At 39.6% G+C, this 144,033-nt stretch overlaps 4 protein-coding genes across 6 annotated transcripts; 3 read left to right on the top strand and 1 right to left on the bottom strand.

Moving 5' to 3' along the window:
* The first annotated feature begins 4,951 nt into the window (after positions 1–4,951).
* On the top strand, positions 4,952–37,983 carry emilin1a (elastin microfibril interfacer 1a). Its single transcript, XM_014993671.2, has 12 exons — positions 4,952–5,298; positions 22,965–23,081; positions 25,945–26,132; positions 26,231–26,330; positions 26,746–26,854; positions 27,641–27,814; positions 28,500–29,777; positions 31,348–31,762; positions 32,097–32,213; positions 33,401–33,418; positions 33,525–33,650; positions 34,160–37,983. The coding sequence occupies exons 1-12, from the start codon at positions 5,186–5,188 to the stop codon at positions 34,468–34,470; spliced, it is 3,066 nt and encodes a 1,021-aa protein (XP_014849157.2). The 5' UTR covers positions 4,952–5,185; the 3' UTR covers positions 34,471–37,983.
* Positions 37,984–38,393: 410 nt separating this feature from the next.
* ankef1a (ankyrin repeat and EF-hand domain containing 1a) lies at positions 38,394–53,799 on the top strand. Of its 2 annotated transcripts, none has more exons than XM_088001780.1 (11): positions 38,394–38,481; positions 41,832–42,039; positions 42,477–42,638; positions 44,737–44,936; positions 45,034–45,183; positions 45,564–45,687; positions 45,993–46,815; positions 47,964–48,190; positions 48,432–48,553; positions 53,116–53,271; positions 53,392–53,799. In XM_088001780.1, exons 2-11 carry the CDS (start codon positions 41,850–41,852, stop codon positions 53,581–53,583), a joined length of 2,346 nt encoding a protein of 781 aa, XP_087857906.1. In that variant the 5' UTR covers positions 38,394–38,481; positions 41,832–41,849; the 3' UTR covers positions 53,584–53,799. The 2 variants fall into 2 exon arrangements, with proteins under 2 accessions (XP_087857906.1, XP_087857907.1); XM_088001781.1 differs by having other exon boundaries at positions 48,432–48,499.
* Positions 53,800–68,822: 15,023 nt separating this feature from the next.
* Positions 68,823–114,836, top strand: snap25a (synaptosome associated protein 25a). The gene is made up of 8 exons (XM_014993674.2): positions 68,823–69,005; positions 92,819–92,962; positions 95,079–95,120; positions 97,622–97,670; positions 101,370–101,487; positions 108,168–108,287; positions 108,938–109,082; positions 113,074–114,836. Exons 2-8 carry the CDS (start codon positions 92,891–92,893, stop codon positions 113,140–113,142), a joined length of 615 nt encoding a protein of 204 aa, XP_014849160.1. The 5' UTR covers positions 68,823–69,005; positions 92,819–92,890; the 3' UTR covers positions 113,143–114,836.
* A 12,364-nt stretch (positions 114,837–127,200) lies between these two features.
* Positions 127,201–141,993, bottom strand: cnstb (consortin, connexin sorting protein b). 2 transcript variants are annotated; one of them, XM_014993676.2, is made up of 11 exons: positions 141,539–141,993; positions 138,048–138,486; positions 136,802–136,911; positions 135,362–135,392; positions 134,102–134,188; positions 133,887–133,998; positions 132,716–132,737; positions 132,554–132,623; positions 131,036–131,325; positions 129,054–129,204; positions 127,201–128,980 (listed from the first exon to the last, which is right to left on the bottom strand). In XM_014993676.2, the coding sequence occupies exons 2-11, from the start codon at positions 138,133–138,135 to the stop codon at positions 128,772–128,774; spliced, it is 1,170 nt and encodes a 389-aa protein (XP_014849162.2). In that variant the 5' UTR covers positions 138,136–138,486; positions 141,539–141,993; the 3' UTR covers positions 127,201–128,771. The 2 variants fall into 2 exon arrangements, with proteins under 2 accessions (XP_014849162.2, XP_087858164.1); XM_088002038.1 differs by having other exon boundaries at positions 141,535–141,993.
* Positions 141,994–144,033: the final 2,040 nt, after the last annotated feature.

Genomic DNA, 144,033 nt, shown 5'->3' on the forward strand with positions numbered 1-144,033 from the left:
CTGCCAGTTGAACCTGTAATTTTTAATCAAGACTTAGGAACTATTACCTTAAAATAAGCTCCTGTAACTTGTTGAAAAGTTACTTGTAAGTTAGGTTTGTCTTATTTCAAGTGTGCTCAGATATTTGCATTATAAACGAGACCAAAACTACTTGGCAAGATTTGCAGTGCAACAGCAGTATGACATATTTTGAACCTCCAAGACTATTAAGTCACTAAAGCTGCTCGCATCCTTAACCGATTTGGGAATTTCTACAAATGAATCACAGGAAGGCTTAAATTTGGAGAGGAAAGTCATGTTGGAGTAGGAATTTGGCTAAATTTGAGCAGGGTGGGACTGTCCATCTGAAGCTGTCTGGTATAATAGCTTCCACAGGATTTATAGTATTAAACAGAGGGGGGCGTGAGCAGCACTTTGTGCATTCCTACGTGATGAACGTCATTCCTCTTCACAACCTCCGCTCTTGCTTTCAGCCTCCTCCCGTAACAGTGCAGGCCCTTCTTCCATCTGGGTAGTGTTGTGCATCACATGGCTCATGGAGGCCCCTCATTTATTCTCAGCCTTATCACTTCAGGCGGCCTGCTTAGTGTCTCACACCAGCCACACATCATTTGAAAGCTACAGTAGCCATGTTCTTGCCTGCAGCTGTTTCTAATGAACCATGTGCTCTGCAGAAAGAGAGCTGTGGGCTTCCTGTGACTGAAAATGATTTTCTGTTTAGAGCGCCTTGCAAAGCATTCTTTGAACTTCTTCACGTGCTGATGTGTTACAACCACAAATTAAAGGGGTAGTACCATGTAAAACCCACTTTTTAGAGATTTACATCATGTTATGATGTTATTCCCTTATCAAAAACACACCTGGAGTGCTGCTTTGATTCTTTCATGCATGTTTGAGAAATCCTTCAATCTCTTGTGGGAACCATTCAGCTGTGGAAAACGTCTGGTTGGACCTAGCTCCGCCTTCAAGACAAAGCTCCTCCTCTGAGCTGCAGTTTCTAAGTTTCTGAGATCACAGAAAGCGTTGTTTTGGTGTCAAATTTCTTTTAAGTCATATTTCATATGCATATATATAACATTTGTATTTTATGTTCTAAAATAAATTTTTAGAACGACTGAAATTAACACTTGTAGTCTCATTGCGATTTTGTGTGATAGACCAACATAGAGAAGTGCAGAATTAAAGTGAAAAAAATACATATTGAAAGCATTTACACTTCAGAATCTGAAAAGTAGGAAATCAGCCACCATATGCTGTGTTCCAGTTACCTTGGAAGTTGGAACTCGGGGCTGGGTTTGATGTCATGGCGTTCCACTTGACAGAGTCGGAGAAGTTGGGATGTCAGCATGTAATTGGTTGTAATACCGCTTACAAACATCATTTTAAACTTTCAATAAACTTTACCCGTAGCATTGATTTTAGACACACTCTTGCAAGTGGGTCTTGTAAAATACGTGTTTCCACTACAGCTTACTGCTGTTGACATGAGGAGTGGGCATACTGAAACGCAAAGTTGGTATTACAAGTCGTAGCTAAGGGTAATCGGAGTTCCGACTTGGAAGTTGAAATTTTCCAGTTCTATACAACTGAAACGCAACATGTCTGTCCTTAATCACTCCAAATCTTTCTTTAGGGGTATTAGAGTAAAATGCATCCTACGTTTTCCTTGCACTTCACAGTAATTCATTGAGTTCTGTTGATCTATCCCAATAAATACATTGTAGTCTATGGTTGCGACATAGAAAGTGCTGCAAAAGTTCAAAAGGGTTTGAATGTCTTAGCAAAGCATTCAAAAACTGTTTTTGCTCTACAAAAACATTCAGGCATCTCATTGCTAGGAATACTACATTAAACTTGCAGGGTTTGATTCCCAGCTGTCAAACACAGACATAAGGATGACAGATCAAGAAAAACAGAGAAACATCTTGGCTAGTTTGGCCTCGTCAAACTGTGTACAAGAGTGAAACGCAGTTCTTTTACTCATCTGATTAATGTTCCAGGCTCAAGAAAATACAAAGTAACCAAGTATCTGTTTAAAATCACACTCTAGCATGTGGCCGTGTGCTTCTGTTCTGGTCTCGTCTCGGTAAACCTTGCCTGGCTCTCTGTGGGGAGTGCTGTCACCGAACAGCAGGGATTATTAGTGTTCTGATGGGAGGGCTGCTGAGCTGGGCATTCCTCTATAAAGGCTTTAAAAGACAATAAAAGTAAACAGAAATAAGCCAGTGATGAAGGATCTCTAGAAGACTGCTCAAAGGGAAGATGGCTGAACCATTTCCAAGAGTGAATCCTTTTGATTCACACAGTGCCAACATCTGGAGTCCAGTTAGTTTAAATGTGTTTCAGTAAACTGCGCAAAGACAATCCAGCGGACAGACGTGGAATTCAAACCGACTTCTGGAACGCTGTGACGCACAGCAGATCTGCTGAGCCTGCAGCATCCTATTTTTAACTTTTTGGCATAATGTGCTCCAACTTTGGATCCACGTAACAACAGGGGAAAAAATGGTAGAAAGGGAAATGAAGTGCAACATAAATCAAGGCCTGAAGTCAGGAGTGTCTCTTGGCTCCATGAAGACAACAACATCAATCACACCTTGTAAACACCCTCCTTATCCAGCAGATAAGGAGTTGCTACTTACATGCAGATGTGCAGGTGTGCATGTGCGTGTGCGTGTGCGTGTGCGTGTGTGTGTGTGTGTGTGTGTGTGCATGTTGGGCAAATTTGAGTCAGGGACACAGAGCAGACAGCATGAGTGTTTAAAGATCGACTTTGATTAGAAAGAATGAGGGAAGGGCCCTGCATATCACTGGAAATACATACACTTTGACCAATCCAAGTAACAGATTAGCTTTGAGGTCATTTCAGCAAGAAAATCGACTAATTAGTGCAGACGAGAAGAATCTACAATATGCTGAGTGATAAAAAAAAATATTTACACCCTTTTAATTTTTCTACATTGCAGCAACAAACATTCGTGTTTACATATGAGTCAAGATTGGTTAAAAACTAACATTAGATTAAGTGCTATCAATATCATGTTGTCTTACACTAGCATGATAGCTGACATTAATGTAGTCTATTCAGAAAGTCAACTTTATAGCCTTCTAAGTCAAAATTAGCAACAAAAAAGAAGCTAACATTAGCTTAAATATCACTATCATATTACTAGCATGATGGCTAACACATTTTTTTTTTCCAGTCAGTCAATTTAAGCTTTTAAGTCAAAATGTAGCTAAAAAGGTAACGTTAGCTTAAATGCTATCAATATTATGTTGGCTTGTGCTAGCATGGTGGCTAACATTAACTTAGTCCAATCAGTTAGTCAACATTAGCTAAAAACCTAATTAGTGTGTGTGTGTGTGTGTGGGGGTGTGTGTGTGTGTGTGTGTGTGTGTGTGTGTGTATTTTTGATTGCATGAAATAGACTTATAAACACAGGAGCATAAGTCTAAAGTAGAGTCAAAATCATGTTTTCTTTTCTTTTTACAATTCAGTCAAAAAAAAAGTGCTGGACATTAGTATTCAGTCCCCTTTAGTTAACTCTACCACATGGTACTTTGATTCATCCTTTCTTTTATTGTAATTAATAATATTTTTTAATTTAGCAAACTCTTATTCACAGTTATTTCTGCCCTTGGAGTAAACATTTGCAATTAGGCAACTTTGGATTGTGAGCTGCAGTTTTTAGATATTGATTTTAATAATCAGGAATCATCTTTATTTCACAGCTGATACAGCTCCTCATTAACAACCGTCTTACAGCATTTTAGCTAAATCAGTAATGGAACGCTTAGAAAGGACAATTATTGTTAAATATGTAAACTGACCGTTTATAATGTTCTACAAATGTACACAAAGTGTCACGTTGGACTTTATTCATAAAGGATAACGTTATGAGTAAAGTGTTGATCTACATTTATCTGTCAGTAGAACAAATTAGCACTTTTTCCTGGCTGAATGTGCCTCTTGTAGTCTTCTAAAATGTGTAAAGTGTGACACAAACTGTATAAGTGTTTTAATATGAGACCTGGAATTTATTTTCCCCAGAACTTTAATTTATCCTGCCCTTTTCTTATCTGAGTTTCCATTGTAAAGTTAAAAAAAAAAGCCAGATGATGTCTCAGCAACTGATTATAAGTGGTAGAAAGCTATTAAAACTACAACCAATAATTCTGTAACAGTAACTATGCTTTAGAATGTATATAAAGCCTCTACAGAGTCATTTGTTAAACAGGGATTGAGAATGGATAACCAAAAACATTATTTTAGTCTGACAGAATATTTCTTGCTTGTTGTACCACTTTTCTTTTTTTTATTAGACTGACTCTGACAGGAAACACTTCACATGTTCAATAAGCAGTACATGTTTCACCCAGGAAGATCACTGGTTGCAACTTTTCTTCTTAATCATAAGTTAGTTTCCTACACAAATATTCTGACTACTCAAGACTAAACCATGCATCCACACATTAAGGAAAGTAGAGCTACCATTCAGCTCCATCATAAAGTCATCATGTACTAGATAGTTTCATGTAAGACTGAAATTCGTTTTCCCATTGCTCAAAAAGAAACTACAAGAATTTCAGATGTAATTGTATAGTTTTCTATACCGTGGCACAATAGTTTCTACGCTCCTTGCTAACAACTTCCACCTGTTCCAAAGAATACAATACGTGGGGGCTTGATTTCCTCAGCAGCGTTATTTACAGTAGATGTAAGATTACTTGTTGGAAAGGTCCAGAAATATTTTCACTGCCAGTGATGCGGTTTCTGTTGAATGTTAAAGTGAAACAGAAAAGGAAATACGGCAGATTGGATGCGTATGTGTGCGCGTAGATGGGGTTAGGGAGGGCGCGCGCTGTCACACACGGAGAGAGAGAGAGAGAGAGAGAGAGAGAGAGAGAGAGAGAGAGAGAGAGAGAGAGAGAGACCCAGAGCTGCCATTCAGATGCTGGAAGTCTGACAGGAAACTTTCTCATTCCTCTCCTCAGCAGCAGCAGCAGCAGTTTACCGTCTGAACCACACATGTTCGGACCCTGCAGCCGGACCCACTCACTCTGAAGCCATGGTTCTGCCGGTCCACGCTCCGTCGGCACGCTACTGAGGCTCGCGTACACCAGGGCGAACCTGACATAACCTGGAGACGCTTTGGACCTTCGTGACAGTGATTTGTTTGGAACGATGGAGACTTTGTTTTACCTACTCGCCTTCGTGTTGACCCGGGAGGGTTCGGGTCTTGGATATGTCGCCGATTCCAGCGTTCAGGCAGGTCAGAGAGCGGCGAGCAGACACAGGTAAGCCCCCGGGGGAAACACGACATTGCTTAATTAATAATTAAATAATGTTTGGACACCTCGACATATTTCGACGTCATTTGTGAACTAAACTAATTAGTCAATTATGAGTGTTTCACTAAAACAGTTTTTGGCTTTTCTTCACGTTCCAAATGCAAGATTAAATTTTATTGGAATTTTATCAGATAGACCGACAGGCAGGGTTGCATAAATAGGGGCGGGCAATTATCATATCGTTTATCATTTATCTTGATAAGTTTATTGTCAGGTTAAGATTTTTGATTTATCGTTATCACAATAAATTCCAGTTAATGTTTAAAAAACGGACTAATACGTTATGTTTTTTTAATTATTATTTTCTCCATTGTTTGTTCCAGCATCAGTAATTGTTATTTACTTCATTTAATTAATGAAGTAAATAACACTTCTTTAAGTCTGTGGCATCCTGGAGAAGCTTCTTTCAAATTTTCAAGAGCAGCATTTATGTTTGTGACGTTATGAACTATGTCACCCAGTTACCTAAAAAAGAAGCAATATGTAGTTTTTAATCATAATTTTTATCATTATCACAAGAATGTTGTGACAAAATTCTGTGTTCATATCGCCAACCTCTGCATGAATTTGAAAATAATAATAAAAAAATTACATGTTTTCAAATTGGTTTTACAAACCTGAAAAGTCTGACATGCATACAGCATAGTGAGTTAGTTATGAGTTAATGCTTTTGGCTGAAAGAACACAGCTGCATAGTTTGAAGGTGTTTCTAAACCATGGCAACACATGTGCAAATAATGTGGAGACTTAAGTTTTTGAACATTCTTCTTTTTAGTAAATCCCAGGTGGATTGGATGTACTTTTGAAGTCCTGCTGCAGGCATCCAATTTAATTTAAGTCTGGACTTTGACTAGGCCATCCTCAAATACAGATGCGCTGGAAGATAAACCTCTGAATTAGTCTCAGGTCTTCCGTTGCCTCTGACAGATTTTCATCCAGGATTGCCCTTCATTCATTTCCCCAGAACATCGTGACGCCATGATGCTTCCACTACCATATGTCACAGGAGGTAGACCACGCTCAAGGTTTTGGTTTCATTGGACCAGAACAGCATGTGTTTACTGTCTCCTCTTTATAGCTTGTGACAAACTGTGGACTGTACTAATTTTGGCTTGATCTAAAAATAAAACTCTCAACTTCGGCCTGTCAAAAGTTTCTTGTGGAACTCTGTAGCTCCTCCAGAGTTACCACTGGCCTCTTGGCTGCTTCTGCATTAATGCTGTCCTTTCCTTTGATTGCCAGTTTAGGTGGACGGTCACGTCTGGCAGAGGTTTTCTATGTTCAGATGATGGTTGAAGCTCTGTGGGATATAATTTTATCATCTAACCCTGTTTCAGACATTCTCCCTGCCCTGTCTGCTGTGTTCCTTGGTCTTCATCATGTTTGTTCACTAACAAACCTCCGAGGCTTTCACAGAACATATAGGTTACACTTCTAAGGGTTTTCGTTTGTTTAAATTTTTTTTTACGCTTTTCTGATTTTTCTTCCACTACACAGTTGTGCACTACCTTGTGTTGATCTATATCTATCGTGTAAAATCTTAAGAAAATACACTACTGGTTGTAGTGGTCCAAAAATATGTGAAACTACTTCTGAAGGTGCTGCATATCGATTTATTGTGATTTTAAACTCTGAAAAACAAAATTTTCTGACCATTTTAGCAGAAAAAATGGGAACCTATGATTGATAAGTTCAATCCAAAAGACAAAATTCCTTCATCAGTTGAATAAAGTGCTTTACCTTTGCAGAGAGCCAATGTATTTTAAAGTGAAAGGACCTCTGGAGTTACACATGCACTGACTTTTTTTTTTTTTTTTTTTTTTTTTTTTTTTTACAGGAAATGTCTCATTGGTTATTAGGACTCTTGCTCAGTGGGCGCTCTGAGTAAGAGCGCTGTGTGAGTGGGTGGGTGTGTTGGGTGGTGTTGTGGAGATTCTTGGAGCCCTGAGATAGACAAGGCTTCTAAGGATTACAAATATTTACTGTTCCAGAGCCTTTGGTGCAAGGTTTTCAGGGGGTCCATGACTTCTTTTTGAGGCCCTCTGCGTCAGCCTGGTGGTGAAGGAATTCATTTCTCTAAGTCTGGGGATTATATTGACGAGGAGGTTGGGGGAGTAACGGTTGTAATGAAATGGATCTAGAAGTGTCATTTTTTTTCACCCCCTACTTTTGCCTTCATATTTATTGTGACATAATTTATACCTTATGTGGGCTATAAGTGAAATATTCCAAATTACAAACCCCAGCAGACTTGGGAGCAGTGTTTCAGCTACTAATCCGACCTCCTGTATGGAACGCTAAGGAAATTATTTAGATTACAGTGATGAATAATCGCTTACCTCCAAGACATGACTGTTTTTATTGTGCACCATTTTCCACCTTTAGAATACTTGGAAGAGGCCCACCACCACTATGAGCGTAAATCTGTATGCGCGTGTGCGTGTGTGTCGATTGTGTGCTTGTAAATCAACAATTTAGCTTACTTCGGTTAGCCAGATGAGTGGCGAACGGGATGGTGAGCATGTGCGAGTGTTACGGAGGTCACAACAGAAATGTCAGTGTGAATGAATGACACATCTCCCTCCATGTGGTGATCTTCTTCTTGTTTGCCTGCATGTGTTTGCACTTTGTGCACTCAGGGCAGAGCTTTGACTAGGGTTTCCTGCTCAGTTTGGCTCAGTCTGCGGCTGCTGCTGCTTCTGCGGTTGCACTGGCTGCCTGAGTGATGAGATCTGGTCAATCTGTCGGTGTACGAGGAGGCCGAGCTTGTGATTGCTGCAAAGGAGGGAGCCAGTTGGAAGCAATGCGTTTGGATAAGACAAGCAGACTGGATAAACTGAACTTTTTTTTAGAAAAAATTGGAAGAAATTGTATTTGGAGTGAAAGTAAGCAAGCAGGCATGACAAGAGGGTATGGAAGTGCAACAAAAGGGGCAAGAGGGTCAGTGACATGACAGGAGAAAAGACAGGCTGATAGGATGAAGAGGGGGCTTGGGTTGTTGATGTTGTTGAATGCCTTCTCTCTGAAGGAGTCTGCTTGACTGGCCTGTGCCTTCAACACAAACACACACGCACACACACAGTGACACATCAGGAGGAAGAATGCACTGGCCTGTGGCAATTCGGTTTGCCCCTCTGACATCTGTTTGAACTCAATTGATCTGTTTTGACAGATGTGTGAAGTATTCCAAAAGTGGCAAAGGCTATTAGACAAGGTCTTATGGGGGATCAGGAGGACCCAGAGCGGTTCGACACAACTCCTGCCAAAGTTTCAGTACAGCCCGTCATCCCATAAAATTCACCGAACAGGGCAGCATAGTTCTGGCTAGACAAGTGAAGCAATTTTTGCTCATTTGATGAACAAGATGTTCAATCACCACTGGATGGTAGCAAGAAGTTGAGGCAGGTAAGGAGTAAGCCTGCCAAGGTTTTAAACTAATTTTGACTGGCTTTATTTTAGTGAGTGTAAAAGTAGGAACTTCAATCTTACATGGAGACTACAGGACCTACGCTACCAGGATAGGTTGTATAGGTCCAAGGTCAACCATCGCCTTAATAAAACACACTCAACATTTGGGCAGGCCAGATTGTGAACCACAGGAGTCTGTTCTAAGATCAGAGTTTAGCAAATATACCTGTTTTAGGGTACCTGAATAAACTGAATACAAAAGCTTAGCCAAAGATTAGCTCTCTAAGCTAGCTCATAAATCACCATAACCTGCAAAGATGTTTGGTTGCAAGAATAGAGTGAAGCCAAAGGATGCTCGGTGTCTATGTAAGTGGTTCCACACAAAATAAGTGTCAGATATCTCCTATTCTAAGGAGGACGTATTATACACGTTGTGCATGTTATTGTATGTCCAGTTGGATCTTAACTGTTTCTGAAAACAGCCCAAGCACTTACATTTTTTTTTCCGTCAATAAGCTAATGTTTTATGGTGTCTGATGAATGAGCTGTTTCAAAAACCCCTCCAATTGTTGAGTCACAATCGATGAGCACTGCACCGTTATCTAGCAACCCCAGCGAAGCCCGGCCTCTCATATAGGAATCGCAGTGGTTTTCTTTTGCTTTATAACCCCCTGGGCACTGTGTTGCAAATGTGGTCTGTCATCGCCACATAACACCTTCAAGGTGCAAGATTTATTCTCTGTTACATAAATCATTTGAATGGGGTTGTGACTACTTCATTTCATGTTTCAGAGGGGTGACAGTGGCAGGTTAACTCTAACCCACCCCTTTCTGTTTTTGTTCTTTCAGAAACAAATGACAAGTAGACTTCTAAGTCACAACTTTAAGCATATTGTTAAAGAAGCTGTAGATAAGTGTTTTTCACTAATAAGTGGGTCTCACCATAGTATGATGTAATGTTGCGCCAAAAAACCCATCCATCTTTTTTTTTTTTTCTCTTTCTGCTTACATGCATGACCAGAGGCACCAAGAGAGTGTTGCCAAGAGGAGTTGTGGTAAAAATTGGAACAGCAACTCACAGACAGGAATCAGGCTTGAAAATACTGTAGAGTTTTGCCAGTATGGGCACAGGAGGCCAACAGCTGTCTGTAATTTAGCATCCATTAAAAACTGTCCCTGGGCAAAATAATGAATCTCAGTGGGTCTAGTGTGAAGAACTACAGTCTCTTTGTTCTCCTCCCTTTGTGAATTCCTGTTATATTGTCGGATAATAATAAACTACAATAGAATTCTTCATAGTGACAACGTCGGTAGGATATATATCTGAACCAAACAATAAATGATGATACAGATAATTCCTCAAAAGCTGGGACACTGGGTGAAATGTAAATAAGTTACTGAGTATAGCAGAAGTGATAAACCGGTTGCACTTCTAAATCCAAATTTGCTTGTATAATAAAAAGACTTACACCATAGTCTCTCAGAAAATAGGTCTATGTTTTTTTTTTTCTTTTAATTTAAAAAGTCTTGCAAGGCTTTAGATAAACATAATAAAATAGTTTAAGAGTAAACAATGACTTTAATAGGACTTAATTTCTGTCTGCTTTTTAGTGCACACAGCTCCGGTTTTTGGCTCTGTGGACGGTTATGTCAGCCAGTTGGTCCAGACCTAAACACCTCTCAGGGGTTTTCATTTAGGACCACCATGGAGTTGAATTTTACAGTTTTAAGTAATATATCTCAACAGCTATGGTTATAACAGTGGAGATTACTTTGAAAATGACTGCAGCCCTCTACATTCTGCTTAGGTGGAAGACAACAAGGTTTATCTTTTAAACTGCAGAGGATGTGAAGTAGAATGTTACACAACACCACTGGTGGGCACCGCTAGCTTAAAACTTAGGTGCACTCACACTAAAGTTCTATACCAACATGGTATGTAGCTGAAGCTAATGCAAAAGCACGATACTAACATGTTATTTAATTGAAGCTGAAGCTAATACTAAACCCTTGTTCTAAAACAGTATGTAGCTGAAGCTAATGATAAAAATTGTACCAACATGTTATTTATCTGAAGCTAAATAACATGGTATGAAGCTTAAGCTAATACTAGAGTTATACCAACATATTTATCTGAAGCTAATGCTAAAGCAAGATACTAACATGTTTTTTAGCTAAAGCTAATACTAAAACCCTATTCTAACACAGTATGTAGCTGAAGCTAATGCTGAGGAGTTATACCATCATGTTATTTAGCTGAAGCTATTGCTAAAGCACTAAAACCATGTTGATACCCACCATATGTCAATAACAGAATATGTGCTAAAATTGTACTTCACCGTCAGTGGGATCAAATTTGTTACTGCACACTTATAGTTAGCGTTTTAGGAAGTGATACTTTGGAACAGACCTTTCACTCATAGTTTTAGTTCAATAGTTGCTCAGTATTGGTAACTCCGTTGCTGAATTTGCCCAATTAAGCACATTAGGGCTTCGGTCAGAAAGCACACAGAACATCTGTTTAAGTCTAAACTAAGTGTGAAAAACATGTTCATAGTTAGCAAAAACACAAAAACATTTGCTCCGCTACTTGAGCATTCACGGATTAATGTGCACACCATCGTCTGGCACCAATAGGCCCTCACAGAAGATGCTGTCAAGGCTGAAATGAAAAGTAGAAGTTGACCGACTGTTATTATGTTAGTCTTAGATTTTGTAATTAGGTGCAATAATATGGTGAAATTGTTTAGCAAAGACTACATGTTGTTTAAGCACACATTACAGCAGAAGGTAGGCAGCTTGACTAGAGTGTTGACTGTAATCACTATCTATCAAGGTGGAGTTTGTTATGAAACTGCCTTCTGAAAGGAGCTAAAGTCCCATGGCAGGAAGACCTTTGAGCTTATCAGAGCAGTCGCCCTAAACATGAGGCAATACTTCAATCATAATGTACATCAATGTTCCTGATGAACTCCCAAATCCTTTTTGTTTCATCTTGGTTGGTGATTCTGGAATTTATTAGACTGCAGCTTTCCTCCTTCTTCATAACGTGCAGCTTTAGAGCGCTGAGTAGGGTGACTCCCTTCAAGCATTATGAGAAGCTTTGATGTCTTAGTGTTAGACACAGGAAGCTAAAGTTTCTCCTAGGCTTGAAGTAAACTTTTAATTTTTCCAGCATCTGTCTTTTGACACAAATATTATATAAACATAACATATTAACATTTCTGAGCAGCCAAACCATAGACCACTTGAATCTGATTGGATGGAGTTAAAAATTATGGTGAAGGTAAGGAGGCCTTCCAACGTGAGGTAAGTAATCAAAATCCTTGTGGAGTCATTCAAAACAGCTGGTCAGCAATTCTAAGGGTTTGATTGCAATAAATATTTTAATACTGATTTCAGTTAACCACATTTTCCTCATTTTTATTTTCCCATCATCACCATTTTCCCTCCTACTCTCTAAGAGGCTTTTAAGTTAAATAAGAGCCTACAATCTGTAGGAGGGGGGGAGTAAAAGTCTGTGCAAATGACAGATATTTATATGCATAGCAAGATACTGAAATATAATAATTTGTCAAATTCAACTTCTTATATGTGATATTGTGATTATGACCTCAGTTAAATATGTTGTGTAGCTCAAGAACAGACTAGATGTCCTCAAATCTTCGCTCATATGTTGAGCAGCCATGTCAAAGAAAGAAGTTTCTATTTACTATTTTCAATGACATGCAATTGGTTATGGCATGTCTATGGCCATAAAAAAAAACCCATCACTGGTCGTTTTTTCTCTCATTAAAGTTAATATGTTACACGTTAAATAGAAAGGCATAATCCCCCTTTAAAATTAAAAGCTTTTGGCACTTCCATGTGAACAGCAGCCTTTCACAGCCGAACAGGATTAAAGACAAAGCAGAGTTGATTCAGATGTCTGGGTGAAGTCTACAGTTGCGTCTTGACTCCATGATTGACAAAAAGCAATGCAAATGTAGTTTAAGTTTGGGAGTTTTATGACTGACACCAGGAGTGGAATTTTCAATTTTCAGCAAGGCACTGTCCTGATGTGGCCCCCAACGACACACTCCTATGTACACTTATTGGTGAGTTTTAGAAGAAATACTGTATAAGTGTAGAGCTATAAACATCTTGTATCCTTCCATCCGCCCATCCATTGTTGTCTTTTTTTAGATCTGATTGCAATGGATATTTGGAGGGGAACCCAAATATCCATCCTCCTTTAAGGCTTTCCTTGATTCTAGTCCAGAAGTGAAATTTACTCCCTCTAGTTTGTTCTGTATCTGGCTCAAGGTCTTCTCCGAGCAGGCTGTGGACAGGAAACCGCAAAAGGGTGATGAGGTGGTTCAGGACACTGATAAGTTCAGAAAGATTCAATCAAGTATTGCATTATAGAGAAAGTACATGTCTAATCATTTGTAACCATGGAGAAATGGCCCATCATTATCTTGTATCGCATATACAGAAAAAACAGGTTAGCATTTAGTCTTTTTTGTACACTTATATTTATGCTTCGGTGTAAGAGGAAATGCTATTAATGACATAGTGAAATAAACTGTGGTGTGAGTTCAGGCAAAGTCGGCAATTTGATCAATTTATCAGGAGGGAGGATGTATAGGTTGAGTTCAGAACTAATTATTTCCAATGTTTTTGTAAATACCTCCATCTTATGAGCCCCAACTATGTGTGCTACATCCACAAACTACCTCGACTTGAACAAGTAGAAGCCACAGCTATGTTGGCAAAAAAAAACTTGGAAAAACAATTTTAGTTTCTTAGTCTCACGTGATTAAGTGACATAGTTTGCATAGAGTCAACAGCAACAATTTAACAGTTTTCTGATCACAGATACATACTAGAGACATCACTTCCTCACTTTAGTTTACCTCTTTTTGGTTGCTTAAGAGCCCAGTTTCATTATCATTTCCAGCGAACTGAACTGGATTCCACTTGCAAATGATCCAAGACCTACATTTATAGGAAGACCAGGGCTTGCCTTCTTGGTCCATACCAGAGCTCAGATGAGCTTTTACGTTAGTCAAAACAATACAGGTCCCTCTAAAGGAGACTGAACTGCTCTGAAGAAAAAACCCTTTAATGACTCTACACTCTTTCTGGTCCATCAGTTCTCTCAATATCAATATATCCTCACATCTGAGTGGTTTATGTCTTCAGAAACAGCTATAGTACATTGCTTTGCCATTTATTTCCTGCAATTCAAAGAGCATTGTCACACAGTTACACTCCATCGAAAGGTACCAATGTGTAATCAGGAAATAAAAGCATAACAGGATTTTCCTTTTCTTATTCACTTACAATCTATGTGTGATTTTTACACGCTGTTAATTAGCTTAGTACAGAAACTCCTTGCTTTTGGCAATGCTGTGGGAAAGGGAATGCATTCCAGGCTCCACCATTGTCACCTAATTAGCATATCTTCCAGCATTCATGGCATTCAAAAGCTTTTTTATGTTTAAATAAACTTTGGGTGCGCTGCAGAGGCTTGGACTGCCTCCCAACAGTTATCAAATCCCACCCTATAACAGAACAATTGAAACTATAAACCTCCTCTTAAAGCCTAAATGGAACAGCATGAGGAGCCAGACTTCAGAGAGGATAGTAAAGTTTTAGCTAGCTGAGGGTCTTTTAGGGTGGCTGTTATTTTAAGGCTTTGTCCCGACTCAAACAAATGCTTCCATAAATGGCTTAAAGCGAAGCACCCAAAATAAAAAAAATCTCTTGAGATGTCAACACTTCATATCTGAGGAGTAATACTGAACCCAACAGCTGTATCAGAGACCTTCTGTGTATATCTTCTTGACCGTCAGGCTAAACAATCAGAGAGAGGGTTTACACAGACCTCCCGTCCCTTGATTTTGGAGCAGCTCCAAAGGGAAAAGTCAGCACTCGCCTCTCTGGCTGTTTGTCTCTTGGAGTGTGATCACTCAGGCAGGAGCGAGTTCACTCAAGTGTGTACGCTGTCGTCTGTGACAATATGTGTACCTTTGGTTGGTTTTGTATGTCTTTACAAGAGCGAAGTAGGGGTGCTTGACCTGAGTGGGTCGCAGTTCAAACGACAAGATAGTCCCCCCTCCCCAGGTCTGTGTCTGGGGCTTTCTTTAAAAGCTTAATGAAAAGTTCCCTCAATAGGCGCTGCCAAGTGATTGCTTTGTTAAATCATTGAACCTCAGCTCTCTCCTTTTTTTTTGGCTTTCGTTGACTCCCTCCTCCTCCCACATACTCTCTGTGTCACTTTTGCAACAGAGTATTCTTCTTTTACTCCTCAGTCCTTCTTCCCTTGTAGGGCTCAAGCAGAGATGCTGTTGAGTGAAATGGACCCAGTATGTGTGGGTCGAGATGTCAGACTTCGACTTCCTGCTCGGCTCTGAAGCGTCTGACGTTTAATAAGAAGCGAAATTTATTGGGGGATAAAGCAATGCCCAGGCAGGTGCAACATTTCCACTCATGCTGAGTTATGGCTGTGTAAATAAAATTAAAACTCTACAGCGGTCGGCTCACCACCAGACGTTTGGACTTGCTGTAATGAAGACCGGCCAACTTGTCCGAGTTGCCATGTTTCCTGCTCATATTTCTGTTTTGTGCCAATTGTGGTTGCTTACTTAGGATCATTTGCATTTCAAGACGAGACGAGATTTGACAATGCCATAAGCGTTTTTCATTTCACAAGAAAGAGGTAAACTAGATTTTTGCAAAGCTTCAGAAAAAACTTTTGATTAGTTCATAAAATGTACTTCTCATGCTTTCATCAGTCTATGCTGATGACACTAAACTGTTTGGTAAAGAATCCCAGTTCAGTGTAGAATAATCCACATTACAAATTTAATGTAAATCTAGTGGAGACTTGTGTAGCCCAATGTTATGAGTTAGCTCTCTGTTAGCTGATGTCAAGATGTCAACAGTCAAGAACGACTCCCTTTCTTATAAGATAGCAGCATATAATCACTGAGTTTATAGCCTAAAGCACACCGTGACATATCCAGAGCCCATAATGATAGCTAAAGCTACACTGTTTTCTTAAAAAACTACAGCTACAAGGTAAAAAGAAGTTGAAACTCTATGATTAAGAAGTTGCTTAATTTGTGTATCATGGAAAAGGGTTATAATGACTTCTTGGCACACGATCCCGGGTTGGTAAAACACCTGGATACTTTCGGTCAAAGTTTAGTCTGTCTTGCAAAATAAAATCAGTTGCCGTCAGCATGTGGTTTCCTCTGGTGAAACAGGTGTAGCACCTCTTTCACAATATTTCATTTCTGTCTTGTGTTTTAACCATGTAGGAACATAGCCAGCATTAGATGAGAAACCCTCCAGCAACTGCTATGCACTTCCTAATGTCGCCGACATAATGTGATGACCAGCAAAACGAAAGTGCCTCAGATTTTTTTGGTCATGTTGGAAAATCCCAGTGCATTAACACTGGTCTCACACTCACCTCACCACAGTAGAGGAAATGGAAACACATAAACAGTCTTCACCCACTTCAAAATAAAAGCATGAATGTAAACCTCCAACTCCTTGAAGAGTTCTTGACATTCAATGACCAATTCTGCTACATAGATGTCGAACTTTATTCAACTAAAAGTTTACAAAACAGCCAAGCAAATTAGAACTTTAGAGTTTATTGAGGAAGTTAATTTAGAGGAAGCTAAGCATGCTAAACGTTTTAAAAGTTAGCAAAAGCTCTAAACGAAAAATTTGCTTTTCTATGAGAGCATTAGCTGATTAGATCAAATGTGCCGACCATGCCATAGCATTTCTGCATAAATTAAGGTCTTATACTGAGATACAAAAATTTGGGGTTTTCATTAGCTAGAAGTAATGAAAACCTCATTACTTCTAATGGGGTTTATAAGCAATGGGGTAAATGTACAAATTTGTACATTTTTACATGCAAATATACAAATGTACAAGTGTACATTTGTACATTTGTATGTTGTACAAATGTTTATGTTGTACATTTGTTTACAACATAAACAAATGTATAATATGTCATAGGAATGACTGAAACAAATTATTTTTGTGTGTTTGTTTATTCATGTTCTTCTCCTTTATTACACCTGGGAAGAAACCTTATGATTAAAGAGAAAAACCTTCATGGATGCTGTCTGCTTTTTTTAAATTACAAAGACATTTGGCCATGTTTATATGGATTTCTTGTTATTGTCATTATCTGCATATGTGATTTGTAGGGATTAAAACGATGGAAAGATTCTGAAGTCAAGTTACTGAACTTTCTATAGGAACATTTTCTCAGTTTTTAGATTTATGGCAATGAAACACATAAAAATAAACACACTGAAACAAACAAGAAAAAGGCCAGTTAAAGGCAGCACCCATGCAGCAGAAAGCGTGCGTGCGGGAACACGCACAAATAAACCTATTGTGTTATTTCTTGGGGGAGGGGCCGGGGTCTGTTCATTTTTAAAGGCTCCTGTGACCTTTATTCAAACACAGAGAGTGACAGGAAGGACTTTCAGCCCATTTCATGTGGACCGCCTGCCCAGCCAATGGAGCTGCCCAACTCTAACGCCCACTTGCACTTAATTGCGCTTTATGCTCTCACTTGGTCCTGCTCTGACGAACACAAAGACTTCTCTCACAGAGTTCTGGGATGAAATGATGGAAAATAAACTCGCTGGCTGTGTGACACGGACAGCATGTGCAGAAGCTGTGAAAACGGAGCCGGTTTGTAACGTGGATGAAGCGAATCTGTCTGGTCAGAAGCGGAAAAAAAACTGACAGCTTGTTTGTTTGTGTAAGAGCAGCGGCTGCTGTCCATCAGATTAGATAAGGGCGTGCGAGTCGCCAGCTTTATCTGGGACTCTGCGAGTGTTGATAGTAAACTGGACAGAGGTTTCACTGAACCACCGTGACAAAAACAACCCAGTTGGACCACATGAGGAAACATCTGAACTGTTTTTTTTCTCATGTTTTCTCTTCTGTTTATTCAGCTCCTGATGGTGATGTTAGATAATCTGCTCTCCAACATGCACTGTATAATAAACAGAGACCAGAGCTGGATAAATGGACAAACCCACACGGCATGGTAGAGTTAGAGCTCTTCTGATTTTGTTTAAATCAGAACTGTTTTACCCAGAACAGTTCTGATTTAAACAAAAAAGAAGCAACTAAATGTCTAAAAACCGCAGAACAGCAAAGCAAGAATGTAACACTGGATCACAGCAAAAACCACAAATACAAAAAAAAAAATTCTAGAATTGTTTAGATAAGTGTTAGAATATTTCAGCCAAATGACATTCACTTATGCTGGAGCTGATTCTGGCTGCAGTCTGAGCTCCACTGAATGTCTTTCAGTTTGCAGCAATATGATATGCTGTGAATGTTCCAGATGAGCACAGTTTTCATTGGAAAGGCCTTCTCTACTAAGTCTTTCAATGTACTTGTGTTTTCAACGAAAAGCAGGTAGATTCAGATGATAACAGCGTTTTATTTAGGGAGGTATTTTAGACAATAGTGATCTCAGGTCTAATCCATATTCATCATGAAACTATCATGACCTGAAATCTGTGTGACATACCTTCCTCTGTAGACCACCATATTCAGTGAGGTCCATCTTGTCTCTTATAATATAGCAGTATAAGTGGCAATAATACCATCATACATAATTTGATTAACAAATAAAACATAGATTTATTTTATATTTCGGACAAAATGAGCAACTTTCACTCACAAAAAAAGTAAAAGTAACACACCTGGTCCTGATGCAGCAGAACACTGTGAATTCCACACCTTTAATCCCAATACACAAGCATTATTCAGAACAGGTCTTCATAAAAGAGCAACATGCATACTTCAAAGATGTGACAGGTCTTGATTTTCCAAAAAGAAATCCTCCTATTTATTTATTTTTTTTTTTTTGTTTTTTTAAAAATATTTTTCCAATACAGCGGCATACAGAAAAGACAGAAAAGCTATTATGGCAAGTTTGGGGTGCCAACTGGAGAGAAGTGCATCTTTGGAAAAATGTTTTCCTAAAGAAAAGCTCATGTGGCTCTGAAGGATTGCTCCCCCTAAAGCTACCGTCAGAAAAGTAGAAATGAGAATTGCAAAGGGGGCTTTGCAATTCCGTCACGTAGTCTGGCTCCGGACCGGTTGCAGAGCAGTCTGGGTATTCGGTTGTTGTTTTTTTTTCTGCTGTTGGTCTGGAGCAAAACTGATGTTTCCATGGTGTGATGGTTCGTTGTGGATGCACTGATGACTACAGTGGAAGAATCATTTTAAATTTCACAGTTCTAGATTTTTATTAAAGAAATATTTGACAAACTTTTGATAAACTGAACCTTGCGCTGACTTTGGACCTTAGAAACCGAGTCTTTACGTGAATAGCGTGTTTGTTCTGTTCATTTTAAACCGATTTACCTCTTAGCCTCTTTGTTATTATTGCCTTACTATTTTTGGTGATGTGTTACAGGTAAAAATTCTGGAGAAGCAAAAAAAATTAAATATTTCAGATCTATGCTGTCAATATTAAATAAAAGTAACAGTAAAGATAGAAAATACCTTTTAAAATTGTGAATTTTTGTATTACTATCATTGCCTGAAGGTATATGATTAAAAGAAGTGTTGGACACATTGAAACTATTTCATTATCAACTTGTTGTGTTGCTCATGTTCTTTGTAGCATGACAAAAATACCTTTATTAATAACAACGTATTGCAGTTCGGCTTATATTCCTAACATCCAGGGCTCTGAAAAACTAAAGTAACCCTGGTTTTGACAGTAACCATTGACACTCACCTATAGCATTCCATTAATAATGTTTATTTTACATATAAATGAACATGTAAACAATAAGGTCATTGTACCTGCTGGGTTTAAAGGATAAAAACCAGTGAGCTGGCTGGCTGACAGCTAATTAGTCATGTTCACTTTCCCACGTTCATTACATAGAGGTCATGAGGAGTGGGCTGTGAGGCTCTGGGGATCAAAACGTGATAACCTCTGCTGTCAGGCAGACCGGCTCTGGTATGAAGGAGTGGACAGGATGGTGGTCCTGGAGAGGGACCACCACCCTCTCCTCTCAGACTGAGAGAGGTAAAACATGAGGAAAGATAAAGCACATCATAAACAGTAATGGCTTGAAAGGAAACAGGTGTGGGGGGGGGAGAAAGGGAGGTGATTAAATAAAACGCATACAGTGCTGGGTTAAAGTATGTGTACCTTGTATATTGTGTTCACAGGTTGTCACAAAATCTTTGTAGAACCTAATTTTACTAAAATTACAACTAAATGCAGGGCATCCGCGCATCCTTAAGTCTTAATTTTATGTATCTAAAATGTCTTAAATTTGTTTAAGAAAAAAGTAAGTTGGCCTTAAATATGCTAATCACTCGTCTTAAATGTTGCCATGGCAGGACTATTTAATCCTTTATATTCAGGAAGATTCTTTTCTTGCAGCACGTTTCTGTGAGGTAGAGGTTTGAGTCATGTACAGACATCTTTATCCCTGCGACTCAACGCTAACTAACTGCTAATATAACCTCACTAGCTAGCTAACTTTTTTGCCACTATCATGCAAATTTATCAGCAGTTGGCTGGGTGACGTCATTCCTCTTACCAACCCAAATGATGATACGACGTAAACTCTGCAGTTGGAGGTTTTGTTGATTTTAAACATGGCGTTAAGCTATTGAAAAATTTTATTCTAACGAAGTTGAAAATACAGCTGAGAAAGAGGAGATTAAGGAAAAGCAGAAGAGGATGGAACCAAGAGAATAGAGCCACAGATGCAGCTGTGATGACAAATAGGGAAAAGATTAAGAGGAGCTGTAATCAATGTCCGCAACTAACTTTAAGAATGTGGCAAAATCTATCTTCTCTGTACATTTCTACTATTCTACAGGTCTTAAATTTAATCTATAATGGTCTGAAAAGGTCTTAAGAAGTCTTAAATCTGAGTTGTTGAAACCTGCAGAAACACTGTAAATGTCTTTACATGTAGGGATTGAAAGCTTCACCTATTGTTCTTTACAAAATGGAACAAACTGAACATCCATTTTAAGGCTCGCCACAGTGTCTCATTTGGTCTGGACTTTGACTGGGCCATCCTAAAACACATGTATGCTTTGATCTAAACCATTCCATTTTGTGATGACATGTGAGTTTAAAGTCATGATGGAAGGGGGATCTTTCTGAATTAAAGTAAAAACATGAAAGACTGTTTTTTATTTGGTCTTTTACATGAAATCCATCAAAAATAAATTGAAATTTGTGTTTTGTAACATGACAAATTGTAAGAAAGATGTAAAAAGAAAAATAGCCAGGATACAGCTGATCCAAAGAGGACATAAAGCAAAAGACAGAAGAAAACACAGACAGAGACGTGCTGGCAGACCAGAAGACGCTTTGATGAAAGCTGCTGATTGACTTTCCAGGATGAACAAAGTCCTTGTATGCGCCGGCTGTTATCCAAAAGAGCAGCTCAGACTGACACTAATTATCCATAATACCAACATAGAAATAGCAATGTGGGGATTCTGGGAAGTATTGAGAATGACTGAACTATGTCTGTGTTTTAAATAGTTCTGCTGCTGTTATCGGGAGATGCATCTCCAGAGGTCAGAGGAGGGAAGGAGGATGAGATGGAGTACCCTGCAGGCGGCTGGACAATGTGGGAGTGTTTCAGAAATGTTTTGGGTTGGAGCATGTTGTAGGGTATGCTTGATGTTAGTTTAACATGTTAATTACATGTCTTCACTTCATGGGAGGTATTGTCTACTGATAGAAAGATTGTTAAATATTTTAACTTGTCGTTCGTAGCCATATTACATCTTCAAAAGTGACAGCAGACAACGGTTTTTAGTGCATCTTTAAATTACATATTACATAGAAAGAAGAAGATGGCAGACACCTCAGAGGAAGTAAATATTTATTCGAACTGTAGTCAGCATTATTTCTAGGCTAGCATGTGTCCAATGTCCCCATGGCAACCAACTGCTTTATTGGGCGATGGTTGACAACTTTTACTCTTAATTCCATCATTAAGTAGGCCCAGGTAGGAGTAGGAGTAGGATCAATTAATCAATTAATCACATGACAAATTAAAACGAGCTCAATAATTTCCATTTGCACGATTTTTCGTTTTTCTCTTTTCTCTCTTCCTACCAAAAACTGGATGACTGAAGTCTTTAGTCTGTTGCTTTGGTCTCAACTAGCTCAAATAGGGAGCTAGTTGAGTTGAGGAAAATTTGTAATTGTGACAGGCACGATAATGAATGTTTGGGCAAGGTTTTGCTGGGATACCTTACCCATCTGTTCTCCTTTATTATTAGTACTCCTTCATGACAATGCTCCCTCCCACAAATCACACAGAAATGGTTCAGAAATTGTCTGACTAGCACAATGATGAGTTTGGGATTGACTTGTCCTCCAAGTTCTCCAGATCTCAATCCGCTTTATCATCTTTGGCATAAATTGAGCAAACAAGGCAAATCCACGGAGCCCCTCTTTTTGACCCTTAGGACAGACTGGCACTTTTAGGCAGATAGTCATAATGTTTTGGCTTGTAGGCGTATTTCCAAACTACTGCTGTTCTTTGAAAATGAGTTCAATGAAAGCTTTTGCAAATTTGTGATATTGTCTAAGTCTGTTGACTAAAACACTTAGACGGAAAAGAAAGACGAGGATAAAGTTCTCTACAGACTAAATCATACTTCCTTGTTTCTACCATTTCCTTATGTTCATCTGGTTGCATCTATTGTTTTGGGAAAACCTTAACATAATGCACTTTAACTGTGGAAGGTATTTGCTTGAAGGCAAGACATTGGGGGTTTGCTTGAGTGAGTTTTTTTTTTTTTTTCTTTTTAAAGATAGCAGTCCAAGCACAACAATGATATGGTAGGCTGTGTATGAGATTCAGTGGGGGCTGGTCAGCATTGGATAGAGAACACAATGGCAGTGTTTGTTTGAAACCGCAGTTATCCTGAACTGATCTGACATCTGCACCCATTTCTGGAGTGCAGAATAACAGCCGAGTCCAGGGTTTGAGATATTCATCTCAAAGTTATAGTTGGGCCTCACAATCAACTAGTGCAATAGATTAGAGTTGATTTATTCTAAACTCTGTTTTTTTGATCCATAAAACAGAGTCAGGGTGGATTCTAAGTGCGGAGCAGATTTTCTGAACCGCATTTTGTTCTTTGTCTAACAGGAACTGGTGTGCTTACGTGGTGACGAGGACAGTGAGCTGCGTTATGGAGGACGGGGTGGAGACGTACGTCAAGCCAGACTATCAGCGGTGTACATGGGGCCAATGTCCCCGGGTCCCGTGAGTATCTACTGCCTTTTCATGTCCTCTGGTTTCCCCCTTCTCTAACTATGACATTAGCATCAGTATTCATCCTTGTCCTGCTAACTTTCTGTCCTCTGAATTTACATCCTGTCTTCATCCATCGGTTTCCTGTCTAGAAAAACTCATTTCCCTCAGCTGTTTTCGTTTCTACTGCCCTACGAGTCAACAGAAGGTTCTGGATATAACTGAGCTAGCTGTATGATCAGTCTAACCTTAGAGTGCCATTATCCAGGAGCTAATGGCTAACGTTTTATGCTAATGTTTTATGAGGATGACAGAGGGTGGACACATAGATGAGTTTCAGACTCATTCAATGAATTAGAATATTAATGAAAAGGATCATTTATTTCAGGAACTTTGTCACTAAGTGAAACACTTTGTGTAGATTAATTACACACAGATTGATGTTTGAAAGCCTGTATTTCTGCTAATTATGATGATTATGAGCTTAGCCAAAATGGTCAAGACAAAGCCAATGATCAACTTCCAGGTGATAAATGAAGGTCTGTGTTTACCTGTGGTTACCATAACAATTAGAAAGTGCCTACGTGAAGCAGAGCTGTAAACAATATGCCCCAGAAAAGTCCCACTGTGGAAAAAACAACAGTGGCTGAAGAGGTTTCAATTTGCCAAAGAACACACTGACTTGGCTAAAGACAACATTTTATGGATAAAAACAACAGTGGTCTTGTTGAGTCTAGAGGCTGCAGAAATGTTATCAGATAACCTTTAAACAAAGATTTTCAGTCATTGTAAAGTTAGTAGCATGGTGGCTTGGGTCTTATGGTATACATATGATATTCTCATGCCATAGTGTTGGGTTTATCTATTGCATACATGAGGTCATGGATCGGTTTAAAGGGGGACATCAAAGAGGAAATGCTTTCAAGTGGATGTTTCAACAAGGAGTCCAGTAAAGGAGAAGCATCTTGGTTCCAGACCAACATGAGTAATGCTACGGCATGACCAGTCTATCCCAAAATGACAGTTTATTGGTTTTTAAGAGGCCAAACTTGTTTTGTTATGCCATTATTAATATATGGGTGTAATTTAGAAGCGTTTGGAGGCAAAAGTTATTACAAGGTTTTTCAGCTTTACTCACTTTTTTAGATGCAGCACTACTGGTTTAAACCCAGTAGAGTCATTTTAAAGAAGGTTTGTTGCAGTTTATCTTTTACATGTTTGACCGAGCTGGTCAACCTATTGCTTTTGTCAGTATAACAGCCAATGTATTTATTTTACATTGGCTGTTATACTTCTAATTACACTTACTGAAAAAATTACATTTGTGTTGTTTTTACGTGTTTGACTGAACTTGTGAAGCTATTGGTGTATAGCTAAACCTCAGAAATTTGTGTTGGTGTGTCAGAACTGAAAAAAGTGGATCATTGCATCCGTAGTGCTAAGATGCAGTAATATGAGAAGATATAAGAAAAACCTCACAGGCATCCCAGGATCATGTTGCAGTGCAGAGAGTTGGTGGCCCAGTCTAGTCTGTCTCCTGGTCCGCTCCCAAAACTGCAAATCCACCACCAGAAATATGCTATTAACGGGACTCTGTAAGCGATTTTTCCAAATGTGGATGTTGCGCTCGCATGAAACCGTTACTCTGCCTGTGTTTCTCCTCTTTTGAAGTTCTCCCTCTGTTTCGACCTTGGCCCAGCCGTTTGATCCCCAGGCCTGCCAGGGGCCTCAGCGTAAACCCGGACTATTCTAAGAATGAAGCCAGTAGGAGCTCCAGGCACCACAATCTAGTCTTTCTTCTTAAATACAATCTCTTCTTCATACCCTGGCTCTCCTCTGGCTTCTTTCTCTCTCTTCCTTCAGCTCCATAAGGCTCATTCTACGCTCTGCCTCACAATGATTTATTTTTCCATCAGCTGACCTTTCTGTCACCTTGTTAAAGCAGCCTTTGCAACCTACAAGCCTGTTTATGGACTGATACAAAAAGAGGATAAAAGTGCAGTGTGTCCTGGCCAGTATGCCTCTAATGCTGCTTGCATCATGTATTGATATTTCTGGCTAATTCTGTCCTATGTCTGCTACTTTAACTACAACAGGGAGACTCTTCAGGCACAGAGTTGAATGACACGTTCATGGGAAAACTGCAGCAGCGAGTTCCAAATAAAACATTTTACATATTTTTGGAGGCCATTTATGAGCAAGTGACTCTGATTTAGTATGAGATAAATGCAGTGGATTTCTGTTGGAAACGTTGAGAAATAAAAGAGGCAGGAAGAACATTTTAATCTCCGACAGCAGAGATTATCCTGTCTGTCAGCTGATAGCCAGCCATTCATTCTGTGGATGTCAACAGTGAGCAAGAAAGCCTGAGTGTTCAGGAACAGTTACAGCTTACTGATTGGGATGTCAAATTATAAATTGAACATAAAAACAGGGAAATACATTTGCAGTCTCAAAATATACTAGAACTTCAAGCAGTTAGAAATGGGTTCCAAGCCCGACTCAGCAAGTCTCTACACTCTTCTTCCTGCGTCCGTCAACTCAAGCGAGGGTTAGGTCTCCTTTAAGTTATTCCTTAAATCGACAGTTTTATGTAAAATCCACGTTTTTTTTTTTTACTTTACATAATGTTATAATATTATTTCCTAATCAAAAACTTGTAGTGTTGCGTTTATTCTTTCATACATGTTTGAAAAATCTTTGAATCTCCATGGTAACCTAGCTCCACCTTCGAGACACAGCTCCCCCTCAAAGTTTCCAAGCTTCCTAACTTCTGCCTCACAGAGCAGCCCCTGCCCCACTCAGCTCCTTCAGACTAGCTTTCTATTGGTCTATCCCATGAAATGACTCGGAAATATTTTTCTGTGATCTCCAGTTACCGGACGTACAGGAGGCCGAGGTACAAGGTAGCATACAAGATGGTGACAGAAATGGAGTGGAAATGTTGCCACGGTTACTCAGGGGAAGACTGCCACCAGGGTCCTCACGGGACCCTTGACACTCGGGTCAACGGAGGGCAGACACAGACGCCACAGCCCGGTGGTGGAAGGAAGGGCGAACAAGGTATGACGGTTTAATGAAGTTAAAAGAAAAAAACGAGTGAAAAAAGCTCGACTTCATGCTCCGTTCACATCCAGACTCTTTCTTTTTCTTGATTTGAGGCGAGAGCGAGAGAATCCAGGAGCTGCAGGACACGATCACCGGACTCAAAAAAGAACTCCATGACATGAAGACCACCATTGACGGCATAAACCAAAAGCTGTACGTGAATGTTGTCCATCCATCAAGTGCCTGTGTTACTGGTGAAGTGCCGTCACCTGCAGGCTGTAGTCCTGTTTACACCAGACTGGCTAGCACTAATACGTCCGTTTCTCCGCACTTCCTAAACCAAACATCTGTGCATAATTTACAGTGTGTCAGTGTTTATGGCTGTTGGTCAGTTTTGGAGAGCAGACATCCTTCTCTAGTCAAATATACAGACTGGAAGAGATAAACAGTTCAATCTGAACAAGATAACATGATAGCATGTAAATAAACCACAGAATCAGTGGCTTCTTATTTGTTCACTGGATACGTCCCCGTTCCAGAAATGTGTTGAGACACTAAATACTCAGGTTTAGTGTTTTGTTGCAGATCTTGATTAGGTCTACGGACCTCTGCGTGTTCTGGTTTGCAGGCCCAGCCTGAACGGGGCCACCGTTCCTGCAGATTCAGCTCAGCCGTTCATGAAGGAAACCATCAACACCATACAGACCAAGCTGGACCATCTCTACAACAGAACACAGGTAATCCATATCATCGGCTTTAGTTCTGGTCTCTATGCCATTATGCAAAAATTGAAATTACGAGAATAAATTTGCTCAATGGAATCTCTTCCATTGCGCAGTTTAAAAAGAAACTCAAATTTTTCACTGATGCTCTTTTGCTGTGTTCTGTTCCAAACATCACTTAGTAAAATTTATGTTTGGAATTCAAGTTTGTATTAGTTTTGTCATAGCACGTTTTCCCACAGGGATTCAGGAGGTTTTATCTCTGGATGTTTTCTTTGGAAGAAATGGCCTCTGTCTTTCAACCCCGGTCCTTAATCCAGACAGATGGACAAAGCAGTAGATTGTTGTCATTTATAGATCACAATCAGTACTTGTCAGAAATCTGTCCAGATCCATCAGTATTATAATCCACTTTCTGTCCTGTGTTTTCATCACTGTTAGAGAAGCTTCCAGTTTGAGGAATGTCACTGTTGTCCAAACGTGACACAAACGTCTTTTTGTCCAAAAGATTATACCTGATCAAATTATTCAAGAGAATGAAAAACTGCAACACAGCAGCACATCTTCAAAAAGCCTTGTTTTTTTGTTTTGATTTGTTTTTGTGAGAAAATGATCCCTTCTGATGTGTTAGACCTGTTGTTCTCTTTCCTACATCAAATGTACCAAACTTTAAGGGACGGTGTGGTTCTGTGCCCTGTTATCAAAATATCAAAAACTAAAAGCTGACTTTTAAAAAACTAAAAAGCTGAAAACTAAAAGCTGACACAATCACAGGCCATAATCTCTGATTCTGTGATTTAGGTCCATGATGAGACACTGCTGAACATCAACAACCATTTGGGGAATGGAGGGGGAAATGACCTGGATGGAAATGTTGGGCCAGGAGGAGGAAGAGGGGACCAGCTGAACACGCTGAAGGAGGAGATCCTGACTGAGCTGGAGAGAAGAGTCTCTCTGTCCTGCTCATCCTGTCAGGTACAGATAATCGGACTGTAATCAGATCAAAAACATATTCAGGTATTAAATTGTTCTGCTGTAATGATTATGCTGCACTACTCATGCAGCCTAAAGCAGTAAAACCTAATGGAGCCATGCAGAGTGATATATAAAAACAACCTCAAGAAACTGATAAAATAAATTAAAAATGAGTTTAAGGTGATATTTGATAGAAACGTCTTCGGGAATTAAAGTTTCTAACAATAACAAAGCAATATTTAATTTTATATATAAAGAGCAACACTGTTTGCAAAATAGCAAATAGCAAATAGCAAAAAATAAATAAATAAATAAATATATATATATATATATATATATATATATATATATATATATATATATATATATATATATATATATATATATATATATATATATATATATATATATATATATATATATATATATATATATATATATATTTATATATATATATATATATATATATATATATATATAAGCCCAATGGTAGTTGTCATTGGTTAGCAGTTTTTTAAGAGGGTGGGATCTTTTGTATGTGATATCATGTTGCAACCTGTCCATGCTACTGCTTTCATTTATGATGCTGAATTTCTGGCAATGGTACTTAGTCAAACTCTTTGTATGAGAAGCTTGATGTCTCAAACCAACAGTCCATTGTCCTAATAATGTTGTTTTCTTCTAGGTTGGTGTGGAGGACTTGAGACGGCAGCAGGCGGAGGACAGGGAAAGGATCAGAGCCTTGGAGAAGCTCATAAACTCCATGGACCAAAACATCAGGCGTGACTTGGAAATCTACCGCAGAGAAAACAAGCAGTCCCAGACCTGCTGCAACACCATCACAGAGCTGGAGAAGAGGCTGTCGAGCATAGACGTTCGACTCACGTCCACTTCGGACAAGTGTGACATCATCAAAGGGCGACTGGATAAGGAGCTGGCTGGGACGGGTGGAGCAAAGGGACGAGTCACTGAGGATCGGTTTAACAGCAGGCTGAGAGAGATGGAAAAAAGGTTCAACACCACGATGAGGAAGACGGAGCAGAAGTGCACCAACACCGGGAGCAACTTGAAAGAAACCCTGCAAAGAGATTTCACCCTGCTGCGTAACAGCGTCTTTATTCACCTGGATGACCACAGCTCTAAAATCGGAAGACTAGACTTGGAAGTTGCAGATCTCGGAGATACAGTGAGGGACCACAGCCGACGTTTGAGCCATCTGGAGAACGTTACGGTCTTCCTTGACAGAAAGCTAGCCTCAACCACAGAGATGTGCAGTGAGACCTGTGGGCACAACGGAAAAAACCCAGCGACAGATGAGACTGTGAAAACCTTGGAGTGGAGAGTTGTGACCAATCAGGAACACATCAAGAGGTTTAACAACACCCTGAACAACTTGTCTGTGACTGGAGACTCCCTGATTGACAGAGTGATTGACCTCACCAATGACATCAACAAGATAAAAGCAGTAACCGGACAGAACGGTGAACACTTCACCCGCATTGTCTCAGAGATCGACACACTGGGCAGAGATCTTGACGACTGTTTCGTTTGTCGCAACGTGGAGCAGGACTTGCGCTTGCTCACCAACTCCACAATGATCGGCCTTAACAAATGCCAGACAGAACTGACGGATCTGCGGAGAAAAGTTGACTCGGGGGAGTCCACCTGTTCTCAGGTTTGCTCCAACCTTCAGGAAGAGGTGGGGCGACTTAGGGAGGATGTGGAGGAATGTACGGGACAGTGCAAGACCAACATAAACGACTTGAAGAAACGGTTGGACGGTCATACCTTCCATAGCGGGAAATTAGGTGGGGATCTGAGGTCAGTCCAAGGAGAGCTGAACAATGTCATGATTACTTTTAACTCCATTAATAACACACTGAAGGATCTGGGACGGACTGTGAAGACACATAGTACCACGCTGACAGATCTATCCAGCACAAATTCAAACACCATTTCTGTGGTAAGCTAATGAGATAGCACTGCTATTAAACTTAACACAGTATATTACAACATTTTAATGTTTATTAGCTATTAATAAAATGAAGGCCCATGTAGTTGCCCTTACTGCTGGTCATGTAGTGTAAAATATTACATGTTTAACTATTTGATTTGCTTTGCATCATAGCAATGTCTGTACCTCTGCAGGAGGTTTAGCATCTTGGGTATGGAGAAGGAGAGTCCTACTTTAAAGTCCTATTTAAAATGTTACATTTAGTTCTAGCAATATACCAATATGTCAAGTTATCATTAGGTAGATGAAATTTATTCCTTGTTGGATAGGGACTTTACAGTGAACATAGACCCAAACCGTGGACCTCAATAAACCTGTTTTAACTTCCAAGTCTGTAAAATGCTCCATACCACATGTTGTTCATGTGGCCACCATCATACTTCTGACCTGCCACTGCTTTCCCAAAATAGTATTGCTTTTCTACAATACAATTCTACAAAAAAAATTTCTAGAAAAAAAAGCTTTACTTTTTTTCGAGATTCTTGACATGTTCCGTCTCTCATGTGAAAGACTTCTTTGGGTTTAATCTTATTTAAAAAAAAGAAAAAAAGAAAAACGTGCAGCTTAGAAACGTCACCATTTGATGCCCTGTACCAGATTGTAGCTCTTAGCTAGTTTATTTCAACGTTCTCTTGAAAGTCAATATGAGAGGATAAGCCATAAGAACAGCAAACAATTCAGATAATAATAGTTAACAAAAGATACAAAGCCACCATAATACAGCAACAAAATCACATATGACGAATGTGTCATCATATCAACTACTGTACTCAACAACTGTAAGAACTACAACACCAAGCATTCAATTTTAAGACATTATTGACAACAACTCTGATTGGTCTTTGTCTTTTATACAGTGTATGTAAATATCTAGGTTCACTTATAGATGCATTTCATACTTTGTCATTGTAAGCTATTATATCTGTTAATTTGGAAGAATATGGCTTGATGTTAATAAAACACAAAATTCAGTTTCTCATAAAGTCAAAATTACACCACTAATAAAACCAATAAAAGAAGTTTGTTAAAATAATGTTGGCCCACTGAAAGTATACCTATGCACTGTACAGTGTATGAATCCTTTTGTTATAAAAACATGAGTCCCTTATATACCATGCATAAAACTGAATGCCAAAACTGTTATTTAGAACTTCCTTATCTAAGTATTTCTTCAATGTCTCATGACCCCATTGACCAAAGTTACTCTGTCATGCTGATTTGAAATATTTTCCACTGAATAAAACAGAACATCCATCATATGATGGATCTATATACTTATCTTCTTTGTTTATCTGTATGATATTAAAAATGTGTTTTCTGTGCACACTGTAAAAACATTGGACCATTCAAAAATCTTTTCTGGCTATCTTGGAAGTTTGGAAGCACTATAGAAGAATAGCACAACCCTGCTGAGGACGAAGTGTGTGCGATACCATAGGAGAATAAATCGTGGTAAAGGCCTACAACATGAAGTGACACTTTAAAACACAAACGAACATGATTCTGTTTTCTCTTCAAGGTGGAGAACTTGAAGAATGAGTTGACGGACCACGTCGACGATGCTAACGTCCGGTTCGGCAACCTGGGCAGAGAAATCCAGATAATCAGGAACAACTACGCCATGGAGGTGGGAGAGTGCCGGCGGTCCAGCGACGGCCTGGACCGAAGGCTCTCCAAGCTGGAGGGGGTCTGCAGCCGCCTGGACTCCTTCACAGACAGCCTGGAGAAAATCAAACAGGGCCTGAACAAACACGTGTCTGGCCTGTGGGGCTGTGTGAACGGCCTCAACGTCACCGTGACGTCCCAAGGAGAGCTCATTGACAACATCCAGACCGTCCAGCTGGACCGTGTCCACTCCAGGATACATACGCTCAACTCCTCTGTGCTGGACTTGGGAAGGCAGTTCACCATTTTCAGGGATCAGGACTTTAGGGGTGAGTTTCAGGGGAAAAGGAGCATGGGATTTCACTTTTGGCCAGGACGGATGCACATTAAGTAATGAAAGGCATTAAAATAGACCAAAGAAAGAATCCAGGCTGTCATGTTTGAAAGAATTCACTTAAGAGCCTAGAAAAGTTTGTTGTCTGTCTGAAGGACATCTTCTTGTAATCACATAGTATGAAAGACACAGCTGGAGTCTCACCAGGTTAAATGTCTTGGCTTTCCTGACTTAATGTACCCGCCGTTTGAAGCTCCTCAGAACCATTAGCAATGCTTAACAGGAGTTTGTGTGCAGTATTTCTATCTCTAAATTGTCCTTTCCCTCAGGTCCCCCGGGACCTCGAGGAGAGAGAGGCGAATCTGGACCACCGGGTCCTATTGGACCCCAAGGAAGGGTGGGACCTCCAGGCAGAGAAGGCAGACAAGGACTAGTGGGACCCCCAGGTACAAAAACACAAGAAGTGATCTGTAAAACATACACATTGTACTGCAAGACTTTTTGTAACTCTTAAACTTTGTCACATTTAATGCCAGATTTCAATGTATTATCATTTGTAGTTCAGAAATGGGAAGTGAACGAGCGATAACAGATGGCTTAAATTGATATTCTGAAGAGTGTGTAACACATTTCTTATCAGCTTCCTTAAAGCTACATGCAACTTTTACAAAAATATGTTTTGTACATATTTGTTCAAACTGTCACTATGCCGTGACAGTTTGTTAGGAGACAGATCATTTGTGAGAAGATCAATATCCTCCACCTCCTCCCTGAGCAACTATTGCTGTCTGAAGAAGTGAACCACTCTTGACCAAAAACAACCAATCAGAGCCAGGAGGAGAATCTTAGTGCTGCCAGTCATGCATGTTAATGCGCTGCTAAATGTCATCAGAGTCCATGCTAACTAGTCTTGGCATTCATGACAGACTAAGTTGTGATGAACCAGCTGTAGTGTAGCAGAGAAAAAAGGGGGAGGGTGTGAGTAACACATACATGAGAATGATTGACAGCGTTAAGACCCTTCTTCTGGCTCTGATTGGTTGTTTCTGATGAAGCAGTGTATTTCTGTAGATGACAACAGAACCAGCAGGAGAACGCAGAGGATTATCTCTGATTATCTGTCTCATAGCAAAGTGTCATGACATAGTGATAATTTTAACAAATATGTAAAAGATTTATTTATAAAAGTTACATACTGCTGATTTAATTTTGATGCAAATAAATAAAACCCATAGTCATCCTGATTAAGAAAAAAAAGTCAATTTGTGTGTATTTTAATCTCTGTATTAATCTAACTGTTAAAATCATGAAGATTGGATGGAGAAATTTAAGGTTATAAAAATAATAATAAATCAGACAAGATGGTAGAAACATACCGTGAAAGACTTGCAGATGGATTTGCAAACAAAGCGACACCAGATATTGAACATTTTTAATTTTATACGCTACTTACTGCTGATCAAACCCCTAAAAGTCCCAATAAAATACAGTGAAGTTTGTGGATAGAATGTGGCCAAATGTGGACGATGTAAGCGGTGTGAATATTTTTACAAGGCTCTGTTTGCTGAAACACCAGTGAATGGCTTATTTGGATATTTACCTTACTCTTTATATCTTTCATCTTGCTTTCCAGGGCTCAGAGGAGAACAGGGTATGTACTGTACTTACTGAACAACAGATGAAAGCCCTCATTCCACTAAGATCTATAATTCTCACTAAGCTCTCCTCTGTTTCTACTTTGTCATCTGGTCTTCAAGGGTCCGATGCTCACGTGCCGCGCCTTTCTTTCTCTGCTGCGCTGACTCGCCAGATGAGAAAGACAGGAACCATAGAGTTCAATGAAGTATTTGTCAACGAAAATAAAGCCTACAATCCTGAAACAGGTGTGTGCTAGTGCTTCAAGCACTTCTATCAGTTCCTGTCAACTCGGTAGATAGATAGATGGATAGATAGATAGATAGATAGATAGATAGATAGATAGATAGATAGATAGATAGATAGATAGATAGATAGATAGATAGATAGATAGATAGATAGATAGATAGATAGATAGATAGATAGATAGATAGATAGATAGATAGATAGATAGATAGATAGATAGATAGATAGAGAGCAAATTAAATAGCTACCAAGACAGATAGCTTTTGACCCTGAATAAATTACTTGTTTAAAAAGTAATTTAATCTGTTTATCTATGTTTGATATTAGAACTTGTTTAACTATCTGAAACATGTAAGTGTGATAAAAAAAAAAAGCAGAAATTTTTGTTGGTCAAATATATTTTTTTTACAGCACAGTACACCCACAAAAAGAGACAAATTAATCTCTTTGTCACTCATACATTCTTCCATATTCACCATGAACACTGAACTAATACTGTCCCGTTCTACAGGTATATTTACGGCGCCCCTTAGTGGCAGATACTTTTTCAGCGCCATTTTGACGGGTCACAAAAACATGAAGATCGAGGCAGTGCTTTCTAAGTCGAACGTTGGCGTTGCCCGAGCGGATTCAGCAGGATATCAGCCCGAAGGCCTAGAGAAGCCCATGGCGGAGGCCAAACACATCCCTGGAGCCCTGGCTGTGTTCAACATCATTCTACCCTTAGAGGTTGGGGACACGGTCTGCATCGATCTCGTAACGGGCAAGCTGGCCGTCTCCTCTGAACCCTTAACCATCTTCAGCGGGATGCTGCTGTACTAGACCGTCAGACAGGACGGAGTGTGACTTCAGAGTTTATCGTGTTGCATTGAAACCTCTGCTTTGGACTCTTAACTCAAAGAGCCATCGACAGTGGGTGAAACTGATACCAGTGGACTGGATGCATCCAGCAAAGAGAAAAAATGCTTCACAGCTTTAAGGAAAAGTTTTTATTTTGTTGATTGAGATGTATTTTTATGTGGAAAAGAAGCCACTGCAGGGTGATTTCCTATGTTCCTATAAACTTCGATGCTTTACTGATTGCACCAGGACATCCATCAAGTTTCACTTGTGTTTAAAAAAAAAAAAAGATATTTAGTCAAATGGAGAAAGATTAAAGATGTGGGTGTTTTTCTATTTATCTGCGCTGTCCACCCACGTCACATCAAATCTTCAGCATTCATTGCGCACTCGTTTAGCCGTTGTATCCTTTTTTTTCTTTTTTCTTTTAATACGATCATTTATTTTTGTGTTACTCACAGTTTCATTTTGACCACAAGCGAGTTCCCAGAAATGCAATGCCGAGTGCCAATTGTCTCGAGGAAAAATGCGGGAGGGACAAAGTCCAAACCACTATTCTTTAGGAGGAAATGCACAAATGAAGTCACTGACAGTTCAGCATAGAGAGACCACAGGATTTTATAAATCATGCAGCCATAAAACAATAAGACCATTTTAGGACTTTGGCCATGCCCCGAAACACAAAGGAAGGAGAGGATTTGTCAAAAGGAACAGAGGGGATTTTTCTTCTCACTCTGTATCCTAATAAGGGATATCTAAAGTTAGAAGACGAGGACTGAGATCTTACAGTAACAGAAGTTTGCCATCAGCATAAAACCTCTGCTGATTATACAACATATAACTAGTGATTTTTTTAAATACAAGATTTGTGGTAAAAGGTTGGATTTATTGTTAACATTTTCTTAAATATACACATATACCTCCACTAATTATTGAGTAAATGTCTCTTAGCATTTTTCAGATACAACACCCACATGTAAGCCATCAGCTGATTGGATATTAAGTCACAGTTCCTTTAAATATGTTCATTTCCTGACAGTCAACCTTTCAGCTTAGCTTCCAAAGAACTTCAAAAACACAAAATTATACCAAGTTTGTCTTGTCTGTTTTTAAGTGCAAATATCTGAGAGTGAATTTGAAACAAGACAAAACTAAGTTATAAGTAACTTTCAGAGCTTGTTTTAAGTCAATAATTTCTTAATACTGATAAAAGACATACTAGTTCCATTGGTAGATTATTCCACTTATGAGAAAAATTTTATTTTAAGTGAAATAATCTATTTGAACAAGTACTTTTTATAATCTGTAATAAGTAATTATTTACTTGAAACAAACTCCTATATCTTGCTAAAAGTTTATTTGTAAGTTGGTTTTATCTTACTTCAAGCATTCTAAGATATTTGGACTTGAAAATAGACTCACAAAAAAAAAATACTTGTAGCATTTTGCAGTTTTGCAGTGTTTTTTTTTTTCTTTGGTCAGGCCCAGGAGAGGCCTTTCAAGAAGATTGATGCAGGACGTCTAGACCTACTTTTGATCTGTGTTTGGAATCGTTGTCCTGTTTGAACAGCCAGAAGATCCTCCTCTCAGATGAAGGGGAAATATGTTTTCGGACTTTCAGGAACGACTCAGGAACCACTAAGGCCCAAGTCTATTATAAACAGGAAGCTGCTGGGACATCCATGTCATCTTCTATGGTGAACTTATCTTAACATTAACACAGACTGAGAGGGAGCCAGCCAAGGAAGTAGCATTAACTCCAAAATTGGCCAAAAAAAACCTGGACAGGGTAAATAATTAATTTAGGAAAGCTTTCGGGTCAGACATGAGTAGGCCTGTCACAATAACAAATTTTGCTGGACGATAAATTGTCCCAGAAATTATTGCGATAAACGATAATATTGTTGTTTTGAGACCATTTTCAAGTAATGTAATGGTAGTGGCATAATAATGCAAGTAGGTATTCTCAAATCAATAGACTTTCATCTAACACAGAAACTGAAACACATTTAAAGTATCCAAAATACATAAATAAAACAACAAAAGAACAAGTGAATTGAATTATGAAGTCTGAAAACAAAACTACCCTTCAAACAAGTTGCCAGTTGAGACTTGTCATCCAGTCTTTGGTAGAAAGAGAGAGAGAAACAGTCATGCAAATGAAAATGATTAAGCTTGTTTTAATTTATCACGTGATTAAATGATTTATTGCTCATTGCGACATTCTTAGACTAGTTTGTCCACAATCCCAAGAAGAATGTTCCAGATAAGGCTTTCAATCTCAAAAACACTTTTGTACACAATTCAGTATTCCAACAGAACAATCAACACCCAAACGCACCTCAAAACTGTTCCCCTTTCAAATGGGTCAAACAGGCGAACATCAAGCTTCTGGGAAGGTGCTGGCCTTTGGGAAAAAAAAAAAAAATCTGTGGATTTCACTGAAAAGTTGGCCCAATGCCAGGAAACCACCAGTTTGTTTTGTTCTGATAAGAAAAACCATCAAATATCCATGAGAATCGTGTCAGGAGCTTGTCGATCGCCTGGATAAAGTGGTTTTACTTCTCTACACTGCAAAAACACAAAACCTTACCAAGAATGTTTTGTCTAGTTTCTGGTGCTGATACCTTAGATCACTAAAAACAAGACAAAACTGACTTATAAGTAACTTTTCAGCCAAACATACAAGCTTGTTTTAGATAAATAATAGTGATAGAAAGTACTAGTACTATTACCAGACTTTTTTCACTTATGGGAAAATCACATTTTTACTTTTAACTTGGGTTGAGATGCTTATTTTTTGCAGTGTACAATCTGCTAAGGGATATCTAATCATAAGATTAATAACTAATCATATAATCATTAATGATTAATATATTTGCACATTTTAACCCTTTATGAATTAGACAAAATACAATTTATTCAAAGTTGCAGACTTTGTTTTTTCCCCATTAAAACTCATAAATGTTGTGTGGTATAGAGTCATCCTGGCCTAGAAAAGAACTGCTTAAATGCATCATTAAAAGTAATATGACCATCATGTCCCCAATTAGTGGCTTAAAACTTCAATAAATAGTATGAGTAAAGCTCGCAACATTAATTAATCAAGCAAAATGAATCTTTATTGTGTTTGTGCGAACACTTTGTCTTTGTTGAACGGCTTTGCAGCCCTTTAAAAGTTTAATTGTAGATTAAATGAGGTCGGTGGATGTTGAGAACAACAGCAGTTTATTTTATTTTACTTTTTCAGACTGAGCATTCTTATAACAATCTTAGAGATTTCTTCCTCAGATTTTTTTTCCCTCCTCAGTGTGGAAATATACAATTACATTGATACTTCTTTTATGCATTGGGTAACTCGTGAATATTTTCCTACATTTGAAGCCCAGTAAGATTGTTTTTATAAGCTACCACTTCAACTTGCCAGTTACTGTGTATGTGTTGTATGTTTTCCCACGCGTGTGCCTCAAATACAGATCCCCAGATGAACACAGACGTCAGCGGCTATGTTCCTTTATTAAACGGACCGATCTGTTCCACCTTTTACACGCTGCTGCTCCCGCTTTAGAAGTGTTTAATCTGGCACTATTTGGGTCTTCACAAATACACACAGCTGGGATTATTTTACTCCCTTGCTCCTGCTTAAACCTCTCTCTCTCTCTCTCTCTCTCTCTCTCTCTCTCTCTCTCTCGTTTGTGTTTGACCTCCGTGGGTTACTTTTAGCTCAGGATTTGAAGGGGAGACCCGAAAAAAAGTGATTTGTTTCTGCTCTCTGGTGACACCTGGCGGTCAGAATCGCCAATCTTCTCCTTCCGCTCCAACTTTGAGGATTTGAAGAATGCAATAATTTCCCAGAAGGAAAAGAGATCGCTTGTCTGTCGTTCATGCATTAGTCATCTCGGGGAGCCACAGTTATCTTGATTACCATCTCCGGATTCAGTAGCCTTTCATTCCTCTGCCACTCACGCACACAAAAGTCATCCTCAGGACTGAGTAAGTTGATCTGTGTGCACCACCAGTCAAGAGCAATCTGGTAATTGAACCTGGACTACTTAGGTACGTAAGAATGCATAACAAGATGGGAAATGCATACGGGCCGTTTCGAGTCGGGTGATTCCGATTTGCAATTAATCTGTGGCGTGTGAGTTAAAGAAAAACAGCCATTTTGAAATACCACAGAGATAATTAAATTAATGTTACATAAAGAAAAGAAATGGAGCCACAGTCATTTGGAGCTCATTTCCTCTAAATGTCACCAAGAGGATATTTTGTGAACTCTGGCAAGGGATGGACGGCGAAGGCGTATAATTAACCCCATAAAAATCAATACAGATCCCTGACGAATGTAAAATGGTAGATATGATGGATGACCAATGAGCATTTTTAAATAAAGTGCCATACAAAGACTCATACTCCTTCAAATTTGTAATATTTTGCTAAAGCTACAAACATTAACATTAATTAGGTTATCAACGTTATGAGGCAGTCTCTTCGAGGATAGCCCTGAATGTAGCTTTATTCGTTTTCTCAACAACTCTGGGGATAATAAACAGCATCAGGTTCCAGTCGAAGTTCAGGTTTCTGACAGGAAGTAGACTTTTGGTGGGTATTATTACCAATTAAAGACTTGCCATGCTGATTTCCTCACATCCAAACTGCTGCCATAAAATCAACAAGTGATACACTAAGAGGGTGCAGACATTTTCTTGTGACGTGTTTCAGCTCGTCTTTCTTGACTTATGTCACATTTTTGGTTTAATTTTTCTTAACATGGTTGCACAAATTTGTGTAAATCCAATATACATGCAAGTAAAAGGGAGGAGAGCGCTTCACTGTCACGTGACTAGTAAAGCTTCCCAGCAGCTCCGACGCCGACCCGTCCGTCCCTCGCGGAATCTATGCCGTGTCAGGTTGCCATGGAGACCATTTTTGTTTTCTTCCCCCACAAAGCACAACCTTCCCCCTCACACCAAGTGAAAGGTTGTGCTTTAAAGTTTGTATAGAAGCGTTTATGAATGAAGACTGGGAACCAGTGTGGCTTGTCGATGAGCAGACAGAGGTTTTCTAAGGCGGGTTAACAGCAGAGACCAGCTAACCTGTCTGTTCGCCCTGTTTACAGGTGGGTCACTGAGCCTGTTTGCACCTCCATGTTTTAAATATCTGCTCTTTTATCGTACGCAGATAGGAGCTGTTACGTACACAGGTTGAGCCCAAACTTTATGCGTGATTAAGTTCAACATACCAACAGATGCTATGGATTTATTGTTGGAATAAGTTTTGGAGGAATCTGTTTGAATCTTATTATTTGGGGTCAATAGGAGCAGCTATCATGACCTACTCCAGGCAAGGAGGAGGGCCATGTTATGATTTTATTACAGGGCAACACAGAGACGCAACCAGACTGATGACTTAAAATAACATGAATATTTTGAACATATCCACTTTCTATAAGCTAGTGGTGAAACTAGATGTTTCTCCAAGGACTGACACGAGGGGGGTGGGAAAGCTTTATCAACGTTTTATTTCAAGTGTAACATGGAAAAAAATATGTTATAAGCAAAATAATCTGCCAATGGAACAAGTACTTTCTCATCAATATTATATGTTTCAAATTAAATGAGCATGATTTTATATCGCTTGAGTGTATAAAATGCAGATAGATATACTGTTAGGATTTTGTTTTGCTAGTATCATTTAACTGTCACTTTAGAGGTCTGAATTACAGCCTCCATGTAAGAAACATGCGCCACATACAGCTGAGAGAAAATAACCTAAGATACTGCTCTATTGGTTTGTATTATTATCATCACAGTTTCTAAGTAAACAAGTGAAAAATGACTCTTTTTCAACTGGCAATACAATGATGTACAAAACCCCACTGCAATATTATTTAATAAGAGTGCAAGTGTGTTTCAGCATAAGGACGAAATAATACCAATCTTCATCTTGTAAAAATGTTTATTTGATGGTGAGCCCACATACTGCCTGATGGGCCACATGTTTTACTTTTTTATGCATCTGCTCCATTCAGACTGAGCCAGGTTCTGGTTCTGCTGGAGTTTTCTTCCTGTTAAAGGGGAGTTTTTCCTCCCCACTGTCTCCACATGCATGCTCGGTATGAGGGAAAGCAAGCGATTGTCACTATGCCCAGGAGGAGTGAACACTGCAGGTTGTAATCTGCTTTTTGACCAATTTGAGTAATAAACTGAACTTCACAGCAATTTTCTTGATAACTTGGACTGTTCATGTTATTGGACTGAAATTACTTTTTTTGGAAAAGTGCCTCAAGAAAAATGAAAAATGGATATAAATAAACTGAGTTGAATTGAATGTCTTGCCGAATCTGTTGACATTTCTCTTCCCTTTATAGAATATTGTAACTGATTCATTGTCCGGTACTAACTCAGTAACTTCTCCCCAGTTCAGCTTGGCTGAGTGAAAGTTTACAATCTGAAAATATCTTCCAAAGTTTCTAAAAGATTTCATTTATTCTGTCAAATCTGTAGCAAACTTTTACTTTACATATATATATATATATATATATATATATATATATATATATATATATATATATATATATATATATATATATAAATTTACACATTTGTTGAAACTGTCACTATGTCAGTATAATATAAGACAAGTAATTTGTGAAAAAATTAAGCTCCTCTGCCTTTTCCCAGTGCTAACCAGAAACAGAAACAACAAATCAGAGGCAGGCCTTAGCACTGTCAATCATGCCCACTTGTGACTTAATGGGCATGTTCTCTGCTATGTTGTGAATGATTGACAGCGCTAAGCCCCTCCTCCTGGCTCTGATTGGTTGTTTTTGGTCGAGCAGTGGATTTCTTTAGATGGCAACAGCAGGACTGGGAGGAGATGGAGGAGCTTGATCTTTTCACACATTATATGTCTCATATTATATACTGATGTTATGACATGGTGACAGTTTTAACAAATATGTGAAAACTTTTGTTTTTTAAATAAAAGTTACACACTGCAGCTTTAATAGTCGTTATCAGGTAACACAGAGGTTGTCGTTGTGTGCTGACATGAAATTCTGCATTTTATTTTAAATTTTATTAGAAAAAAGAATCTTTTTAAGTATATAATAAAAAGAAATTAAAAATCTACCTTGCTGTTTAAATAAATGCTGACAGATGTGTGTTCTCTTGCATTTACAATCAGTTCTAGGAACTGATTGCCACTCCAAAACTCCAAAACTTCATAACACGGTAATGCTGCCGTGGGAAGCTTTATCAACTCATTTATGTTGAATTTCCAAACGTTTTCATTTTTCCTCCGTCACCTCCAACTTTTTCTCTCAAACTTTTCTCCATCAGGCTCTGAGGGACGCCAGAATGAGCTGCGCGGTGGCAACGGGCCGTCTGCAGGTCCTCCAGATCTACCGCCTGCTGCAGTGGATCCACAAAGGAGAGAAGGATGAGATCCAGAAGATGGTGAAGCTTGGGGTGAAGAACCTCATCAACCTCACCGAGCCACAGGAAGGCCTGGGGGTGCTCCACCTGGCGGTTTCAGCCAACAATAGCGGTGATGAGCTTCATCTTTGCTCTGTCTGATTGTAAATTAGACGTTTCAATCAAACAAGTGCTCGACTGAAAGTGACGTTTTATGACAACAAACTTCCAGGCGCAATCATGCCGCTCCATTTATATGTCTATGTAACAGGAAAGTTGTATTTATTATATAAAGGTAATTTGAGTCGATGCGTAAAACCTCAGAAACTTCACTCTAAATGATTTGTTTGGTCAGTGGTAGGGAGGAATGAGCAATGACACGCGTGCTAGCTCTCAGGCAAACAGAAAATGGCAGCAGACTAGCAAAACGGTGGATTTATTTATTTATTTTTTTTGACATGCTAATCATTGGTGTGTGCAACCAGAGTTTCTGTTTCACACAGTTCTGCGGGCGAAGGGTGTCAGGTTCGACGTCCGTCTGAGCGTGTCTGTTGCTCTGTCTCCTCACAGACCTTGTTGAGTTTCTCCTCTCCCTTGGAGCACAACCCGACGTCCAAGACAAGATGGGCCGCACGCCCGCCATGCTAGCTGCCGAGCTGGGGAACGAGGACATTTTATCGCTGCTGTTCCAGAAACAGCCTGACATGAAACTAGTGGACATAAAGGGCAAAGGTGGGCAGAGAGAGAGTGAAAATAGAGTGAAATGCTCAGACGTGATTGCAGGGTTAGGAGCTCCCAGTTCTTAACTCGCACTTTGTCAAAGTGTCACGATAACAAATTTTGTTGGGCGATAAATCGCCTCGGCAATTACTGCGATAGACAGTGTTATTGTTACTTTGAGTCCATTTTCAGGGAATATATTGATAATGGTGAAATAATCTAAGTGTGCCTTCTCAAAGACTAAAAAAACTTTAATTTTGTAAAGAACACTTAACACTGGAACTGGAATAACCAGGATGAAACACGACAGCTGAATACAATAAATAAAAATGGAAATAAAAACCACATACAATCAAAACTCAGAAATAAAATGGATTATGATGTCTCATTAATAAAATATGAATCATCACAATGGAAAGTATAAAGCTCAGTTCAGTTTAACATGTGATTAAATGCTTAATGCGACAGGCTTATTGTCGTTACAGAGGCTATATATTGTTAATACACTGAAAGATAACTTTAGCTTTTTTCCCCAGGCTATTTCAATCATTTTTCCATTAAACAGTTGAGTGCAGAAGTTTACATTTATTGTATGCTTTGTCAATTAGCATTTCACACAGAACCCAGACGCTCCTGTAGGAGCCCATCAACAAACTCCAGGATTAATTATAGATGGAAAAATTGACCATACTTCCATAACATATGTTGAAATTATGTTTTCATCACTAAATTAAGGCTGAATGTTAAAACTAAAAAAACAAATGGTAGAATTCATTTCAGTTAGTTTGTTTTTAAGGTACAGAGCTGCTTTTAAATACGGTGGAGAGGCTTTTGATAAGCTGCGGCTCATGGCAGCCGTAGACAGTTCTATAGGCTGTCAGTGTTTTATCTATTCCAAAACCAGTTTTCCATGTGCAAATGTCTGAAATTGAAGTAAGATGGAAAAAAACCCTCTTCCATTAATATTATGATTTTGGAAATTGAAATAACTTGGGCTTGTTTATCAGATTAAAAGTACCTATAAAGCAGGTACTAAACTGAATTTACATTAAGCCAACATGTCTGTGGTTGTTCTTGGTCTGATGTAGTATCCTAACCTTACATGTTGCATTTTTATAACCTGTAAACTGAAAATCATCATAATTAACAGGAAGAAAGATGTGAAAACATCACTGTGTGAAATTAATCTATGTAAAGTGTTTCACTTAATGAGTTGAGTTACTGAAATACATTCATTTTTCAATGCTATTCTAAGAACACAGTACTTAAATATGTGGTTTTAGATTTATGCAGCCAGTTTGAACCTGCATGGATCATAGAGGATACATAATCATTTTTAAATTTTGTAGCCAATCAGGATGCTTTTTTGCTCTTAGTAGGTTTTGTCAGGTAAACATTGTCTTACATCTCAAGAACACGTGTGTAGCTTTTGCTTAGATATCGATGAGAAAGACACAACGGAGAATCCTTCCAGATAATCTAACGCTGTTCTTGCTTTAATGCATCCAGATCAGAAAACGCCGTGAAACACGGAGGGACCAAGAGTTGGCATCAGTGTTTGGACTTTTGGGTCCAAACATTGAATTCAAGGTCGTAAAATGTTCTGTTTAGTCATGTAGCGTGTTTGTCCGGGTACGTCCGTGTGTGGCTCTGTGTGTGAGTCAGGCCTCTGTGTGTGTGTGAGTCTAATTACAGATCAAGCCCTCATGGTGACACTCTGATGTGGAACCTGCTCTGTAACCCGATAACGCCGCTCGCTCCCCAGAGGCGTGTTCAGCCGAGGCGCACCGCTCTCATCCCCGGCTTCTCTTCAAGCATTTCATTCCCCACACGTTTTCGATTATTGCATACAAATTAAAAAAAAAAAAGAATCTGAATTACTTTTAATTAGCAACTGGTTATTTTTCTCCATTGGATCTGAATGTAAAAATGAAGGTACATATTTAGCGCAGGCAGCACTTGAACTACACAAAGACTCAGCAGTTATGAACCGCCCAGCCAGACTCACCACCTCAGATCTAATTATTTTTGTCAAAACCCAAATGTAAATGACACCTCTCTCATTTTTAACCTTTTTTTTAAATTATTCTTTATCTCATTTGTGATTCAGGCGTGCTGTTCTACTGCAGCTACCCCACCAAGCGCCACGCCCGCTGCCTAGAACTGGCGCTGAAGAACGGGGCCGATCCCAACAACATCTCTTGTAGCGGGGTTCACGTTCTTAGCATGATGTGTGAGAAAGCTAATGAGTGCACCCCCTTGTGCCTCGCCCTGCTGGATGCTGGTGCAGACCCCAACGCGGCAAATGAGGTAAAAGAAATTAATAAGAAAACATGACAGAAACAATTTAAATGACAGAGAAAATTATGGAGAAGAAACCATCTAAAGTGTGATTTCTTCTGCCCAGACAAAGGGTGTGACGGCGCTGATGGAGGCTGCCAAGACGGGCTCCCTGCCAGTTGTTCGGCAAATCCTCAGGAGAGGTGGAAACCCGAACACCCTGGACCAAAACGGCTTCAACGCAGTACACTACGCCGCCCTGAGTGGCTGTTTTGAGGTGTGGTAACTAGAACTTTTTCTGTCATATGCCTTTAAGCTTTTTCACATTTTGTTGGGTTGCAACCCGAGACGCACCGATCCGATGTTAATCGGTCCAGATATTGAAAAAAACTCCCTGTAGACTCTCACACCCACTCTGCTTTTGATTATAAATAAAATCATTGTTTTTTCAGGTTAGTAGAAATCGTCTTGCAGAATCACTTTTTTCTAAAAAATAAATGATGAGAATGATAAATTGTATTTATATTTTGTCATTTTCTTAGCACTTCACTCCAATTAAACACCAGAAGCAGAATCTTACTTTAGGTAATTTAATTGTCCAAATTTAGGTTTGGACAATCTGTAACACGTAACTCTGCAACGTTTCCCATCCTTCAGGTAATCATGGTGCTGTCAGGATTTGCAGCAGATATGAGTGTGATTAACATGAACAACTGTACGCCCTTACACTACGCCGCCGCCGCAGGCAATGCCCTGTCCTGCAAGTTCCTTGCTCAGAGAGGTACGCCGTGACATCGCAAAGTGTCTTCAATTTCAACGCAATCATCCAAAGTATTTGTTCGTCTCTGGAAGAGACGTTAGGTCTCTGGACGTGTCCTCTGGAGCTTTAAGGATTTTGGTTACAGAAATGAAGAATAGCTCTTTTGTGTGTTAGCATTGCAAGCTTATATCTCTGCTTTGATGCATGTGGAGGTAGGAAATTAAATCAAACAGAGCAATACGCAGTCCTGAATTAAATTAGGTAACGCGATCAAGTGTTTTTTTTTGTTGTTGTTTTTTTTTCATAGCAGTCTGCTCTGTGTTCAGGTTGTAACCCCAAAGTGAAGAACAAGGAAGGTTTGGTGGCACGTCAGATTGCCAAAGACTTCGGACTCAAGGCAGCGATCAAGGAGCTGAAGAAAGCAGAGAGGGCATTTGGGAAAAGCAAAAAATCCACTGGTGGCGGCATGATGTCAGATCTCTGGGCCCTGACCCTTCACGATTGGTCAAACGAGTACCAGGCTGAATTAGTGGAAGCCTTTAGGGACCAATTTGGCAATGCTGACTTAGACACCTTCATGTCTGTGTTAGAGAACCTGGGTGCTCCGGTTGAACCAGACCAACTCGAGATGGTCTTCTCAGCACACAACAAGAAGGGAGAGGGCCTGATCAACGTGAATGACTTCGTCAAAGGCACCAAGTACATCAAGAAAGTCTTCCGTCTCACTGGGTACACAACTCAGAAGAAAAAGAAAGAAAAGGGGGCTAAGAAGAAGAAGAAGAAAGGCCCGTTTGTCCTCCCCATACCCATTTGCACCCTCGTGCCGGAGCTCAAGCCCCGACGGCCCGACGGCGGCCCGCCTCACTTCATGATTGAGAAGTACCACAACTTGACAGACGTTCGCCGCTTTGACAACGAGCACCCGCCGCTTCATCCCATAGTCAACGACTCGTGGTGGTACATAGAGAAGCCAAACAAAGTTTACATCAACATCAACTACTGTGTGAGGAACGGAGATTTGGAGTCTCTGGACCTCGCCTTCAACGACGGAGTACCTGTGGATGCTCAGGATGAATTTTACAAGACCCCGCTGATGGAGGCATGCATCAGCGGCAACTACGAGTTGGTCCAGTACCTTCTAGAAAAGGGGTGAGTAGCCACACCTGACATCCACATGTTTCTGGTCCAGGCTTGTCAGTGTTGAGACACACCCCAAAACACTTGGTCTGTTGCACAAAACCCCAAGAAAATATGTTGTATGTGCAAATACTGTTAAAAAGCTCTGTATTTGGTTTTCACTGGTAATTCCTATTAATAGTTACAAGAGCCTTAAAAAGGGTGAAGTCAAGTCAAGTTTATTTGCATGTCACATTCCAGGAACAAGGTAGCTCAAAGTGCTTTAAGTCATAAAGGCATCATACAAAATGCATTAAACATTACATTTTATCAAATGCCATCAACAAAATTGTCAAGCAAATATACATCAAATATGTTGATCAATGTTCCAGTTACTACTAATCAAAGTCAATTCTAAACAGGTGGGTTTTAAGTCTTGACTTAAAGCTGCAGTGTGTGACTTTGACAAAAATGTGGGGGTTTTTGTTGTTTTTTTTTTTTCAGATTTGTTAAAACTGTCACTATGATGGAAAAACATCTTAGCATTTCAATTAAAATGTATCGCCGTCATTGGTGGCCATGGTAACTAGCCTTAGCATTCATGCCAGGCTATGTTATGATAAACCTGTTATGGAGTAGCAGAGAGCAAGGGGTAGGGTGTTAGCGGCACGTACACAAGAGTGATTGATAGCGATAAGACCCTCCCCTTGGCTCTGATTGGCTGTTTCTGACTGGGCGGTGTATTTCTGCAGTTGCTAGTGTGGGAAGGCAGAGGATCTTGGTTTTTATCACATCTGTCTCGATACGGTACTGCGACAACATAATGATAATTTTAGTAAATGTGAAAAAAACATATTTTAAAAAAATAAAAGTTACATACTGCAGCTGTAAAGCAACTCAGTGTTTCAGCATCTTTGCAGTTTTCTGGACGTTTAGTCCAGATTAGTGCTGCATAGAACCTGAATGCTGCTTCTCTATGTTTCTGGTTCTGGTTCTGCTCTCCATCCCCAGAACCAGAACCAGAATGCCTGAGAGGTCTGGAAGGTTTGATACAACAGCAGATCTTTAATGTATTTTGAAGTGAAGAACTAACAGAAAGTAACGTTCAATCTTCCGTGCAGCGTAGAATCAATAAGTAATGAGGTCTCACTGAACACGAACTCCCACCTCGCATCCAACAGGGCTGAAGTGAACATGTGTGACCAGTTCTTCTGGACGCCCCTCCACCACGCGGCCAACGGGGGGTACTTGGAAATTGTGGAGCTTTTGGTGAATGCCGGGGCCGACGTCAACGCAAAGGCCCTCAACGACGGCACGCCACTCATGAGAGCCATCGAGAGCTCCAGCTTCTCATGTGTGGAATTCCTCATCAACTCTGGGGCCAAAGTCTATTCAGAGACCAAGAAAGGTACGATGCAGTCTGAACATTAAAAAAGTTTTTTTTTTTTTTATTTTAAACTTAGGTTTGAATTTACGCTGTTGTACATTGATACAGATCTTATCACTGCGTATCATCATTTTAAACACAAGTAAAAACAACAGTAGAAATAAGAAAGAAATCTATTTGTCATTAATTACTGTTCAGAAGCACAAAAGAAAAATGAAAACAACCGTAATTCATTCATCTCGGCCTTGTGTTTTTCCTCCAGGAGTAACCTGCCTTGATATGGCCAGACACTTTGGAGAAACCAGCATAGAGAGCCTGGTTCAGGAAAAGGTGAACGCGCTGCCAGACCCCAAAAAAGCAAAACCTAAACCTGGTAAAAAGAAGGTACCCACGTAGCCCTGCCGTTTGACCGCGGTTTACATTAAAAACGTTCTGCATGGAACTTTTGATGTGTCACACTGACGTTTTGTGTGTGTTCGTTCGTGAAAGGTTTCCTAGCAGAAAGCAGTTTCCTTACAACAGTTGAAACGATGCAGTCAAGTCAAACGTCAAGCTGTGCATATTTAGGGACGCACCGATCCAGTATGGTTTATTTTTTTCATTTCCAATACCGGAAGCGAGGTTCAGTATCAGTGGATTTTGATCTGATACATCTCAGAAGATGTCAGTGGAAAACACGCACCAGATATAACCATAAAACTGACCGAACTGAAATCACGAAAATAAATTTGCTGAATGGAAACACATCAATTTAAAAAAAAATAAAAAAACTTTTGCGATAAAAGGCTTTTGTGTTAGGATGAGGTGGTTTGTGTTTCGCAAGACTGCAGTGGAAACACTTTTTTTGCATCACACAAAAAAGCCGTCGATCACTCGTGATCGACAGCTGGACGGTAACTACTGGCTGAAATGTCAAAGTCGACGACAGGAAGTGGTAGGAGGATGGTGGTTTGTTTTTGTTGTTTTTGGACGATGTGCAGCCGGCTCCACCACAGCGCTTACAGCGTCGCACCGTTCATGAAAAGTTGTGTGTAATTCCAACATGTTGAATCTATAACTCTTCTGTAAAATGGCTGACTACAATTTCCCCAAAACCCAGCATATGTAGCCGCTCCCAAGAATATGCAGCTTGTTGCTCCAACGCTGGAATAAGACTCCTAAGTCTCCTCTGATTGGTTGATAGATGATGTTTACATCCATCTCTATCATGATTCTTATTGGCTTATTGCGTGAACAAGCTTATTCACATGTGACTTTCTTATTTAACGGAAACACCGCAAGTGTTTTTTTGACATTAACAGAATTTCGACAAAAGTGTGCACACATTTGCTAATGGAAACTTATCTACAGATACAACAATCCCAAAATCCGTCAGTCTCTCATTTCACTACATTTGTTTCTCAGCAACAAAAAAAAGTTCTTGTTGTCATTGCTGAGAATAGACTAAAACTATTTATTAAAAATAGAAAAAATTCTGCCAAAAATGTACAGAAACTGTACACCTTTCTTTTATTAAGGCCAACATTGGAGACCTCTTCCCCCCTTTTTTTACTTTGTTACATTTTTTTTTTGTTGTAAATTACTTTGTTGTAAAAAAAAAAAAAGTAAACTACAGATTATGGAAAGGGGATTTTTAATAATTTTTTTTAATTCACGTGGCTAGCACTGGTAGCAGTTGGTGCAATAAAGGAGGAAAACTCTTCGGTGAAGTGTCAAAAGTTTAAAACTCCAGAAAAAACCTTGGAAATGTAAAAATATTGGACAGAGAGGAATGTCCGTCTGTTTCTCATCACGGTGTAATTGTAGCTCTCAGCCAGTTAGCATGATCTGCCGTCTGCTTATCAACACTTCAATCACGTAGATGTACAATCATGTAGAACTCGATCTTTAAAAATATACACCTGCATGCATTTCTTCCAGTAGGGATTTCATGTTATGTTTTTAGAGTCGTTTCTGCTAAGTGGACTTGCATGTTCAGTAAATGTTCCACACTATAAAGTTTCTAAGGTTACTCCTTCATGGTTGTTACTGATACTGACACCATTTTGAAATATTTTTTTAATTCAAAACAAACTGATTTATTCATGAAGGATTAGATTTAAACTGTCTCTAAGGAGAAAAAAGGACATATAACTGGATCTCAGTAAATTATACAGTAATTCAGCATAAATGAGAAACTCATGTAGAGTCATTTCACACAGAGTTTTATATTTGATGTTTTTGTCTGACGCTTCTGGACTGCAGCTGGATGAATCTCAGACTCCAGCCTCTGTCCACTTTGGGAATCTCCTCCAAACTCTTGAATTGTCTTTGCTTTTCAACGCCCAGAACGCTGAGGTTGCCTCTGATGCTTGTGCAACTTTTCCTGTGACACATTTTCCTCCGACTCAACCTTCCATCACCACACTTACGGTGTTTTCACACCTGATTGTTTGGTAGACTCGTTTCGATTGAGGACCAAAGTTGCAACATTTGTTACATTTTCAGCTGGTGCGCTTCACTTTCACACTGTGTCAAATGAACCAAACCCTTTGAAAAACCTGTCCACCTTCTTGCCTGTCGGGGGCGCTGCACCAAAATCCACGGGAGGAAAACAACGTGAAAACCTCTAAAGAAAACACTGAGCGCGACTTCCTTCTTCACAAAATGAGAACCCAGACAGATTTAGCGGTCGTAGGATTTCTCTTTTGTCTTTGGCAAAAGACCACAATATATTTCTTCTGCTAGCGGTAAACACACGTTTGTTTTGGATGTATTTACCCAGAATGCCCTGCGCTACTGTCCACTTCCTACATGTGGAGTGATCTCCGGTCCACTTGGCCTTCCTGTATGCATTCGAACCAAGACCAGGGTTTTAGGTGGACTAGAGTTCGCTTTTTTGGTCCGCTTCAGTATGGTTACACATAAATAACATCACTTTTCTGGTTACTGAATCTATTAAAAGTTTCTCTTTTTGTTATCAGTCATTGAAATGAGTATTTATTTGTAAAATACTCTTAATTTAATGATGTGCACCGTCTACAGATCGTGGTAGCTACTCCAAACCTGCATCCTGCATTTCATTTCCTCATAGAGTTGAACGCCACGCTGACTGTTAGAAAATCAGAGCCCCGGTGAACGGCGAGCGGCTCTTACAGGTGATTTACTCTGGAGCAGACGAGTAGCTGACACAGGGACCCAGTGAAGACGATGCAAATCACCTGAGGCCAGGCCTAGCTAATACACGGCTGCAGATAAACAGCCTTCAGCTCGGCGAAGAGGAAGAGGGTGAAAGGAGGTTGGGCATCTGTTAATTCTCTTCATCTTCAGGCAAGAAAAGTTGGGTTTAGTACTGCCCTTCAGGAATTATTTGTGTGAACAGAAATTGATATCACTAATCACAACCTCATTGCGTTCTCATGTATGTGGCTCTCAGAGGCGAAGATGCTAAAAACAAGAGGACTGTAGCTTCTCGGGTAATCCCGTAGCGTTTCTGTAACTCGAACTGACCTGAGTTTAAACTTGAAGCATGTGAGTCAGACTGACGCACAAAGCCTTGTTATGATTTCAGCAGGCTAAAAAGTGCTGACTCTGCACTTACTATGTTCAAGATCTTTGGTCTGAACGCTAACGTTACAGCAGTGGAAATGGAATATAATCAGTTCAAGGTTGAGCATGAATACACTGCTCTCCGTCTGAAAGCTCAGTTTCTCCAGGGGAAGTCATTGGTTTATATTATTATGGTATCATTTTAGTGTCAGATTTTACTCACTGGTCTGTTTTTAAAGCATGTTTTGCTGTTTCATTTTTATTTTCTGTTTTGACTTTTGATGTTTTTTGGGGGGGTTTTTTTTCAAAACTTTTCAAAGGTTTTTGTCACTCATGATCCATTTTCTCAGACATCCATCAGCACCTTTGTGTTGTGTAAATATTACTAGTGGTGGGCAATATGGACTTAGTTTTATCTGGATGTTTTATGATAATAATGTGATAACTGAAAAAGTGACGATAAGAAGTATTTATTACTTCTTTTTTAGGTAACCGCAATTGTGGAAATTGTGTCACAGCAATTATAGCCCCACAAACACAAATGCTGCTCTTGAAAAACATAACATTTGTAAGATGATTATCTAGGAAATGAGAGATAAAGAAATCTGATTTATATCTCTGAAATTGACACAGTAACTGAATTTAGTCATATTTTCCAATTTATTGCTACACAGTTATTGCACAATTTAGAAAAATTGTAAAGTTAACAATCCAGACAATAGACAGCTTTAGTGGGTTTTAAACAATAATTGGAATTTATTGTGACAAGGATAAACCAAAAATCTTATCATGATAAGTAATTTATCTCAATAAATGATCAGTGATACGATAAATGCCCACCTCTAAATATTACCAAAGATTTTTTTTCCCCCTTTTCTATTTTATCTAGTCAACTTTCTTAAATCACATTTTGTTCTGCAAAATGCAAACGTCTTGTGTGTCTGGTCTGGTCTTCAGTACCTTTGAAAAGTATTCACTCCTTTGGATGTTTTACCCTTGGATTGCTTTTACAAATTAATCCTGGTCAACAACATTTGGCTTTTCTAATTATAATATTTTCTTTTTAAAGAAATATTTTTAATGTCAAAGTGAAAACTTTTGTACAAAAGATGACAACTAAATAAAAATATGTAACAAAATATAAGTGATTCCACAAATATACACCCATTTAAAGTCACTGACCTAATTCAACAAAGGTCCCTCCAATTGGTGCCAGTAGTCTAACAATTTTGCCAAAAAGCAAAATTTTGTTGATGAATAGTGATTGTAAAAACAGTTTTAAAAAAGGGTAAAACATCAAATGGAGTAAATACTTTTTTCATAGCTACTATAAATATCTGTTTAATTTTGATATTTCTGCTCCATTGACCACGTACCCCTTGCTGCTCTTTACGTCAGTTCTTGGTGATTGCCTTTAGGTGGCTATTGGAAGGGGTGCTGTGCATAGCAAGACGATGACTGGGACATCAGGGAGGACGCCCACACAGATGAACTCCAAAAGCATCATCCTCCATAACACCAGGATCACCACAGGAAACACTAACACAGAGGATATTAGCTTTGTGCCAAAAACCGTACGTTTGGTTACGCTGACGCCTAACAACCTTCTATATAAAAGCTAAATATTGACTACATTTCCTTGTTAACTTCAACTCCGATTGTTTTTTTTTTGTTTGTTTGTTTGTTTGTTTCAGGTTCGGGGTGAACCGCCCACCACCAGCCAGCTGATGTCAAACATAGCGAGACGAAAGGGTCGCATAACCCTGGAGGTGGACTTCGACGACTTGTTGATCCCTTTCAGCCAGCGCTTCCAGAGAAGGATCCTGGAGATAACCAAGCCAAAGACCAAACTGGAGGAAAGCCAGAGACAGAGACAAGTGTCCTAATTATGTTACTCTGCTTATGTTGTCATCATCATTTCCTTTTTATTATTATTATTTTTGACAGCTAATATGAAAAACGACTTTCAGCACATGTCCATCCCTGGGGCTGTGTGATTTTGATCTACAACTGAATTAAATATAAAGCCATGCAGATAATGAGAATGTGAGTAATCAAGTGAAAATAAAAGATTCTTTCTTCTTATGGTTCTGTCTCTAAAACGAAGGAACTGTTTGTCTTTTTTCGCTAATTAATTTTGCTTGGTAAATGTCCACACCTCTGAGCTCCTGTCTTCACTACGTATAGTGGTGGATTTAATTAAAGTGGTACGATGACATACTAGGGTTCTTGTAAATAGAAAAAAAAAGAGTAATTTTCCACCAAATGGCTCTAATTTTATAGAAAAAAAACCCAAGGATATTTCTGAGGTCTAAAAGTTGAACATTAGCTAGAAAAACTTCACAATTTCAGAAAGTTTCTTGAAAAAACAAGAAAATTTAAGCGTTGCAAAAGTCAAACATTTTCTACCTTTGAAACTCGAAAATGTCCATGTTTTTCTAAAAAAAAACTAATTTCAGAGATTATTCTCAGAACTTTTTTTTGTTTTGTTTTGTTTTGTTTTGTTTTTTGCCGGAAATAAACTCTATCAATGGCCTGCATACCCTGTCGTAAAGTTAATTCCTGATGGAGTTTAAATCTTTATTATTATTATTTATTTATTTTTCAGAGATACAGATTCGTCTCATACATAAGCCGCCGCAGTTTATGATGCTTTTCTTCCTGAAGTTTCATATGTTAACCAGTAGGTGGTGCTGTTTGTCAAATCTAGCCGCATAAGCTTTTGGTTTTTTATTAAGGCTGGTAATTCAAAAAAAAAAAGAAAGAAAGAAAAGAAAAGAGGAAAGAACTTGGAGGGAGCTCTCTCTTGTAGCACAGGAAGAGATCAAAATGGCAGCCACGAGTTTTAGCTGCTCTCACATGCATCACTCTGATGGCTGTAAGATAAAAAATAAATAAATAGAAATCTACAGCATAACCATGAGATCTACCTGTAAGATGTGAGAGAATGCAGCTCCACTCTTTTTGCGTCATGTTTGCCTCAGGTTACATTTTATTAAATAAATAATCTCAGAAAACATTGCCATTTCCTGCAACAGCACACTGATGCACACTCATCATCAGCAGCAGCAACACCGTCGTCAAATAAAATTAGTTAGCAGTGTCTTCAAGGTCCACAGGGACACGGTTATATAACCAAAAAAAAAAAAAACACTGGCAGAGGAGGGAGGCAGCTTTGAGGTCTGAAATGTATGCTGAGAATTGTTCAAATATACATAAAAAGGATGTGGAGAGAGAGAGAGAGAGAGAGAGAGAGAGAGAGAGAGAGAGAGAGAGAGATGTAACAGAGGAACCTGAAAGCCCAGCAGGGCCGTTCACGATGCGAGCGAGACGGGGGTGGAGGGGTGATGGCGAGGGAGCAGGATGGAGGAATGAGAGGCGGGGAGTGAGAAGATGAGGGCTTTTCTGGTGCGATCAGTGGCCACACAGGTCAGAGGGAGTAAACAAGGCTGGCTGCCGGCTCCGGCTGTGACGCAGTGAGTCCGTCAGGGCGTGGGCTCAGGCTTATATGGTCATGCAGTATCTGGGCACGGCGGTCTGCTGGGTGTGTTGCTGTTGGAGCTCACGCCACAAAGAGATGCGGGTCAGTTCACAAAAACGAAAAAATATGGATCATTGTCAACAAAAATACCCTCAAATAGTAAATCCTGAGTGGTATTTTTAAATGTTTGTGTATTTAGTGTGATTGTAGAGGCTCGTGGGATTGATTTTATGAATGAAATGGAATATGTATCGACTTATTGAGGATAGCTATATTTTTATTTTTACTGTTTTAGAGTTTTTTGTTTTTCCCCTCCCCTGTCAGTCTGAGCTCCTATCGACGTGTGCTGCAGCCAGCAGCACTGCGGTCTCCGCGCTTTGGCCCCGCACCGCTTACTCAGCACTTCTCACCCTCCGCCTCCCAAAAGCAGCACCCCCACTCAGGCGCACCGTATCCCCGGCTGCCGCCCCGAACCTCCTCGGTAATATTCCCCGTTTACTGCCGGTTACGTAAAGCTCACTCAAACCCAGACACAGATGTGCTCACACATGCATGTAATCTAATAAACTAAAAAAAAACCTCCTTAAGCCATAAAGTGTTCACACACAAATTCTGCATGTCACATGCAGATAGACAGAAAAATCCACAATAATAAACAAGCCGAGAAATGTATTTACACCTCGAGAGCTTTATTGGATTTTTTTTCCACAATACAACCAGAAATTTATGTGGGTTTTATTGGGACTGAGCTATCTGAGAGATCAATACGGAGGAGTGAATAATTGTGCAGTGAAAGAGAGAAGATGCTTTTCAATTTTTACTAAATATGCAGCACATTTGTATTCAGGCCTGCTTGGTCATGTTCTGTAGAAAAATGTAGTTGTCAGACCGAACTGAATTATACCAGAGGATGTTTCTACTCTGTAGAGAGCGACTATTTTCTTCTTCATTTATTTATTTATTTATTTATTTATGCAAAATAGGATGTCTGGTGATGTTTTTTTAAGTCCTGTCATAATCCACAACTAGATTTAGGTATGGGCTTTGACAATATAAAACATTACTATTAGTGCACCAATTGCTGTTTTCTAGCCGATCACCGATGTTTAAAAAATTGTACACACAGATTCTGATTTTGACCAATTGTTTTTGTGTGTGTGTGTGTGTGTGTGTGTGTGTGTGTGTGTGTGTGTGTGTGTGTGTGTGTGTGTGTGTGTGTGTGTGTGTGTTTGTTTTATTTTTGTTTGTTTGTTTTTTTTTGTCTGAAAAGTCACCACTGGTGTCTATTATTAAACTGCACATGTGCAGACATGATGTGGTGGGCAGAGTTTTCAGAAATGTTTGGGGGGTTTTCTAGAAAGTTTTCTAGATTAATCTAAAAATATCTGATTTTTTTTTCTGGCATTTTTTCAAGTTTTTGGAGTTCAGAAATGTCCTTGTTTTTTTCTGAGATTACTCTTAAAATTTCTGAGCATTCAGTGGAAAGCTACTCCTGTTTTTTCCTACCTACAATGGTAGTTCATCCTGACTTTTTAAAGCATAGTTTTTTAAATTGCAGGATTAAAGTAACTTAACCCTCAGTTGCACTACCGAAACTCTGTTCCTAACATAAAGCACCTTGCAGAGATGGAGTCAGTGCACGGAGTGGATGACTGTAAACACAGTGGCACTGTGCGGTAAAGCTGTGCAGAGCTTAACAATGGTGGCACTGTCCTGATGCTACTGTACCATGCATTATTGATGAAGCAGGCTGCTTTAACTCTGCTCCCAATGATGCATGTGACTGCAGGAAGATACATGCGCACCAATGTTCCCCATACTGCTCATACAACACACCTGAACGAGTAAAACTCTTCATAACCTGTATGTGTGTGTGTGTGGGGTGTGTGTGTGTGCGTGTGCGTGTGTGTGTGTGTGTGTGTGTGTGTGCGTGCGTGCGTGCGTGCGTGCGTGTGTGTGTGTCGGAGTGAAGAGCAGTTTCCATAGATCCTTTTATCTTTCTGAGCCGTTGGTTCTAATTTGCTGCAGGCCTGGAATGTTTAATATAAAGATATTGATTAGAATTTCATGCTGAGGCCGATAACGCTGGGCAGCAAACAGAGCAGCCTGGGAAAGAAACCAGAAGCCGACAGGATTATTATCAAACAGGATGGATTACAGCTGCAGGTTTCTCCTGGTTTTCTCTGCTTAGCAGGTTGCTAACTGTAACTGTTAATGTGTTTTTTTTTTTCTTTTTTGCACTGTTGTAAGTTGATATTGTTTGTTTGTTTGTTTGTTTGTTTGTTTGTTTGTTTGTTTGTTTGTTTTATAGAATGCAATTAAAGGAAATTGCCACTGTTTTCATTTGAAGGTTCAGGTACCATTGCTTTTTTGTTCCACTCACATGTTTGAGATTGTCAAACTAATTTAATATTCAGGATCGCTTCAGTAAAGAGAAAGCATAATCCAAATGGAACCAGAGTAAAGAAAGTAAACCTGCTAAACCTGCTGACTGTTTCCAATATGAATGTTTTCCCTGTAGAGGAATTCTGGCCCATTCTTCTTCCCACTCTTCTTAACACAGTTGTTTTAACTCAGCAACATTGGAGAAAGTTGAAGCAGGAATAATCTGTTTTAGGTCATACTACAGCAACTCAAAGAGATTAAAGTCCAGACTTTGACTAGTCTGCCTCAAAAATCAAGTCCATTTCACATTTTCAGTGTTGAGAAGGTGTATGGGGCAAAATTGGTGCAATAGAGTTTAATGAAAAGAAAAGAAAAATTAAACTGAAAAAAACTCAAGAAAAAAATTTAAACTGAAAATATAGATTTGAATCTGAAAAAAATCTATATCTGAAACTACTTTTCAGATTCAAGTTATTTTTTCAGTTTCAAACTTTTGTCAGTTTATAAATATTTTTTTAGTTTCAAAACTTATTTTTTAGTTTCTTTCCTTTCTTTTTTTATTCTTTTTTCTTTTTAAAGCAAACTTTATAGCCCCAATTTAGCTCCATAGAGAAATGCGGATAGCGCCGTCTTACTCGGATTCCAGCTTCTTTAAAACTAATTTTGTGATTTATGAAACTTTACTCGACTTCTACAGTAAATTAAAAATAAAAACTGGGGTTCATCATTTTTCCAGAAAGTAGAGCTAAAATGTAATCTTCCTATGAACTAAACACCATCATCTTATATTCATCTTGTCTCATGTGGTAAATGTATTACTGCACCCCTAGTGGCTAAATTGATGAACATGTCACTCTTTTCTTTCCTTATACTTATTTGGGGAGATTTATTCAGCTATAAAATGCTTAGTCAGCAACATCATGAAGTGGGGGATATCAAAATATTTTTTTAAGAAATGTTTTCCCTATCAAGGAAGCAAAACATGACATTATCTGGGAAAAGATGCTGCTTTGACACAGATTGAAGGTTTTTAGTTATTCGTTGCTTCAAACTATTATTTCCCTCACAGCTCTGCGTTTCTCTCTTATTGTGACGGATTTGTCCCACTTCATGGTGAGGATGCATCATCCAGGGCCGCAGCGTTCTGTGGCTGGGAGGGACACAAGATGCTACGGGAGAAAACAAACAGCCAGACTGAAGCGTCGCTGAATATTCATGAACTCCTGATGCTATCATGTGCTGGAAAGAGAGACTGCAGGGTGAAGATGGGCCAACAAACGTAGGCGACGGTTCTGTTCTCTAACAGCTTGTGGATGATAAACATGGAAGGAGAGTCCACATACACTGAACTCATTTTGTCTGACAAAAGGGTGAAAAGCAGAGCCGATCACGTTGGGGAGATAGATAGATGTAGGATGGGTGTAATTCCCTCTGCAGAGGCCGAAACGGAGGGGATTTTTATTGCGAGAGTTTTGTAATGCTGCTGCTGCTGCTGCTGTGCCACAGAATCGATCGAAAGGGAGAAGGTGGGAAACGGGAGGAGGGTCCGTCTGGTCCACGGTCGTCTCTCTGCAGTCCCCCGATAGATCTCATCTCCCTCCCTCTTAATCGTATTCTATATAGAGAGTGAGCTGTCTGTCTCTGCCTGATTGCGTCTCCGTCAGCCATCATTCTAATGCGACCTCCAGGTTGGATCCGTGCATACTGACACCTGGCGCCCTGCTGTCCAAAACCAATCTGGCAACCTTGGGCATAAGTTGTCCAAGGGTTTCATGGTGAACACAGCTCTGTTTATGGCACTAAAGTCTTTCTGCAGTAATTGTTTCCAATGCAGTTAAGTGGCTGGATGGTTTTACAGTCTACAGAGGTTTGTTTTCGTGAACAAACAGAGGAACACAGCAGACAGGTCAGGATCACAGGGGAACCCTGAGCCGTTGCCATGGTTCTGGAGTGTGTGTGGGTGTGACCTTTTCTCTGAGCCACAGGTTTCCCGCCAGTGAAACCCTAAATTTAGGTTGCAGAACTTTCACCTGCTGTGTGTTTACAGAGTTGCTGACCATTCTTCTGGTGATTATTATCCACAATGATACAGTCAGGTTTCTTTTCACAAAAGCCTGTTGTTCTTTTAGGGGGTTTTCACACCTGATAGTCTGGTTGACTGGGGACCAAAACTGCAACATTTGTTACATTTTCAGCAGCTGCTGTTCTCTTTCACACTAAGTTGTGTCAAACCAACAAAACCCTTTGAAAGACCTATTAATCTTCTCACCTGTGGTGACGCTTTACCCACAACTACTGAAGGAACTGACATGAAAACCTCTCCAGAAGATACTGGGTGCAATTTCCTTCTTCACGAAACGTAAACAAAAATGGAGTGGTGTCAGATTTTAGCGGTTGTAGGATTTATCTTTTGTCTTTGGCAAAAATCCACAAGCCTTCTCTCCTAGTTGTGATAGACACATATAGAGAATGTGTGTTGATATTACCCAGAGTTCCCTGCACTATAGTCCACTTCCTGCTTTTGCTCCGTGTCGTTTGGCGTTCACATATGCATTCGAAACCGTGCCAGACTTCACTTCAACCGAACCCAGATCGGCAGACCAGAGTTCACTTTTTGCTCCACATCAGAGTTTGATTGTTCATTCACACCTTCCCAGATGAATCCGATTTTCTAGACAAACAAACTGGAGTTTGATTTTTAAACTATTATTTCTCTCAGAGCTCCGTGTTTCTCTCTGTGACTGACTTATTGAAGCGGACTCAGCTGTGCTGGTGTGAACTCACCATAAGCTCTTTTGTACATCACGCGTGCCCATGTTTGGTCTGGTTTCTCCTGCTTTGGTGTCTCTTGTGACACTGAATCACTGCACAGTCACACATCCAAGCTTGCGTAAACCCCAGAGAACCACCACTTCATTCTCTAGTGCAATGCACTACCAGGTAATTCTCCAGACCCACACCTAGCTGCTCACCTCTAGACCCATCAGCATTCCCCACAGTCTCTATGGCAAGACTTAAAACTTGGTTCGCAGACACTCCCCATCCAATCTGACTGAACTTGAGCTACTTATGCTAATTCTTATTAGCGCATCTGTCTGAACTGTACGCTAACACTGAACAGAAGTTTTTGCTATCTGATTGTTTTGATCTGTGTTGATGCTGTAAATGTGGTGTACTTTACACTTGAAGATAGCAAACACTCTTTATCAGTGTAACCCAGAGGAGATGATGTGCCATTTGACTAGAGCTCTCCAGATGTTTGTGGTGGTTTGTGTCTCAGACCACAGACAGTGGAGGGGAGACGTGCACCACAAATCATGACGAGGGAAACAGAAGAGAGGGGGTGACTGACAGAGAGGAGCAGGAAACCAGACCAAACATGGGCACGCATGACGTACTGAGGATACCCAGTTTCCATAGCAACATGCAGGTGGAAGACACTGGGAGCCGGTCTTTGCTCTGCTGAGTTGAAACATTTGCATCACACTCTGATTAGCCCTACATACAAACACACACTCACATGATATCTTCCAACAAATACTACCTTGTGAGGACCCACCAGTCCTTATGGGGCCCAAAGCTTCGACCCCATAATAGGAAGTGTTGTTTTTGGGTTCGGTTTTAGGTTTAGGACTAATGTGTGAATATACCTTAGGCTTACGGTTAGAATCCTGACTTCCTTTAAATCTGGTCTAAAAGCTGGTTAGAGCTGTTTTTGAACCATAATAAACGTATCATTGATCAACGTATGCAATGTTTATTGATGATCTTCAAAATGTAATGTTTGTCTCTGGTTTCTCAATTGTTGACTGTATGTTGTTTTTATGACTTCTTATTGTTGTGTTTTTGTTATGTAAAGCACTTTGAACTGCCTTGTTGCTGAAATATGCTGTACAGATAAACTTTATTGATAAATTGATTGATTGAGGTTAGGGTTAGGCATGTACTGGTATTGGTTAGGTTTAGGGTAACTGCTTTGGTAAGGGTATAGAAATGAATGAAAAATTAATAGAAGTCAATTCAAAGTCCTTGTGAAGACAGAAATACGTGGTCGTATAAGGTGTGAAATGCTAAAACACACACACACCTACATATTAGAAGTGCTGTGACACATTGATGATACAGAGGAGGATGAAAGGGCGGGGAGGGAGTGGGCCGAGGTAGAGATTAAAGTGGAAGGGGACCTGGGGGCGCAGAGTGCTGATCCACACCCTGTGAGTGCAGCAGATGATGAAGAGGAGAAAGACACACTGAGGAGGAGCGTTCGGGAGGGGTGTGTGTGTTGCATGGTGAGGAGAGCCAATAAGATCCTAGTGGTGAGACCGTGGAAGAAGACCCAGGGGTGGTTAAGGTGGGGAAGAAGAAAGTTCTGGCTGTGCTAAGCCAAGATTAGTCCAAGATTTGGTGTGTTTCCAATGAAAAACAGAAAGAGGAGCTTTTACTTTGGCAAGGCCATGGCCTGTTCACTTCATGTTAGTAATAATGACTGATTCCAGCAGCTAGTTTTAGTCTGGCAGTATAAAAAGGGTTTGTTTCACTGCCCTCATTGGTTTGTCCTAATTATCAAAACGGAGGGAAAGTCAGAGGAACTCAGTTCAAATCAATGAAACAGAAGTGTGGATTTAGCCGTGGTGGGGAAAGCTTCTGGAGTGAATTCTAATCAGCTCCAGACGCCAAGTTTATCAGAGATTGACCTGTTTGGTGTCAATGATGAGAAAAATGTTTGGAGGGGTCAAAGGTCAGAGGAGTGATTTCATATTATTCATCACCACTTCAAATCCCTTCAGGGAGATGAAACCGGTATCAGGGAAAATAAAATAGCTAAGCCTAAAATAATAGAATCATGTTTCCAAAACTCTTAAAGGGGCAGTGTGTGTTTTCCAGGCACATAGAATCAAATTATAGCATAATCAAGTATCTGTTACCTTCAGCTGTTATAAAAAATATGTATATATCAAATAGGACTTTGTAACTTCATACCTTAAAATTGGGTATTAGCTATTGCAGTGGTATCGTAGCTACACCTTGAAGGCAGGTCCAGGTCTACCCAGGTGTTTTGCACAGCTGAATGGTTGTCATGGAGATTAAAGGATTTCTCAAACATGCATGAAAGAATCAAAGCAACACTCCAGGTATGTTTTTGATGAAGGAATAAGATTATAAAACGATGTAAAGCTCAAAAAAGTGGATTTTACATATTACTGCCCCTTTAAGAGGTGTGAATACTTCTGCAAAGCGATTTGAATATGTAAAACTGTCAAGGATTGGTCAAAACTGGTGCAGCTTTCCTAAAATGAAGGAGTGAATCTTGTGGAGCATTTAGACCAAGCAACAAGATGAAGCTCAAACACAATGTTCGTTTTTTCGCTCACTACGCTAACGTAGGGTCAATGCTAACATGCTGGTTGGTGTAGCTTTATGTTAGCTTGCTAGCTTCATAGGACAAAACGCACCACAGAAACTCTCATGTTCCACCCATGCTAACACAAAGTTCTTAGGATTTCTCACTAGAGTTCCTCTGCAGAAAAATGTCAGCTGCTCTGACATTCAGTCAGAAGCTTACATGCCCTTCCATCCATCACCTACATGCACATATGGGAAATTAGGACTGTGTGCATTGTGAATGCAGTTGGCTTTGGCGTGCCACTTCCTGCGATCTGGCCAGGAGGGATGTTAGCGTGTGCTCCACTGGGCTCTCCCTACGTCTGTCCTGTTTTTATTTCTCTCCTCTTCTTTGGTATCACTTCTGCTCTGTGCTAACATTCCCTCCACTTACGCTTTGTTGCATCACATCCCTTACTTAGTATTACTTTATGTTACACTAACCACAGTGTGTTTTCTTTTTTCTTTTTTTGGGCTTGCTTTCTTGTACCTTAATAATACGCTTGGTGGCTTACATAACCTTATGCTGCATCGCGTTGTACTGTTTCCCTGCTCTCTCAAGCTGCTCTGCTGCGTTATGCTCAGCTATTTCTCACTTTATGGTACTAAACATACTTCCCCCCTTCCCCTCCCTATATAAATATGTTCTGCATGCTTTCCACTATGGCAGCATCAAAAAAGCAAGAAGCGGTTGCAGATTGAATGGAAAGGAGGAAAACATTTAAGGGGAAGGAAGGAGTCGCAGTAGAAGACAAAAGTGAAACGATGGAAGAGGCACGGAGAGAAGCAAGATGGAAAACAGAGGCTGGTGAGGTGCAGAGCTGCGGGTCGATGCAGATTGATTCCCCCTCTGACAGCTATCCTCACCATCGGATACAAGACCTTCAGTCCCACACTCATCAATGTCGCCACCCATGCCCAATCTATCAGTGCCTCAATTATCAGATTAAATATCCCTCTGCCCCAGTGGGCCAGATGAGACGGAGAGCTATTCCTTATGCCGATGTGCATTTACTCGCGGTTCGGTGCTCCCGTGAAGACATAAAAACAACACAAAGGGCCTGCAGGGAGATGCTCTGAGAATTTAAACAAGACTTCTGAGGAGGCGAGGTAGCAGAGTGATGTCCATGCTACATGTCTCCATTCCAACACGGCACTTCAGACAAAGGGGGGGGAGGATGAACTTCAGCTGAGACAATGCATCATTTGTTTTATGTACTCCATGCAAAAGGCTGCATGGGGACACAGTTGTTGGGACTGTTGCCTTGCAGCAAGAAGGTCTAGGTTTCAAATCATAGTCCTGGTTCAAAGAGATTGCATGTTCTCTCTGTGCATGTTGGGGTTCCCTCTGGGTACTCCAGCTTACCCTGTGGTGTACTGATGACCTACCCAGGGTGTAACTCGTCTCTTGCCCAATAATTGTAATTTGGGACGATTGTGGCGTGGGTGGTAGGAGTTTGTCCTGCTGTTGGTGGGTTGCCAGATTCAAGGTGTCCCCCAGAAAACTTGCTAAGCCCAGTGGTTGGGCAATAGGGCAGTCAGTCATCCATCTGCCTGTCGTGGTTTTGAGTTAAAAAATGTTTAAAGTTGACAGGAAATTTGAAAATATCACTTGATAATCATGTGTTATTGAAAGATTGGAAGATTAACACCTGAACACCAACTATAAAGTCTTAAAAAATGCAAACATTTTAAAAAGACTTAAGTAAATAAGCAATGCTCAGCCTGGTGGCCCGCCAGGCTTATAATACACTGGGGGGAAACCCTGGGATTGATTCTCGCTCCATCCGCCTCTGTCGTTGTGTCCCGGCTTGCCTGCTAGTGGTGGTCAGACGACCCGGTGGTGCTGATGCACGGCAGAGTCGCTTCTCTCACACTCATGTCATTTCATAAAGTCCAGTGGAAGCAGAAAAGATTAATTTAGTTTTGATGAAGGCTGTTATGGAATTTTAGGTTTAGCGCAAAAACAAACACGTCAGGAAAAAAGTTTTATTTCGAAATCACTGGAAAAAGGCTTGAATTTACCACCTAACAGTGCCCTGAAGTTGTACAAGTTGTCAACCGAAGAACTGCGTGACATTGCTGATTGTCAACAACTGTAAACGAGGTGCGCTGTCATTATTCAGCAAGCTGAAGGCCATCGTTTATTGTGCTGTGGTCCAAACTGTTAGACAGCAAGGGACGTTTGTCAACCTTTAACATGAAATATTAAAATATAAAAACTAATCAGTTAGCGGATCCCAACAGCCAATCCAACAACAAGAGCAACTGCATGTGAAAACAGCTTTATCCCCTCTGAAAAACAGATCACATGGAGGAGTCTGACATGAAGCGTGCAGTCGTGACGAGGCGACGGTGAAGAGCTCTATTAATGTGTTTGGTACAGTGACTAATATGATATTTAAGGGAGAGGAGAGACAAAGGCAGAATTTAGTGCTGAGTCACAGCGAGGCTGCTGCTGCAGCACGGCCCTCCCCCCACAGCCTGGCTGACTGGCTCCATTTCTCAGCCTGCTCTCCTTTACCCCCCAAACACACACACACACACGCATACACTCTCTTCTCAATGCTTCCAGCAAAGGCAGATTGCTTTTACCCTTCTTTTTTTTTTTTTTTTTTGCTTTGTCACTCTCTCATCTAGCAGTCTAATTAAGAAGGAAGTCAATCACAGGATGGAGAGAGATCAGAGTGCGTGAGCTTGTCTGCCTCAACTGTAATCTTCCCCTCCACGTTGTGTGTGAGTGTGTGTGTGTGTGTGTGTGTGCTGCTCTTCAGACACACACACACACACCTTTCTCTAAAGTAGCACAGTCACTTCAAAGACCTCTCACCAAAAGTTGGACGTTCTGTTTAATTTCTCCAAAAAAAAAAAACGAGAATAAATCATGACGCTGTGGACAGAGGGACGAGGAAGAGTTGTTGAAGACTTTGTTTTATCGATGACGCAGTTCTGCTCTGACCTCCTTCATCCCACCATTCTGAGATTTTCCATTTTATTGTTTTCAGTCGGCAGCTCACTTAGAAACTGACCGGCGAGTGAAGCAGAACCCCACAGAGCTTCCCCTTCGTTAAGTAACTCTGCCTCTGGTGTAAGCGCCAGAGGAATGCTTCCAGAAATAAACACACCACAGCTGATTCAAACAGCTCATTATTCTGCTTCAGAAAAAGTTGATTATGTTAAGAAATCTGTTTTTGATAGAATAGCAAGTAAAATCAAATTAAATCTTCCTCAGTTGCCGTTTTGTTTTCTCTAAATGTCTAAGTTAGAGAAGGTTGCAGTGTCTTGGGCTGCACTTCCATTGGCCATTTCGAAATGTCAAGCAAGTTGACATTTCAACAAAGTAAATTTGTTTAATGGAAACACACCACTTTAGATAAAAAAAACTTGTATTTTGATAAGTTTTGGTGCTGAGATGAGGTGTTTTTTTGTTTGTTTGTTTTTTTTGGCCGTATCAAAATAGGGTCATCCTAACCCTAACCCCAAAAACTACAACAGAAACTTCTTTTTTCACAGCGTTAACAACCAGATGATGCCACTGGTTCAAACCACGAAGAAGAAGAAAACAGGATGTAGTTGTAGGATTATGACGCCACATGTTTTTTTAATGACTTCACAAACTTATTAATGTGTGATTTTAATTGTGTCTCTTATTTAATGAAAACTCCGCCACTGTGAAATTGTGTGGTTTTTTTATTTTTATTCTATTTAGCATGGAAACGCAGCTAATGTGATCACAGTGTAAATATCAATTTTCAAATCCTCTGGACTTTGATTAGGCCATTCCAGCACTTAAACGTGTGGTGATCTAAATCAGTCTCTAGCTGTGTGTTTCATGTCATCGTGCTGCTGAAACACAAACAGGAGCTGCTCACCACAGTATTTTGGAGAACCTAATCAGGCCAGTAATAACCTCCAACCATCTTCCCATCAGTCTGACGAGCCTAAGAAAAGCTTCCCCACAGCATGATGGGGCCTACACCGTGTTTCAGAATGTCTACTAAAAAAAACACCCACAATAAACTTTAACAAATATAAATTAATTCATAATATTAAAAAAGTACAAATGTGACAGAAAATAAGTGAAATATCACATTTAAAAATTGCATAATGTGAAAAAGAACAGAAAAAAATACATGATGGTGTTTTTTTTTAACCAGGGAACTGAAAACAAAACAATAAGAATAAATTAGACAATCAAATAATAGAGATGAGGTAAAATTAATACTGATAAATAATTTATGTACTGTGTAATCAAATAAGCTTGGAACTTATTTTATTTTTTTGGATGCAATATTTGGTATATTATTTATTTTCATGTTTTTTGGTAATTATGTCAGAATCCATCCTCCATAAATATATCAATTATGAACAAGATAAATAGATTCTGGGCTTTTTTCCTCCACATGGTTTCTTTTATAAAGCATTGAAAAAATCCTTCTCTGAGCTGATTCAGCAGAGTTTTTGTTTTCTCTCTCCAAACAGAAACTCCACACACACCCTAACCAGGTTTGTTCTGCTCACACACTCCTGTCTACAGAACACACACCTACCGTTTTCACCAGATAACGCAGCCCTGCGCACAGCGACGGCTCTCTCTCTCTCTCTCCCTCTCCGCTCATTTTCCTCTCCTCTGGCTCTCCTCTCTGAATGGATTTTTCATGCAGAGTTATCATTATCATTAATTTAGGAGACAGGTTCGCTTCAGAGCAATTGAAGACTCATTTGTTCCGGTGCCAGGCAGCGGCTGGAGGAGCCGGATCGGGGAACATTCCCACGCTGCCGGGTCGACGTGCGGAGAAAACGCCATTCTTCTCTGGTTCTGTTTGTTTCACAGGCATCAGTCAAAACATAATCCGTCCTGAAAAAAAGAAAACAAAACATAGTACATCCACAAAAATAATAGAAAACTAAACCCTATAAACATTTTATCAACATTTTTACCAGGGTTTCATGGAGATGTAACTCCTAATTAGCTCTGTGCAGTTCCACTAGGTGTTTGCTAATTGCCGCTGGCTAGTCTGAAGGAGCTGAGTAGAGGGTTCTGTGAGGCCGAAACTCAGAATTATGAAAACTCAGAGGAGGAGCTTTGTCTCAAAGGCGGGGCTAGGTCCACTCAGGTATTTTGTACAGCTGAATGGTTTCCATGGAAATTTAAAAGATTTCTCGAACATGCATGAAAGAATCAAAACAACACTACAGGTAAGTTATTTATTGGGGTTATTATAGGTAGAAAAAATTTATGAAATTTCCACCAAAAAACTACAAAATTTTAGATTAATCTCTTAAATTTTCTAGAGCAATCTTGGAAATTTCCAAATTTCAGAAATTGAAAAGTTATGAGAGAAAACTGAAATTTTGAGATTAATTTCAGAAATGGTCTCAAAAGAAAAAACCTCTGAAATTTCCAAGGTTATTTTTAGATTAATCCCAAAATTTTATTTATTTTTTTGACAGAAATGTACTCCTCCTATTTTTATTTTACTATTATTATTTTCTATCTACAATGGCCCTAATACGTCATTTTACGAAATAGGTTTATTTAAAGGAGCATGCCACACTTTTCTGCCAGAAAACCAAACGATTTATAATCTCTGGTAATCGATGAATATGAAAACATTTATTCATTGAAAGAAGGCGGCTAAAGAAAAAGAAGTGACACTAAAAAACAAAACAAAACACACAAAAAACCCAACATCGGTGCATCTGAGGTGAAATGAAAAGCTTGTGTCAGGACTTTAACAACATGTAAATACTCTGTTTTTCTCACTCTCTCTCTCTTTCTCTGACAGATATCTATTAAAAGCTGCTGCTGACGTCAAAAGTGTCCGCCATCTTTGACAAGAGCTGCACTGCTCCCCGCGCCCCCACCCCCTCCACCATTGAAGAAGCGAGGAGGAAGCAGAAGGACGCGCAGTGCCTTTGCAGCATCCCAGTCACAGAGAGAGAGAGAGAGAGAGAGAGAGAAAGAGAGAGAGTGTGTGTGTTTCTGCACAGCTGCTGGTCGACACAGACGCTCCGCTCCGTCCCATACTGACTGCGGGCCACTGACAGCAGGCGCAGGTAAGAGATCACCTCAAACTAAACGATTTACTTTCTTTAACACGAGAGGCTTTGACCGGATCCAAAGCGGCTGACGTCATATTTTTGTTTGTTGGTTTGTTTGTTTTTTCCCTCTTCAACTTCTCTGTGTTATAAATTAAGCTAATCAGGAGGGAAAAAATGGCGTTATTTGTTGGTTCGTAAACGGATTAGTTGATTTATGCGCTTATTGACGCGGGAAGGAACAGAAACAGTGGGGAGGCGATGCGTGACCTCCGCTCCTCCCCCCTCCCCCCCCCCCCCCCCACACACACACATATCCCCCCCACAGCCCAAGGGGTGACGGATCCGAAACACGCAGCGTGTTGGCTGGGCAGGAACGCGCCGCCGCGCCGCTGCGCTAATAATGCGCATGTTGTGGAAGTGGGCGTTTTTTTCTTTTCAGCACCGCGGACAGCGCCACAGATTTCCTGCAGGTGCGCGAGTTTTTTTTGTTTTTGTTTTTTTGGGGGGGGGGGCGTGGGGCGTCCGACCACCTTTATTATTATTATTATTATTATTATTATTATTATTATTATTTATTTAGATGTTTTGATGATGCTCGCTGATGTCGCAGCAAGATGATAAAGCATGAATCAGTCTGACAGCCTCCAAAAACACACACACACACATCGAGCTCCCTGAGGCAAACAGGAGGCGAGGTGTGTGTGTGTGGGTTGGGGGGTAATACTGCGGTGGAGCCTGTCAGGGAGGGGGGAAAAGGGTAGGGGGCGCACGATCGTGCTATAAAAATGCGTCGCTCCCTTTTTTATTGCCTTCACGCAAACTGCGTGGGACCTTTTTACGTGATCGTGGCACGGAAAGAGCGCCAAAAAAATATATTGGTGGTGGGTGTTAAGGTGATGGGGGGTGGGAGTGGGGGGTTCCCTCCAGGGAGAGCCATGGTGAAACCCGCACTATGACAACCACCCACCCACCCGCGTGATTCCTCCTCTATACTCTCCACCTTCAGGGTCCATCTGTGGACTCAAGTGGCGCAAATCGAGCGCCGATTCCCGCATCCAGCTCTCAGTCCGCCGCATCGCAGCAGGCGTCATCCAGGGCTGCTTTGTTGTTTTTGCGGCAAGAAGAAGAAAAATACACAATCTCACAAATTCTGTAATCTAAAATCAAATCAAGATCATCTCCTAAACTCGAGTGACAGCTGCGTGTTTAGACGGCCGTTTCTCCGCGTTGTCATGGCTGCTACCGTGAGCCGTTCAAGCTCGGCTGTCTTAAATGCGATGATGCAGCAGATTGCATCTCTGGCGCAGCTGGAATTGCTTCACATGAGCCACATGGCGCACACCGGCCGCATGCTCTCCGATGGACGCTGCTTCAAGTTTGACATCTTACGATTTTACTGAGGAAATACGCGGATTGGTCTGAATCATGTCAAAGAAAAAAACAAAAAGAAAAAAGCCAAACATGACCATGATCAGGATCACATTCTGCAGTTCCCCCTCCTTCCCCCACCGTGTTGGACTGCAGAGCAGGGGAGTCACGGTAACAGTGAGGGGGGTGTGAGCTGGAGAGGCAGATCCTGCTCTCTGCGGGTGAACGGTGGTGACTCACCCGGTCATTGTTTCTCAGAGACACCCCGGTCATCATTCACTTCCCGCGTGAATCTGCAGCAGCCGTGACTGTGGGACTGATGCGGGGCATTGCGTGTTTTGCGTTATTTATTTAATTATTTTTCATTATTGGGGGCTGAGGGGAGCAGGCCTTCACCTGTTTTCATCCAGCAGCTCTCCTAGTCTGGGTTAAAACGAGCCCGGTGAATAATGACGCCACCAAATATGGCGGCTATTTGTTCGAAGTGGAAGGAAAACGAGAAATGGGTTTTCAACATTTTGTTTACAAAAATAAAACAACAGAGAAAATTGTGGCTTGTGTTGTTACATGAACCTTTCCTTGATGCCCCTACCTGAGTTCCAGCTGTCTTCAGAAGTAATTAATAAAAATGGAGTCCGGCTGTTCGCTGTACATCCCAGAACATTCGAGAACAACATGGCAGGCCAAGGAACGCAGCAGACAGGTCAGGGAGAAAGTTTTGGAGAAATACGGTATTAGTTATGGCTGTAATTTTTATTCTAATGATTCGAGTGCATTTCCTTGGGGCAAATTATCTGCCACAAAGCTTCGTTAAATTACGTTTTATTATTTATCGCACCATAATTCTGGCAGCATGTCAACGCTTATGAGTTGTTGTCAAATGCTATTTAGCTAGCAGCATTTTTTCACGTTCGGTGCGGGGTATTTAGTTGAGAAACGATAATGTCGGAGTTTTTATTGTTTTTCGGAGAAATCATATCCAAATATTATTTTAGGAAGGTGATGTTATCATAGTCTTCTACCGTTACAAAATTCCTATTATTAATAGAACTGTTTCGTTATTAGAATTTTTTTTTACTTCCATTTGTAGTTTAAACAATTAAAATATGATCATTCTCACTTATTGTTTCTTTATAAACAATATAAACATTTTTGTTTGACAGCTTACAAAGGTTTCTGTGAATTAAGTAGAGCACTTATGTTTTCCACTTGACAGTATTTTTTTCTGTTGTGATTGTATATAGGTTTTACGTCATTTCTTTACAGTGTTTGATTAAAATGGCCCCGCTGCTGAGCTGGTAATAATGTTCTGCAGAGGCCCATCATTTGATCCAGGTGTGCTGAACTAGAGAAAGAGCTAAAACATGCAGGGTACCACCAGCCCTTGTCTGACTTTGGACTAATTTAGGGAGATTGAATACAAAAACAAGCCACAGATTTTTATTTGTAAAAATGTTTGAACTCTACATATCTTTTTCCTTCCACTTTGTGTTGATCTGTCATAGAAAATCTAAATACAATATGTTTAGATTTGTGTTTGTAACATAAGAAAATGCGAGAAAAAAAAAAAAAAGCTAACATATATGGTGATTAGATCAGTTTATTCATGTTTTAGAACCGTGAAGAAAATACCCTGCATTCAGGGTATTTGATCATATTTTGATCCACATAAAAAAAAAAAAAACAACCCTCCAACCCAGATCCGTCCTCACAGAATAGGTTCAGCTTCTGCGTTCAGGCTTCTGCAGGAGATGATAAATGAGCATACCTGTCTGCGCTCCCAAGAATAAGCGACTGCTATTTTCTGCTAAAGCGCCTTTTTTAGGTCCACTCAGGCAAAAGATGTGGACCACCAGCTGGTTCCAACCGCCTCAGACCTCATTTTAACTGCTGGTCGTTCTGTTTACTTTCCTTTTCTTTGAATGCAGCCAGTGGAGCCATGACAACCATGTGCAGGAATTGGATGTTTTAACTTTATCATCTTCTCTTTCACTCAAAGTCCGTTAAACGTGGATCTTGAGTAAAGGTAGATAAGATTCAGAAAGCATTGAGTATTGAGTCTGAGTGGTGACGGGCAATATGGACCTTACCTTTAGATAAACAGATAATACTGAGTAAAAATAGCACATTTTGTGGTTTTAAGGTAGCGACAATTTGATTTAAAACAAAAACGTGAAGCATAAATGGCTTTTATTCAAAACAGAAAAGCCACAATTATATATAATGTTGCTGAAAAATACAACAGATCGATCAGTACACTTACAAGATTAAAAATGTAAAAAAAATGATTTCATGTCAGGAACACTTGCTAAATTTTAAAGTGGTGTAAATATATTAATTGAGTAGGATGTACACTATGCTAAGGCTTGAAATTACATGGTATTTTATCCGGTGATAATAAATGTGATAACAGTTTTCCACAAATATTTGGTGAAAACTGAAATGTACTAGTCAAAAGGCATCGTTTCAAGAATGCAGCGGAAAAATAGTTTGAACATCAAAAGTAACAGATACAAATTTACTCTCAGGTTTTTGGGGTTCCAAGCTTTCCCACTTAGGGGTAATTAAAATTCCAGAATGACTCATTGTTATCGGGTTTTATAAGAGATGGGCAATAGAGTGTTGCGCATCTCTAATTTTGAACATAAGTGAGAAACTACCAATGGGAAGATGTTTCAGAAACCAAACTGGAAAAGTTCCATAATTGTAGAGTTCTGACACAGTCTCCAACATGAAAATCCAATATGGCTTCTCAGCTTATGAAATGAAAGCATAGAGAGATGTAGTAATAAGCTGTATTTTACACCTGAATGCTACTAATTGTACACGTTTCAGCAGTGTCTAACCACATTGAAGTCAGTGGTATTCAACAGGTTGTTAATACGTCAGAGCTAAATCACAGGCCAGCTTACGATTTTGCTGGTTTTCTGACTTGAATTTGGATCACAGTGAAGTTTGATGCTACACAAATCACAAAATGATTTGTTTTTCAGCCTTTACTCAACAACTTCCCCTTGTTTGCTTTTCAGACACCAGGCGAACATTCTTATATGACACATGAGTCACGGCTGATGTTTGTGTATTTTTGTTGGTCAGGATAGTTTAATGCAGCTGTCTCCATACTTTTTCTTAAATCTACAACAAAACAAATAATTTTTGACTAATTACAATAGAGTAGGGTTGCCACCTTTCAGAAATCAAAATAAGGGACTCCTAACAAAATGGTACTCCAATCAGAGTAGCATACCTTCAATACTTTTATACTCGAGTAGATTTACTTTAGCTTTAATGAAGTAGGTGTAAAATGTATTTGGTAAAAATCTAATCAAGTACTGAGTAATTGATCACAACACCTGATTTAATATTCAAAATGTGTCCTCCGTCAAAACAAAATATAAAAGTTATGTTAACATTCTGGTATTAAAAATAGTATTACCAAAATATTTATACAAATAGTTAGGTTTGGAGGCTGGTTCTAGACCAAATGTACCATGAGGGCCAGTGTAGTCGGTGTTTTTTTTGTGGGGAGCACTTAAAAAAGAATGAAACAAAAAAAACAGAGCAATATATTTAATCATTTAATATTCTGAGCCAAAGAGCCACTTGTGTCTCCAGATTCAGGTTGAAGATCCTGATCTAGCCGATGCAAAAGGAAAATGTGATCCTATCTCAATACAGCAGCTAAAAGTGCAGAATTCAATTTTTTATTACTGGCAATTGTGAAAGTAAAATTGTGAAAGTTAAAATATCTACCACTCAATATCAAAAAAAGGCATTTATTTAGTATAATTTCTTCAGTTCCCCTGTTGGCCCCCGTCTAGAACCGCCCCTGGGCTGCAGGTCTGTGTCTGGTGTATTCTTGGTTAGCATGTTTTTTCTCCATTGATCGGAAGTCAAGTTATCCAAACTGGTAAACCACGTTAATAAAATAAAAGTTAAATAATACATTAAATGAACGCTGAACAATTATTCATAAAATGTATCAAGATTTCTAAATAAAACATACAGAAACAAACCATTTTAAAGTAGGAAATATTTAGGTTTGTACTGTTAATCTATTAGTATGATTTGTTCTTTAAATTGCCATTCATATTACTTTTTCTGATACTATTATTACTATCATATATTAAGTAAATTATCATCCAAACTCAACATCCTAAGCAAATAATCAATTCATAATAGTCTTTTAAAAGCACAATAAGAAACTGAATCAATAATAAAACGTTCTGTAGCGTATCAGCCTCAGGAGATGATTGAGGGATAAAGAGACGCGAACAGGTCTGCAGTGTTCCTCTCCTGATCCATTCTGCCTGATATCAATCACATCACACAGCAGCAAACGGCACCACGATGGACACATTTTTAAATAATTGCCTGTTTAGCCTGGAATCAGACATTGTTTAGTCTGGAATGTGGGTCTCTTCATTCACGTCTGTATTTCTGCCAGAGTTCTTACTTCTAAGGATAGTGGAGTATCGGGTCGAGGACATTTTAAAAGACGATAGCAACTCACCACGGCTGTGTAGTGTCCATCTCTAGGCAGCCATGAACAACAACGTCAGACCGTAACGTTCCGGGGGCCTCGGGGGTCCTTTATCTCCCGCCACCACAATTTAGCTGACCTTACTGTGTTTTATTTTGGTCATTATTGTTACACTTAGTGTTGATATGTGTGTGATAGGTGTGTCTGTTGGACATTTATAGAAATGCAGAACAAATCGCGTCCCATATCGGTTCCATACGGGACACAACATTTATCAAACACGGGATGATTCTGTATTTTACGGACCGGTAGCAACCCTACCCTGTATATTTCTGAGGTTTTTCTTCTTCATAACGTTTGATAAAAATTTAAACTTCTCAGTATTTGACATTGTCTAGCAAAATGTTTTTACGTCAGCCTACGATAGAATGTTCAGTTCCAATGTATCAATGACATCAGCAGTGATGTCATCACTCTATGATATCACAAGGGAATCTCTCTCTTGAATGTAGCTCACAGGCAGCGTTTTCTCAGACCTGTTCCACAGTTCTATCGTGACAGATCACTCTTCAGAGCACGTTCAAATTTTATCGAAAAGAGCCGGATATCGATTCCAGATATTACACGCCTTTCAGAGAAGTGAGAATTTACCAGAATATCGACATGAAGCAACAACAGATTACTTGTGAACATGAAGCTTTTCCAGCTGAGCTTTCATGGGTCAACATGATGGACCTCAACATCCAAGTCGACTACGACGCTATCATTTTCCCTTTGGAAGATGACAGCGACAGCCCCATTAAGCCGGAAGATGAATCAGCAGAGGTCCAGGGGGAATCAAGTCCTTCCGGCGACTTGGAGAGTCAAACATCATTGGAAGTCGAGCAGAAAACGACTCCCTCTGCAGGCTTCAAGATCACCCCCTTAGTGGAAGACGTGAAAGAGACGAGCCAACACCTCAAAGATCTCAAAAAGCAGGTAGATGATCTTAAAAAAGAAGTGCAGAGTAAGATTTTTGAACTCCATGAGGAAAGAGACTGAAGGATTGCATATCAGGCTGAAGTCAAATCACAGCAGGAGGAGATTCAAAACCTGCAAAACATGTTGGAAAAAGAACGTCGCAAGTCAAACGTGAACCATGGTAGAAACATACCAGAGATTACAGGTGTATCAAAGGTTTCTTGCTCTTCCAAAGTTACAACCGACAAGAGTATTCTTCAACAGCTGGACTACTTCAAGAGGGAGGCTGAAAAATACGCCTCCCACAATAAAGATCTGATAGAAGTTATGGTTGAAGAATACAGAGTGAGACTGAAATATGAGGAGCAGCTCAAAAGTCACTCTGAGCATGCTTCCAAATTCAAAGTACAGGAGGAAACGGTGAAATCTCTGCAGGGTCAGGTTGCAGACCTGAAGGTGGAGTTGAAACTTGCTCTAGAACAGAGGTTCCCAAACTGTGGGGCGCGCCCCCTAGGGGGGGCGCCGTGTCATTGCAGGGGGGGCGCGGGAAGCCGTCTGGATGAAAAAAAAAAAAAAAACATGAACACTCTATGCGCTGGGTTTTTACCTTAGAATGGCCAACTCTCTGTTATTCCTATGTCAATTTGATACAGTAGAGGCTTCCACACTTCCCATATTTGTGTCCTCTGTCATTTTTATCAGCAGTTAAAACTGTTTAATCCGTTGTTAACATGTGGTAACCTCTTTTTCCGAGCCGCCTTTAAACGCAACATGAGTGCTACGAAGCTCGCGCTGGGTTTACACCTGTGAAGGAGACCTGCTGCTGCTGTGCGGAGCTACGTAGGTTTGTGTTAGAATCACGGCAGCAAACCAGCAAAACGCAAAGAACTTTTCACAGTTTTTCCCTCCAAACTAACCGACTGAGTTGAGTAAAGCTGTTGGATGCAGGTAATGTTAGCTAAAAGATATCAATTTATCAATATCAATACAGAACCTTAAGCTTAACAAGGACCTTGTAAGCTACCGATGTTGGTGTCTATTTTCAGCTATGTACATTCATTTTGCCCCCAAAAAAGTCGATAGCCCACCCTCCCGTCACACGCGTAGTTTCAACCAGACAGCCATTTGTAATCCATAGGGGGGGCGCAGAAAATGTTTGGAAACCACTGGGGGGGGCGCAGAAGAAAAAGTTTGGGAACCACTGCTCTAGAAAATAGCCATCATAGAGTCTCCACCCAACCAGAGGTCCCCCTGCAAACAGAAGGCTCCCTACAAACAAAGACAGACCTTGACACATTTTTTAAATAACTGCCTGTTTAGCCTGGAATGTGCGTCTCTTCATTCACGTCTGTATTTATGTCAGAGTTTTTACTTCTAAGGACGGTGGAGTATCGGGTCAAGGACATTTTAAAAGACTTGGGTTGATAGCATCTCACCGCGGCTGCGTAGTGTCCATCTCTAGGCAACCGTGACAACAGCATCGGACCGTAGCATTCCTTGGGGTTGGGGGGGGGGTCCTTTATCTCCTGCCACGACAATTTAGCTCACCTTAATATTTCATGTATTTTATTTTGGTCATTATTGTTACACTTCGTGTTGATATGTGTGTGATAGGCGTGTCTATCGGACATTTATAGAAATACGGAACAAATCGTGTCCCATATCTGCTCAATACGGGATGCAACATTTATAAGCCAAATACAGGAGGATTCTGTATTTTACAGGATGTGTGGCAACCCTACAATAGGGTCAAGTAGCCTGAGGACAACAGTTACCAGCCATTTCAGCAAAGCTAAAAATGCTAGTATTGCTTAGCGTGGTCACGCAAGTTGATGTCAGTCACTCAGTTGCTAGAAAGATTCTAAAGAAAGGTGGGCTTCACCAGAGGCTAGGTTTTATCAAAAGTGCTATTGCTTTTCAGTTGGTCATCGATTTACTGGGTATGGATTGTTTAACAGAACATAATGGGGAATAACAGGTGTGTGTTGTTGCTGTTTTTTTCTTTTTAGCTAAGTTAAGACAGCTTGGCTAACATTGTCCAATGTGTTTGTTCACAAAGTAGTTGCTTCCTTACTGCTTTATTGGGTGTTATCCTAAAAAACAAAACTGTTTTAAAATGAAATGTTCCATAAAAGATCATGTCATAATGTAACACAACACATGTACTATAAATGTTATATTCACAGATTGTATGTGTGATGTAGCATTCTGAGCTAAGCTAAGCACTAAAGCTTTGTGCTTCACATTCTTCAGGTTTGACTTTAAAAAAGCTAATTTTCCTGAACAATATTGAGTTCTTAAGACAAAAGAGAAAAGCAGAGCTCCAGCTTTGCAGTCTGGGGTTGTTTTGAGGGATCTGGAAGAAGAGCGTTGGGTTTTTTTGAAGGTGGGAGCTGCCAAAGTTGAGCTTTTTTCCTGTCCAGTCAGCTCCTGCGGGACTGTCCTGCTTGTTCCGAGAAACGCTCTGCACAGTAAACAAAAACACAGAAACAAAATGGCCTCTGCCCAGATGCAGGCCTTCGAGCCGCTGCCGGTCAGTGGAGCTCCTCTCATATGTATCCATGAAGAACGTTATTAATTTTAACTTAATATGCGACATCTCCACCATAGCAAAGCCGTTCCAGTCTGGAAATAAGTCATTTCATACTTACTGTCCAGTATCCACGGAGTGGAAATGGTCTAAATTTAGCCCTAATCATTGTTACCTTCTCAATGAAGAAATATAGCAGCTGCGGGAAGTTAATGTTGCCCAAAAGTTCCCATTTTTTCCCTATGAAATCCACTTTAGTGTCTGTGACGCAGATCTATTTTGATGGTCCGGTGCTGCCATCTTACCGCCATCTGTCCCTGCTTCTGCTCATACAATGTCATACTTTTGAGTGCTGAAAAGACTCTAAAAAGAAATTAAAAGGAAAGCAAAAGAATGAAAAGCTAAAGTAAACAGACGTTAGTGATTTGAGGAACTGCTTGAGAGAAAACGGAATAAACATCCCGTAAACAGGCAGCCATTCCTCATTTCTGCGTGCGTACGCAGGAAGCGACATAAACAGCTCGAGTTGCTCATGGATCTGTGGCTCCAAGCGTATCGTTTTCACCCCAGGATCGGCCACGCCTCGGACCTTGTTGTTGTAAGTTGAAACCAGCTTCCGCATCCATGCCTTCCACTTTCACTCTGAAATCATATCCAGGCATTGTGTGTTTGGGTCAGTGAAGCGTGAACAGTCAGCACATTTCTTGTTTGCTATACCTTTCCCCGCAAAACGCCGCAGCGCACGGCCTGTTCACCGTTTGCTGAAGGAAGATGTTGTGATATGGTCAAGTAGTGGCGTTTCCATGACGAATGTCACCATGTCATTTGTATTTATGAGACGAAACATAATCCAATTCAGATTTGAGCACTTTATGTGTTTTGAATTTTGAGTTATGGATGATCCAATGCACTCTGGATTATGTAAAAAGTTTTTAATAGTGTATTAATTGTATACATTTTTCACCATTAGCATCACTAGCGTTCTAAGGTGCTTAAATTGTCTACAACATAGAGGCAGCTTTTCATGTTGTTAATTGGACATTCTCAATACGATGTAACAACAGGAAATTTGTTTTGGGTGCACAGACAGACAATTTTATTTGAGTGCTGCCCCCTGATGGCATCCTGCCCTGGGCAGTGAGCCTCTTCATCACTGGCATGTTAAGTTGTGCTATGCTTTCCAGGGATTGTCGGAAGATTTTGAAATTAAATTTCTCCTGTTGGTTGTTCAAACAAACAAAAAACACATTTAAACACATATGAATCAAGTTCACATTTTGTCAAATGACTTCTTAAGACTGAAAATGAAAGGTTTTGAACTTTAACTTAACTTGAGGATTACTTAATGACTTCCAAAGCAATCACTTGGTCCCACCTTCTGAGGCCAACTGATAAATTCCAGTTGCTCTCTATAAGAATCTGCCTGTAATTTGTCAAATTTTAGACATTTCAGTGAACTTGGCTACATCCAGAACTTTGAATTGCATTTTATTTGAAAAACTAATTTATACTCTTCTTTCTCATAATAAACTTAATAGGTATCAGCTATATTCTTTATATGTGTTTTGTAATGTTATGGTGAGCCTAACTGTGCAAGATATCTTAAAATACTTAAGATGTTTTTTATGCAAGTCCTGAATGACTCAGCAATGTCCATCAAGTGCTTTAAAGCAGTAGAATCATATAAAATTGACATTTTTTTAGCTTTATATCATGTTATATTGTTATTCCCTCATCAAAAACATACTTGGAGTGTTGCCTTGATTCGTTCATGCATGCTTGAGAAATCCTTTAATCTCCATGACAACCATTCAGCCATGCAAAACGCCTGGTTAAACCTAGCTCTGCCTTCGAGGACGAAGCTCCTCCTCAGAGCTGCAGTTTCCAAGCCTGACTCCCCCACTCAGCTCCTTCAGACTAGCCAGCAGCAATTAGCAAACACCTGGTTGAAGCTCATTATGCAAACTACTTCTCAGGGCTAAAGACATTGTTAAAGGGTTAATAAAGGAGCCATGCTGTGATGACTTCCAAAGGATGCAGTTTCAGAAAGAGCAGAAGTTTCTTAAACAGACAAGAGGCCCAATTTCAGAGTCAAACTTATTTTAAGTCATATTTGAGATATATATTAGGATTTTTAGAGCAACTGAAGGTAACATAGTTATTTGATTATGCTTTAAAAAGGCACTATGTGCCTGGAAAACACATTCTGCTCCTTTCAGGGTTTTTAAGCCATCAGATCAGTCTTGTTTTCCAAACTTGATAGAATGAAACTTGGGAATTCTTTTGGTAATGTCCAGAATGGGACTGCAGTATTATATCCTGCGCCATAGATCCCAAGGCCATACAAGGCTGTGACTAGAAGAGCTGGTCACAGCTGGATTAGAGGATAACATCTTGACGGAAAGCTGCAGCATCTCAGAAATTCACGAGGAACGTCGTGCGCCACTGCCGCTCCGATCGCTTCCTGCCCCGGGATTCCATCAGCTCCGCAGAAAATAAAACCCACATCTGCTGCGTTTGTACGCTCATAAAGCAGAAGTGGCTCTCCGTTCAGGCTGAGGTGGGTTTGTGCAGAAGATGCTTGAGTGATTACCGGTTATATGTTTATCTGCAGTAACCTGCATCACGGAACCATCTCTGCTCCTTTTTATTTTTCTTTTTAGCCATACAGCATACAGTCGTGAGCACCCCCCCCCACCCCCCCGTCATATCCGGCTCGTCAGCCATCGTCTCCCCACAGCCCTCTATCCGCTGAAGTGTCATCGGCAGCGGCCACATGGTTATGAATGTGACTGTGCGGGCTCCAGACCGAAGAGGGAACCAAATACAAATAAATGTCTTTGGCAGGGTGTGCTCACAACGCTTTGTTCTTATTTTAGTCCCTTTTTTATAATCACAGCATATTCCTTTGTACTTTCTGTCTTCTTTTTATTTGCCTTTGATTCTAAAAATAAAGATCCCCAATCTGCGCCACTGCTTTTCTTCTTCTACCGCCATGTCTCCTCTGCACCTACAGACAGGAATAGACGGCGGTTAGTTCTGAATCAAAAGCCTCGTCCACACCCTCAGGCTGTCTGTTCACTGTTAGAAAACGAAGCTGAAACATTACAGGCAATAAAAACAATTCTGCTTTCTGTTCTTGCTCGATGACTGCAGACTCCGACGACATTTTGGGTATTTCATGTACTACCCAAACATCAGGCGTTAGTAGTTGAACCTTTAGCTTCAGTAGATCGTTGATAGCTCAGAGTATCCTATAATATCTGCTGTATTCCAACACTCCATCATAAACCACTGTTGGCAAGGATACAACATGCCCTGTAGAATTTGCATTGGTGTTGTATAACATGCCTGGTAGCGCGTTGTGACGCAGATTCCTTCTGAAGGCCTCTGTTTCTCCACACAGACATCTTCATCTACCCAGTGATTATAGTTTTCTGAATGATCTGAGAAACCCATAATAACATGTTGGTTATGATGTTATAAATCATACTCAGAGTGACAGTTTTGTAATGTGATTGATAAAGCTGGTGTTGGAGAACCAGACGGTTGTGGTGGATCAACTCAGAACATTCTGTTTTACCTAAAGGTAAAATCTGAACTTGCCTTTACTTGCTTATTTACTCTACAACAAATGAAACATTTAACAACTCGTAGTGAGTATTTTGAGCCAATCTCCTTTACAGAATTGTTTTAATTCCTACATATTACGGAGTTTTTTATTATGAAGGACCTGTTTAATGTCATCCGCCAGCATCTCCCTAGATTTAGTCTAGATTTTGACTACGCCACTCTACTAGAGGAGTGTGATACCGCACATCCAATTCCAAGTAGACATTTTTTTGTGCTTGAGTTTCGGCTTGGTACTCTCTTGTGGACTTTCTTTTGTTTCCTGAATGCTGTGCTTCTCCTATGTAATAAATATCATTTTAAATTAAATAAGTAGCTATTTGACACTGTGTGCAGAGCATTACGAGCGAGAATTGAAAAACAGAGAACGGTTCTCACTGAGACTCGAGTCCTATCGTTCAGAGTAAAGAGCCGGTCAAAAGAATCACAACCTTCATGTCATTTGTTGTCAAGTCGCTCTTGTTGGTAGACTGGCAACTCCAGAAAAGTTTCACCATTGTTCCGTGTTCTCTATTTGTGGGTAATGTGGGTCTCTAGAATCCTACAGCCTTAGAAATGATGTCGTAGCTCTTTCCAGACTGCTTGAGATCAAATACTTCATTTCCTATCTGTTCTGCAGTTCCTTTAGATCAGGGGTCCCCAAACTTTTTCCTGCGAGGGCCACATAGCTGTTCCTTTCTCTGGTCGGGGGCCGGTCTTAGTTTTTGGAGAAAGAAACCTTAGAAAATTCTTGTCGCCGGGGAGGGGGGGGCTGCTCTGTCTTCGAAACTGTCGAGCGGGGGGGAGGGGGGATGGGGGCGACGACACATTCGTGCTTTTAGATAGATTTTTACCCAGAATGCAAATGGAAAAAACCGTGAGTGAAACGGTGACTGGGACTGACGAGTATATATTCCATTGAGGGAAAGTTAGTTTCACATCTGCTCAAGAGCCCCCCTGGTGGTTGAAGAAAAATCCACATATAAACCAGAAAATACAATATATGAAAAAAACACTGAATGCTCTCTGGTATGAGGAGGCGGGCCGGATCCAGCATTGCTCAGGGGGCCGGACCAAATGACGTGGCGGGCCGGATCCGGCCCACGGGCCGTAGCTTGGGGACCCCTGCTTTAGATTGTTACATAAAGTGGATTTTTTTATCTTGCCTTCTTCATGTTGTCAGATAGGATTTACTTTAGTGATTTTTTTTTCATCCTACAGGTCTGTCAATCAGTCCTGGTTGTCATTGGGGAAATTTGACCGAGTCATGATTTCTAATCTGTCTATTTGCTCAGATAATTTTTATTTGTTTGCCGATCTGAAACATTGAAAAAACAGAAGAGGGCAGAAACTTGTCCACTGCACTGTAGCAACACAGTTTCGTCAGAGCCATCAAAGAACCAAACACATGCATCCCTGTGACACGTTAGGTTAGCATCACTACAGTCTGAGACTTTGTAATTAGCACAGACTCTGACTGTAGTAGCTTTTGGTGCTGCTAGCATGCTAACGTTTGACATTTTTGTTCAGCTTTTGTTTGAGTTCTTTTTTAAAACATTACAGCTAAAGTTAGTGACTTTAAAAATATTGAAAGTTGATGCCAGAGGTTTCTGCAACCCTGAAATCCAACATGGCTGCCACGCATAGCAACAGTAGTAACAGCTGCAGTGAAAAACTGTTCATTAAATTATCTAAGAATGCAGTAGTTGGTAACCTTGTCTGTATACAGGTTGCTGCAGTGGTTGAATGAACAATATATTGTAATCGTTTTTGTGTTGCTAACAGTTAGCTCCCTCAGTGAGCAAAAGGCAAACATTTTTTTGTATCTGCGACTGCAGCAGAGTTATGCTTGGTATGAGGTCATGACCTGTTTCTGATTTCTGGTGACCAACTTCTCATTTACGATAAAGAACAACAAAGTGGAAATGATGCAAGTCTGAGTACAAAACTAAACTGACCCTCCATTTCTAGAAACAACAACCAGTTCAGGTTTATCTCTGGTGACACATTTTGGTTAAATCTCACACTGCCTCTCTTATTCAGGTTTAAAGCTTTAATCAAGTCACAGATTTAACGCTTCGCAAGTTCCAAAACATAAAGGGTCTGTTTTCTGACAGCACAGTGAAATCATGCATTTTGCAGTTAAATGTAAGTGTGCTGTACCTTAACTGGACCCCTGCAGTGTTGTGTCACCATTACAATAAGACCGCTACCAGGTAGAAACTGTTACAAACCAAAGCTGACAACCTATCCAGCTTTATTCCTCCACTTACCCGTGTGTCTGTGCCATGTTGGCGCTAATGGTGGGAACAGATGAATAAATGATGGCTTCTGGACTTCTTTTGGTCAATAATGCACAACATTTTTAGAGCAGGGCACTGGGATGTCACTGCAGGGGCCTTCAGCTTCAGACACTTGGTCTCTCAGAGTGAGGTTGCGTTGCTTTGCTTCCTGACATAGAAGTGCCACCTCACAGGGAGACTTTAATGTCCTTTCATCTGTTGGCAACCTCTTGATAGATGGTGGGGGTAACAAGTTCAGAAGGGAAGCCCTCAAGTTCATTCTGCCAAGAAATTCTCTGGCCAGAATAGTTTTACTGTCTGACCAGTGAGTTGTGATTCTTTTTGACTCGGCTCATTCTTCGCCACCACAAACCAGTTTTAAAGTGTTAGTATCAAAGATTTGTTTAGCAGAGAAGACAGAAAGATCCTGCCTTTAGCCACCCTTCATATCACGGTCCAACTCATTTAAGTTGTCTGGTTTCCTGAAACAGACCTAGCTTTTTAGGTAGAATCCAAAAATGTGTATGTTGGTTAAGATCAGAGCCACACTAGGAGCCAAATGCTAACCTGTATTATCCAATCTAACACTAATTACTGTGTGTTTGGGGTTCTTTGTGCTCTTGTTCAATCATCCAGTTGTTAATTTAATGTGAAGTTGATCAATTTAGATTCAGAGGTGCAATTCCCCCTAAAAGTTTCATTTTTCAAACATTAATTAAAAAAAAAAACTTCACTTGATATACTTTAGTTTAATGTTTTTTTCGCTCTAACCTTATTGAATTGGTGTCATGAGCCATACCAAGTAATGGGTTACCATGGTAACTCCAACAAACATCTGGTAATGTGGTGGCAATTTCACCAGGAGTTCGTGAAGGAGTGATACTTCTCACTATTTGTAGGAAATTTTCTGTATTTCACTTTCATAATTACATGTGTAATTCAAAAAGTATAGACAAACATGCAGAGCTAAATAAAACATTAAAATGTGAAACCAATACTGGATGTCAAACAACATGGAACAACCGACTCACCGGACAGAGAACCATTGTGTGTCTTTGCCAGGCGACAACAAGGCTCTGCAGTAAAACCAAGGCAAACAGAATGAATTATCTTACAAAGCAAAACCTGATTTCTGCAATTAAATGCATCATGTAATACATCATGAATTGTTTTGGTTGTTGAGATGGAGAATCTGGGAAATACCTGATGATACAGTGTGAGATTAAATGCGCCACGCTTTAATTCTGTCCAATTAAATACTGAAAAAAACAGTCAGAGATTTAAGAGGAGAGTAAACACGGTGATGACTGAGAGATGAGGCAGAGCTGCTGTCATTTTTTCCATCTAGGATTCATAAAGCAAAATATCTACAGTGAATGAAATAAAAAAAAAAGAAAAGAAGTTGAATTTATTTCAGTCATTTAAATTGAAACATGATCATTTTGATGATTCTTACGGTTTCTGAAAACACAAAATCCTCTTTCTTAGAAAATTGCAGCATTTCATAAGGTTAATAACGGGAATGATTTTTTCATAGCAGAAATGCTGTGCTGTGTTATGGTCTATGTACCATTTTCACTTTCGGTCACATCAAGATCATGAATTTTCTTGTGTCAGAATGTGTTGATAAAACCAATTAATTAACAGCTGTGTCTGCAATCATTGAGTACTTCCTAAAATTAAATAATATTGATCATCTTTTCATGTTGATCAGTCCCTGCAAGATTTTGCTATTGTTGAAATCAAAATCACTGATTCTGTGGCTAATTTAGAAATATTTGCAAAAACAATTTGCAGTATTTGCACACATAAAAAGCTGCAGTGGGCCAGATTTGGCCCCCAGGTCTCAGGTTTGACACAGGTGACCTATAGAGTCATTGAGAAGATGGCTGACTTGATAATCTCTAAGAAGCTGTCTGTTCACAGAACGCTGTATCCGGTGATATTATTTGGGAAGTTGAGTGGAAGGAGAAAATCTCACAAGCATTAGCAATAACAGCAACGTGGAGGTCTACAGAGCAGGGTCCATTTAAGTGTTTAGTCAAGATTGATGAATTATTGCTCATATTTAGTCACTTCTGAACCAGAGGTGACATTAGTTCATATCAAAGACAATTTTGCATTTATTTTAGGAGTCCATGTTGTTTGAAGTCTGGTGTGAAGTTTCCATATTAGTAATGATTTAGGATGCCATGTCAAGTGTTTGTTTTGGTCCGCTGTGGTTTATCAAGTTTTATTTTTTCTGCTTCTCACAAGCTTTATGGTGATTCTGGTTTTATTTTCCAGCAGGACTCACAAACGTGAGCTAAACCTCACGTTTGTAACTTGCAGCAGGAGTCTCCACTGAGTACATGTTCCTTATAGTACGTCAACATATTGTATTTTCAGTAGGGTCACTTTTTTTTATTCTTAAAGAGGCGGAATTTTGTAAATGTGAAAATTTTTAGTTTTAGATCAGGTTATAATGTTATTTCCTCATCAAAAACATACCTGAAATGTTGCTTTAATTCTTTTATGCATATTTGAAGAATCCTTGAATCTCCATGGCAACCATTCAGGGTGCCTAAATGGTTGCCCTCACAAAGCTCCACCTACTTATCCAAAGCTCCCCTTTAGAGCTGCAGTCTCCGCACCTTCTCCATTGGGCCCCTTCAGACTAGCAGCAGCAGCAATTCACAAACACCTTGTGGAATTAAAAGTCTGCTGAGCTCATCAGACAAACTACTTCTCAGTCCAACAGTTGTAAACAGCATCATGGAGAAGTAATGTTGTGAAAACGTGCTGAAGGTGGAGTGTCGGATAGAGTAGGAGCTTCTTAAAGAGACAGAGGTCCGATTTCAAGGTGTCAGATTTCAAAGTTAAATTTCTTTTAAGTCATGTTTGATATGTCCAGCATTTTTATATCAGCTGAATGTAACATAGTGCTATAAAATGGATTTATGTTCCTGGAAAATTCATAATACCGCCCTTTTAACGGTCGGCTGTAATGAAAATTTTCTGAGACTGAAACTGAATTATCAAACTTAATATGAAAAAAATGCTTGAAAAATGTCACAGACTCCATAAAGAAGCTATAATATAGTTTCATTTTTTGAATTGAATTGCTGAAATAAATGACTTTTTCAGATGTATTCTAATGTGCTGAGATGGATGTGTCTTCTAGGTAGCAGTAATAAAAGTTCAGTGATGTGTAGCAACCTGTAGCTATGGCACCTTTTTTGAGCCATAAAAGAAATCAGCAAACCTCACTCTGCCCCCGACCTCAGAACAAAATGGATGCACTAAAGTGAGAGAGTACACGCCTGTTTGCACGCACACACAACAGCTTTGGGTTTGTGTATTCAGAGCTCCAATCAACAGCCTGTATTTATGATTTTAATAACCGGCAGTGTGATTCCTTCTTTTTTTCCATTCCCTGTTGCTTCGCTGTCATCCACGTCAGGTGAAGAGGTCGCACTGCTTACCGTTAGCCACCATAAATGTCAGCGGGAGTGTAACAGCCGATGACAGGGTTATAAAAAGTCAGGAGCAAAGGACACACGGGTCTGTGGCGACTCCGAGCCAGCAGACACGGTGCATTGGATGGGTTGTAAATCTAAAAAAACAAATGTGGGTTTGTGAATGGAACAAATGGAGGATGGGCCACAAAAACGTCAGATTATTGCTGGAAAGAAGAAAACAGTCTCATGGAAGCATTGTCACAAAGTGTCTCACTACATATCTGTATGTGCATGTCTGTGAGGACGGATGCTGCAGCATTCTCTCTGTAGATTGAGAAGATGGCAGAACTGGATTTAAATAAAAACATTCATGATTAGCTTTATATTCAGGTGCTCCAATCATTTCCTTTCCCACAAGTACATAAAATCAGTCAGCTTGGGAAGAAGACTTCTGACAAAAATGTGCAGTAGTTGGTTTTCCTCTGGAACTTAGTTGAACTCCAGTGTGGTTTCATAGCGTGGACAGAATGCAACTTGAGCAATAAATCAAATCAATAATTTTCTTACTAAAACTTCCACAATGAATTGTTGGTAGTGCCACTGCAAAGTGGATGTGATGGTAGGCCATCGGTTGCGGTTTGTTTTCAGGCGTTTCGACCTGCCCCTTAGTTCCAGTGAAATCTATCCATTATGCTCATTTTCTAGGTGAACAATGACCCTAAACTTACAGCTGGCGCTGCAATGGAATGTTTAGATCATTCATGTGTTAGAATGACCTAGTCAAAGTCTAGACCTAAATCTAATCTGTGAAAAGACTGGTGTTCACAGATGATCTCCATCCAATCTGACTGATTTGCTACAAAGAATAAGAGGCAAATATTCAATTGATTCTCCAAAAGACTTCAAGCAAAATGTGAATTTATAAAGTAAAACACCACCGAGAGCAGTATACTGCATGCTTTCCTTGTTTGTCTAAATGTGTTGCTCTATCAGAATCACAATGGAATTATTAAAGTTATGTTGGCAGTAATACACCAAAAAAGTTAGAGGTTAGGACATTTCTGCCAGTTCTAAATCTTAAGCCATCGCCGTATCTCAAAACAAGATGAGGATTCTTTCTCAGTGAACTGTCGGTAGCTGGAATTAAAAATGAAATGCAACTCAGACAGCCTCACCAGAATCTAAATCAGGTGGCGAGCTCAGGATAAATGTCTGTCCTCTGTAGTGAAGGTGTTTCCTGGATGATGGCACAGCCGTCCTAACGACTCACAGGTCAACAGTTTGATCTGGACACCGATGTCTCTCTGAAACCATTGGAACTGACAGAAACAGTGTTTGCTTCACGTTGGTTCTGATTTAGAAGGTATTGCGACAGCCAGTGATTTACCAGGCGAGAACATGCTGCTTTTGTTCTCCGTTCTCTCTGTGTTTCATGAGGAAGTCTGATGCTGGCAGTGTGGAGGGCAGCCAAGACGCAAAACGCTCAGCTTTTGATTGGGGACGTAAAGTAAAAGGTCGCTGCAGCCTGTGAAAATTTAATTGCCTCTACTTGAGTTATGCAACGACACGGGTAGGCGATGACGCTACGTCTTCCTTCAGTGTTTTTGATCCAGGCATGAAGCTCTGCACTGCGCTGACCACTCCGAGGTTTACATAACCAGCATGGCCAAACGCTGAAATGAGGCAAGGAGCCGAGAGAGAGAGAGAGAGAGAGAGAGAGAGAGACAGAGTGTGTGTGTGTGTGTGTGTGTGTATGTGCGTGCGTGCGTGCGTGCGTGCGTGCGTGCGTGCGTGCGTTGGGGGGAACATGGGAAGAAGATAAGCGGCGAAAACTGGAACGGGCATGTTGCGTAAATACAATGGTTTCCGGCTCAACGTGCAAAAGCTTCATTTAAATAAACCGTCTTCTGAATGAATGCAGAGGCCGAATCATTATGATGCAGCTGTGGATTCAGCGTAGCGTCTGTCCACATGCATGGAGGCAGATGGGCTCCTTTCACTACATCAGCTACAGTCACATTGAATTCTACACATGCGTATTAAAATGCCAGATTTTAGTGGACAGAAATATTTTGTACCATTAATCCACGTTTAATCTGCCATATTGCCTGTATTATTCAAGCTACAAACAAACAAAACTGTTAAAGGAAGAGATTAGCAGGGAAGTACTATGTAAAATTTACATTTTTTGAGCTTGAAATCTTGTAAGTTTTACTTTGATTCTTTCTTGCATGTTTGAGAAATCCTTAAGTCTCCCATGGCAACCATTCAGCTGTGCAAAATATCTGGGTGGACCTAGTACCGCCTTCGAGGACGAAGCTCCTCCTCTGAGCTGCAGTTTCCGAGCTCCCCCTGCCTGCGATTCCCCCACTCAGCTCCTTCAGACTAGCCAGCAGCAATTAGCAAACACCTGGTGGAACCGTCCTTCTGCAGAGCTCATTACTGGAGCTCAGTGAGTTCCTGTAATGAGCTCAGTGAAACCTGGTAAAAACATTGATGAAGGGTTAAAAGAGGAGCCATGTTGTGATGACTTCCTGAAAGAGAGCTTCAGAAAAAGCAGGAGCTTCTTAAAGAGACAGAGGCCCAATTTTAAGGCATTAAATTATGAAGCCAAATTTTGTTTAAGTTATATTAGCATTTGTGCAACAACTAAACAAGTAGCATAATTACTTGATTGTGTCGTAAAATGGTATCATGTGCATGGAAAACACATAATACTGCCCCTTTAAAAGAAAAAGATTTTAAGAAGCTGCAATAACACCGAGGGATAAACTCACATAGTTAAACTAATACCTTTTTGAGCAACTTTCAATCAACCTTCATGGGAGCCAAGACAAGAATGGCTTCACCATCATCATCTAACGATGTGGACAAGAAATGTCACAAGACGTAACCAAAAACTTCTTCAACAAAGTATTAATTTATGAGTGTGCACACTTCTGCATCCAGCTTTGTGTGTTTTTTTATTCCCACAAACCGATTTGTTTGTTTTTTTCAGCTGACTTGTGAAGGATAAATGTGACACTGAAGGGAGAAGCGATTCCTTGTCTCCTTCTCAGAAACCTTCTGATGTGGGTGTGTGCGGAGGAAGGCCGTGTGATCACACCACAGCCAGGTTTCATGATGTGATGAATAGAACCAGCAGATGCTTGTTGTGATGCGACAGAGCGCACCTGGAGCTCTGATGCAATATATCAAGCAGACCGCTCGCTGCGTCACAACAATGAGACGCGTCCAGCAGGCCCAAACCTTCTGTTCCAAATTATACAGACTCCGTTCTGAAAGGCATTGACACATGGGAAGCTTATTGTATTTAGTAATATGCTTAGCACATAGCAGAAATGGCAAAAATATTTTTAAAAAATCAATCTGATTAACTGTATTGGTTGGTTTATTTGCTGATTCCTGTAAGGTTAAGTCAAGGGATGAACAGTTTGTGAACAAAAGAAGGTTCCTGGTGTTAAAAACGTCTCCAGACAGAGTCATGAAATTAAAAAGAAACATCCAGCTGAAATTTGCCTAATTAGGTTTAAGTGTATTGATGGGAGCCCAGAGTGGTGAGGCATCCAGTGATATGAAGCCTCTGTGAGCTGTTGATACTCAGCAGGTCGGCTCTGCTACTACTTGATCGAGTACCCATAATGCAGAAGGGGGAAACGTAAGATAAGGAAGTTTATTTAATTCTTAAAAGCATCTGATACTGGTGCTAACATTAACTTAGCTCGCAAAGGTCCAGAATTATCAATCAAGCTAACTCGTCACCAGCTTGTTTTGCTAAGTTGTTTTATGTCTGTGGTTCTAACAACTTGTACTTTTTTATGTATCTTTTCCCTGCGATGATTACCTTTCATGATCTTGAAAGTGGAGAACACATTGTACAGGGTGAGGTGAACACAAACTGTTTATTCCAGTTTTCACTCTGCACTGTGTCAAACGAACCCAAAGCCTTTAAAAATCCTGTTCCCCTCCTCGCCTGTGGCGGCGCTGCACCAAGAGCAACAACACACAGACCTATGAAGAAGACACTGAGCACAACTTCCTACTTCGCAAAATGTAAACAAAAATGGAGTGGCATCAGATTTTAGTGGTTGTAGGGGAAACACCATAAGCTATTTCTCCCACTAGACTCACCTGCTTGTTTTGATTGTATTTACCCAGAATACCCTACTTCTTGGAAGTGTGCATTCAAACCGCACCAGAGTTCACTTTTTGGTCGGCATCAGAGTTTGATTGCACATTGACACCTCCCCAAACGAACCGGACTTTCTATGCAAATGAACTAGAGCTGGATAAGAGGACTGAACAGAAATTATAGTTACAAACTCTGGAAATCAGGTGTTGTGACGAAGACACTTGTAGTCTAGAAAAGCAATGTGCCTCAGACTGGAAATGGTGCATTAGACCTACTAGTCAAGAGCATTTATGGATGTCCTTGAGATATACATGGTTTTTACTGATACTTGTAGAAAAATATTTTATTTATGGGCCAAGAGAATTAGCTTTTCCATCCATTCCTGTTGTTTGCGAATGCTGCTTGCGCATCAGATTTACAGGCGTACCGGAAAACGTGAATACAATGGTCCTGACTCTGTTTTTTGTAAAAAAATAGAAAATAAAAAAAAAATTGACTAAATGTGATGTTAAGCTTGCAACATGTTAAAATCTTTGTAGTTAGTTAAGCAAAATTAAAATCCAAGTTTTATTCATAATATAACACGTTCATAGCAATAAAAACATGTGTTTCCTGGTGTTCTGACTTCACATTTTCTGACTCAGAGAAAGGAAACAAACCCGACTTAACAGAGAAGGCAGCAGCCGTCTGGCATTTGGGAAGTTGAGATGTTATGAATGCATTGGTGACCGGGTGAATATGGCTCTGGTGTAAAATGCTCTTAATGTCAGTACAAATGGATCTTTACTTAGAAGAAATGACTTGTAAACTCTGCCGACTCTTTCTAGCTAATCCTTCAAAGATCCTCATTTTATTCAGGAATGTTGCACAAAAAGTTGGGGATATTCCAGTTGATTTTCCTCCTAATATTCCAGTTTTTAACCATGATAGTCATCTTCTTCAATAATAAAGTCCTCACTAGATTTCACCAGTGTCTGCTAAACTCGGCTAAAACCTTCATTCTCTCTCTCTGTGTCTCTTGCAGCCCACCCCTGATTCCCATTAGGATCTTCTCTTCCCTCTTGGAGACCCTCTCCACCCCCCACATCCAGCAGCCATGGCCGATGACGCCGACATGCGCAATGAGCTGTCAGACATGCAGCAGCGCGCCGACCAGCTGGCCGATGAGGTGAGAAGAACACACTTCTGCCCGGACGCAGCTGTTCGGCGTACGGTGGAGTAAAAACATGCAAACATCCGACTCCTAACAAGCAGAGATATAACAGCACATAATGTTACAGCTGAAAAATGGGACTATTGTGAAAAAGTTAAGGATTTTTTTGTAAATCATTTTAGAAAAAGGTGCTTTAAAGGAGTGTTTGACTTATCTTCATGTCAGGCCACATCAAGATAGCCTGACTTTCTCCTCATTCAATGAGAACTTAGAAAAAATGTAATAATAATGAACGTCTTTGTAATAAAATTGAACGTCTTTTCACACTGACGTAATTTGGCACTAAACAAATAAAAGCTAAGAAAGTTCTTATTATAGTTCTATTTATGTGGCTCTTTAGACTCTAGAGGGCCACATAAATAGTTATAGCAGACTGGATTTGGCCCACGGGCCTCGAGTTTGACACGTGTTATATAGATTCATCACAGAGTGAAATAATTCAAGTGTTATTTCTCTTAATGTTGATGATTATGGCTTATGGAGAACAAAAACCTGTGGCCTACAAACCAGAACAAAAACTCTGATTCAGAATTTGGAATATTGTCAAACTTGAGGCCCGGGGGCCAAATCCGGTCCAGTGTAGCTTTTTATGTGGCCCTCCACAAATAAATCAGTTGCTTGCTTAAATATTATTTTATGGGTCAAATCTAAGCGGTTTCGATCTGTATGCTACCGCGATACATCAATCAGTTCCTCCATTACTTCACGTGAAATCAACAGATCTCTGCACTTTTTCAATCTAATGCATAATTTTGAATTTATTCAAACTTTTTCGCAAAAATGGTCACAAACATTCTAAATGGCGGCTAACTTCCACCTGCAGATAGCAGTGTTTCTTACTTTTGCTACACTAGGCCTGTCACAATAAGCAATAAATCACTAAATTAAAACTAGCTCAATAATTTCCACTTGTCTAATTTATTGATTTTTTTCTTTTCTCTGTTTCTACTAAAAATAACTGGATGACAAAATTCGTCAGTCTGGGGTTTTGTTTACAGAGACTTCAGAATTAATTTTATTTGTTGTTTTTGTTATTTTGTTGATTTACTCTGGATTTTTAAAATGTCTTCCAGTTCCAATGTTAAATGTTTATTAGAATTTATAATTTATTGATGTTTGAAAATGTGTTCTTGCATTGTTATACCATTACCATTATATCACTTGAAAATGGTCTCAAAACGACAATTTAATCATTAATCACAAAAACTTCTGGGACAACATATTGCATAGCAAAGTAGTAATCGTGACAGATCTAACGAAGCGCAAATGTCTCACAAGATCAACGTGAAAAGATGCTCGATATGATTTGTTTTTTTTTTATTAATGTTTTAAAAGTGTTTTATTAATACATTCTGCCACAACCAGCCCATTTGAGGACATTTATGATCTTGGTATTGGTACCAAATAAAAATTGTCTTTCAAAAAATTGATTTCAAACAGAAATGTCAGGGGTCTGAGAAGAGATTCAGGGAAAATATGGAACTTTTCCTCCATATTCTCATTTTTTATCAGATATACATGTATGTTGCACAGGTGAGAGAGGAGATAGTTGCGTTATGAGAGCAGCAGCTCCGTACAGAGCCGACTGCACGGCGTTCCGGCTGATATTCCGGAGCTCCTCTCTGTTCTTTGTGAGAGCGTGTCAGACGGAGAAACAACGTCGTTGTGATGGCCTGGAGCAGACCGGCCCAGAACCCTGCAGCTCCACATATGACTCACTGTGGCACAGCTGAGCAGAATATTAAACACACACGCGCGCGCGCATCGTCGGTGCAGAGCATGCACAAAATGGCGGCACCACAATAATAGCTTCTTTTTCCTTTTGTTATTTTTTTTTTTTGTTTTTGTTTTTTGTTTTTGTTTTGTTTTTTTGCTTTTTGCTTTAAAGAAGCTTTTAGATCCATATGTTGACTTGGGAGAAAAATCACAGAGCTGCTTTAAGAAAAAAAACAAAAAAAACCAGCTTAAACATCATGAAGCAGAGAGCATTTAGAGTTGACTGTCACTTTCAAGCTGCTGTGTTTGTAATTTCAGATCGAGAATAATAATTCCATCTTTAATCTCTTTTCAGTCACTGGAGAGCACCCGTCGTATGCTGCAGCTGGTGGAGGAGGTAAGAAAAACCCGCAGCACTAAACAGTCATTCATGACTGTTTGTAAATAAAACATAGAAAGAAGTCAAAAATTAAGCTTTGATCAACTTTAGTTCATAGTGCAGGTGTGTGTTGACGCAGAACCTCACAGAAAGCACAGAACCTTTAGTCATTTTGCTGCCTTCAAACAAACATGCAAACTTCAGTGCATTCTAATGGAATTTTACAATAAATAAAATCTGAAAAGTGCGGCATGAATTTATATCAAGCCCGGTTTACTCTAAAGTTCCTAAATCAGTGGTGTCCAAATCATCTGTGTAGCTTTTCTATGAAGGCCTCAAAGGTTTGTTAGAGAACAAATGGTGTCATGGCAACCGAGGGTCAAAATGGAGGCGATTACTAAAGCTTAGTAAGTAAAGTTTATTTATAAAGGGCTTGTCACAGACGTACAATCACAAAGAGCTGTACAATAGAAAACCACATGAAACATAAAACCAACACAAGAAACACAGTGAAATCTAGATTAACGCAGCTTTATGCTATAAAACAATACCATATCACAACTATCCATCATGCAATAAATCTGATTTTTTATATATATATATAAAATTATAACCTAAAGAAAGTCACTGTTGAAAGAAAATCATCCTGTTAGAAGCTACAAGTTTCACAGGGGAACAACATGAGGAAGAAGATGCTATTGCTGCACATCACATCAGGCTAACGCTTGTGGTTCTGATGTGACAAAATGTAGAAACATGGATTTTGTCAGAGAATCTAAGAAACAAACACACCTGGGAATGACTCAAGTTTGTACTCCATCAACTCAGAGTGACAGGAGAAAAAAGACGATACGTTTTTAAATCCAAAGCAAAAACTAAAATAATGTCCTGAGTTCAAATTCAAAGTTTACCTTTAATTTGTGCGCCGCTCCCTCCATGTCGAGATGTTTGCGTCTTTAATGCCGTCACCGTGTCAACCGTGAGTCAACTGAGTGACGGCGTGAACAACACTTCACAGGAAATGAGCAGACGTCAGCGCCAGATAAGGCACACACACGCACACACACACACGTACACACACATGCACACAAACGTGCACACAAAGCACATTAAAGTGAGCGACGCTAATGGCTGGAAGATGATGGTATGATACACAGAAAGGGAATACATTAACAAGCAAACACAGAGAGCAGGAGGGAGGGATGACGGAGACTCTCAAGGTCAGATTGATCATCGTTGGTTCTGTCAAACCGAGGAGGAACGGGAGAGGTTCAAATCCCACCGGGCCGATGAAACGGGACGGAGAGGAGGAGGAAAGTGGAGGCAGACTGTGGCGAAATAACGTTAAAAAAAAAATAGGACTCCAGCAACATATACATCTGTTTTGTTATTATAGCTAATCCCTATTTGCATTACTGAAACACTAAATATGAATTTTAAATTTCCCCCTTGAGATAAAATGCTTCATTTTGTAGATTAGTGATGTCTGCTCAAAATTAAAAGAAGAAATTTATAACTTTGAAAGATCTGGAAGGAAACCAGTGGAAACATTCAAAAACTGATTATGCAAATCATTTTATAAAATGTGAAATAAAACTACTTTTTTTTTGTTTTTTCAAAAATTTTAACTTTGCACATTGTATCATTCTCTATTGAGTCAGATAAAAACTTTGCGGTTAAATTACTTAGTAGTTAAATCTGAATCAGCCGGGGTCTTAGCTGTGTGTTTTCATGTCTGTTCCTGAAGAACCGAACCCTTGGTGAATCTTCACATCCCATAAAGTTTTTGTTCTCTTTATCATTCACTTACATTTTTTGAGTGCACATATGTTGGAATGAATTCTATAGAATGGACAAAGTTCTTATTGCCTTGACTTTACTGCCTGTGCGTATTTATTTTCTACTGATTTAATGATCGCCTGACCATCTTGGGCTGAAATTGCAATTCTCTAAACGGAGCAATGAACGACCAGAGGAGTCAAATTATTATTAGCTGAATCACATAGAAAGTAGATACCATTCAAGCATTTTGCATGCAGAGGTGAGTTCAGTTTTTATTGGTATCAAAAGATAGATTTAGACTTTAAAATATAGCTTCATTACCTTAATGTAGTGGATTTTTTTACGCCTTTGAAGCCCATAAATAAAAATGTTTAAATTTACATTAGAATGCCTGAACAGTGCGTTCTGCTAAGGAAAGCTCTAAACTAAAGGTTTCATTGTGTATTTCTAGAATAAAGTTACTGAAAAGAAGAAGATTTTTTCTTTGCAGAGTTGAAGATTAAAATGTAATCATCGCTGCCATCATCCTGAGGAAAACTTACAGATTTTCAGGTTCATAAAGAATCTGTTTGGACCGGAGAAAGACCAAAATGTTAACGACATTTTATCACGGGGTTTTTAATTTCCAGGACATCATTGTTGACCGTCCTATTGACTTCTGTTTTGTCTTACTCCCCACCCTCCTACACCCCCCCCCACACCCCATCCACCTGTGATCCGGCCCTGGCCTTCCATAGAGCAAAGATGCTGGAATCAGGACTTTGGTCATGCTGGACGAGCAGGGAGGTGAGTCAACAGGAGGAAAGATGGTCATAATGTTTTGCTGTAATGACTAAGCTATTTAAATTATACACAGCTGCTATGTGTTCTGTTTTTTACTATAACTGTTAAAATATATTAATGATCACATTTTAACTCTGTACTTTTGATGTTTTTTAGATGATAACCAAACACTTTGTGAATGAATGAAATGTTCCATTTTCAACTGCTTGTTTTCATTTAAACTCATTTAAAACAAATTAATTTTTCCCTCCATTTTTTTCTTTTTTTCTTTTTTTTCTTTTTTTATTTATGCTTTGAGATTTTTAAAAGTTATTTCATTTTACTGCATGCTGAGTTGATTGTTGAAGGTTGGGGATTTTTTTCATTTCTTCCTTTCAGCTTCTTTTAACTTCTCTTCTGTTTTGCTCACATTCTTCTTCTTCTTCTCGGTTTGCTTGACCGCTTCTTATTAATTTGCCACCAGCTGTTTTTTTTCCCTTCTTCTTTATTTTGTCCTTACTTCCTCATTTTTTTTTATTTCAGCTAAGAAAGACGAGAAATCTCAAAAGTGCCAAAAACTCTGACAGATCTCTTGGATAATATTTCCAGCTGGCCGCTGCAGTACCTCACCCCCCCACAGCTCGGCGTTGTTCTCAGACTAAATTGTGTCTCTGGGTCAATTTGCCCCTTCGCCAAGTTGTACCCCAATTTTCTATCAACGTATTTCCGTTTTGGCCTTTTTTACTTCCTGTTTGAAGGTGTTTTGAGTCCATTATGCTCTAAACATAATGGGCTTTTCTGATAGCTCAGCATCTTCATGAGTTATGGGGACAAATACTGAACAAGTATTTGAACTTTACTGTGTATTCTTTCCTGAAGACTTTGTATTTCACCAGTTTACAAAGATGAACTTAACATCTTTGTAAATAACTCTCGGTAACGTCCTGCTGGTAAATATTGGTATCTTTCATGAAATAGTTTAGTCATAAAACTCTAAAGCGGATCCTAAGATATGTTATTTTAGAAAGAAATCGAGCTACAGCCGTTTCTATGTGTGTTTACGGCAAAAATTAATGTGAGTCAAACATGTAGTAGTGCTTCTGCTGGGCTGATCGTAAAACTCAGACGGTGAAAAAAATAAAGTTTTTAATTTGGTCTCCATTTCCTGTCAGAAAGCAGACCATTTCTTTAAGGCCGTTATGAAATTTCACAAATTGATTCATTATTGATGCGTCATTATGAAACATCCCGCGGTACGCGACTAGGAAACCAAGAAAAATACAAAGGTACAAAATGGTGGAGGGGCGAAACAACCAGCAGTTATAAATGGTCCTTTTGGTAGCTGGTGGTTGAGTAACTCTCATGCTGTTCTCAGATCTGTTTAAGTTGAATCCTTTAGTGTAAATTAAGAACTTACTGGGGTAAAACTCCCAGTTCAAAATCACATATTTATTATTTACAGTGAATAAGGAGCTGAAGCTGTCTCCGGCTTTTCACCATCTAGAGATGGCTAATGGTTAAACTGGTCTGAGAACAGTTTTGCCACGTGTACAAAGAAAAGAAGTGGGAAAAAAGAAACGATCGATTTAGCTGGTAATGACAAAATATTCAATCACTTCAGCCTGCTTAGTGATTCGTACAATCCCTGGTTGCGCCTTAAAAGTGTAAAAACAACACAGAGAGCGCGCACTTAATAAAACGTTTGATATGGCAGAAGAAAAATTTACTAAGGTTCCACCTCTGGAATGAGGGATCTCAGCTCTCCTATTGACTGGAAGTCATGTTTTCATCAATTCATAAAGTCTGTAAGAGAGCATCCTTAATTCTGTCAACAGGGAATGTAAGCTGTAGTCTGTCTGTGAGCACTCATGCGTGGACTCTAATGCATCGAACCCCCAGAGCATTTCTGCATCTACAGGTTACTAAACGTTCTGTGATGACCGATTACCTGCAGTCTGGCAACTGAACTCAAAATCCACACGAATGTCCTCTCATCGGACTGAAAACCTTTATAGTTGCAAAGGAGAAAATCCTGGCATTCCTTCACTGAAATCAAACTAATCCAGAATATGCCTATAGTACTAACCTGACTTTAACACTTCCAGAGGTGCATGCCAACCAGGGATTGAACGAACCCTAACAGTCAGTGAACGAGTTCCTGAATCCACTCCATATTTAACTGTGCCACATGCTTTCACACTCTACTTATTTCTCTGTCCCAATACAAATTTGCTTTGAGAAATAGTTGGCAACTCACCATCCACCACATCAGCATGGCAAAGCCTCTAACACCTACGAACCAGAGTCTAGTCACAGTCATGGTCCAGTCAAAGTCAGATTGTACATTCAACTTATCTAACTGAACAGAAAACTTGTAGGATTTCTAATTAATTTGCTTAGCAACCATGACAATTATCAATAGCAATGAAACCAAACCCGAAGTGCAAAACAGTATTTCTTTGCCTTTTAGATATAAAAAGGATGAAATCTCAGACTTCCCACGTCGGAATCCTGACAATTTACATTTTAGTCCATGGTACTGAGAAATTCAGACGTTTGAGTGCAAAAATAAATGCAGCATGAGAGTGACAGCTAGTCATTTTGCAAAGGAAGGAAAATATTCTTATCAGGAATAAATTGCTTCATTGCAGTTTTGCTGTCCTGAGGCTTTCACATGTAGAAAAGGAAACCCTATAAAGACTTAGTTATGGTTCAATTGGCTCTTTACAGACAAACTGAAAAATAATGAGCATGACTGAAAAAGTTTTTATTTGGATATAAATTACAAAAAAAAACTCCCTCATGCTAGTACTCAAATGGCCAGTAAGATTAGTTTTTAGTTTAGCTACAAACCTTTAGCTAAACTATATGTTTAGCTTCACTAGCTAATTTAGTTAATGCTCATTAGCTTTAGTGTAGGTAATTTAGCTTAAATCTAAAGCTCACTAGTTTTAGCGAGTGTCAATCATTCAATGAAATTCATTCCAATACCATCACGGTCCACTTTAGTGTAGTTAGCTAAAACCCATTAGCTGTTGCTAGAAGGCTAGTTGATGAGTTATGACTATATTTTACGCCATAATAGGAATCTCAGCCTACCAGTTTCATTCAGTCTTACGTTTTAGCCAATTGTTGGTTGGCTGAGTGTTGTTCTCCTGTCGGCTCTTATGCTAAGCTGGCATAGTGGCCTGTTGTGAGTAGTGTTGTATTTATTGTTTTTTAACATGGTTAAAGTCTTAATTTCTCCTGTAAATTCACAAATAGCCGTTGCTGTTTGCACATGAGGTCACAGACGCTCACATCGACACAGTTGCTGTTCATCATATTTCTGTCAGTCAATGAAATTCATTCCACTACTGTCATCCCTTTGTCCTGACCAGAGCAACTCGATCGTGTTGAAGAGGGCATGAACCATATCAACCAAGACATGAAGGAAGCCGAGAAAAATTTAAAAGATTTAGGGAAATGCTGTGGGCTTTTCATATGTCCATGTAACAAGTAGGTACTGACAATGTGCCCCAAAGGTTCTTTGCATATGTGGTGGCGTCCAGTTTTTCCTCTTTTTTTTTTTTGTTTTACTTTCTTTCGTCATAGTGAGTGTCTGAAGTTGTTGTCTTCTCTCCTTTGTCTTCTCTCTCTTTCTCTCTCATCTTCTTCCTCTCTCTCTCTCTCTCTCTCCTCGTGCTTCGTTCTGTGGGGGATAAATGACTTGTGTTTAATCAGAGCAACTGGAGCGCATCGAGGAGGGAATGGACCAAATCAATAAGGACATGAAGGATGCAGAAAAGAATTTGAACGATCTAGGGAAATTCTGTGGTCTTTGCTCCTGTCCATGTAACAAGTAGGTGCTGCTTGCCTGCCTGCCTGCCTGCCATTTAAATATGCGACTAAATACCAAATAAAATACAAAAAAAAAAAAACAACCGAGGAAGAAGTGACATCACAATGGCCATTAGCCAATAGTCTGCTCTGCTCCTGTTCAGAAATAATAATAAAAATCTCTCTTATCTATACAGCGGGGACAAGGATGGATATTCTTTATAATGGTTCTAATCTCACCCTCACATAGAGACACTTTGTCCCTAAAGTCGGACTGAAGATGGATATTTTTCATTGTGAAAGCATCAGTTAAACTCAAAAACTCACTTTTAACTCATTATTCATGATTGGATTAGTGAAGTTTCTTAATCCATCGTTCCATATACAGATTTCTGTCCGTTTAAGAGGACATGTGGGAAATAAGTGAAGCAGTTGTCTAACTTTAATAATGTCTTACTGTCTTACTTTAATAATCAAAAATTTTATTATTTAATCTTATTATCATATGCAACATCCACTAGAGTCTTTGTTGGTTGTTCATTTGCAAACGTCCCTCTGTAGCAGAAGCTGAGACAGTGATCCAATCGACAGCATGCAGCAGCTGGGTTTCAGTAGGAATTTCTAATCAGGTTAGGTTGAATTAGATTAGATCAGAAGATCGTTTTGAAGTCTTCTTTTACTGTTAGTTTTAAATCGGTTTCATCTTATTATTGAATTTAAAGTTTAATTTCTAAAAGTCCAGCCAGGGTTTGGGGCTGAATATTTCTGCAATATAAGAAATATTACGATTAAAAATGATGAAATCTGAACTTTAAATGCAGGATCTACAACAGAACAAGAATTTAAAAAGTACAAGCAGAATGGTACGTACATGATGTAGCTCCAGTTATATCACCTGAGAGTTTTATTTTTATTTGTTGGGATGCAGACGAAAGCTGAAATCTGGAAGAAACACAAACCAAATTTCACAGTTTTTTTAAGTGCTTATTGTGCAGAATATTAAACTCTTTTCTCAAGTGATTGTTTTTTAAATAGAATTGCATTTGGGTTGCAGTGAGTGGATATCTGTAGGTTATTTACGCCTTGTGTGGTTCAGTTTCCATTGCAGAAGCGGTTTATACAACCACAATAAATTCATCAATAAACGCTTCAGTAATATTTCAAAATGTGGTTGAGCGCTCTTATCATGTGATGCTGAGCAGCACATTTAAGTCGTTAGATTTTAAGAGATTTTTTTTGTTTGTGATTCTCTGGGGGTAAATAGTGACAGAACTATGGCCAAAGGATTGTGATGAATTCTTTTTATTGTCAGTTTTATTGCCATATCAATAAATATCACAAAAGAAAATGTCAGATTTTTATAGCCCAATATTTGGAATCATATTTTTCTACATTAATAAAGTCAAACAGATTCACTGTAGTTTAATAGACTTGATACGTCTAAGATTGAATGAAAAATATTTTCTTTCAGTTCGACTTTAGTGCAGATTTGTGTAGGACCTTCATGCAGGGAAAACGACTGCGGGCAAATGCAGCAGCCTGGCTTCCCACTGGATAAACCTGCAGATATTCATATTCATGTCAGTGTAAAGCATTCATACAATTATTTACCATTATATTTAACATTCATAAAATCTGGTTAAAAACCTTTAAATCCAAGCTAAATCTTGTTTATTAAGTTTTTCTCCACTCACCAGTAAGTGCCTCCGTTAACACCCTCCTTCCAAGAGCCCCATTCTCTGAACACACACTCCCTTAAACAGCCTGGCTGACTTTTTCAATCCAGGCATTCCTGTTATGGAGCCTTTTGTTCTAATTCCTCCTGAGCTGGATTGTGTTTTTCCAAACGCGGTGGGAAGAGGCGACTTTGCTGACTCTTAAAAACAAAAACAGGATTCCTTATAGAACAAACAAAGAGCAGGGCTGAGGGTCCCAAAGCATCTTGGCACTCAGATCTTCATTCTGGAACAATTCAGTTACATTTTTTCATTTTTTTTCTGATCTTGGTCCCAAAATGCATTTGGGCAGCCTGGTCCAGGACTGTTTGACACTTCTCCTCATCTGCATGATGTCTTCCACCGCACAGCTCTAACATCTAGTAGATCCTCACCTTTGTGCAGGGAACGAGACCCCCACTACCCCCCACCCCGCCTTAAACACCCCCCACCCCCCACTGAGTGCAGATAACATGGAATGACTGGCGAGCATGACCCTCTGAATGCTCTGCATGCTTGATAATGACACTCATAACAACGATTTTACTCAGGATGATACTGAAGGTTCTGATGATGATGATGGTTTATAAATAAAAAATCAATAAATCTTTTAAAGTTTTTTTTTCTTATTTTTGTTGTTTTAGTTGTAGCAGCTTGACAGTGAGATGTTCAGGTGAATTGGGACAAAACGGCAGAGTCATAAATTGCTTTATTTAAAACAATTTAAATAAATAGTAATGACGTCTGTGTTGTATTTTGGGATAATGGAGTGGTTTTTATTATTTCTAAACAAAGGGATGTCCGTTTGTGGCCCTTGAACTGATCCTGCGTGGCCCCTGTCAGCAGCTCAAGAGTGATAAAAATGATACATAAAATGAAATTCTTTATAAAAGGCAAACATTTAGGCACAAAGTAGAGAATTTATTTTTTAATTAACCACACTTGTTTTTTTTTTTCCTTTAATTGAAATTGTGATAGGACCACAAACAATCATTTAAATATTGCTTTTTTTTTTTATTCAAGATAAAACAATTTAAAATTAATTTTAATACATTTTGTGGCTCTCCAGAACTTTAATGTTGACAGTTGTGGACAGAAGTTTGGACACTTCTGATCTAAACTAATGAAAGAAAAAAATTCCATATTTTAGAGCTTTTTTTGTGAGAATAGAGAGAAAATAAGATTTCTGAGCCGCATTGGGATCTGTACAAAGTTCAAAGCAGCGCAGTGACAAACGGCACAACACATTCAAAACCACAAAAAAAAAAAGGTGTGGTGTGGCTGCGAGTGGGAACGTGGCGCAGCGGAGTCGGGTTTGATGTGTAAATATCTCCATCGTGCCTCCAGTTCCCTTGTCTCTACATGGCTTCAGTAGTGACTGAGTTCTCCTCTGCAGTGCCGCCTCTCCTGCAGAGCTCTGTGCTAAATCAGCCTCTCTGTCCCGCACTGGCTGCTTCAAAACATTACTGTTTGCAAAGCCCCTTCCCCCCCTCAGGGGGCTGGCTCACATGTAGGTCAGCCATATCAGATAGTGGCATGGCAGCCTGCTGGGACGTTGACTCAAACTGACTGTGCAAATAGATTTTTTTTAGAACGAAGAGAAACAACACATTTTGTTGGATTTCTGCAGTTCAGACACTCAGAGTGTACATTTTGAATCCGTTCGACCTGCCGCCTCAGGCTACTCGATTTTATTTTCAAATTCAGGTCTCTGCATAGACCCCTTGAATGTTATTGTTTACATCCGCAAAATGTGCTTGTGCAGAAAGCTGGAGGGCAGAAAGATGATTCCTTTACATGCCATCTGTAGCCTCACCTGAACTGTTCCTTTAACAAAATAAAACCTCAAGATGTAGGTGGTTTTAATTCAGTTCAGTGCGCCTCATCAAAGGGAAAATAATGCAGAGAAACCCTTGAAGAACAACTCAAAACCGGATATGCTAAACACAGACCGGTTCCCATAGCAACTGACTGACGAAACGCTCTCAGTTATTAGGTTCTAACACCAAAAAATACACAAATATTTCCCACAAAAAGAACGAAACATTCGGTCTGTTTCAGTTTCATGCCTCTAGGCTTGATTTTTTTTTATTTTCCTATTATTAAAAAGCAACAGTCTGATTAGCTAATTTAAACACCTTTTCTGTTGATTGATCTGTCAGACGATTGGTGTGTGGACCGCCACATTTTTTAACTGAACCAAAAACAGACAAAGTTCTGCAGCACATCTACATGTTAAGGTTGTCAAAGTCAAGCTAGCGTAATGGACTCTGTTTTGCTATTTTTTAAAATTAAAACTCTTTCTTGATTTTCTTATCCAGTCATAATATTGACAATTAGTAGCACAAACTACGTCCCTTCTTTTATCTGTAACACATTTCCATTTATGATTTGGCACGTTATGTTGAGAACTTGACAGCTAAAACTAATGGTAGTCATCGTCAGCGAGCAATGTTTTGGATCTTGTGTCCGTGCCATCACAATGCACCACAAAGTATGAGCTATCCACTCATACTTTGTGGATAGCTTAGTGATCAAAGAGAATAAGAAGGAGCGAGTTTAGGTTTATGAGGACTCAAATCGTCTCATGAGATTATTTTACTTCAATAACAGAAAACCTGATTAAAGGTCAGCATTAGGAGTGTAACGATGCGTTCAGCTAACAAGGTGCAACACGATGTTGGATTCACAACAACAATAGATGACAAAAGTCCCTTTTCTGGATTTCACAAATAGTATAAAACAGTCAAGTTCAGCTTTTTACAAATATTATTATTTTTAATTCTTGTCATGTTAGCCTCAAATAAAATACATACCTTTTGTATTTTTATGAATATACTAAATTTGAATAGTTTTAAAGAAACTCTTCAGGATTGAATTATCCAGCCTAAAAGTTTTAGCCTTTGAACCAGAGATGATCAAATGCAGTCCTGGTTCCTTTAAAAAAAGTTAGCTTTGGTGTAGTGCAGATTTGAAGCTAATGCTAATTTTAGCATGGCTATCAGCTAGCAGTTAGCCAGTATATTCGCAGTGGGCATATTAGCAAAAGATTCAAGAGTCATTTATGTCAGAACTTAGAGTAATAAACTCTTTAGAAAAGGACAATTTAAAGCTCAAACAGAAACGTCACCATTTAATGCACCGTACCAGATTATAGCATTACAAGCTAATTCACATCTGCAAAAAAGCAGAGCAAATCTTTCCATTCTCATTTCAAAATAAAAGTCTTAAATCTTTAATTGATGGATTTGTGAGAAATCTAGTGGAATCGATTTACATCCGTAATGTGCATCACATCCAACAACAGGGAAAAAAACTGATAAGAAAACAGACGGCACATGAAAAATATAAAGTAAAGAACTAAGGAAACCAAATGGAGAAAAAAAAGGTGGAAATAAAAAAACAAGCATAAAGGACTTGGAATTGTCTGATGTGCTGAGCACGTTGTTGTGTGTCAGCAGGGACAGGCAGCCGAGCCAAGCCGAGCCTCAGTCCATTTCTATTAATAATAAGCGTAGGAGGCTGAGCCATCAGCAGCACATCCACACAGAACTGACCGACTAAAGCTGCAAAACACAAAATCAAGGGACACGTTACTGCAGAATGGATTACCAAAAAAGTAACAAGATATGTGACTATTTGTCCAGGATTATATCAATAGGCTCTCACCTTGAAAATACATAATAATAATTTATCACTCCAGCATCTGCACCTTTGTGGTCAGACTTGATCCTGATGAATCTTACGATCTGGGTATTTACGGGATGATAAATTGTCCCAGACATTATCGCGATAAACGATAATATTTGTTGTTTTGAGGCCATTTTCATTTAATGCAGTAATAATGGCATAATAATGCAAGAATACATTCTAAAGGATGAATAAACTTGAAATGTTAATGAACATTTAACACTTGAACTGGAAGACATATTAAATAAACAAAACAACAGAAACAAACATAAAACAAATGATGAAGCCTCTGTGAACAAAATTGTCGACAATAAAATGTTCAGTTGAGACCAAAGCACCAGACTGAAGTGTTTTATCATCCAGTTTTTTGTATAAAGAGAGAAAAGAAAAAAGAACACAATAAATTATGCAGATGAAAATGACTGAGCTTGTTTTAATTTATACTGCGGTTAATCTTCCAGGCCGATCTGAGCATGCTCGGTGAGGCTGAGCTGTGCGATAGCACGGGTTGTTAGCTCAGCTTTATTTGTCGGTTTATTAAACCTCTTTCTGTCCAAACTCCTTATCGTTCCACTCTGCTGACTTGCTGCTGCAGATTACCACACAACTCTGAGTAACGGAAACCAGAGTGATGCCGCATGAGATATTCCAGCCCAGGTCAGGGGGGTTGGGGAGCAGAGAGGGGTCAGGCAGGAACACTGTTATTCTCTGTCGATCTTCTGCCAGCTTTTATTTTATTATCTGTTGGTTTGTTTTGCTCTGTATCCTCTTGTGGCTTCGAACGGTCTGTTCTCAGTCGTCCCTCCTAAGAGCGTCACAGTCCTGTTCCTCTGTGTCGTGTGTCTGCAGACGCCGTGTGTCTTCTCTGTTTGGGAGAGGGATGGGATTGTTGACAGAACAATCTAGTACAATTTTAGCATAAAGTGATATTTTTAGTGTGTATGGTGTGTTATTTAAGAGCAGCAGAATGAGCCACTAAAACCCAGTCCATGCCTGCTACGCTTTGCTTGACTTAGTCTAGTCCCCCCCCCTCCATTTATTTCTGTGCTGGATGCATGAAACCAATTAACACGTTTTGTCCCAGCTGATCACGCTACGTTCAGATTAATATCAATGTGACTGCGAGCGCCTCAGACCCCAGGCTTTTGTTTTCGTTTTGCTTTTTTTGTTGTTGTTTTCTTCTGTAGATTATCAGTAATAAGAAGTCAGCCTGGTTGAGGTCTGTGACGGTTTCTGTCAAAATGCTGAGTCATTGTCTCTCCTTCCCCCCACCCCCACCATCGCCGCTGGCGATCAGAATGAAGAGTGGAGCCAGCAAGGCCTGGGGGAACAATCAGGACGGGGTGGTGGCCAGCCAGCCCGCCCGCGTGGTGGACGAGCGCGAACAGATGGCCATCAGCGGAGGCTTCATCCGCAGGTAGCCTTCAGCTTCACCTTTCAAATCGCCTACAGCAGAGAAAGGCCAGGAGGTCACAGAGGTCACAGCTGAAATAAATGACTTTGGGTCATTTTTTGTCCAAAGCAGCTCTAACCAGTTTTGTAGTTTTCTGGTAGTTTGTTCCAGATTTGTTGTGCTTAGAAGCTGACGGCTGCTTCTCCATGTTTGGTTCTGGTTCTGGGGATGCAGATTGTTGTGTATGTTAACTCAACAGCAATAGAGAAGGTGGCTTAAAAAAACAAAAAACAAACCCAAATGTGTCATCTAAAACTAGATCTGGAAGGATTTTAGCTTCTAGTTTGTCTTCAAGGAAAAACTTTGATTTAAATTCTGGCTTTTAGCTGCTTAAGGTTTGATTTAGCAGTTAGCTTCTATTCAGAAACGCATATGATTAAAGTTTATTCAAGTTTATAACATTGGATAAACAACAAGTGTGCTGCAGCTCTTTAGGTCCCCTCCATTGTTATGCAGCTTTTACAGTAAAGCCAACACAAAGCTGACCTGCTCAGATCTGAGGTCAGAGGTCAGATCCTCCTAACATCAAAGGTAAAAGATGGCCGAGGTTGTTCCAGATGGTGCTCTTCACCCGTTCTGCCCTGTATTTACGTCTCTACCCTTCCTGTGCTCAGGGTAACAGACGATGCCCGGGAAAATGAGATGGACGAGAACCTGGAGCAGGTGGGCGGCATCATCGGCAACCTGCGGCACATGGCCCTGGACATGGGCAACGAGATCGACACGCAGAACCGCCAGATCGACAGGATCATGGAGAAGGTACATCACTCACCACGGTTACACCTCGTGATGGGAAACTTGGTTTTCCTCAGTCATTGGTCGTGTTTTGTATTTGTTCTTGTTTTGGGAAAAATCAGATGAAAAACATTTAGATTTACAGGTACGACCTAAAACGAGAGGTGCAGGGGCGGATCTAGAAAAATATTTATGGGGTGGCAAGAGGAGGGCAGGGATTTTTTCAGGGGTGGCATATATATATAATAATTCCCTTCTCACCCTCCGTGGGTGGTCTCTTTCATCCTCTGAGCTCGGGTCCTCTACCAGAGGCCTGGGAGCTTGAGGGTTCCTCCAGTATCTTGGCTGTGCCTAGAACTGCACATTTCTGGACTGAGATGTCTGATGTTGTTCCTGGGATCTGTTGTAGCCACTGCTCCAGTTTGGGGGTGACTGCCCCGAGGGCCCCGATGACCACAGGCACCACTGTGGTCTTCACCTTCCAGGTCTTTCCCAGTTCCTCTCTGAGGCCCTGGTATTTCTCCAGTTTCTCATGCTCCTTTTTCCTGATGTTGTAGTCACTTGGTATTGCTACATCCACCACAACGGCTTTTCTCTGTTCTTCATCCACCACCACAATGTCCGGTTGGTTCGCCATTACCATCTTGTCTGTCTGGATCTGGAAGTCCCACAGGATCTTAGCTCGGTCATTCTCCACCACCTTTGGAGGTGTTCCCCACTTCGATCTCGGGGCTTCCAGTCCATATTCTGCACAGATGTTCCTGTACACTATGCCCGCCACTTGGTTATGTCGTTCCATGTACGCTTTCCCTGCCAGCCTCTTACACCCTGCTGTTATGTGCTGGACTGTCTCAGAGGCCTCCTTGCACAACCTACACCTTGGGTCTTGTCTGGTGTGGTAGATCTGAGCCTCCATTGCTCTGGTGTTTAGGGCCTGTTCCTGTGCAGCCAGGATGAGGGCCTCTGTGCTGTCCTTGAGTCCAGCTTTCTCCAGCCATTGGTAGGATTTCCTGATATCAGCCACTTCAGTTATTTGTCGGTGGTACATCCCATGTAGGGGCTTGTCCTCCCATGATGGTACCTCCAGCACCTCGTCCTCTGTTCCCCATTGCCTGAGACATTCGCTGAGCACATCGTCCGTTGAGGCTTTGTCCTTCATGTATGTATGGATCTTGGATGTTTCATCCTGGACACTGGCTCTCACACTCACTAGTCCTCTGCCTCCTTCCTTACAGTCTCAGGGTGCTGGATTTGGGGTGGAACCCTCCATGCATGGTTAGTAGCTTCCGAGTTTTAATATCCGTGGTCTTTATCTCTTCCATTGGCCAGCTAATTATTCCTGCAGGGTATCTGATTACTGGTAAGGCATAGCTGTTTATTGCACGGATCTTGTTCTTGCCATTGAGCTGGCTTCTCAGGACTTGCCTTATTCGTTGGAGGTATTTGGCTGTGGCTCCTTTCCTTGTGACCTCATCGAGGTTGCCATTTGCTTGTGGTATTCCCAGGTACTTGTAGCTGTGCTCTATGTCTGCTATTGTTCCCTCTGGGAGTGAGACCCCTTCTGTGCGGACGACCTTCCCTCTCTTTGTAACCATCCGGCCACACTTCTCTAGTCCGAATGACAGAGCATCTCCTTGGTATGTGCCACATTTGATGGACACTTGTGCAAGTGGTTTGCAGTTGGCTTCAAGGGTGGTTTTCCACACCCCCATCGAGTTTGAAGGCATATATATATATATATATATATTGTTTTTAACTTGCATTGTTTCAAAATGAGCTTCATGTAGCACCGAGGCTTAAATACAATTTCTTAATGTAGTATAGTTGTTTATTTTTACGTCTTTCATACTGCTGCTAATTAATATACTACTGGACTGAACAGTGCCTATTAGTCACTATGTGATTCATTGTGTCCAGAAAACAATTTTATCCCAATACAGGGCAAGGAGAAATCTGACACGAAAATATTAGTAGCACCATCATTTGTTATCAGATATATCTATTAAATACGACTTAAAATAAAGATTAGAAAACTGATGCTTGATAAATTCTCCATGATACAAATCTAAAAACAGTTTAGTTTATGTTAGTTCTGTCAAGATGCAAGAAGGAGCAAATTTCTATTTATATTGGTCAATCGTTTTATTTTAAATATGCTGTAGGAGCCGTAGTTTGACGACTGTTATAAATATCACCACGTTTTGTGAACACAGGGGATTAGCTCAGTTTTTGTCGCTTGTTCAACTTTTAGGAATTGCAGCAGCTGCAGTGCGCCACAATAAAGGTACAATTAAGCTGATAAACAGGTGAAGAACCAAACTAGACAGAACCAGTTCTGACTGTTTGCCAAGCCAAACATCCAATTAAAGTTCTACCAAACCACTACTAAGGTCATGTTTCTTGGCACAGGCAAAACAAGGTTCAATGTCCAAACTTATTGATTGTTCTTGGTGATTTATTTTCCTCTTTCACCAAACAATTACAGGGATCAAATTTTCATTTGTTCTCATGCTACCTCTCTTGCTCTGGTTAAAACCATCGGCCCCAAACCCAAATGCCTGCTGGTCCTTCAGGCCCCTGCACTTATAGAAAGTGGACTGACCCACATTACTTCCTGTCTAAATTTAGAAAATAAATAAGAAAAAAAATAAAACAAAAAATAAATAAAATCAACAATTATCAACCTACAAATAAACTCTGTAAAAAGTAATAAAATTCAAATGGATAAAGAAAAAATAGCTCCAACAACTTCTATTCTATTCTGCCTTTTCTCGCTCTGTATGTCGATATTACACACGACCCGTTGCCATGGCAACCAACATACATCAGCTCAACGAGCAGATAGAGCAGAGATTACCGATCAGGGGAATCAACACCAAAAAGAACATTTCCCACACAAAAAAGTACCAAAAACACTAAAACAGAACATCCAGTCTGTTACATTATGCTGTCAGGCTTAATGTCTTTAATGTGATTATTAATAAGTTTTTGCCTGACTAGCTGATTTAAACAGCTGCTCTACTGATGACGTGGTGGGCGGGTTGTTTAGTGCTAACGGAACTAAAACACACCGAACTGCGCAGCACATGCTAAGGCTAGTCAATACCAGGCCAGCAACAGTTAGGCTAATATAACTGACCCACTGCTCACTTGTTCAATGTTTTCTTTAAATTAAAACTTTTTCCTCACCTGTGAAATCTGAAGCCCTTATTACCATTATCTATGGTTGAATTAACTGCTAAACATTACGTCCGTTGTTCTGATTCTTTGCGTGATTGTAGAATTTTCCTGACCACCGATATTCCTGACATCGTTTATCACTTATCATTTATCGTGATAAAAGATAAGAATTTTGATTTATTTTTGTCTCGATAAATCCCACTTAATAACGTTCAACAAAACCCAAACTGACAGTGTTATCAGGAGTTTTACTTTTACCATTTTCTCCAGCATTTGCTCCATTAGAGCGTCAATAAATAAAGGACAGAAATGGCTCTTCAGTCTGCTATTAAGGCCTCAAGATGTTAAAGTGTTGCTTATCTGATCCTATCAGAGCTCATTTCCTGTTCTGCATTAATGCAGAAAAGAGCACTGCGATTTTAGAGCACTGTATTCACCAGAGATAGAAATAAAAACGGCCTTTATCACCTCGTAAAGGGAAAATGGAGGTGCAAAGGCAGCAGTAGATATGAAGGTTCACACCAAAAGTTCAAGTGTTAAAAACAACAGGCGTATTGGACGCACAAGCCAACAGAGTCAGATCACTTTTTCAAAAATGTACATCATGTGTATTGAACGTTTAAAAACATGAATCCCTACAAATTGTTGGCTTCAGGTATTCCAACTGCTGCAAAAAATAAATCAACTTAACAGAAACAAAAACCCTCCTGTTGTTCTATCAAAACGTTTTGCCGCTGTAGGATGAGCTGGTGGTGCGTTTCGACAAAACTGCAACGGGAAACCCTTTTTTTTCTTTTACGGTTTTTTTTGTGACCCGTCTCCTCCTGTCTTACAGGCCGAATCCAACAAGACTAGAATCGACGAGGCCAACCAGCGCGCCACAAAGATGCTGGGCAGTGGCTAGACGGCCCGAGCCAGGAGCACGGTCTTCCTCGGCGTCCCGCGCCACACGTCAACCGGCGCTGACATGCTTTCATCATGGTATTGACCTTCTAGGTTTGCACACATGCACATATCACCTCCCCTTTCTCGATTTAAATGTCGTTCTGTGTCGTCTGTCGAGCTTTTTCAAGATGATTGTCCTCGTACAAAGATGATTTCTTATACTTCGTATATCATTCTTTCCAAAGGTTGTATATAGTGCTGACTTGATGGCTCTCTAGCTCACTTGTGAAGTTTTTATTCTCTTTATCTCTCTCTATCTCGCTACATACATACATAAAATATACATATATATACCTATGCACATATCTGTGTATGTAGATATATATATCTATATATATCTGAAATAAACTACACTGCTCTGGATGACAAGTATATAATAGGAATGCTAAACAAGCTGTTTGTTTTCTTCTTTTCCTTTTCAGTATCTCAGTATTGTCTTTGTAAAGCTGTGTCATTCCATTTAGGCTACTGTCATGCTCCTTATTTGGTGTTGTCACGACAACAGAGGGAGTGGAGTGATTAAAAAGACACCCGTAATGCAGATGATGATGATGGTGGTGGTGGTGGTGGTGGTGACGACAGTAACCGCGGCAACCGCGCAGCGGTACAGCTGAACAAGATTGCAAAAAGAGCACTTACAATCAGAAAAAAGAGGCGGTCGTCGAAACGTTTTCCCTTAATTGCAATCATACTGAGTTACTGTTTAGACAATGTGCAACTAGACTCTCTGTAGCTGTATTAGACATTGCATTCCAAGTGACGTGAATTGTGCGTTTCTCTGCATGACAAATGGTAGATTTTAGTCTCATAAATAAAAACCTGTCTGAAAAATATATATAAAAATTAAAAATGAAAAAAACGACAACATGGCAGTAGCAAATTGACGAAAACGCATGCTCGGTATTAGGACACAGTTGTTCGTTCCATACTCCTGCAAGTTTGCAATAGTGCCACTCTTTCTGTCTCGATATATTTACCGACTGTGACCATCTTGTTGTACAATAAATGCAAAGGGGATCAAAAGAGACGAGATAAAGGTGGGGACAAAAAAAAAACAAAAAAAAAACCGTGAGGACTTTGTGGGGGGTTGTGTTGCAAAAAAAAAAGACCTGTTTTCTAAACTATTATGCAGTTCATTGATGATGAAGATGTTGATTATGTGTTGAAAGAGGAGGACTGGCTGTGTACTGTATCATAGGTTTTGGATGCTCTGAAAAAAAAAACCGAATAAATAAAAGTTTGCAATGTAAAGCAAAGACACATATTTCTGAGAGACCTTACTTTTATAAGAAGACTGTACCTGTAAGTTTATTCTCCCCTGTGTGGTTTGTTATTGGTAAAAATATATACTGGTATTATGAAATGACAATAACTACACTCTAAAACAAAACAAAAAAATATACCAAGTTTTCTTTTTTTGTTTTTGTTCTTTGCTTCTGTACTTTAGAGCTATGCACACCAAATCGCCAAAATGTTCAGTAGTTACAGTAAGGTGAATAAAAACCCTAAACCTGAATGACACAATAGGTTCAACTGTGAGATCGATGTCCTCAATGCATGTAATAGTAACGACCCCCCTCTCTGTATCCTGTCAGTGTGTGCAGTGGTGGACATTTTGTAGCTAGCTGAATTGATTAAAAGTAATAAACCCTGGCTGCACCCGTGTCTGTCTTCATTGCTCACAGGGTCTCGGGTTCTTATGATAGAGCCAGCAGGGTCAGTTTCAGACAGCAAATCGTCTTTTTGGCCAATGATACATGAGAGTTGTCACTGATTTGGCAGACAGTCCACCAAATGTCCACAATTTCCGTAACAAAAGCATCAAGTAATTTCATTGATCCTGCGTTCAGGCCGAACACATTTTGCGCATCCAGCACCTCAAATTTATGGCAACATATCATCAATTTAACAAGTGTCTGGCTAAACAGTCACGTAAAAAATGCCAGTTTATAACTCAGAACGCTGTAAAATATGGCAAAAATCAATATTTTCTTACGATGTTGCAAGACTATCATCTGAACACCAAAAATTCCGCATTTATTTTGGTCACTGAAAACTGTTTTGAAAGCTGTCATGAGTACTGAACCCCATCACGTGTTCAATGACCACAATAAACGGCGTAAATTTTTGACGTTCAGAAAGAATCTTCGAACAGTGTGAAAAGCGGCGCTTTAGAAGGAGTTTTGTTGTATTTTCCAGCTTTCTAAACCACAAACAGTCATTTTTTGCGTGACTCTTTAGTCAGACGGGTGGTAGAAGTGGTGACATTTGGCCCACTTGGCTTGCCATACAAGTCAGACGCTTGACATGGTGCATCAAAGTCGCCTCAGACGCGCGAAAAGTGTGGAAAGAAGCACGTTAAGAGGAGCCCCATCCCGATTTCTTTGTACAACGGCAGATGAAATATTGAGAGTCTCTTGGCTTTATTTACTGAAAGCAAGAGATCATTGTCATCGTCGCCTCTGCGCCATGGTTGAGTTGAGTTTTTCTGATTGTTTGACATTCCGCATCCAGATGCCAAAGTTCAGATTTTCCAACTCCACTGTTTCCCGTCAAACACTTGAAATGATTCAAAGCCTTGTCGATCTGCTCTAGACACTTTGCACATAAACCAGACGCCCTGACGCTTAAATGGCGTTCGGTCTGAATGCAGCATTAACCTAAATTACACACTGAAAGTTAGCGAGGTAAAACAAAAGGATCTACACCAGTGGTCTCACTGCGTTCCTCAAGGACCAGACTCCTGCACACATTTAGTTATGTCCCTTGTCCTATACACTTGAATTCAATGGATGAATTGCCTCACTAGCATGCAGTCAAGCTCTACAGAGCTCTGCTAATGAGCTGCTATTGGAGGACTGGTATTTGAGACCACTGATCTACACACACTGGCATCAAAATGGAGAAGAAAGGGGACTTAGTGGCTCCAGACATGGCATTGCTGTTGGTGAAAGACGGGTTTGGGTTTTTAGAAAACTGCTGATCTACAACAGTCTCTCTGGCTTACAGAGAATGGTTCAAGTAGAAAAAATAGAAACTGATTACTGCAGTTGTGTGGACAAAGATGTCTTGAAGGCAACAGAAGCTGAAATTAGCGGTCCTTACAGCTGAGGTAGGCAGAATAACGTTTTTAATTAGCAAAGCATTGAACCTTTAAGCAGATGGGCTCCAGGAACAGAAAACCACAGAGGGTGCCGCTGCTGAGGCTGCGATTCCCTGAGAAGTTGTCTGAACTGATGAGTCTAGATTTCAGCTGCGGCATACAGATGGTAGGGTCAGAATTTGGTGTAAATAGCATAAACGCATGGCTCCATCCTATCAACAGTACTGGTTGTTGTTGGTGGTGATGTCAGTACCAGCAGAACATCATCTAAACTCCACAGCCTACCTTAGTATTGCTGCTGAACACACCCAAACCTTTATGACCTCTGTGTACCTTCTTCTAATGACTATCTCCAGTAGAATAATGTTCCATGTCACAGAGTTTATTGAATATAATCAGGACACGGTCCTCCATTGGCCTCCAAGGTCACCAGATCTCAATGCAGTGCCTTTCTGTTGAACCAGAACAAGAGATTCCCCTCACTGATCTACAGCTGAAAAATCTACAGCAACTGTATAATCATGTCAATATGAAACTCCAGAATAAATGCATTACCTTGGTGAGCTCTGATGGCAAAAGGTGATTAAAGCAAAAATTTACAAAATTTCATCCAATGATGGTAAATGAGTGTATGCTATTATTACGGGAGTAATGACTCTGAAGTGTATAAAAGTGTGTTCAGTAGTCCATATGCCTCTGTGAGATGAAGTGGTGAAGACTCTGATAGGCTTAGATGATTTTATTACAAACAAGACCATGTTATATTGATTTGTGTGCAATCCGAGGAAAATCAAAACCAATAGAAGAGTTTCCTCAAAAAGCTGATGTAATCATGTCACTTTATAGATTACAGACAACATGCCAACAGCCTGAACCTGATACGTATCAGAGTAAACAAACACATTCTGATTTTCAGATATACGTAAACAAAACAGACGAATGACTGCCATTATTTCTACGACGTTTGGATATTTTACCCAACTGACCAAAGTAATACATTTTGGTTCTGTTGCAGAGGTAAAGTTGACTACATGGTACTCAAACCCTGAAGCTCATTAGCTAGCTAGCGGCTAGCATCATTAAGTCGCATCCAGGAGAACGTTGGTACAAACCTCTTTCTGTGCAGAGTCTGAGTGGCTTTCCTCCACAGTCCAAACTCATACACACTGGTTTCCTCGTTGATTAACCTTACCGCCAAGAATGAATGAAAATGTGACTTCAGCTGCTGTGGCACTGTTTGAAATAATAAAAAGAAACTCATATATGTACAACAGAAAGATCTGCTTAGGGGTTGAAAAATGTTCTCAAGCACAAGAAGTCCTTGATGGAAATCTCCGTCTTGATTCTATTAATAATTCATAACAGGGTGCAGTTGAGTAGCCACAGTGGTTGATGGTTTTCTTGCAACTGCGCAGCATCCTTCAGTTTTCAAAGAGTGCAATGGTGGAAGACAGAAGAGAGCTCTAACATATGTCTGACTATGCCCTTAGTCTGGGATTATAGTAGCAAAAGAGAAGCTATCACTGTCTACAGTAAATTGAGTTATCTTAGCATTATGACCAATACATTTTTGATTTATTGAATGATATACATTACATACAGAGCTAATCAATTGTTGCGAATGCAGCAAGAATTAAGCGCTGTGTCCCAAATCCTCATGCAAAGCACCCTATACCTACCCAAGTAGGGAGTTCCAAAAATGCCTCTATGCTCCCATATTTTCCCCAATCAGTCGGGATGGCCTTCCCTGACCCTGCTTGATTAATCAAATGTAGAAAATGGATGGATATGTTGAGGAGCTGAACCCTGACGTAAATATTTTTTTAAACATTTTTTAGATAACTATGTTGTACTCTACACAAGCTGAAACCTGCAGACAATACACTAAATAAACACACTACTGATTTTGGGACTCCCAGCATCCACCTCATCTAAGAGTAATTATACCTCAGGTTCTTACTCGGGTGCAACAGGCAGGGTATAGGAATCCTCAGACAGCAGCAGAACATTTTTTTGGATGTACATTTATTTTCGGTTGGCAGATTATTGCTCCAAATCATAAATTTTTTGTTTGTTTTGAGTCTGGAATGAGTCAAAAAGCAGCATGGACTGCTGCGTCACACCAACTGGCAAAGATGCACAACACCAACGTCTCAGGTAAGAACAAAATGCAACGGCAATAAAAATGAATTAGAAAGTAGCCTTCTTATGAGGTAGCATGCTCAATTTAAATGTTATTTGTCATTAGCTATAAGCCAAAAATCATCATAATTAACAGAAATAAAGGCTTAAAAACATCAGCCTGTGTATAATTGAGTTTTATAATGTGCATCACTTTGTGAATTGAATTACTGAAATGATCTTTTCCATAATATTCAGATGTATTGACCATGTAGACATCATAAAAGGTACAACATCTACATCACTGGATCTGAATTATTAACAAAATTCTTCATGTTTGGACCCAGGTAAAAAGCATTTTTAGAGTCAGAAAACTCAAACTTCAAAATAAAGTACCAGACCTGTCACTATGCAAGTATTTTTTTTCTGTCAGTGGTAGAAAAATAAGGTGACACTCCAACTATTGTTTCCTGAAAGTTTAGTTTTGCTCATTAAAACTTACTACTGCTGTGAGATTTGTGTGTATGTGCCTGCAGTCTGTCCTCAGGCAATCTCCCCAAAAACCAGCAGAAGATCTCAATTCGTCAAACATTTCCCAGCCGTCCCGTCTTTATTCTCTCCTCTCAATTTCTTTTTTGTCAAACTTTCCAACTCTCATCGTCTTCCTTGTTCCTACACCCTACATTGTCCCCAGGGATTTTTTTCTCGACATTAGCAAAATATCAAAAACGTTTTGTGCATATTTGTAACGGAAACGCCTCTAAAGAGAGCTGGTATAGTGAATGGCAGAAGTAGCCAAGGTTATCATAGATAACTAAAACCAACAAAATAACAGAAACTGAACTTGAGAAAACATTTCCGTTAACTGAAATAAATAAAAACATTAATTAATCCAACTAATCTATTAAAGAGGCACTGAACTGTATGAAAAAGTTTATAATTTGTTGTTAAACGTCGATAAGGCCACAAGCAATAAAATAGCAATGTATTGTAGCAAACTGAAGAAAGCTGTAGAGTGTTTCTTCTAAACAACTAATAACCAGAGGAAAGGAGGCGGTGGGTCGGCCGCTGAACGGATTTTAGGTGAAGAGAGGAGCAGAGCAACCAGGATGCTGGTAAAACGAGGGACGTGAAGTGGATCTGCACAGGGAGGGCTGCAGATCGCAGTGAGGAGGGGTGGAGCAGCTCGCTCGCTGTTTCGCAAAGGGAAACCACTGCAATCCCCCACCGCCCCCACGTTTCATTTCTGAAACGCTAACGCAGAGCCAAATAAACAAGCCCCACCCTGCTCAGCTCGGCTCCGCACTAAAAGCCTCTCATCACACTGTAATATAAGACGCTATTAAACATGGAAGCCACTCAGGACGCGATTTCACTGCCCACACAGGCCTGGGAGTGGCTCTCTGTTTGTTTCAGGGGGGCCACTGCACGTCCTCTACTTGGTGTGTCGGTCACAGCTTTAGAGGTCTTTTCAACCTTGACCTCGTATTTGTACAGCTGAGATGTAATTTCCTCTGAAATGTTTTGTTTGCCTTTCTGCTGTTTCTGATGGAGAGCCTTACAGCGATTAACCGGAGGCCAGCCACCATCATTCTGTCCTCAAAGGCGTTACGTGACCTCTGCTGTCAGGGACGCATAAATTTCTGGTTGTTTTTTTAGAACAGGGAAACACTGACACCTTGTGGCGACAATGAGGCATAGCAGGGGAAAGTAAAGTATGTGAGAGATTAAAGGGGCCGTATTATGTATTTTCCAGCGACATAGTGTATTTCATAGCACTATCAAGTTGTCATAAAAATGTGACACATGTAGCCGCTTCCCTAAAAAGTGATTTTTTGACAGAAGATAGCCTAGGCAAAAAGTAATAATAATTACTTTTGGCAAAAATGAGTTAGGCCATTATTTTATCAAGGTGACGATATCTAATTTGACTTAGTCATTGAATGGCTTTTTTTTAATCTTATTTTTGTCTATAAAGGGGCAACACTACATATTTTTCATGTACATGGTGCCATTTTGTAGCACAATTAAGTAACTATGTTATCTTCAGTTCTTATAAAAATGCTGTATATATCAAATATGTCTTAGAGGAAATTTGTCTGCTTTTTCTGAAACGCTGCCTGCATGTAGTCAGCACAACATGGCTCCTCTATCACAATGTTACCAGCTTTGCTCTGAGAAGTAGCTCGTATAATGAGCTCAGCAGTTGAGCAGTTCCACCAGGTGTTTGCTAATTGCTGCTGGCTAGTCTGAAGGATCTGAGTGGAGAAGGGCTGGTCTGGAAATTGCAGCTCTGAAGAGGAACTTTGATTTTCCACAACTGAATGGTTGTCATGGGAGATTAAAGGATTTCTCAAACATGCTTGGAAAAATCGTGGCAACACTCCAGATATATTTTTTATATTTGGATAACATTATAACATGATGTAAAACTAAAAGAAATTCCTTTTTACATAATACCTTATTATGTAAAATAATATCTTATTCAAGCTTAACTTCCTTCAACCACAGTCAAAAATCCTGGTCAATTAACTACGGTAACTTAATTGAAGTGAAACTTATATATTGTTTCTATTAATTTAGATGATTACAGCTAATGAACATTAAAAGCTCAGAAAATACCATGCAAAACTGAAATTATGAAATTGTTTGCCATATTTCATTAGATAGCTGTTCAAGAAAATCCTCATTTGTGAGAATAGTACAGACAGATGCTGTAAAAAAGCTGTGCGGCCATAAAAATGCATAATTTGGAATTAAGGAAATAAATTAACAAATAAAAAATAACCTTTTTCATTAAAAAAAAGTTTTTCTGCCAGGAACGAGGTAGTTTCTCCAGCTGTATTGAAATTAGTGTTTTTCGCAAAACTGCAATGGAAAAACGGTTTTGCATGGCACCAACAGCCGGCTGTTACTACTGGCGGAAACCGCGAAGAAAACAGGAAGTAGTTAGATTTTGATGATGCTGCATTTATAATGAAAACACAGCTAGTGATCGCTTACCGTAAAATATTTTTGAATGCTGTAAATGTTCTCCTTGGATTTTAAAATGTTGCTGGTCATCTCTAACATACTCTGATCACGTGAATCAGACAGCAGAAGAGAGCGACGCATCGGAACTGGAACTACTAAAGAGAGTCGACCGTGAACCCGAAGAGGACATGTCAAAAACACAAGCTCCGTTCTGAAGCTGCCCAGTAAGGGAGAAAATGAAAGCCAGGGAGAATAGATAGTAACAAAGGGAAATAAAAGGCGACAGAGAGATGAGTGGTGCAAGTGTGAGGGAAATGAAAGATGAAACGAGGTAAATAGAGGCAGATGGAAGGAGGAGCGAAGAGGATGAAGGATAAAAGTGAGGTGATTAACTTTGAGGCAGCCAGTGGAAAAAATAAAGTGTGAGAATTTGAAGGGGAAAGTGAGGGATGAGATAGTAATGAGTGTTGGAGGAGTGATGGATCACTACATGTGACTCATCATATTTCCAGTCTAAACAACGTAATGAGATCAATTCATTAAGGCCCGTCTCTGATCAAAACAGCCACAGCTGCTGCAGGATGGCTGACCTACATACAGCAGGTACAGATTCCTCCACAACCAAGAGGAAACAACTTAAAGATGGTTTAAAATGTACAAAAAAAACAACAAAAAAAACAACAGTGATAATATGAAACCAGTCCATAAGCAACGGTTTTTAGCAGTCTATATCCCTGCTGAATTTTAGGAGATGATTTGACAGTGTGATGTTAAAGAGAATCACAGCAGCTGAAAATGAAAGAAATGTTCCAATCAAACCAAGTCTACCGGACTATCAGCTGTGAAAACACCCTGAGTCTTTTCAGTTCTTTCTTAATGTTTTTATATGTTAAACTCAAAAAGTGACAAGAATGAATCCTATGTTTTGGAACTAACCAGTATTTTGTGTTGTGGCAAGAGACTTAAAATGGCCGTAGTTCAGATACAGACAACATAAAGAAAAAGTTTAAGGTTGCAACATGGTAAATTGTAAAAAAAGAAAAAGAAAAAAAACCTCCAAAACATGTGAATACTTTTAGAAGGCCACATTGTCTCTTCACTGAGAAACAGCTCCAAACTCACTAGAGTCGCCCTGAATCACTTCGGGGGAAATTGAAGAGATCCATGTTTACTTTAATGTTCATCAGCTTGCAGCCTCAGCAGAGCAGAATTTCATCTCATCTCGTCCACTGATCGACTCCTAAATCTGCCTCCTCTTCCCTGGCAGACTCTGCCTTCCAATAAAATCTCATTACTCCCAATGTAAGTCACTCTGCCAGACAGTAATAGTCGGCAAATCACAGCATTCTTTCAGACACTCACTGACTTTAATGTCCGCTGTGCTTCTCTACCGTTACTGGAAACTCCTTATCTGATCTTTGGAATGAAAAATACAGTATTTTAAAAAGAAAATAATAATAATAATATTCACTTCTTACAGATTTTTCTGGTGTTATTATTATTTTTTGGTCAGCTAAATGGTGTAGAAGCAGATTTTATTAAAAAAGAAACAAGGAAAATACAAAGTATATGTTTCAAATGTAGATATTTATTCTCACATTCACCCATACATGATAAAAGAAATGTCTCCAAATCAAGCAGATAGAAATTTAAAAACAGATTAAAGTAACGTTTAGAAATATTTAACATATTTCATTCAAAGCTATATTTTAAATAGAACCACCAAAATATTCAGTATCAAAAAGACAGAGAGCGTTTCTCTGTGCATGTTTGACTTTCTTCCAGGGCAATCTGCCTATCAGTGCTACGTTCTAGTGGAAACACTGCCTCTCATGCCCTAAGAGTTTTAGCCAGACAGTAATTCCTTAGTAATAGCTTCACCTCTTCCTGACTTTGGCTCCCATCATGGCCGCCGGCTCGTGGCCAGACTTCTTCCTCTGATGCTGGGATCTAACTGCCAGCAGAAGCTCCTGCACAGTTTGTGGAGCATGATCTGCTGTCTTTGCCATCAGGAAATAAAAGTTGTCCAAAACATCTCCAGATCCTTCCTCCTAAAACCCAGAAGCCCAGGAAAGAGTCGGGACATTCCCACAGATGTGCTGGTTTGTGTTTGGCAAGTAGATGGCGACTGTGGAGAGAAACAAAGTGTTTATGACAGGAAGGAACCTTCAGCAGAACCCGGTTCCTGGATGGATGAGGACAGGTAAGTCTTGTAGTAACGAACACCTGATTGGTAAAACATAGAATTCGGAGTTGGTGACAGTGAAAGTATTTAAAATCAAGAGTAAAATGGAAAGTAAAAAGGGCAGTGATATGTACTTTCCGTATATATATATGTACATAACAAAAAGTGACTTTTATATATATATATATATATATATATATATATATATATGTATGTATGTATAGTTGCAGGCGAGGAAAGGCAGATCATCTCAACAACATAACAAAAAGTCACTTAATTACAGCACTGCCGTTTAAAGTATTAGATATTTTTAACATGAGAAAAAATCTGTAAAGGTTAGTTTACATTTTAAAAATAAAAAAGAACCTGACTATTCTAAGATTTTTAAACTACTCAGGATGTAACAGGGAGTCAGTGGTGATGAGCTCTGACAGGATAACAGGATGTTTCCAGTTTCATTAATGTTAAAGATGTCATCCACTGGTGTATTTTTTTTTCTCTCTAACAAATGAAAATAGACAGCTGGGTAATGAAGTTCAGAATTTCACTGCAGGATTTTACCAGTTACAAAGTTCTTCAAAAGTGCAGTGAAGCAGAAAATGTTGAATTCTTTTCTGTGTATAATTGGGGCGATGACATCAGAAGAGGCACATAATGGAGCTGGAATAAGAGAAGAAAATGACAGACAAGCAACATTTGATAGATTTCAAGATAAAATCTAAAACATTACAGTTTTGTGGATTTTTTTGCACCTTCTCGGTTTTATTTTCTCTCTTTCTGCAGGTTTAGAGACTTCAAAGGTGTTGACTTGTGTTTTTTCTATGTTTCTTTCTCTCCTTTCTTTTTAAAAATGTCTCCCTTTCTTTTCTCCTTTGTCTTTTGTCTCTGTGTCAATTGCATTTGAAATAAATCCAAAGAAACTTGTGAAAGTAAATCTGTTGTTCCTCACCTTGCTGCTCAGACAACAATGAGTGCCACACCGTCAGAAAGGATACATTAAAAAATAATAATAAAAATTTAAACTTTCTAATTGCATTAGTGTTGAATTTGACACATGGCAAAGTGGAAAGAAACAACCACTATCTTTTGATCACTTACATAGAAAAACTTAAATGATCTCTCTTTTATTTAGATATTCTAAAGTATTTATTTTGTTTTCCAATGTGTCTCTTTCTCTTAGCAAATATATGTTGTAAAGCAGAAATTCCTTTATTGTTCCATAGTGGGGGATTCGATGCAACAGCGTCAAAGTGACCAGCAATCAAATCAAGTAGGGTCACACAAAGATAACAATATAAATTCAATAAAAACAGAATAAAGAATAAAATACCCTACAATAAGGGCTAAATTTCAACATAGATATTCTGCAGTGATCAAAGAATATGTTTAAATTCTAATTTTGCACTCTTAATGGACTTTTGGGTAGTTATGTTTCCTACCTGCTTGTCCTAGGCGTTTGACCTTGATTAGAGGGGGGAAATATTTTAGGACTTGCAGTAAATCTAACCCAACAACTAACAACTTCATTTGGTGCCTTGAATGCACTCCGTAGAATCTATGGAGTGGAGTGCCCTCGTGTGGCCAACTCTGTGAATTACACCAAATGATTCATTTGTTGGAAATTGTGGAGAATATGCACTTAGGTGATAAACACACACGAGACCTACTAAACACATACTTGTTTTAATGCTTTACATTTAAAGTGATGTGCGGTGTTAAACCAGGACGAATTTTATAAAAACTCTAAAAAAAACAAAAAAAAAAAAAAAACGAGATGAAAACCCAGTGTCCATACTATATTATATCGGACATGATCAGACAAAAATATACAAGGATGACACAAAATCAAATATCTTACTTTACATAAATCTTTTTTGTAAGCGCGTAAGTCAAAGTTGATTTCATTTTAATAAAATGTATGTCAACAGTAGAGTAGCATATTGCTGTAAAAATCTTTAACGTGTGGAATCAAGATTAAAAAGGTATAAGCTCTCCCCTCAGGTGGTTTGTTTCTCATATTTCCCGTTAGTCACGTGAATTTCAGGATGACGGTCATTATCAAGATGGCTGCCATTTTTGACCATTTTAAATCAGTTTTTGCTATAAAATGCTACCCAATATCAGGACTTAGATAAACTTTATGTCACATAATGTTTCTGGATATGGTCATCATATCCATACAACATTAATGTAGCATTGAGTAGCAAAATCAAATGCTAGAACTGTAACTGAAGACTTTTCTGTTGGTGTTACATCTTCATCTCCTTCCAGTTAACAACTCGCAGATTGATGGTTAGCGTTAGCTTCCTCTAATGTTTTTATGTGTTTAGCTTTAGCTCCGCTAAGATTCTTTCTTAGTGAATTAGTGGAACATTTTTTGGCCAGCTGTGCCCACCATTTGCAATAACTGCTGCTGATTTTAGTTCAAACATATATTCTCCATTATAACCATGGTAGCCATTTTGAAAAATGTCCACAGGAAAAAGGAGACACAAAATCAAGAAAATGTATATGATTTGTGGTTTCTATTGTTCAAAATACATAGCTTTTTTTGACAGCAAACACATTCATCCAATTCGTGATTTTGGTGCAAAAATTATTTTTCCATGGCAACCATGGAGGCCATCTTGAAAAATCAAGTTGGTCCAATGATGAATGATTTGACACCAGACGTAATGATTTCTAATGAATATTGGCAAATTTAGTGTAAAAATAAATTTTTCTTGACAAACATGGTGACCATCTTAAAAATGGCTGCCATCTAAAATTTTTCAGTGGCTAACTTTTTTTTTTTTTTTTTTTTTTTCAAAATGTGAACAATTTTGTTGAAATATTTAATTATCTGCTGCACTACAAGCTAAGAAGTGCAGTGAGCAACCGTCCCATCTTCGCTTATTTAATATGGTTGATTATCTGTGTGGACACTGAAAAGGAGAAAATCACATGTGATCATTACTCCTGCTGCAGACCTAGCTGCATGATGAATATGAAAACATTAAATAATAACACAGAGTACGTCTCCACATCTGATTGGTGCAAACCAGCAGTGGTGAAGGCAGCGTCTCTGCAAACACAAACCTCAGTATTGTTGGGAATTCTCTACGACTAACACTCTGCAGTGCATTTTTATGAAGTGAAAAGATAATGACACATGGGTTTTGAAAATAAGAGCCACTCCCACTGCGAGACATGGTAGAGGCAGCATCATGATGGGGGATTGTTTTTTTTTGTTGTTTTTTTTTCAGCATCAGAGTTGATTACAAGGTAAAAACTTCATATGTTAGGATGACCTAGTCAAAATGGAAACCAATATTACTCTTTTCTAAACTGGCTGAGTTTAGAAAAGACATAAAATGTGGAAAAATTTAAAGGGGTGAATTATTTTGTACTGTATTTTTTATACCCATAGCAAAATAAACTGGGCATATTATGATTTTAGGAGTAAAGTCAGAACTAAGCACCTTTGATGAGGGAAGCGTGCAGTTCTGAAGTTATTTAGAAAACAGTAGCTGCTGTCAGAGTTGATCCAAAAGAACAGAATCTGCAGCTTTTCTTTCTTTTCTAATTTAGGAAAGGTGGAAATGATCCAGAGAGAGGTAGGCCGAAGATAAAAAAAATTACACAAAAACAAGTAATTCTGGTGGGAGAAATAATAAACCTTTAAAAATGACTGAGAAATTGTCAAGGCAGCTTCTCTGAGAAAACATTTAAAGCTAAAGTCACAGTTACTGCAAGTATGTGGTGAAAAGACAAGACACGTCTATGACTTCTGCTGTCATCTACATACAGCCGAGGCTGTCCGTAACCTGGTTACGGAATATTTACAACACCGGTGGATTGAAATGTTTCTCTTCTGAGGTGAAGTGGTCGGTTTCGACAGATGGCGCACCGATTCGGTTTCAGTGCCTCGCAAAAGATGACCATGAAACTTTTCCAGCATTTTGTTCCAAAACAACCACGAATCTCAATGCATTTTGTTAGTTATGTACGTGACGCACCTACAAATCGGTATGTGATTAAGTGGAAGAAAAATGCTTTACAAATGTTTTTTGTTTTTTTACAAAAAAAATATAAATAAATCTGAAAAGTGCGGCGTGCATTTGGATTCTGCAGACTGCAGTAGAAGTTCACCGTCCAGCAGGAAAATGACATAAACCACAGGTGTCAAACTCAAGGCTCAGGGGCCAAATCCGGCCCGCTGTAGCTTTATATGTGGCCCTTTAGATTCCAGAGGAACGGAAGAATAGAAGCTTCAAGATAGCATTTGTTCAAGATTATTTTATCAATCAAATCAAAGCAGTTTTCATGATTTTACACAAAATCAACAGATTCTCCTGCACTTTTTTATGCTAACTCATAATTGTGAGTTTATGGCAAATTTTCTGCAAAATGGTCAAAAACATCACATTTAAGCGATGCTAACTCCAACCTGCAGGTGGCAGTGTTTCTCACTTCTACTCCTCTGTTGCCTCAGACTTGATGTCAGGTTAGAGTCTGGGATTGATGTGGAGAGTGACAAAAAGTCACAGGTACCGTCATACATAAGCATAAATGTTGCAAAATTCCTTGCCAAATTACTAAACACTAAATGTCTAAATTACTGGAACACAACAAAAACACAAAATATTACCAAGTATTTTTTATAGTTTCTAGTGCAAATATCTTAAAACACTTAAAATGAGACAAAAAAAGCTTCAAAAGTAACTTTTCAGTCACTAATTCCTTAATGTTGAAATAAGATTAAGTGAAATAATCTGCCATTGGAACTAGTTTATAATCAATATTAAGGAATTATTGACTCAAAATGCATTTTTATATCTTGTTGAAAAGTTACATGTAAGTTATTTTTGTCTTATAAAGATATTTGCACTACAAACTAGACAAACATACTTTTATAAATAATGTTTTATTTTTCTTCCACCTTACAATTATTCACTGTGTTGAAGTCTGTCACATAAAATCCCACTAAACGTCTCTGAAGCTAGCAGCCATAACACAATAAAAACCTGGAAAAGTTCATGGTTGTGAATACTTCTGCAAGGCACTGTGTACATACATGTCCAGTAAACAGTGAGATTCAGACTCTGCAAAACAACAGCAGCGGGGGTTGTCGCTGTTTCCAGAGATCCCGTCAGGTTTTCCCGTCACCGCCGGCAACCAGAAGTCTCTTCCATCACATCCAGAGAGCCTTGAATCCCAGCTGGCCCTAAGTTTGCAGGGGGAGCCACTGTCCGAGCCCTTCCAGGAAACCCCGTGCATTCGTGACGTAGAAGTCGACGTTCTGAGCGAAGTCGGTGCAGATGTTGGAGTAAGTGTCCACCAGAGTGCAGTAGAACGCAGTCCCACCTATGCTGATCACCACGGTGACCAGACACAGCAGCAGCAGGATGAGACAGGAGTCTCCTCCGACATCATCTACGAGGAAAACACAAAAGTTAGAGACCAAAGGAGGCGTGGAGATCTTCAGTTCCGGTTTGCCGCGCCGCACCTTGGTCTACACCGTCCTCTGGTTCGCTGAAGCGAACTTTGCGTTTGGACATCTGTTTGTTAGTGGTGGTGGCGGCGCTTGGGGGAGGAAGTCCGTCCAGCGAGGCTCGCCTCCTCTTCAGGATGGACACCAGGCCGTCCGGGGACGAGCTCTGAAGGAGACGTACATGTCATTTCTCTTCTAACTTTTGAACTCTTCACCGCAACACAAAAAGCAGATCAGAGGTCAGATAGCAAAGATCACAAGCAGGGCGTTGACCCCTGGCGGTCACAGCGATTAGCTCTTAAGTAGGACAAACAATCCACTGGAAACAAACCGCCAAAACCGGGCCGTCCGTCAAGACTTCTGCCTCCATTTGCCGCGATTGCGAGTGCATCAGTTAATCCGTGAGGTCAGTGTGTCAGCCGGAGGGTAAATATCACAGTGATCGGCAGCCAATCAGCAGACGCTTTATCAGGGTGTAATAAATGACCTTTGTTCTGATCCGCATGACAACTTGGACCCAAATGGACACAGCCCAAAGCCAAGAGCAAAACCTTTAAAGGTTCAGCTTATCAACCAGACCATAAATCCATCTGTCATGTTAATGACCAGGTCCTTTGGAGAATGATTGGATCACTTCCTTCATGAGAGTTTCTTATTTTATTATCATTTCATCAAGGTGTGGTGTTGAGAAGACATAAAGCCAACTAAATGTTAAAAGTAATAAATCAATATATGAATAAAATTCTTCCTTTTTCTTAAAGAGCCATCACAAGGTTTCACTAAGTAGTAGTAGGAGGTCTGGTTTTTACCAGAGTCCAAAATGATTCACTAGAAAAAGTCTCGGGATGTTTACAGAGCCAACCCCACCGTTACTCTACAGTAGTGGCAGGGTGATGATCTGGAATTACGTTCCATTGACTCAGTTGACCGTGGACTTCCCTGAGTCAAATGGGCATGGTGCGGTTTTAGCACCAAAATGAAGACTGTCGCTAACCCAGTGGTAGCTCCTGGTCACAGGAAGCTATATTTGTTCTAAAACCAGATACTGATCTGATTAATGACAGGCAACACCAGTAACTTAGCAACCAGCACTGGCAAATAAGACAAAGACTATGACAAAGTACTAGCTTTTAAAGGCTAGTGACTAGCATGACTAGGCTGGTTGCTCCCTGGATTGCCTACTTCTGCTGGTCATTAGCATGGATAGGCTACCATTACCTTTTAAGGCAATGCATTAGCTAGGCTATCTTATGCTAATACTAGCCTATTGTGTGCCAATGCTAGCAGTAGCTAGGATAGGCTAATGTTAGGTCAATGCTAGGATAGCATTAGCAAAGGGTAGGCTAATGCTATCATATTTTCATTTTTATAACATTGGAAAAATGTGTTATGAGTGAAATAACCTGCCATTGGAACTAGTACATTTTTCATCAATATGAAGGAATAATTGACTTAAAACAAGCTAATATTTCTCATTGAAAAGTTACTTGTACTTTAGTTTTTTCTTATTTCAAGTGCACTGAGATGTTTCCACTAGAAACTGGATTAAAAATGACTTGGTAAACTGTTGTGCTTTTGTAGTGATAAGAAGCGTCTTCTCAAGCCTGATCTGAATTACACAACTGCCGTGATCTTGAATCCATCAGGCTGGAACAGCTCTGACTTCGCCTCAGAGGAAAACCACTCCCAGTCGCCTGGACGCCGTGTGTCGGCTCACAGTGGCCAACGCGGGCGGAGGCCGGGGGGATGAGCTCACAGAGGAACCACGGAAAACATTCATGGGAGTGTGAGGGGAAACAAAAGGCCAGGTCAGGACGGAGGACGGTTTGGGGTTTCCAGTTAACCAGAGAACAGGAAGGGGAAGAAAGAGACACAGAGACTGTGATAAGTCTCTGTGATAAGGGCGTTTAGGGTTTGTGGATCGTTGCGTCTGGAATATTTATCTCAACATTAAGTGACATTTATCAGACGTAGCAGGTGACAAAGTGAACTCTTACGCCCTCAGCGATGGAGAGTTTGGCCAGGTCTTTGTCCGACGCCTGCGCTACTCCTGCCGGCCACTCCACCTTCACCTCCTCTTCCTCCGGTGTGTCCTCGCCGTGTGTCACATGCTCCTCTGCTTCCACTTCCTGCTCCTCTGCTTCCACTTCCTGCTCCTCTGCTTCCACTTCCTGCCCTTCCTCGAACGCCTCTTCCCCTTTGTCCTGCCGCTCTTCCTCTTCCTCTCTCTGTAGTGAGGAGAGGTCTGACTGGGACATCATGCTCTGGGTTTTCTCAGGCTTGTTGGCTGAAGAGAGACAGAGAAACACAGAAGAGGGTCAAAAATCACATTATTTGGAATAAATCAAACTTTATGTAGACTTCTTTTACTAAACTTTTCCTCTGTTAGGTCAGTTTGGATTACCAAATCATTCGTATTTGCAAATTTCGGACCTCCAGAAGTCTATTTCATCCTTCGGTAAAGTAGAATGGCCATGGAAATGTCCAGCCGTCATCAGGCATAACGTGACTTCTCTGTCCCAGAGAGCATGGACATATTCTGGTGTAAAAATAAGTGTGACATCCTCAGAACAACAGCAAAAGTCCTTTTGAGGACGCTGACTGAAACTTGGTAAGACGGTGCCATTATTCTCAGTGTTGTGAGTCACATACCAACATGGGCTGAAAGCTCACTCAGAGGAAGAAGACATTATTTTAAAATAAAAAGACAGATTGTCACGCCCCTTTCTGATGCTGCCCTGGGCAACCGCCCAGATAGGCCGTATCGAAAAACGGCCTTTAAAAAAAAAATGCTTAAGAAAAAAAGTGTTATTGTCTCAAACCAAACATGTCAGAAGATTCTCTTTTTTGTGTTTATTTATTTAGAAAGGCTTAAAGGAAGCTTTCATTTAGAAACATTCCTCTCCAGTCGTTTCCCGTAGAACTTGAGGGACGAGGCAGCAGCATGTAATTCATGTAAGAATGTGAAAAATGTTTAACTTCTGAACTGATGGAGCAGCTACAACCCGGAACACAAGCAGATGTGCAATCCCTACAAAGAAGTTTTTGGGTTTTTTTTTTTTTTGCAAATTTGCTTTTTTTTTTTTGGAACACTTTATAAAGATTGTCAAGTAAATTTATATCAAAGGACACAGACGTTAAGCACCTGCACATTAACAGATTCTTAAAATAAATCACGTTACGATATAAAATGATAACAAAATGACTAATGCAAACATAAATAAAAAAAGACTGAGGCAGAGTTTATGACTGTTCAACTGTTCATCTTATCTGGAAGTTACTTAGGCGGTTGAAAAAAGGGACAAATTACATTGTTATATACAGTAGTTACAATATTGTATTTATAAAAATGTGAAATTAATGTCAAAACTTCTTCATTTTTTTGCCAGAAATTCACTCCTGGTGTCCATTATTTTTGTTTCTGTTATCCACAGTGGGTATAAAACTCCGTCATATCATCATAATTCCCTTCTGAGCTGAACTGGATTAAGCTGTGACTGTCAGTCCATTCTTACCTTTACTATGACGAGACTGCAGAGCTTCCGTCCCGATCTGAGTGTCTATAAACGCTGCGTTCAGGTTTTTCTGTTTTAGGAACATAAAAGACAAATTGGTTCCACAAAGAGAAAAAAAAAGAGTCATAAATTCATCAACAAAGAAGGTTTGTCATGTCTGACCTGGTCCGTGCTGAAGGACGGTCTGAGAGACGCCACGGAGAAACAGAAACATGGTAGAAAAACAAGAACAAATCAGACAGTTTGCTACGTAACTTATAAAATAGTCAACAAGACAACATCTGTTTGTGTGTCAGATCAACATGGAGCAGCAGCATCATCCAGACAGGCAGCGTCTGTCTGAGTCCAGAGGAAATGACATTTCCTACTCTGGCTAGGAAGGATTTCTGCTCTAGTCGGTGTGGCTCTTTGCTCAGGGCGACGCCTTGTTCCGGGCAGCAAACACAATTATAATTAAAAAAAGAAAAAAAAATAGCTTCCAAGCATTTTCAAGCAGCAGCGTATGGACTCCACAGTCTAGACATTGTAAATTGGTGACGTCTGCATCTGATTCAGGATTCCTAGAATTTATGTATGTTTAATTAACAAACTATTTGGCATTTTTTAGTAAGTTTTGATTATCACCTTCAAATTTTAAACTTGGACTAAATCACAGGTGTCAAACTCCAGTCCTCAAGGGCCGCTGTCCTCCAGTTTTTAGATGTGCCAGAGGTTCAAAACGCTGGAATGAAATGGTTTAATTACCTCCTCCTTGTGTAGATTGGTTCTCCAGAGCCTTAATGACCTGATTATTCTATTCAGGTGTGGTGCAGCAGAGGCTCATCTAAAAGTTGCAGGACACCGGCCCTTGAGGACTGGAGTTTGACACCCCTGGACTAAGTAATTATGCTACTCAAGATTATGAAAAAAAAAAGGCCACACTTTCAGATTTGGAATTGGGGATCAACCAATATGAAAATTTGGGCTGATATCGGTATATTAAATGAAGGACGGTCTGATAACCAATATTTACTGATATTATATAAATATTATACGTTTCCTCTTCCTGAAATACAAACACAAACAACAGCAAGATGAAAATACAGATCAGTCGGTATTTTCGTCCCAGTTTTATTCATCAAACCAATACCGATATTTTTAAAAAAATGACAAATATCGTCCGATACGGACGCAGATGCCGATATATCGCATGTCGCTACTTTTTTACTTTGTTGATCTTCTTGCAACAAGAACTTGTTTTTTGATGTGGACACTCATAGAGAACTCAGGTAGAAGTTGATTGTGTAAAAGCAGCGTTGATGCTAAAGGTTTCCTGAAGGCTCCACATGTTTACCTGTGGTGTGTCCTGCAGATGTGGCTCAGCTTCTCAATGTGTTTCTGGCTGACGCTGTCTTCTTCCCGAGGCACCCAGCTCTCACCATCCTCCTTTTCATTAAACTCACTCTCTGAAAAATGCAGATGAAATGTAATTTTAATGATTTTCTAATAAAAACATTGTATTTTTTAAGAAGAAACTACAATTTGGAAACCAGCAGATGCATGCAGTACCCCATTTCTCCTGCAGGGTTGTGAGATTAGAGAGCAGACGTTCATGGTAGAGTTTCTCCAACTGTAGGAACTGAATGGCCCACTGGTCTGATAGAGCGCCAGTTAAAGAAACACACACCCACACACACATACTGGCATTCAGCTACAATGCATCTTTGTTTTAGGTAAGCTTCAGCTTCCTAACTACTAAAACCTGCATGTACAAACAGAATGATAACATATTCGTCTCATAACAATAAACCTTCGATCATAGCAAGATACAGGAGGTATCTTGTTTACAACGGTAAATTATGTCATTGTTTTTCTTATCTATTTGCATTCACTAGATTGTAGCCATGACAGTTTACCATAAAAACGTGTTACTTGAAACACTTTTAGTTTGTAATTTTTTAAGATAAAAAAATACATACATTTTTCTCTGATCTTCCCTCTGACTTGGTGAGATTTATCCACTATTTCCAAGAGTACAAACAAAAAACTGTAAATACATTTGAATATTATAGGTTATTGAATATTTTTTATTCGTAATGTTTGTCATTATATCTGCTTTCTGCTTTTTTGTTTTTGTACCAATAGATTTACTGTAGAATCCGACAGGCCTGGCATTTTATTTTATATTTTGTGTTCAATTCCTTAATTTGTCTTTGTACTTGTAAAGAAAAAAAAAAAAAAAGAATAGGTCAAACAAATGCTTTGGTGAAAAATTCCTTTAAGCCTAAAGTCAGCCAATTTGAGTCGTCTAATAAAACATTTTCATAAACTTTCTCCACCAAACCCTGCACTGCGTCTTGAGATGTTTGTCTCTCTGAGTCGTGGATCATCTCTCTCCCTCTATACGTTAACCGCTCTCTCTGCCTCCACAAACCCGTAAACACGACACCCAGTGGCAGAGAAAAAAACAACAGGATGACAGCTGTTACCGGGGCAACAGCACAAACAGCGCAAGGGGAAAACTACAACTGCAAGCCAAAAGTGTGGGGAAACACCCAGAGCGTGCGAGGCAAAAAAAGTCGGACAAAGATACAATTGAAAGAGATGAACGACGACAGCAGCAGCTCATATTTCATATTTATTAAGAATTTATTCTTTGGTAAATCCCTGCTTCATTCTGCTGAGTGGATATCACATTCCTGTGTCTGCAGCGTCTCACACGCCGGGCGAATCGGTCATGATTCGGTTGAAAGAAAGGAAAAAAAAAAAAAAGAGGTGTCACAGTGCATTACTAAGACATATGAGGTCATGATGAAGCTTAAAGGATACAGTCCTGCCTCAGTGAGCAGGTCTCTGCAATCTTAAAGAACAAAAAAAAAATTATTCACAGATATATTACAATGTCAGTCCAGAGCGTGATCATTTAACGTTAAATCTTAAACTATATTTTGAGGCCTGCTTTAGGTTCTCCAGCTGTTTTTGTTTGAACTTTGTCTAATCCTTTTAAAGATACTGATCAAATCTGTGCAAAGCAGAGCATGAAAAACAACCTGAGAGACAGAGTCACATGGATCTGCTTATGGTCCGGATTAAAACGTCTTTGTGGGATTTTCCCCTCATCTGAATACTTTTACCTTTATCCACATGACCAGCTCAACACTTTCTAGCACACAGTATCATTTTATAGCACAATCAAGTAATATGTTACTTGATGCTATTTTATCAAATACAACTTAAAAGAAATTTGAGTTTGTAATTTAAGGCCTCTGTCTATGTCAATGTGTCATCATGCTATAACTACAATCATCAATGGATTTTACATTTGGTTTACAGGTGGTAAACCAATCCAACACAAAGTAATGCATAATATGGAAAAAGTTTCAGTTACAAATCTGTAAAGTGTGGAGTGTATTTGAATTCATCCTCCTTTACTCCAATTTCCATAAGTAAACAAACTGCATGTCCTTTGGCATGACTATTTGTTTTATTTAGTATTTTTTGCCCCACTTCACTATGACACACTTTTTGTGTTGATCTGTCTCATAAAATCCCAATTAAAAAAATAATAAAAACCCTGAGGTTCGTAGATCAAATGTGACGAAATGTTTCAGGGGTGGAAACAAATACTTTAGGAAGGCGTTGTAGCAGTTGTTAAAGTCAGGGTTGTTTGGATAGTTTTTTTGCACTTCTTAAATTTATTTATTTTTTCTAAATGTTTTTTTTAAATTACTCAGGTTATCTGGGTTTTAATTTATTATCAATATTTTTTCGATGATCCGGACATTTATTGCCTGGAAATAACACATATCCAGACACAGATTAATACATTTATTTCATGTCTGATGATCAGATTTAATAAAAGCCATCTGTTGTATTCACTAATAACAAAGGAAATATACATTTTGTATGCATGACTAACACAGACAAACATCCCATAATTACAAGAGCAGACGAGTCATATGCACCAATGCACCCACACACACACACACACACACGCACACATACGCACGCACACACACGCACAGGCACACACACAATGTTTTTTTTTCTGTCAGGCTAAATAAAGACACATTGTATTCCCTCTGGATTCAGAAGAATATGTTCCTCCCTGTTTCTCTGAACCACATGGATACACACACACACACGCACGCTCACACACACGCACGCTCACACACACGCACGCACACACACACACACTCACACACACACACACACACACACACACACACCCCCACACACACACACACACACACACAGGAGGACACACACCTGGTGTAGGGACTGCGGCAGCAGAGTGTAGTCGTCATTTTCTCCCAGGGCCTGCAGGGAGGCCAGCAGCTCCAGACTGGGGCTCTGAACTTCATCTGCGGCGACGCCTCCTAGAAACAAAACAAAACAAAAGAACATCAAAAAACAAACACGGGAATGAATCCATACTTGATGGGTCAGAAACCTGCTGTTCCCATTTTTTTGTCAAATCAGATGTGTAACAAAGTTATATTTGTATCTGTTAAATCACAGCCGCTCAGAGAAAACCCTCAGATTAGAGAAAACCATCTGAGAGCAGTTGTACCTGCATCAGAGCATCAGATCAAATGACAGCGTTAGCTTCATTAGCTCAGTGTTAGCTGATGCCAGCGGGGTGTGGCACTCCTCTGGGGCTCAACGCAACTCGGCGCAGCAGGCGTTAGAGAAAGCAGACACAATGCAATTATCCTAGCCTAGTAAAATAAATTTTAAATAAAATAAAACTAAAATTTGTTTTTGTATTTCATTTAAAATATAAGCTAATGATCTGTTGTAGATATTGTAAGAAATTTGCTATTTTGCTTTGAAGGGTCTTGTAGGTTTCGTGGCTCAAAAGAAAATTTGTTTAGATGGATTAAAGGCAAAAATGACACTCAGGGTTGGACAGATTAGTGAGCCATTCAGCTTCTACGAACTTCCAGAAAACTGTAAAACCGCTGAAACATAGAGTTCCTTCTAAATCGAGGCTAAAAACCAAACCGTTTACAGTTCCCTTTGATTCCTAGCACACAGAACCATTTATTTAATGTATATTTACTTGATAAGTCTGATGATGGCATTTAACAAAATATAAAGTTTATTACCTCATAATTGGTTACTGTATTATGTTTTCTTTCTGGTGTAAAATTTGAACTGTCTTGTTGCTGCAGTGTGCTACACAAATAAACTTGACGTGGTCCCTTCTCTAGTCCAAAGAAAGTTTTAAACTAGTAGAAGTTACCATGACAACCTGTTCTGTTCTGCATGAGATCTGGCATTTAAACTTCTTCCAAAACAAAATTTTATTACCTCCCTAAGTATTTTTTATTTTTTTGCCAAAAGATGATTTAGGCAAAAAATTTGCTTCTGCCGTTATTTAAAGAGATATTTTTAAGTTAACCCTGTAACTGCTCTGCACCATTTTCATATTACATAAAAAAAATACTCCAACAAAGAATTTAAATCTGCATTCTTTGAAGCCTAAAAACTCAACGAGGCCATGTTTTACCTATAGCGCTGCTGACCAATGCTGCGTCTTCTTTCCCAGTGACCCCACCTCCAGAACCTCTGGGTGGAACGGCGTTTTTGTTCCCCATCCCGTGCGACGCGGCCAGAGTTTACCCTTAAAGTTTCTAAAGTTGCAGAGAGAACCCGTTCCAGGCAGGTTCCCTTCGTTTCAGCCCCCTTGGGAAAACATGAACTGCTCTGAGTTTATCGGAACACTTCCTCCGAGCAGAGATAAGGAAATTACTTTGGAAAATTTACTCTGCCGGGGGGATGAGGGGCAGAGTTAAGAGGCGCTCCAGTGATCCACTGTGGACGGGGTGTGTATTTAATCTCTCCTGGGTGGCCAGAAGAACAAAGGGAAGCTGAAATGTTCACAAATGTGGCGCTGAGGCCAACTCCAGCTGCCTTCCTCTTCGCTTGAATTCCTTCCACCAGTCGTCCTGTCAAAACAAACAAAAAAAACAGAACAACAGATATGGACTGAGCCCTCTGATCTAGAGAAAGAATCACTGGTGGAGTGGTCATTATGTTGTCGACTTGATGGGTTTCCTTTGTGTTTAAAGTACGGGTACTGACTATAGTTCAGCAGTGAAGTAGAGCAACTGTCAATGCACAGACAGATATGTGTTTGCTATTAATTATTTATCACTGCTTCTTTAATCTGAAATGGCAGCTTTGGAATAAGAAATGAATTGTGAAGGCCTTATTAAAGGAACAAATATCCAATAAATGGGTAAACTGCACACAAACTGGACTATTGTTTGACTTAGAAAAGGGCGATGAATATAGATGTAAGTTTGAATTTGTAGGTTTTCTCTGTAGGGAATTTTTAAAACCTCGTGTCCTTTTGCTTCCACAGTCATACACCACCTAGTGTTGTGTGCATCACATTGAATCTCAGAATTTCCAGTAAAATACAATGAAGTTTGTGGCTGTGAGATAATGAAATATAGAACATTGCAAATACTATTAACATTTTTTACATTTTTTTATAGCAAACAAGGCTTAAAATAAATCTGACTTTGAAATTCAATGCCTTAAAATTTAAGGCCTCTGTCTCTTTAAGAAGATCCTGCTCTTTCTGAAACTCCGCATTCAAGAAGTTATGACAACACGGCTCCTCTATTAACCCTTTCACAACATTTTTACCAGAGTTTCACTGAGAAGTACCTCCTATAATGAACTCTGCAGATGTGCAGTTCAACCAGGTGTTTGCTAATTGCTGTTGGCTAGTCTGAAGGAGCTGAGTGGGGGAGGAGCTGCGCCTTGAAGGCGGGGTTAGGCCCCCTAGGTGTTTTGCACACCTGAGTGGTTGCCACGGGAGATTAAAGGATTTCTAAAACATGCATAAAAGAAACAAAGCAACACTCCAGGTGTGTTTGTGATGAGAGAATAACATTATAACATGAAGTACAGCTCAAAAAAGCCAATTTTACCCAATACTTTAACCTGAATGTTTAGACACAAGCTAACAAAAACTAGAACATCGTCCCATTTTTGGCTTACTATGCAGGACAATAACAGTTCTGCTGCACATATGAAAATTTCTGCCTCATGTAACTTACATTTTCAGCCTGAGGTCTGAGGGCATGAAATCTGTGCGATGCTCACACAGCCTGTTGACTGGCATGGGAAAGTTATGGACTCAGCAACATGGAATGCGACATAAAGTACAAACGCCAACAGCAGGGTCTGACTCACAGGGTTTGCAGCTTTGGAGCTGAGAATGATGCAGTGGAGGCTTAAAAGATGAAATTCTGTGTGAATCACAGCATGACATTTCTGGGTTTGTTTCAACAGATTCTATTTTCCTACTTAGAAATGTATTGAAGCCTGCCACATCACCTGAGACAATTTGGAGGAAAACAATTGCCTGAGAAAAGTAAATATGTTCTCCTTTTCTAGGATGTTATGTTGTGAGGGAGCTGCTTACCTCCTCTCTAGACTAGCTGTTAGCTTTCGCCACTCCAGAAATGCATCAGTCTATTGAAAGAAGGAGAACGAATGGACACCTAAGTTATACAGCAGCACAATGATCATAGCAACACCAGAAAATCTGAATTGCTCAAAAAATGAGTAGGTTCTGGAGTGGCCTTGTCAAAGTCCAGACTGCAATTTGAATGAGATGCGGAGACATGACATTGTCAATGCTCAAAGCCGATGAACTGAAACAATTTTGTAAATAAGAGCGGGCCAAAACTTCTTCAGAGTGATGAAAAGGAAAAATTGCCAGTCAGCACAAACACTGCTGTTGCCAGAAAGGTCAGAATCAGTTACTGGGTTAGTGGGGCAACTGCTTTTTCTGAAGTCCTTCCAATGGCTCCCTGTAGCTCAGAGAAAAGACTTTTGTTAGTTTATAAATCACTCAATAGTTTAACAAAATGCGTTAAACATCTATGGTCGTTGAATTAGTCTTCCAGACCTCTCTGGTTTTCTCTGGACTGCTCTGCATCCCCAACATGGAGAAGCAGCATTCTGTTTTTATGCTCCACTAATCTGGAACAAACTTCCAGAAAACTGCTAACACACTGAGTTTCCTTAAATCAGAGGTAGAAATCCATTTGTTTAGAGCTGCTTTTGACTAAAATTAGACTAGGTCTAGTCTGGATTACAACTTTTCATCACTTATAATGCATAATGTTTTGGGGCCTTTTGTGTTTATTGTGTTATATAAAACAGTTTGAATTACCTTGGTTATGAAATATGTTATACAAAGCTTGGCTAGCTCAGGGTTGTTCTAGCTTGTTCTTCAGCTAGAAAACCCACTTCTGTTCATGTTGAAAAACCAGACCAGACGTCAATGTGTACTTTCATTTGACATAACTGATTATGTAATAGAATTGAATGTAACAAATAACTCTATATGACAAAGCTGGGACAAAAAAAACTATCTGTAATTAATATCTGCTTATGTATTTCGGTGTTAGATCCCACGAATTTTGCTGAATAAACCACCACATACTATTTCTGAAGGCCAAACTACCACTAATTTGCATTCATACCTTAAAAGTTAAATATTTCCAGATCAGTTTAGGAACCTCGGGAAGTCTTCCCGACTCTTCCCGCTGAATTATCTGGATATTTTATCCGAATGTCCCTTTTAGAGGAACTAAAGTGCAGGTGGCTCCCGGGTTGTGCACTTGCACGTGTCTCTGACACAACTGCAGCTCGCGCTCCCCCCGTTTTAACGACTTTGTTTACAGCTGAGCCTGTCAGTCTGGACCAAATGTGGTCTATATCATCCGACATGAAAGCTAGAAACTGACCTTAAAGGACAGAACAGACCTCCGCATCCTTATGTCAGCATCATTAACGAGACTAAAGTAGGTTACCGAGTTTAAAGCGGTCCGTCTCCGTTATGACTGCTGGAATAATCACCACTTCCTGTATTACTGTACCCCAAACAGCCATGGTACTGGTCTACGCCAGTGTCTGGTCTTTAGGACAGAGAACACGGGCTGTGAGGATGGATGGAGGGCTGCACTCACTCACTGCTGGATGGTGCCTCTCGGTTGGCCGTCTGTCCTAACATCAACGCCCTGGATCAGCGTCGCGGCGTTTCCTCTTCTCTACCCGCGGCTGAATCCGGTCAAACTTCCGTCTGTATCCCGCACTCTTCCAGCCTGCTTGTTTACGCTACTATCTGGGGATTTTTTTTTTTCTGCTTCTTCTCGCCGCAAACACATATATAAATAAATATACCCATCTCCCAACAGGAGCTGGTTATTTAGTTCATTCTGCGGGCGTCCGATGCTGCCATCTTCTGGCAGATGTGGCCCACTGGCTCCTGGTGGTGTCGGTGCTTACGTAACAACAGATGAAGCGTTCAGGAGATAAAACAGGGCAGAGGATTACAGGAGAAACGGCAAAATGTGACCTGCACCGTATTGCCTCCATTACATAAGCAGAACAGAGCACATTTATGTTCATTAGCCGAATCACTGCAATATATCTATAGGTTTTTATTATGAATTATCTTCAATATTCTACTCGCAAATGTACACTCAAAAAACGGAATTGGTTAAGCAACAAAAAAAACCTGTGTTAATGGTTTTTAATATGGGCATTTTGAAAATGGCCACCAGATGAAAGAATCATAATGAAAACTTGAACATTTCTGAAGAAATTTAAACGGGGCCTGCCAAAGTGTGCTCATCAGTTGGAATCCAGCGTTCTGATGCTAAAAATTTGCATAAATGCTAAAGTGAGCTACAATGTATTCAATAGCATGTGGAGAGTCACAAGCATGTTGAGGAACATGGACTTACTCTATTCAGTGTTAAAATTAGTGTATGAGCTAATATTAGAAAAAAATGCTAATGTTACCCTAAATGCTGCCAGTGGCATGTGGGGTCTCACTAGCATGTTGTCTTACATTGACTTCCTCCATTCAGTGTGCTAAACATGGCTAATAAGTAAACAAAACAGCTTAAAAGCTTATTTTAGGGAAAAGGCTACTGCTAATGTGGGCAGTAGCTACTGCTAATGTTTGTGCTAATGTTAATGAAATGCCTTCTGATTTTTACTTTTGCAAAAGTAAAAATCAGATGTTTACTTCATGGCACTTGGTTACCAGAAAACATGCTCATCTCTTAATCTCTTAGCAACAAATTAACAACAAATATTGTTATTGTTCAAAAAAATTAAGATTTCTGCTGCTCTTTTGAAATACTATTTATCTTATACTACTTAAAAAGAACTGTGCAGTTGATGAATTTTTCAGAAAAGTGATTTTTTTTGTCATTGGTGGTGAATATTTTATAAAACAGACATTCAACACAAAAGTAAAAATCTGATTTATACCTCGTGGCAGATCGTTACCAGAAAAAAAAAGCTCATCTCTTGACACCAAATTAACTATTGTTTATAAAACATAAGCTGTTTGGGAATACTGCTCACCTGCTTAGACACAGGAAATTTACAGTTGGTAAATTTTGCAAAAGTAAAAATCAGATGTTCATGTTAATATTTTCCAAAGATAAAAGAAGCTGTATGAACTAACTCCAGACCCTCCTTCTGCTTGCTGAATCATGAAATTTGAAATCATCCAGTTTTATCCCTACAACAATGACAATAGAATCAGCTGTCAAAGCCTGCAAACCAGGAAGTACTTTACACTGATGAATTACACAATTTCAACACATAAAAAATAAACACATTTTTATGTTCAAAACTTAGAAACCTTCGCTATTGTGGCAATAGCGTTCAGTCCACTCAGTCCTACTTGAAAATTATTGTCTGTTTTTACAGTTTTAAACTGTAGGCAATACAATGTTCCCTCTCAGGTACACAGGTTCCCATTTGGGTCTCTTCTGAGATCTTCTTGAATGATCAGGCAGCAAACAAAGTATCTATGGCAGATCCCTGTTCTCTGTAGATAAACAGATGTATTATTTGTACTGCGATAGCCAATCTTGGGCAAAGGTTGGTCATCGCCAATCTGGAGGTAATAATGGCATGAGACAAGAAGGAAAGTTATTTTTTGTTATCCTGAAAAGAAAGCAAAAAGAGCAGAAACAAAAGTACAAAAGGTTAAATAAAAACAAAATAAAAAGCACTTTTTGTTGTCAACAAGTTTAAACTTAAGGGTAACATCATTGTTCAGATAGAAAAAATATATATTTGTGACTTCAAGGCTCAACGTCAATGGCTTTGTTTTTCATCTGTTCTTGAATTTCCACATAATATGCCATAGTAAGTTACTTTCGGAGAATTTTTAGCCTACTTCATATTGTCTTATTTAAGTGATTTCCTGAGGCCACTTTTGTGGCAGTAATCTAAATACAGTTTGACATAAGACCATGATGGTTTGGATGTGTTTCTCTCTTCAATAAATTAAATAATCTAATGAAAGCTACATTTTGCACTTACTCACCTTACTTTTTGTGATTTTTCGGATGATTTATGACAAATGAAGCAAAACAGAATAAATCTCTAGAGGAAAAATGGGTTATTTAATTTTTGTTATTAGAAACACTTAAATCAGA

This window comes from Poecilia mexicana, unplaced genomic scaffold (assembly GCF_051168715.1).
Source record: "Poecilia mexicana isolate PSO_F unplaced genomic scaffold, ASM5116871v1 scaffold_21, whole genome shotgun sequence".
Classification (NCBI taxonomy): domain Eukaryota; kingdom Metazoa; phylum Chordata; class Actinopteri; order Cyprinodontiformes; family Poeciliidae; genus Poecilia; species Poecilia mexicana.

What these genes read in the sequence shown, in the direction of transcription:
- emilin1a (XM_014993671.2), top strand. Translation starts at nt 5,186, where the DNA reads ATGGAGACTTTGTTTTACCTACTCGCCTTCGTGTTGACCCGGGAGGGT. An exon ending in ATCTCTACAACAGAACACAG is followed by an intron (nt 26,855 to 27,640) that starts GTAATCCATATC and finishes TCTGTGATTTAG; the next exon opens with GTCCATGATGAGACACTGCT. An exon ending in TGTCCTGCTCATCCTGTCAG is followed by an intron (nt 27,815 to 28,499) that starts GTACAGATAATC and finishes GTTTTCTTCTAG; the next exon opens with GTTGGTGTGGAGGACTTGAG.
- ankef1a (XM_088001780.1), top strand. Translation starts at nt 41,850, where the DNA reads ATGAGCTGCGCGGTGGCAACGGGCCGTCTGCAGGTCCTCCAGATCTAC. An exon ending in CAAGTTCCTTGCTCAGAGAG is followed by an intron (nt 45,688 to 45,992) that starts GTACGCCGTGAC and finishes CTCTGTGTTCAG; the next exon opens with GTTGTAACCCCAAAGTGAAG. An exon ending in CTAAACCTGGTAAAAAGAAG is followed by an intron (nt 48,554 to 53,115) that starts GTACCCACGTAG and finishes GATTGCCTTTAG; the next exon opens with GTGGCTATTGGAAGGGGTGC.
- snap25a (XM_014993674.2), top strand. Translation starts at nt 92,891, where the DNA reads ATGGCCGATGACGCCGACATGCGCAATGAGCTGTCAGACATGCAGCAG. An exon ending in CCGACCAGCTGGCCGATGAG is followed by an intron (nt 92,963 to 95,078) that starts GTGAGAAGAACA and finishes ATCTCTTTTCAG; the next exon opens with TCACTGGAGAGCACCCGTCG. An exon ending in TGCTCCTGTCCATGTAACAA is followed by an intron (nt 101,488 to 108,167) that starts GTAGGTGCTGCT and finishes GCTGGCGATCAG; the next exon opens with AATGAAGAGTGGAGCCAGCA.
- cnstb (XM_014993676.2), bottom strand. Translation starts at nt 138,135, where the DNA reads ATGGGGAACAAAAACGCCGTTCCACCCAGAGGTTCTGGAGGTGGGGTC. An exon ending in AACCCTGCAGGAGAAATGGG is followed by an intron (nt 133,999 to 134,101) that starts GTACTGCATGCA and finishes TGCATTTTTCAG; the next exon opens with AGAGTGAGTTTAATGAAAAG. An exon ending in ATCTGCAGGACACACCACAG is followed by an intron (nt 132,738 to 133,886) that starts GTAAACATGTGG and finishes GGCGTCTCTCAG; the next exon opens with ACCGTCCTTCAGCACGGACC.